General features: G+C 41.0%; 9 protein-coding genes across 11 annotated transcripts; 8 read left to right on the top strand and 1 right to left on the bottom strand.

Annotated features, from left to right (window-relative positions):
• Positions 1-3,691: 3,691 nt before the first annotated feature.
• Positions 3,692-19,383, top strand: LOC111599695. Its single transcript, XM_023315415.2, has 8 exons — positions 3,692-3,837; positions 5,730-6,066; positions 14,994-15,079; positions 15,150-15,393; positions 15,572-16,265; positions 16,332-16,465; positions 18,715-18,846; positions 18,905-19,383. Exons 2-8 carry the CDS (start codon positions 5,804-5,806, stop codon positions 19,080-19,082), a joined length of 1,731 nt encoding a protein of 576 aa, XP_023171183.1. The 5' UTR covers positions 3,692-3,837; positions 5,730-5,803; the 3' UTR covers positions 19,083-19,383.
• LOC111599667 lies at positions 10,755-13,740 on the bottom strand. The gene is made up of 2 exons (XM_023315372.2): positions 12,832-13,740; positions 10,755-11,955 (listed from the first exon to the last, which is right to left on the bottom strand). Exons 1-2 carry the CDS (start codon positions 13,738-13,740, stop codon positions 10,780-10,782), a joined length of 2,085 nt encoding a protein of 694 aa, XP_023171140.2. The 3' UTR covers positions 10,755-10,779.
• Positions 19,384-21,872: 2,489 nt separating the features above from the next.
• On the top strand, positions 21,873-22,415 carry LOC111599673. The gene is made up of 2 exons (XM_023315377.2): positions 21,873-22,169; positions 22,236-22,415. The coding sequence occupies exons 1-2, from the start codon at positions 21,873-21,875 to the stop codon at positions 22,413-22,415; spliced, it is 477 nt and encodes a 158-aa protein (XP_023171145.1).
• Positions 22,416-23,747: 1,332 nt separating this feature from the next.
• On the top strand, positions 23,748-26,243 carry LOC111599671 (alpha-2Da adrenergic receptor). Its single transcript, XM_023315376.2, has 3 exons — positions 23,748-24,044; positions 24,105-24,407; positions 25,276-26,243. The coding sequence occupies exons 1-3, from the start codon at positions 23,748-23,750 to the stop codon at positions 26,176-26,178; spliced, it is 1,503 nt and encodes a 500-aa protein (XP_023171144.1). The 3' UTR covers positions 26,179-26,243.
• A 1,020-nt stretch (positions 26,244-27,263) lies between these two features.
• On the top strand, positions 27,264-37,510 carry LOC111599717 (sphingomyelin phosphodiesterase). 2 transcript variants are annotated; one of them, XM_023315456.2, is made up of 8 exons: positions 27,264-27,712; positions 33,646-33,801; positions 33,864-35,166; positions 35,236-35,444; positions 35,750-35,829; positions 36,163-36,377; positions 36,435-36,620; positions 37,106-37,510. In XM_023315456.2, the coding sequence occupies exons 2-8, from the start codon at positions 33,702-33,704 to the stop codon at positions 37,161-37,163; spliced, it is 2,151 nt and encodes a 716-aa protein (XP_023171224.1). In that variant the 5' UTR covers positions 27,264-27,712; positions 33,646-33,701; the 3' UTR covers positions 37,164-37,510. The 2 variants fall into 2 exon arrangements, with proteins under 2 accessions (XP_023171224.1, XP_023171223.2); XM_023315455.2 differs by lacking the exon at positions 37,106-37,510 and adding an exon at positions 36,829-37,057.
• A 14,650-nt stretch (positions 37,511-52,160) lies between these two features.
• On the top strand, positions 52,161-52,981 carry LOC111599669. Its single transcript, XM_023315374.2, has 2 exons — positions 52,161-52,402; positions 52,460-52,981. Exons 1-2 carry the CDS (start codon positions 52,202-52,204, stop codon positions 52,979-52,981), a joined length of 723 nt encoding a protein of 240 aa, XP_023171142.1. The 5' UTR covers positions 52,161-52,201.
• A 4,115-nt stretch (positions 52,982-57,096) lies between these two features.
• LOC111599688 (protein CBFA2T3) lies at positions 57,097-77,363 on the top strand. Of its 2 annotated transcripts, none has more exons than XM_023315393.2 (6): positions 57,097-57,550; positions 68,348-68,576; positions 73,762-75,197; positions 75,267-75,446; positions 76,239-76,364; positions 76,432-77,363. In XM_023315393.2, the coding sequence occupies exons 1-6, from the start codon at positions 57,548-57,550 to the stop codon at positions 76,705-76,707; spliced, it is 2,250 nt and encodes a 749-aa protein (XP_023171161.2). In that variant the 5' UTR covers positions 57,097-57,547; the 3' UTR covers positions 76,708-77,363. The 2 variants fall into 2 exon arrangements, with proteins under 2 accessions (XP_023171161.2, XP_023171162.2); XM_023315394.2 differs by lacking the exon at positions 57,097-57,550 and adding an exon at positions 68,256-68,273.
• Positions 77,364-85,129: 7,766 nt separating this feature from the next.
• Positions 85,130-92,664, top strand: LOC111599721 (long-chain fatty acid transport protein 4). Its single transcript, XM_023315464.2, has 4 exons — positions 85,130-85,256; positions 87,737-87,983; positions 88,712-90,164; positions 91,816-92,664. Coding segments are annotated over exons 1-4 (2,010 nt in total). The 5' UTR covers positions 85,130-85,255; the 3' UTR covers positions 92,125-92,664.
• An 11,577-nt stretch (positions 92,665-104,241) lies between these two features.
• On the top strand, positions 104,242-114,184 carry LOC111599697 (tubulin beta-3 chain). The gene is made up of 4 exons (XM_023315419.2): positions 104,242-104,610; positions 112,559-112,667; positions 112,762-113,006; positions 113,150-114,184. The coding sequence occupies exons 1-4, from the start codon at positions 104,554-104,556 to the stop codon at positions 114,101-114,103; spliced, it is 1,365 nt and encodes a 454-aa protein (XP_023171187.1). The 5' UTR covers positions 104,242-104,553; the 3' UTR covers positions 114,104-114,184.
• Positions 114,185-117,606: the final 3,422 nt, after the last annotated feature.

Below are 117,606 nucleotides of genomic sequence, written 5' to 3'. Positions count from 1 at the left end.
GTCGGAGGCTGTCGCCGCTGCAGCCACCAGTCGGCAGTCTGTGCTCCCGCTGCTGCTGCCTGTGCTACTCCCTCTACTCCTGCTCCTGCTGCCGCTGCAGTCATTGACGTTGGCATGCCAATCATTTCGCGTTGATGAAGTGCGAGTGTGAGGCAAAAATGTTGTACCAATAAGTTGGATGCAGCCAAAAAGTGGAGCGGCAGTCGTTGGAGTAGCAGAACGAAGGCAGCCAAAAACAGCAGCAGAAAATTAAGACGGAGTTCCAGTTAGAGTTGACGAATGAAATTGGAGTTGAAGCTGGGTGTAACAGGAGGTGAAGCAATTGAAATATGTAGGAACATTTTGAGTTTCATATGTAACACTTAATAACTGAGGAGGGAGGGAAAATACTTAATTAAATAAATTTGCAAACAGAGCAATAGCAGTTGCTGAAGGAAGGAAGCAAACAGGAGTCAATCCCATGCGTTGGGAATGCCTAAAAGTGAGGAAGCTCGAGGCTGGGCATAAAGTAAACTGAAGAAATCAAGTAGAGCTTAGAGTTTCATTTTGACGGATTTGTTGACTTAGCCTGATCTTGAATGCAGATAAAGCGAAAACTGAGAATAAAATTTTGATAAATAAGCCATGAATCGCATATATGCAAAATGACCTCAAATCATTCGAACATCGAACATAGTAAAGCCAAAAGTGAGCTGAAACTTAAGGTCCAAGAAACTGAGGCTTGAATAAGCCAGTTCGAAGGCGCAGCTGTTGGAGTCCTCCTGTCTCCATTTGATCTAGTAGATCGTGTTTCCCATGACTTTCTTAGATTAGCCACAGCAATCTCATGAGAGCTTTGATATGTTCGAATATAATTGGTAAGGAATACTCATTGATTCCTGATAGTTTGCTTAGGCACTGCACGTACTTCTAGCACAGCCGCTTAGTTAATCCCACACGCATTCAGTGCCGGCCCACAGAATAGTCATCAGTCTTAACCATATTCTCATGGCTTAAATCGGCTCACACACACGCAGTTATAGACTCATTCAGTCTGTCAGTCAAGCACTCGTTCCACCTTTTTGTCAATAATTAAATTGTTGAAAAATGCAACGCAACGCAGCTTGGGCCACCACCAGAGCCAAAGTCGGGGCTGACAGGCCGAGCAGCGCCTTGCATTATGCATGAGTCTGGCTTGGAAGGGCTCTCCTCCATGGCTTGCCGGTACTAACCGGAACAGGGATCGAGCTGGGCTCGGTTTGCCTTCTGCGTGGCCCTTGAGTTATGCGCTTTAGGGGCGCCTTCAAGGTTGCCCCCTCTCCCTGCCCCCTCTTCTCTCTTCACTGATGTCTCTGAGCTCCAATGCTGTTGTTTTTGGGGATGCTGTTTGCCCATTTCGTGTCTGGCTGGCTGTGCCGCTGATTAAGTCACTTACATTTTTCACTGCTTTTCTAACTAATTTGCTGTTAATTTGCAGCTACGAGCTGCAGCCAGGCCCCAAAAAAGTTCATTTCCTGCCCGCCGCAGCGCATACGCAACAGCTTTTTGGCATTGTCAGAATTCCGGGAACACCCCACCGAGCCAACAGGGAACAATAAATTGCACAGCCAGCTTGGCTGCTTGGCTACTTGGCTACTTGGCTACTCAGACAGACCGACAGACCGACAGACAGGTAGACAGACAGACAGAAAGACAGAAAGACAGAACTGATTCTAAGTCAACGTCAGCATTCTGTGAGCACTTTATGAATGCAATATTAAATACATAGCGTAATAAAATATGCTATAAGATAACACAAGGAAGCATACGAGCCAAGAATATCCGCAATAAATGTCACTTAAGTACTCAAATACTCTTTCAACTGATATATTTGGCTCATTGATTGTCACCTCTTGCTAACTCCCTAAGAATTTCTACTGTTAATTATATTTAATAAAATATGTAATATTCCTGTAAGTCCTCTCTTTATATGCGATATATGTGAACATCTATTATTTTTAGTTTTTGATTAAAAATTAATATTCTCTTTGTATTTATTCACTCGACAAGATTTAGTTTTTATTTGATAAGATTCGAGGTGTTTCTCTTATTTTGGATATATTTATCAACTCCAGATCTGTCTGTCCATCCGAATTAAAGCAAAGAGAGAGACTTGAAAATTGAAACATTTTTATTTAAACAAAAGGTATTAAACAATTAAGATTGCGTAGAATATGTGTAGATCACACTGCAGCCCAAGCGCAGCCGCTGCCAAAATTGCGCAGTAAGCAGAGCGCGAGCTTATGTGTGTGTGCGTATATATGTATGTGTGTGTGCATTAAATAAGCGTAGAATGGTTGAATATCAGCTCTTGATCGGGTTCAGGGTATCTCAAAGTCCGACAGTCCCGACTAGCGCATTCTTACTTGTTATTATGTTAAAACTGATATGAGACATTAATTTGAAGTCAATTAGGTCGAGGGCGTGAACGTCGCATGAAATTAGAAAAATACATATTATTTCCAAGTAATGCTGAGAACAAAGTGCCTGAAAAGTTGTTGAAAGTATTTGATTTTCTATATGCAAATATTTATGCATATTCATGTAAAATACTATATGTGTGCTTGGGGGCTTGAACTGAATGAAGTTGTCATATTGTAATTGTCCCCAATGTTTATATGTAAAAAAGAAATAAAAACAAAGGAACGAGCTGCAACTGAAATGCATAAAAACACATGTAGCTAAATCGTCGCCATCAGCAAAATGCACGAGCCGCGAGCCCTGTGTGAATTTCACAATGTTTTGGTTTCTGAAGTGAAGAGAGGAGAGTGGCGAGTGGAGAGTGGCGAGTGGCGAGTGGGAGAGGGGATGGAATAGACTGAAAGCGAAACTGAGACGTGGACACGATCTGCAAGTGCATTGAGATCGAGAATCCAGAGGCCGTGTCTAGAAGCAGGCGTGGACAAGGCAGCGGCTGAGCGCCTGCACTTGGTATCTGAGCCTGCGACTGAATCAAATGCTTGTCTTCCGTGTGGTTTCTTGGCTAGCTCTCGGATTACATTTAACTCAGAGCTGAAGCTGTTGCGGCTGAGTGGCGCTCGGTCTTTGTTTTATTTGTTTTTTTCTTGATTGAAAGTCACGTGCCATGCATAAAACAAACGCATTTTATGTTTCACTTGTTGTTGCTGCCTTCAATAAAAACGAAATTCAAAAATCGAAAACGTTGGCGCGACAAAAACAAACACAGCAAGAGCAGCAGCAGCAGGGAACGATTGGTGAGGGAGAAGGGAGAAAGGCGCAGGCGGGCAGTGGGGAAAAGGGCAAGGCATGAGTCGAAGTTGGCAGCCTCATCAATGGGGCAGCCCCGAAGCAGGCACATTAATTAAGGCAAAGAAAAAACATAAGAAGCTATATATAAACAGACAAGCACACTAATACATGGAGACGTGGTGTGCATGCATGTGTGCGCCTGCTGGCAGCGCAGCTGGCCACTTCGGTTAATGTCTTCGTGCGTTTGGGGCGGCATCTTCGGCAATGCTGCCCGCGGTCGCAGCGCATGCTGCCGCTGCTGACGGCGCAGTTAGCGTCAGTTGCGCTCGGATTTTCGTTTGCTTTGCGCACGACTCTCATTTTGTGTTTGCTCGTCAAGGCAGACGGAAGCAGCAGCTTCAGCTTCCGAACTACGCGCGTGCCTGTGCTTTCAAGTGCGTGTATGTGTGTCCGAGTGTGTCCTTGCGTGTGTGTGTATAGCAAAAGCAGAAGCAAAGCTTTGCAATACCGTGTGCAAATACAAATACCGCTAGATAACGGAACAAACAAAACACTGTGCGAGACAAACGATGCGCGCTCAAAAAATTGCCAACACCAAATTGTAGCAAAGTGAGTGATTGTGTGTGTGTGCATATATACATATGTGTGTGTGAGTGTGAGTGTTTTTGTGTGTGTTTCTGTGCTTATGAGAGGCATGTATCGTTAATTGCTCAGCACGGCGACAACAGGTGGCAGCCCCTGTTTGGGGTACCAGCCCCCTTGTTAATTGCGTTCCCATTCGCTGCGCCGCACGCGAATTCGCAGAACTTTTGATTGCCCGCAAAAACAGCCAGAAGAAGAAGATGTTGTGTGGGGGGCGTGTGGCCCGCAATTAGCAAATCTAACAGTTCCAAGAATCGATTCAGTGCGTCCAAAAAATTAATTGGCTGCCCCCTTCGATAAACCAAAAGCAAAGAGAAAGGCAAAGCCTAACACTTAAAAAGCTGCCGCGCTGCGCTGCCAAAAATGATTTCATTTTTTTCCAACTCCTTCAGTTAGCTAAAGAAGTTGTCACAAGCAAAGGCAATGGCAATGGCACTGGCAGCAGCAACGTGTGTCAAAGGTTTGACAGGCCTTAATTGTAGCAAGAAGAAGAAGAAGAAGCAGCGGGAACTGGGATTGGGTTTGTCAAGCTCTGCTGATGAGGGGTCAGAAAGATGTCGAAATGGATAAGCAGAAGTTAAGGCAGAGTTAAGGCAGCTGTATAAAAAACATTGCTCTGAATGCTAAGCAAAGCCAAAGCAAATGATTTATAGCCTTTTAATTTAGGATATAGTTTTAAGGCTAAATATATAAAATTAATCTGAAGGGGAAATAGAAAAATGCCTCCAAAAAGAGCTCACAACAATTGTGCTCTTCAATTAAATTTTAGTCCGAAAATATATAATTTGTTTTATTTAAATAGGAACTCAGTAGATAACGATTGTTATTATTGCCAAAGGTAAATCGACGCACATTAAAAAGACTATATTCTCTTTTATTTTATGGGATAAGACTAAATTTCGTTCCACATTACATAAAAAAGTTGTGAATGTTTGGAGTTTCCTTTCAAAGTTTCATTAACTGTTATTTTTGTCTAGCTTAAGGCACTGTTTTCTTTATCAAGATAAACTCTAAAAACTGATTGGAATTAAAACTAATAAATCGCAGAATAGATTTTTATGTACCAAGTTTTAATTAAAATTCTTTTAATTCCTTGTCCCAAAAATTCGTTTAACCTATTTGGAATAGGCTCTTAAAAGGAATTTCAAATCTTGCTTAAAGTACTCAGGGTAACAAAATAATTTCTTTAATCTGGGGCTCGAATAATTATTCTCTCATATCCTTTGAGTTATTATATCACGTAATTCTTAATTTGTCATGAAATCAAAGAAATTACATTTTTGACTGATGTAAAGCTAAAAGTTTTTAATAAATTAGCATCAAGTTTGAGGATAGTGTGATTGTTATTTTGTCTACCCTGGACCCATTCAAAAAGCGGATTCAAATTATAATGGTTTTGTAAGCATTATTAAAGCGGACATTGAATTCCTCAAAAGATAAAAGCATTCAATTTACTAAGGGGGTTCTTGCTTTGCATGTTATGAATTTTGTAAAGCTGTCTGCCATGTACACAGATTTAACAAAATCGTTTTTGTTAAATAGAAAAAAGAAAAAAGAAAAGAAAAAAAGATCTCTTTTTGTAGATTTTTGTATTTAAATAAACTGTTATAGAATTAGGATTAACACTAACTAAGCAATAAAAAATGCAGATATATTTTTAAAAATTATAATAAATGCTGCAATAACTTCAAAAGTATAGTAAAATTTCAGAATTTATTTTGTGTCCTAAGCATATAGTTTTTATATTTATTGTTTACATAGCCATTCGAATAGAAACACGCACACACACACGCACACTAATGCATGCATATCTAATCTCGAAGCCTCTACTAATTAGTAACTTCTTAACTTAATTTAAGGCGATTGTGAACCTTTAGCAGGCCATACAGCTTAAGAGCTAAATTATCGAAGAATAAGTGCAAGAAAACACAGAATGCGACGGCACCCAGGACTGGCGCTTACTGAAGTGCTGCTGGTGCTGGTGCTGCAGCTGCAGTACGTCGTGCAGCTGAGGGCTGAGATTGCGCATATGCCGCTGGCCAGCAATCGCATCAGCCAGGACTCGTATGTCTCGCCGTCGTCGAGCTGCCCGCAGCGACTGGCCTACGAGAAGATGCTGAGCGTCATCGACGACGTCGAGGATCTATATGTGGATGTGCCGATACACATTGCACTCGAGCAGCGCCAGAAAAAGCGGTAAGTTCATCAGCTCTGATCCTTGTGAAGGAAACATCCTCGCCAAGTCTCCAAGTATTCCCACAATTTAAGTAATGCGCCTAAGTGCGCTGGCGACGCCGCCTGTCACACAAATCAAATTATGACCAAACAATAACGAAATGCGCAAAGGACAAACAGGACACCCAGAGCTGGGAGCTGTGTGTGAGTGTGGGAACTTAGCGAGAGAAAAATATAGAATAGAAACCAACAAAAATAATTTATAACCACGACGTGTGGCTGGCCAAACAAAAACCAGCGCCAGATTTTTACAGTTGCCATAAATATTAGCAATGTGTGTGCGTGTGTGTGTGTGTGTGTGTGCCTGTGTGTGTGCTGCTTCTTCTACTTATGCTTGCTTGTCCAAGTAGTGTGCGTGCGTGTTTGTATTTGTGTTTCTTCTAGGCCCACAGCTGCGGCCGCGTTGCACGTGTCGTATGAGCAACTTTTTCATGTTTTCTTTCTTTTTTTGGGGGCTTTTTTTACTCGCTGAGCACATTGAAAATGCGACTTTAGGGTATGATGATTTCGTTGAAATGTATCAGACAAAGAACTTGATTTTTTACACCTCTCCAAGCAGCCCACAGTACCAAAGAACTAAAAGGCTTTAACATTTTCTTATCTGTTATCCGTTAACTAGCAAAGATGGTTAATAGGAAATGCTTGGTCAATGGGCAAAGCCACGTGTCAATTAGCGCCTAGCGTAGCATTTTCCCTGTGCATCCATTCAAACTCGTGCATTTTTTCAAGTTCTATTATTAGAATCGCAATTGCAATTGAGTTGCTGTCAGCTGGTTCTTATTCGTATCTACTAGATGCGGATCTGCCACCTCACGAAAAGAGAGGTGCATGGGGTCGAGGGGTCTTATGCTCGAGAGCACATGTTATATATTCTTCTTAGTCATACTACTTCTATTTGATTAGAGGAGATAAGTGTTCGAATGAAAAATAGGTCTGCATAGAGTCGAGTTATGCAGTCGGATCCGTTGGAGCTCAGGGTATCTGATAGTCAGGCACTCCCTACTGAACTTATTGTTTGCCTTTTTGTGCGCGTTTGTGCCTGAGCCTGGTCCTGGGTCAAGGAAAGCTGTCACGTTTTCGCTTAGCCCTCGCTCTTGGCAGGCATTTTGTCTTCTCGTTTTTTATGCCCTGATCCTATTGGCAATGGAAACTGAATTCAGGGTATAATGCTTTTTTGAAAATGTATGTAATAGGGGGAGGCAGGTGTCGCAGGCCCTATAGAGATAATAATATAATATTCTTAATCTAGTCCTGTCCGTCTGTGTATATACAGCGATCTCGTCAATCACCAAAGCTGGAGACTTCAAATTATAAATGTATATGCCTGAATATTACACACAGTGTGGTATTTAACGTTTAATTCTCGATGGATCATCCCATTTCCTTATTATCTATCAAAAATGTATAATTTGACTGCGTTTTTGGGCGCTAAAAAGATAATAATATAACTTGCTCTTATTTTATATATTCTTGTTTGTCGTTGGGCGTAATAACATATTCAGAATTTTTTGAATGCATGTAGGATGGATTGATGATTTGAAATAAAACTATTTGATATATGGCAAAGAAAAATGGTATAATTAAAATATAATTGTACTTTTCATAAATGTTTTCTAATTTCTTTCTAAGTGTCATAGAAACCAATTTTAAGTATAGAATAACTCCGAAATTTCTTTTAAATCAACATGAAAAAAGGCGTTTGCTTGTTAAGTATTTTGTGTCTTAGTATTTGTACTTGCTTTTTGGTGAAATGAAGTCGAGGAACAGATTAGTTTTTATTCACTTTCCTAGTTACCTCAGCTTACTCAGTTTGAACAGCTGGGCCTAGGGTATACAAAGTGCGCATTGGGTTTGCTTCCTCAACTTAAGTGTTGCCTCTCTAATTTTTGTTAACATTTTTGGCTTTTATTTCGTTTAAGAACGTGCGAATCTGTTGGTTTTATATTTTTGTTGTAGTTTTTTATGCCTGTTCAAATGATGCTTGCCTCGCTTGCCGCTGCCTGCGTGCAACGTCCGAATAACTTTGATCACTGCTGGCATAGAATGTCAAACATTGAAATTAACGTTTACGCTCGCAGTTGCTGTTGCTGTCGCTGCTGCTGTCGCTGCTGCTGCTGTCGCTGTTCTATGTGAGATGATTTTTTTGGTTTTATTGTCGCGCGACTAGCTCCCACAGTTCCAAGAGCTGCAAGTGCTCCGATTGCGGTCAGCGACGGCTTCTGGATGTTGGGTCCAGTGTCGCATCTCGTGTTTCTCTTGCTGCTCGCTCGCGGAGCGTGTGAAAAGGAGCGAATTGAGTGCTACAAATTTATGGCGCGTGCAGTCATTAAGAGTTTGGCAAGAATAAAGTGATCTGCCTCTCTTTCGCCTGTTCTCTCGCCTCGCGAAGGGAGGAACTAAATGCAGTCTGGCTGCCGGCTCCTGCGCAGGCGCAATCAAGCTGCAACTTCAGTTGCTTGTTAATACTGCTCTGTACAAACAAATCATAAATATTAATTTAACGACTTAATTCGATACACACACATGCATATATAAGACGCACACACACGGACATTTGACTTGAAATCTCGAGCTGGGAACTGGGACTGGGCCACGCGGTTGCGGACCACTGACCACCTGTAGCACAAACGCACAATTTCCAGTGGCCCGAAAATCAAAACAAACTGCAAAACAACAAATTGTTGTTAATGTGTTGTTGTAGCTGTTGATGTTGCTGTTGCTGTTGCTGTTGCTGTTGCCGGTGTGGCGGCTGCTGCTGTTGTTGTTGTTGTTGTTGTTGTTGCATTTTATGTGCGCCGCAGGCTCAAGCGTTGTAAACAACTTTTATGGCCAAAGCTTCCCTCCTATGCGCTGCTTTATGGCGTGAAACTATTTATTTGTAAGCATATCAAAGAAGCAACAATAAAACAGCAACAACAATATCAACCAGAGCAACAAAAATTGTTTTGATCATAAAAACTCGCTGCATCATTTTTAGCCAGCAAACTGCGTAGACCTTCATTTGACGACTGTTTCGCCTTGCCTGAAATAAACTTATAGTTTCTTATTTTTAGCCCAAGACTTGTCGCGAATGTGTGTGCAGTTACAGCAGCTACTGCAACTGCAACTGCAACTGCAACTGCAACAGCATTAGCATCAGCATCAGCATCTGCATCTGCATCTGCGTCACAGACAGACAGTTGGGCGTCGCGGCCTGGCGAGACAGACACAGTTAGTCGCTTAGTCAGCCCATCAGACGCTGCTCGAAACGCCATAGTTCAATAGTCTAAAATTTCACCAAAAAGCAAATCAACAAACACTCACACACACACACACACACACACACACACGCACACACAGTCACTAAGTGCGCGCTGTGCCCATTTTGTGAGTGTTCTGTGAGTAATCGAGTAAATGTGAATGCGAGTGCGATTGCGATTGTGAATGTGAATGTGAATGTGAATGTGATTGTGAACGCAAATACGAATGTTTATTTCAAAGTTCGGACGCCGCGCATTGCTTGAATCATTTACACGCAGTAGAATCGTGGCAACTGACAGCAAATTCCTAGAGTAATTAAAATAATTTTTATGCTCATAGTTTAATCATTTTATTTTGAGCATTCTCCATTTCATCTATATATAAGTCAAATAAATAAAAATAAGCCAGTTGCTGTCAGCAATGCAAATCTGAATCAGCAACTATTGTTGATTAGCTTCACGGCTCTTATCTTGGCCTGAACCCAGTTCTCGTCTTGCAAGCCTTGGCTTCACATTCCCAGAGTTCCAGCGATATTAGAATTTTATTATGTCTGAATTTATAGCTGTAGCTGGTTTCTATGCCAAGTTGCAGTATGTTAAGCATTTTGAAGAGTTTAAAAATATTTTTGTTTTATTGAATTGAATGTGTAGCGACTATCGAAAGCTGCAATATAAAGAAAATGTTTTATCTAAGGCCATTCGAAGGCTTCGACTTTTATGCTGCGTAAAATCCTTTCATTCCTTACTTTGTTGCTCTGCGCGATTTCTAATCGAATTAAAAATCGTGAAGTCGTAAATTGGCAAGCGAAAAGTTTTGGTCTTTAGTTTTTATATGTTAGTTTACATTATTTTGCCCGCAGTATCTTACCAACTTTATTTTGATAGTTGCTTTTGGCTGGGCAAAGAGTGGGTAAATATGCTACTTATAACAAAATTATCAGCGACAGTTGAGCGCACAGTTTATTCGCTCTAGCAGAAATTCATTCAGAGCTGATAGTCCATTTGTGCGGAGCGGGAGCTGGGAGTTGGGAGTTGGACGGAGCAGAAAGCAGGGAGTAGGGAGGAGACCAGACCGGAGACCAACAGACCAACTGACTGCCTGCCAGACTGTCTGCTTGTTTTTCATGCCGTCGCTTTTGATAGTTGCAAAAATAGAATTTTGTCGCTGAATTTAAGTATTTCGCGTGAAACCTACAACTACCAGACGCGAGCAGACCAGACAAGGAAGACAACAACAACAACAGCAGCAACTGCACCACAAAGAAGACAACGGCGACCCCAAGAGCCACATCCACATTTACGAAGTCGTCGACGTCGTTGCAGTTGCAGTTGCAGTTGCAGTTCTCGCTGCCTTCCCTCAATTGCAAATTTATACGAACTGAGTCAATTTTTATGGCTTGGCTAGTTGGGTTGTTGTGTCTGCCTGGACAGCTACTTAGAGGACTTTGCGTCGCTTAACGGGCGTAAAGCGCACCACCGGAGCCACCGCCTTCTGCAACTGCTGGCGTTCCTTATGCCACTTGCTGCGTCGCTTGCCACGTCCCTTCCGACGTCTATGGCATCTAAAGCCACAGAGCAGCTCGCCGAGGAATGTCAGCGTGGCGCTGCAGATGCCCACGATCAGGATGCCAAAAGGACCTTTCAGATGTTCCGTCGTCAAGACGATGACAGTCGCTGCGAAGTCGGGACGCATCTTCGAAATGCGATTCAAATAGGTGTTGTTGAAGCGGAAGTCCGAGTCGATCTTCTGTATGATGCCCACGTCGCGCATATAGCGTATGATCATATTCATTTCGTACAGAAATGGGAAGCCCGCCTTCATGATCAGCTGCATGGGGCTGATGAAGACGTTCTGGGGAAAGGCATAGATGTCGTCCGCGTACAGATTCTGCATGATGTACATGCGGCTGCTCAGTATGCAGCGCTTGCCCTGCTCCACATACCTCAGGTTCTGGGTGCGCGGCCTGAACTCAGTGGAGGAATTGTACTCCTTGAATATCCAAATGTCGTCCTCGTTTTCGAACCAGTCGCGGCTCTCCTCCTCGCCGCCGAAGGGTATGCCGGCTGCCACCACCTCCTGCAGAGTGTCCATCTGGTGCAGATGGCCTGGGTCCTGGAACGTGGATATCATCTTCGAGGTGTATATGGCCACTACATTGATTCCGTATAGTGTCAGCATTATGAAGAAGACGCGCGTCGCCTCGCACACGGGCCGCTCCTGCACGGCCGTGCCAATGGACACAGCCAAAGCATTGATGCCGGTCAAGCTGAGCGGCTGGAAGAACGGCGGCTCTGGCAAGAGAGACACCAGCGCGTACCAGCACAGCCAGCTCAGCACCAGCATCAGCAGGAAGCAGACCCAAGTGTACGGCCTGAAGATACCGACCATGGCCTGCCAGGCAGGTCGGCGGTCCGCCAACTTGATGAACCAGGTGTGCGCGTCCTGCAAGTAGCTGTCGCTGCCCCAGAATATGCCCACCACCTCGTTGTCCGGGTAGAAGCCGCCCATGATAAAGTCGCATTCACCATCCTCCAATTTGCCTAGCAGACCATTCCATTTGCCCACCTCATCCACCTCGCCTCGGGTGTCCCGAGTGCACGTTTGATTTACCTGCAATGGAATGTTCAAGTTCTTGTACTCGTTCACAAATTCGAAAGGGAATATTAGGCTGGCTGTTCGTCCGTCTGTCTGCCCTGTCTGTCCTATTGCAGCTGTTGAAGATCCAGAATTTAAAGTGGAGCATAAGCTGCCATGTACCCTCCCCATATAAAGCTTAATGCTTTCCAGTTGGGGCGTGGCAAATGCCTTAATTTGATACAGATACGTTATTCCTTAAGTTACATACACGCATGTGTAGGTAACCCCTAGACATCTGAAGTGAATATAAAACGTTTTCTGTTTGGGATGGTCTACTTAAGGGTACATTCCAAGCTTCAAGTCTTCAGATTGAATAAAGTCTTAAATAATTGAGTTTATGCTTAAACAGAGACGGTCAAAAGGGGCGTATCTAACGGGCTTATACTCGTTATTGAATTTTAAGTCAGTAATTTTAATAAAGGTTTATAGATGCACCTTTCATACAGTCAGACGTCTACTTCACAAAGTCTTTTCACTTGGGGAAAGTACTGAAAAATGTTATGAAACTTTGAGTTCAAGAGAAATGCAAGCTGCACATCATTTGGCTGAGAAGTAGGAACATCTTGTATATCTGGTATTCATGAGGATTCCATGGCTCATTCTGTAAATTTAGAATAAATGGAGCTTAGTCTTATGAATGTAATAGTTTCATGCAAGGAATTGCGAGAATGCTTTCCTTATAAATGTTGCCTTAAAATTTTATAAAATTGGTCGAATTCACTTGGAAATAAAATGCGTGTCCATATGGAGGGAATTCTATTTAGCGAACGACTGGAAACTCGAGTGGTATCTATAGCAAGAGTGCGCACGAAGTTAAATGGCACTGGATTCTGAGCAGTCGATACCCACCAGGAACTGCAAGCGATTGCGCATAAAGCCCAGAATTCGCATCTCGATGCCCACGATGCAGTCCTCCTCGACGAAGGGCGCCGCGATGGCAGCGCACACGTAGAAGGTGCAGTTCCGCGGGCTGAAGCCACTTATGTAGTCCGACATGGCGACGTGCACAGCATGGGCCGAAGGAAACAATTGACCCTCTTGGCACTGGCCCACGCTCTGGACGCTGAGCACGCGGCAGTCCACATTGCTGTAGTAGTCGTTCACCAGAAGATTGTAGTTTGAGGACGAGTTGGAGAAGATGAGCGCTACGCGGTGCACATAGAAGTTGCTCATCAGATCGTTGAAGATCTTTGAAGCGACTGTCCAGGGCTTGTCCCGCATCTGGACATTGTTGAAGAGCACCAGGAAGCGTGCACCAGGATTCCACGAGCGACTCTTGCTCACATGGTGGCTCATCAGCTTGTGCAAACGCTCCACGCTGTCCACGACAATCACATAGTTGTCCGCCAGCAGCAGCTCTCCGAAGAACTTTGTGCGGTCAAAGTGATCTGAGATGACGCGCAACTGGAAGAACTGCCTCTCGGGTTGCGGCGTTGGGTCGCTGATGACCTCGTTGATGCGCTCACTAAATCCCTGCTGTATGAGGTCTGCGGGCAGGGACATGTTGAACACATTTGTCAGCATCAGATTGTAGGAGCGCGTGAAGCGCTCGAGCGGATTTCGGTAGAAGAAGATTTGCGAGAAGCTGTCCAGGCAATCGACGCCCACCTGCCAAGTGCGCGGGCCGACGTCGTTCGCGGGCAGCATATAAATAACCATATTGGCTGACTCATTCGACGGATTGACTATGCCTTGACCACCAATGGGCAGCTGCAGCAGCAGCAGCCGTAGCGCCACTCTCACAAAATTTGGCCACATTCTGTGTACGTCTGGCCGGACGATGGACAAGCGACTGAGCCAATTCTTCGCTTGTTTGTTGTGGGCTAACGGCCAGCGTCAGTTTCGGCATTCCTCTACTCTACACTGGCAGGGCATTTGAATGCCTTGACTGCATTTGCGATTTCTTAATAAATGCATGATAAAAGGAGTGAAAACTAGACACATCATCACTCTCTACTTTACAAGATGCATATGAATATATTAAATATAGTATATATAAATATACACATCTGATTAATAAACATGAGACGTATTATAATATAGGTGTTCTAATATAATTTTTAGTTTTAAGATATTGAGTGCGATGAGAGCATTCAAAATTCGAGCACATCTGAAAAGGATTTATATTTCGCAACATGATGTTTGCGTTATATAATTGACTGCTGTCATCGGCAGGCAGCAACAATAACACCAGCAATAATTGTAATAACAACAACATGAAAAGCCTGCAACAGCAACAGACACGTCAACGTCAACGGCAACGGCAACGGCAACGGCAAAGGCAACTGCAACTGCAACATGCAAGGCTTAAATTAAAGCAAATATTTGTGCAGTCGCCGCGGCGCCATCTGCAAATGGCCGGCAACAATGGAGTGCATTAAAACACTCCATCAAATAGATGGGCTGCCTGGTCAAATATGTGGGCGTGCAGTGACATGGCGAGGGGCGTGGTTTTATTGGTAAATGGCGTTAGCCGGAAGTAGCTGCTCATAAAACTTGAGATGACCGTACATAAGCCAAGTCAATGAGTCACTTGGCTGCAATGGCGCTTCCTATTTCAATGTGTATGTGTGTGGGTGTTTGTGTGTGTGTGTGGGTGGCTCTTCACTGTAGCACATTTGTCTTGGTCTTTTGTCATTAGATATATTGCTCATAAATTTCGCATTTAATTACAAAACAAAACTTTTTGGCACAAGAAACGGGCTTTAGCCTAAATGGAATATATATGTATATCTAGTGTGTATTATATATATTTATACATACACAATCGAGCGTATGCACGTCCTCTTAGTCCACTGGGTTCCATTCTTCGACGGCAACTTTGTTGCAGCGCCAGCTGCCAAAGGCGCTGAGTCACTCGCTCGGACACAGGCGAGACAAATTGCGTGCGATAATTTAGTGTCATGATTTTTGACAAAGGGCGTCAACAGCTCACTTACTCCGCCCCACTGCGCACCACTCGACACCACTGGGCAGCACTTCAGTCATTGGTTTCGCCTTTTGTTTTACAGATTTGTGCTGCAACTAAACAACTCAACGCCGCTGACGATTCTCTTCTCAATGCCCGTGGCACGTCAGCTGTACTACAATCAGACAGGTAAGCTTCTACCTTGCCATCTTCCATTTGCCAGATCTTCATACCTCAATCTCCTCATTTGCATTGGCAGCAAACGTGCTGCGCCTCGCCGCGCCCGCCAAGGGCCCCAACATGGGCCGACTGGTCCTGCCCTGTGCCCTGCGCGGCCAATACGATCTCTTCGTACAGGCCCGTCAGGCAGGCGCCCTCAAGCTGGAGGCTCAAGCCAAGCATCCGCATCAGTCGTGGCCCCTGCTCAATCACACACATCGCATCGCCATCCGCACCCAGAATCGTGTGCGCAAGCGTCAGCTGATCGTCAAATGGGAGCGCAGGTGGGTCGCCAGTGGAACTCTCAATGGTTCACTAAATAAAGAAATCACAGTCAAGAAGAGGGAGGGGAGTACCTAGTAATCCCATAAACATCTATATTAGTGACTATTAAATGAAAAACATTAAATTGCATAAGCGCAGTCAAAGTCAAAAGTTTCCTTTGTTTTCGAATCCGCACAGCAAATTTGATTACCATGCCATGCACTACTGTCTGGTGATTCAGCGTGTTGAGAGCGCCGAGACGTCGAGCCAGGACTTCGGCAGCTTCTGTGAGGCCGTCTACGTCTACACGAGGCAGCAGCAGGAGCATTGGCGTGCCTCTGCCGGGCCTTGCTCTGGCGCCAGTAATGCATTGGATCTGGTCTGGTCACGGTCACCGAAGCGAGCGCGTCATCTGAATCCGCAGCACAGGCTGCACATCGTCTGCACTGGAGCCCGGACGCAGCAGCAGCTGCGCGGGCTGCAGCCAAACAGCAGCTATAGGCTGCAGCTGTTCGGCGTGCACCAGCGGCTGCAGAACCTGACGCTGGGCCTGGCTAGCAGCCAGGTGCACTTCAATCGCACCCATCCAACGGCACTGCGGCAGCAGGCACTGGCGCTGCTCAAGATTGGCGGACTGCATGGCGTCCAGGTGTATAGCTTCAAGGTGCCAGCGACGACGCCTCCGCCCAGCTTCATGCGCTACCTGCTGTTGCCGTGCGCCGGCAGCGAGATACGTGTGAAGCTGCTGCGCCAGCATCGACAGGTGGCCAACGTGGGAAACATCTACTCGCCCACTTACATCAAGCTGGAGGGCGTGCTGCCCGGCGAGCGGTACCTGATGCGCTTCCAGCCCAGCAACGAGGACGAGGCGCTGCGGGCTCAAAAAGTTCGCGTAAGTTTATTGTCTTTGCCTGAAAGTAACGGAAAATGTTGACTTCTTCTGCTCTTTGTCTTCCAGCTGGCCCTCAGCAGTGAACGCCTCTTCCGTGATCTGCCGGAGCTGCCAGATAACATAACGGTCTTCGATGTTCGAACGCGCTGCACCAGCGCAACAATTGCATGGCACGAATCTCCAGACGAGCGCGCCTTGAGGTACGAAGACAAATCGTCCGAAACACTTGAGAATAACTTTTTAACTGTTTGCAATTGGCAAATCATGTTTAATGCCAAATACGTAATACGAATGAGTGTAAACTCATTCACGAAGTAAAATGAGTACATGAGTTTTGTGCAATATCCGTTCAGTTGTCCGACCCTCGTTCCGTCTGTCCGTTCGTCCGTCTTTCCATCAGACCGCCTAGGAAGTTAGACTACAAATGTGAATATCCTGGGTACCTTCGTCCGATAAAATATTAAGATTTTCCAACATGCGCACTACTAAATCGGTTATATCAGAAACAATATTAGTTAAGTTACTAGAGCCTTGAAATATGGGACATATTGACAATCCAAGATGCTGAGATTATGGACAGAATGATGTGTCTACGCCAATTCCTAATGTCTTGCACTAATTTCTAATGTTTTGATCGCTATTGGCTAGAGCATTGAAATTGAAATATATATATATATATATATATATATATATATATATATATATATATATATATATATATATATATATATATATATATATATATATATATATATATATATATATATATATATATTCTAAATTAAAGTCATAAATGATATAAACTACACATCTACGCACATGGGAGGCGTGGCGACTAGCAAAAGTCAGTATCGTCTGAAGTTGTACAGCTATAAACTTAAGACAGCGATTATTAAGTTGCTGTTAATCTACTCTATCGATGCGCTCTATCGAAAACCAAACAATGTACGCCTATTTGAGGTCATAATACCCTGTAATTTCCTGATTTTTTACTGTTGACTTCGAACGTTGCAAGTCGCAGTTGTACTATTAGAAGCGCAAAATTTAACAAAGAAAATACCGTTGTATTCTTCATGAGGGCGTGGCACATCGGAATAGACAAATCTTTTAAATTTTTGGGGCTTGCAGCGCTTAGACCGTTAATGAGTACTATGCAGTCGGTAGAAATCAGCGAAATTCATTTTATATATATTTTTTTTATATAGTTATCATTTATATAAAATATATATAGCTTATGGAGTCGGCAGCAGCTCCTTCTGCGAGTTGCATACAGTTTTACCCTGAATTGATATTTCCAATGATCTTTGTTTGTTATGAATGTATGAAAAGGGTGGAATGATTGGCATAGAATATCTGTGATTGGTTGAGGTCTCCCTCGCGATTAGATTACTCAAATTTATTGTTCTTATTATTTATTATAGACTGGGCTAACATCGCAGTCTCAGTTAGCTGTCTCTGCCATTCGAGTTCTCTTGATCACATCAGGTGGAGCTCAGTTGCATTTAACTCTTGAATTGATTAGATTTATGCGCTTTAGGCTGTGGGTTTCATCAGCGCATTATTCTTTGTATATCTCTTTTTTATTCTCTGCCTCAATTTCATTAAATTTAACCAAGTCAACTTCTCAGAACTTTCTCTTGAGAAAGTCTCCCTTTCACTTATGTCATTCGTACTCTCTATTGTATTTCTATATCTCTCACTAGTCATTACCTTCTTAAACTCATTAACAATTTTAAAAGAGTACATTTGATATATTCTAAATCTCAATATATATCAAATGTAGCCTCAGTTCATAAAGTATTTGAATTTTGTGATACCCTTCAGGTGTGTAGTAAATAGAAATAAGTATGTCTTGCATAGTTTTGAAATCTAAGTCCCACAATGTGAGTATCTCTTAAGGAAGTCCAAATAGTGTATGCGGAAAGAGTCCAATAATATGACATTTGACTTGATTTGACCTCATCGCGCTATTGATATTATTGAATTAAGTCAAACTAGTCCTGATATTACAAAAATTAGATAGGCTGTTGAAAATTTTGAAAATGATAAGCTCCTTCTGTGCATGATATTCAGGAGTATAAAATTGAAATTTCAAGTCTCTGGCTTTATGACAGCTCTGCGTTCATACGGACGGAGAGACAAACAGACTATAGCGAGCACAACTCATCCTGATTAGGAATATATAATTTGGAGTCTGGCACGCCTTCTTCTGCCTGTTACATCACAAAGCCCTATTTTAATGGGCTCAGAATTATTTCAATGAATGTCAAATGTCGACTACCAAAGGAAAACTCTGCCTGAATACTGACAAATAGTAGTAGTATCTGAAGGTATATTATATTAAATGATTGCTGTATAGTATGTTGACTATGTTGTAATAACATGTTAGTCTCCTATTACATTATGGTCTTATTGCATTATTGTGTCTATCTCTTTCATCTTGCGATAGCTACTGCGTGATTGTCTTTAGCCTACCGCAGCGCAGCGGGGACTTCACAAACTATTGCATGGACTTCGGAGCGTTGCGGATAACGCAGCATAAGAACTTCAAGTACATACGCTGCCGCGAGAAGCGACCTAGGTGAGTGGCTTGATTAATATTAAAAGCGCAGCGACTTCTAGTTTGCTATCAATCACAGCAATGAGGACAAGTTGGAGACCGAGACCATACTCAGTCTGACGCCCGGCGACAGCTACTTGATCTACGTGACCGCCAATCTAAGCATGGGCAAGCCGCTGCCCTACCAGACGCTAACTGTGCACATGGGCAGCCAGTGCTTGGAGCTCGACTCCCAGGAGCAGCCAGAGTATGACTAGTGGAATATGTGCTTGACTAAGGGCCTTCTGTGCGCATGCGCAACGGGCCTACCGCTATGAAGAAAACAAATATGAAAAACTATCCGTCGTTGTAAAGCTACCTAATCAACTAAACTAAACTAAACTAAACTATGCAATACCATATTATACTATAACTATGCGGGTTTTTGCGATAAGCTTAAAAGACTATAATTTAGGCAAACATACCACGAGTGTGTGTGCGTGTGTGAGTGTGCGTATCTGTGGATGCGTTTGTGAGAACAAATTCGAACTTTTTTCTTTAATTTCTCCTTTAGTAACCAACCCCTAACTGTTTTTTTGTATTGTTTACGATTGTGTATGTTCATTGTTTAAAAAACTTGCAATGTTTTAATTTAGGTTAGATTTGTGCATAAGCTTTTGCTGTTAAGTTTACCATTTAATGTCTTTAATGTACACTAATTATAATTTAGCTAAGCATAAATATATGAGGAACTCTATATATACACACCATAGCTATAAATGTACGCTAGATATGCATATTTTTTAAAGCGACCTAAGCGAAGCACAAGCTTAAACAATAATTATAAAAGAATAAACTAAACAAAGCAACAATTTAACAATGTGGACAATAAACTGTGCTATGTAGTAATACAATTAGCCAATGCGTATTCAGAATATTTGCCGAAATTGTATGAATAAAGAAAGCAGTGAAAATAAAACCTGAAATTAAATGTTTTTATTTTTCTGACTGATCTAGATAAAGATAGTTGCATATATAATATATTTAGGGGTTACAATAACCAGTTATATTCAGGGCTTTCGGAAACTTTCGGCATTTCCAATAATCCTTAATCCGAACCAACTTTCTCTGTTGAGCTGTTTTTGTTTAATCAATCTGATTTACGACTCCAGTGAAGCAAATCCTTGTGTCAAGCCAAGAATTAATACAAATGTATATTATTAAAACTCCATTTATGTAAACTATTTAAAGACATATAGATATATATATTTAAAGATATATATACTTAAAAATATATATGTTTAAAGACGTATAGTCTAAATTGGAATTTGATAGAATTTAATTTGTAAACTTTTATGCATAATAGATCTATGCATTTCAGTTCCGTGTCTTCTCAGGGCAAGGCGCTGAATCGATCTAGCCAAGTCCGTCGGTTCGTCTGTCCGTCTGAGCCACAAAAGCTAGAGACTTGAATTTGCTTTGTGGGCTCGTATATAACTAGCGTGAATCAAGTTTGTTTCCAATAATCAATAACTATTAACTTGAATTCGTCAATATCAGAAATCTTTTAATTATTCTAGCTCGCGTATGTCAGAAACGCTATTAGCGTGCTTGGAAGATTACCTTGTATTAGAAATCCAAGACCAACATGAAATGATGTATATATCGTCCATTGGGGACATTTTTGGAGCGATAATCACAGTTAGAAACTCAAATTTAAAAGCTAAATTACCGACTGCAACGTTCTTGCTTGCTTTTCTTTTTATCTCATGAGATAAGCAAATCGAAAACTAGAAATAATTTTAGGGGTTTTAAAGGTTTTAAAGGGTTCTCAAAGGCATCGATCCTAATGCACAATGCATTAGGAATCAAGTATTCCTGTAACATCAACTGACACTTGAGCATTGAACAATCACCGAAGCTAAAGCGAGAATTTTTTTTGGGCTCGATAATAATGTTTAAGTCTAGGCAGATAATTCTTCTTTATGTTTGGCGCTGTTCGCCACGTGCTTGTGCAACTGGGCCAAACTTTTTGTTTAAATCAAATATTTTAATTGAATGCAGTTTTCAGCCCAAGATTTTTAGATTCTATTGAAGATTAGTCTGTTTAGTAAAAATACAAACTCTTTTACATATTACATGTGCTTGACACTGAACTCAAACTAAAAGAATTTTTATAAGCTTGTATAAGCTGTACCTGAAACTATATAATGAATTTGGAGACTAGTTCTAAAAGCAAACGATAATTTAATAACTAAAGTTTGTGAACATTTTAAGCCGATTTTCTGAAATGGGAATACTTATCGATCATTTGAAACAATCTTCATCTACAAAAAATACTCTGGCTGTTATAAGCTCTGAGATCGACGTGTTCTTACATGAGCACAGACGAACAAGCGGACGGAAGGATAGGTCGACTCAGCTACCGTCGTCGTCACCAATAATATATATACTGTATGGCGTCTGCTACGCCTCCTTCTGCTTGATGGTGTGTATGCAACAGGCTGAAGGAGGTATTGATTGCAAAATACTCATAGTCTTGATCAAGAAGAGCCGTCGGAACACCTTGAATTTCCTGCATTGGGTATAAAGACAGACAGCAGAAGGTTAGCAAATTTTTTCTTCTCGAATTTCGTTGATTTCGCCGATATGTGGCAGCTTCGGTAGGCTGAATACCAGCTATAAGATATAGAGCAGAAGAAAGTCAGGCTTTTGACTAGAAATTTTCGTCTGACTAGAATGAGTCTCCGAGTTAAATTCAATCGTGGCTGTCTGTCAATCGGTCCATCCGAATGGATTTAGGCGTTAATCTTTCTAGATGGTTAAGTCGCTTAATGGCTTTTAGTCAATTTAGACACAATTTTTCCACATGATTAACTCAGAATACTTAATAATTATACATTTTTGCCGACAAATTATACAATTAACTCATAAATATGTAGCTAAAGCATTATTCTGATGGCTTGCAGCAGTATGATTTTGTCAACAGGCCCAGCATGTGGCTTAAAGCGTTTTATTTGATCGTCGCTTCACTAGTCCTATCTCATGGATACACGCGCCTTCTAAACATGAAATGCAAAGTTCTAAACCGGACCAGAATTGACATTAAAGAGTGCTCCCTAAAGGACATGTCCGGTGGAATCTTAAGTGCCAATATCCAGTTGAAGGTGCACCAGCCACCAGACCCAAACTGGATGGTCACCTTTGGTGTGTGGAAAGACATGGGCGGCTATAAACCGTTTTTCTATAACGTGTCTTTCGACTTTTGCGGCTTCTTAAAGAACCCGAATCGGCTTCAGATTTACTATTTATTTCATAAGGCTATTCTTCCCTTTTCCAACTTGAATCAGAGCTGTCCCTTCCTCGTAAGCGGTTAATTCGACTGATCTCTTAATTAAATTGTGTATTGATGTACATTCCATCCCATTTAGCACGATATTGTTGTAAAGGACTTTGTACTGGCGGACAAGATGTTTACGACTATTCCCATACCGAAAGGGCGTTACATGTATAACCTTCTGCTAGCCAGCAACTCCTTTAAGGCGATTGATCTACGATTTTACATATATGTGGATGTCAGGGAAACACTTCGGAGGAAGCCGTCGGGCTAGAATTTAGCCCCTTCTCATGCCTCGGTATTATTTTTTATTTATTACTTAAGTCATTTGAGCTGTGTTTCTTCACAATTATTTGTTGGACTCGTTGCAGTTATAATTTAAATAAAATTATGTTGCTTATCGCACTATGCAAGATAATATTTTAAAATATTATTTTGGGAAAATCTTTCGGAAAGAAGTAGAGTGCTCTGGTCGAGACTGCTCAACTAGGAGTCCGCCTGAGTTGACTTTCCAATCATTATACGTTTTATTTATACATTTATGCATGCGCTCTGCCTTCTGCGTATACTTAATAAAATTCATATGTGTGTATTCGCTTTTTTAAGGCAGCAGCTATGGGTGTATTTATTAAATCTGACGTCTGCCACTTTTGTGGTATTCAATCTACGTTTTGTACCGCAGTCATATTATCGATATTTGTCGATGATGAGGAAATGAGAACAGTTTTCGAAAGGAAATCAGAAACTCGTGCAGGAATATATTTTTAAAATCTCAAGTCTCTTGCTTTTGTAGTCTACGACTGCTGCGTTTACACGGTAATATAGAGAGGTTTACTTGGAAGATGTGGAATGCACAGGAAAAAATATCTATGAACCTCTAAGGTTTAAGGATTGCTGGAGACCCTCTTAAGTAGGTTTAATTATTTTTGGTACGTGAACGAGTGGCATGCAGTCGATCTAGCTCAACTACTCCATTCTTATTGTTTGTATTGTTTGATGACTCTTTCAATTTTAGCGGCAATTCAAGGATCGAAGTTAATTCTTGTAAACTTCACTATTGATAGTAAAAATTCTTGATTTAAAAACACTTTCGATTAGACTAGTCCATTCTGTGTGAGTGTTATTTCTCTGCAGTAATCAAACTAAAAATGGAATTTCTTATTTAAGAAGCTTTTGAGCGGCGCCATATGATTTATATCAGTTTGCTTGCCCAATTATTTATGATGGGAACCCAGCAAATGATGCATAGAGTATTATATAAATGTTTACATATATATTTATATATTATACACATAAATTCATTTGACATTTAGCGCACTATCCCCGTGGTCAGTCGCTCACGTGTGGGTTCCGGCGATGCGCACCTTTCTGACAGCCGATAGCAATCAAATGCGCTGCTAAGCGATTGATAACAGGCTACGATAGCTGGCGGTAATCATTACTAAACGGTTAACGTGTAACTTTCAACGTTCAGCATGGAATAGTAGCAGGTGGCAGGTGCCACAAGCCACGAAACATTTCACCGTCAGTCTCAAAATATTCGCCCTGATTATCGCACCTCGAACAGCTGAGAGTTGCGCGTTGCATACTTTCGGGCTGGGTTTAAATGGCATCACGAATGCTGATCATTGACACGACGGACGACTACCGTCCGCTGGTGAAAGCCAGCCAACTGTGCCAAATACATGACACACCCCGCAAGATATTCATGGTTCTAGTCTCGGTGCTCTTCATCTGCACCTTTGTAGGCAACTTAAGTGCGCTGTATGTGAATACAAGTCGAAAACTGAGACCCTTCTTCCGCGCCTGCCTCATCTCGCTGACCTGCAGCGATCTCATCTACTGCGTGAACTTCACCACCTCCAACATGGCGTTCTTCACTGCCGACTATCTCGAATATTGGGTGCGATCCTCAGTTCTTAGGAGCAGCCTGTTTACAATTTCACTCACATGCGTGTTTCAGATTCTTGGCTCCTTTATGTGCAACGTTGTGCCGTTTGTCAACACTACAACAGTGTTGTGCAGCAGCTTTATGCTGGTCGCCATTTCGCTGGATCGCTACATGTCAATAAGACGCGCTGCTGTTGGCATTTGGAATCCGCACTGGTTGTTCTGCTGCCTCTGCGTCGGCTGCATCTGGTTGGCCTGCATGGTGGTGGCAGTGCCCCTTTTCTTTATCTACAAGGCGACCCATGTCTACATACAGCACACAGATGAGCTGGTAGTTAGCGAACTGGAATATGTGATGATGTGCGTGGGCAAAAGGGTGAGTGAGCTGTACTTAGTTCGGCAACAATGTGAGCTAGTCTGCAAGGCGAGAAAAGTATTTCCAAATGTAAATCTGTGCATATACACAGTCATGATTGGAACGATTGAACTTCAGGTATAGTATATGTAAATACAGGTTGACAGTGAATCAGACTAGTTATGTATTTATTATTATTGCTATTTCTATTGCTTAATAACTCTACCAGTATTTCGTCCTTTGAAGATATCGGGCTTCTGCTAGTCAGGCACTTTTCAGTTTTGAGGATCTAACTCTATCAATTCTCTTATAAACAACTAACAAGTAAAAGTCAATTCTAAAGGCATTTGAAGGAGGCAAAGATTGAAAGCTATGTGTTTTCCTCGATTTAAAAGTGATCAAAAGTAACTTAAAGTAAACATATTATTTGTGGGAATAACTTAAAAGCTGTCAATTTTCGATTTGAAATGCTCTCAGAAGAACGTCAAATTGCGACAATAACGTTCATATAGAAATAGGGAAATATATCGAAATATAGAATTAAAATACATACGGAAATTTTATATTCTGCAGCAGAGTTTTCACTTTAAAGGAATAAGAAAAAACGTGTTTCGAATCAAATTTGGTCAGACTCAAGTACATTGAGAATAACAAATGTCTGTGAACTGAAGTTAGAAGACAGTTGGATAAAATAAGACGCATTATTCGACAGTAATTCACAATATCTATAACAACATAGACAGGGTCAGTTTGAAATAGATGTGGCTATAGATTATTGAGCTGGACCTGCCCTTTGATCCATTTCGATAGTGAGCGCTATCGAAGCGTAATTAATTCTAGAACCTCGCAGCCCATTTGCATGTTTTAGTTATCTTTAGCTGCGTACTAGCCCGACATGCTGTTGACAAGTGTTTCCTATCTAATCGGGCAAACAATTTGCATTTCTATTTATACGCGCGCACAGACCCAAATCGGCGTCTACAATGGAGTGTCGCTCAGCCTCGTCTTTGTGCCCTGCATTGTGGCCTTCATCTTTCTGCATGTGACGATTGCGCAGCAGCTGTGGCAGCGGCGTCACCAGCTGCGCAGCATGCAAAAGCAGCGGCAGCGGCAGCAGCAGCAGCTACGCTTTGAGCATCCGCTGGACAATCGGGAGACAACCTACGCCATAATTAGCGCCTTCAGTGTGGCGGCCATCTTTCATGCGAGTGCTGCGCAGATGACGCAGCAGCCGCAGCAAGAGAGAAAGCTGAGTCCTGCTGCTGTAGCACGTGTAGCACGGCATCGTCGCATGGTGAGGGTCGTGCTGCTAATGATGGGCGCCTTTATCTGCTTGCGCCTGCCCGCCTGGATCTTTTTGATGATGCGCGTGTATGGGACGTTTTCCTCGCCCGTGTCCTGGATATTCTACTTCTTTTTCGGGCTGCTCAATCTGACCAGCTGCGCTTTGAATCCGCTCTTTTACACCTTTCTGCCCCAAACGCTGCGGGTGCTGTCGGCGCTCAAGTTCGGGCTCTGCTGGTTGCTCTGCTGCGGACGTGCTTCAAAGCTGGACTCGGACTCATCCATGCCTAAGGAATCAGCAAAGCATGCCAGGCCTACTCTTTGTTGTGGCATGCAGGTCACCTGGCGCTGCCAGATGAAGGCGAAACAGGAATCAGCCGAAGCTAGAAAGCCCGTGGCTGTTATAGAGTTGCCCTCGACTGCTAGCAGCCTGTCGAAGGACGTGTTCAAGGACTTCAACGACGAGCGGTCACTGCAAACGACTGCGTCAATAAAATCTTCCCGCTGAGGCAACTGCGTCATCAATCAAATATGGTCTGATGGTAATTGAGCTATTGATTAATATATGTGAAACCAGGCAATGAACTGTTCTGACAGCTCTAGGGGAGCAAAGTTCGCTCAGTCCACTGATATGCCTCAGTGCGATTTTGTATTTTGAGTAATGCAATATATTTTGAATAAAGCAAAAGAAAAAGCTTCGGATTGTTTAATATGAGGGCAGTTCTACAAGAATCTAAAATAAAGCCTTTCAATAATATGCACTCTCTAATCAAGGATTCTATCTAGATATATGTAATATCTGCTGAGCGAATCACAATACCCAACTCAAAACTCTCATATCATACGCTGAGATGCTATTGTGAACTGTATAGTTCTATAACTAAGAAAATAATAATTCTATAAAACTATTGAAAAATAGGTGAAAAAATCACTCAATTAAGAATGTTGCGGTAGCTCTACGGGCATAATATAATTTAAAGGTCTGGCTTTGAAGGATTTAACTGTGATACCAATGAAAATATTTGGCGACTTGAGCTATCCAATAGGCGTAGATATATAATATGATGGACCACAATTACATATATATATAAAGGTATACAATTGTAATTTATTAATAGAATGCTTATTCTGTATGCAAGTAGCTTTTGCATCACAATAAGCGAGTTACCAAGCATCAAGATAAAAAAATTCAATAATTTATAAAATTGTAAAATTATATAATAACTTTTTTAGTACTAATGCTTAACTAAGCTTTTTTGACATTGCCAAGCTGAATGAACAATACAACTAATTAATTAATATATGTACCTGCATGTACACACAAAAATACTATTTAAACTAATTTCGTTTTCAGAACAATGGTGGACTTGTTTCTTGATAACATCACTCTAATTAATGTCTAAAATTGCTGAAGCGAACAGAAGCTGCCAAACGATTTATCACGCTCCTATTGTGAATTAAATGCAATGAGCATAACAAAAGCTCTCTCTCTCTCTTTCTTTCTCTTTATCTCTCGTTTCTTTGTATCTGGGAACAGCTGTTTCTGGCGCTCGCAAGCTAGACTCAAAAGCTGCATCAGGTTTGTTGCTCAGTTGTTGGTGGTGCCTCGCGGTGAGCAGTTGGCTTCAATATTTGGCTGTCGCAGACATCGCGCGCTTAGACCGTTATCCGATAAAAGGCAGCCAATCGGGTGAAATCAACGACAACAGCAACAAAAGCGAACGGGTCGTGTCTTCTTTAATCAGCGTTCGTCGTTCGCTGTTTCATCGCACGCCAAAAGTATACGAAAATAAGTGAGAAAATTGTTAAGCATTTAATAATACAAAATCAAACAAAGCGAAATGTAAATGTAAATGTAAATAAATGAGGTCAAACGACAAAACAGATTCGTGAATTATGGCACACACCAGTTTATAAATAGCCAAGCGGGCGCTAACCAAGGAAAGAAAAGTAGCAAAACAAAATCCGAGAAACAAGAACGAAACACACCGAAAGCTCACAGCATTAAATTATCAAATTTAATTGAATTCAATTTGTGTCAGGTAAAAGCCCCAATTAAGTTAAACTAAACCACTTCTGTAAGCATAAGCCCCAATCAAAGCGCAAACCAGTTGCGTTTGATACACATTTCGTCAGTGCTGGCAAACATAAAACAAAACATGATCCAAAAAAATAAAAAAAGTAATAAAACACAAAACACGTTCGCGCATTTCACTTGGCCAATACTTGTTGTCGCATCGCACGCATGCGCAACTGCCATGCCGAAGCTTTTCAGCGTTGGCGTTGCCTTGCAAAATCTGAATTACGGTATGCCGACGTCGACGACGACGTTGACGGCAACAGAGAATTCAGCGTCAAGATCGAAGCTGTTGCTGCAGCTGTTTCACTTTTCTTCTTTAGTTGTCAAGCAACCGTATTCTTTGGCTTGACATTCTAAAGCTTCCTCGTGTCCTCTCGCTCGCACTCGTGTGTCAGTCAATAGCCGTTTGTCATGCAGCATACGAACCATACGCAAGACTTCTTTGGGCCTGATTACACACCGCTTTCATTTGTTTTAGCCGCCTTTGGCATTTCGGTCACTTATTGTCTGCCTCTCGATTTATTTTCTGTTTTCATTTTTCCGTTTCTGTTTCTCTTTCTACACCAGTCGTGTGTTACTTTTTGTTCAGTAGTCGCATGCATAATTAGCTAATGCTAACTGAAGTCAAGTATATAAATAAAAAAATTAATATGTATATATATATGTCTACTTATTTATATATATGTATATATGTGTAGAGTGTAGAGTGTAGAGTGTATAGTGTAGAGTGTAGAGTGTAGAGTGTAGAGTGTAGAGTGTAGAGTGTAGAGTGTAGAGTGTAGAGTGTCGAGTGTAGCGTGTCGAGTGTAGAGTGTAGCGTGTAGAGTGTCGCGTGTCGCGTGTAGCGTGTCGCGTGTCGCGTGTCGCGTGTCGCGTGTCGCGTGTCGCGTGTCGCGTGTCGCGTGTCGCGTGTCGCGTGTCGCGTGTCGCGTGTCGCGTGTCGCGTGTCGCGTGTCGCGTGTCGCGTGTCGCGTGTCGCGTGTCGCGTGTCGCGTGTCGCGTGTCGCGTGTCGCGTGTCGCGTGTCGCGTGTCGCGTGTCGCGTGTCGCGTGTCGCGTGTCGCGTGTCGAGTGTAGAGTGTAGAGTGTAGAGTGTAGAGTGTAGAGTGTAGAGTGTAGAGTGTAGAGTGTAGAGTGTAGAGTGTAGAGTGTAGAGTGTAGAGTGTAGAGTGTAGAGTGTAGAGTGTAGAGTGTAGAGTGTAGAGTGTAGAGTGTAGAGTGTAGAGTGTAGAGTGTAGAGTGTAGAGTGTAGAGTGTAGAGTGTAGAGTGTAGAGTGTAGAGTGTAGAGTGTAGAGTGTAGAGTGTAGAGTGTAGAGTGTAGAGTGTAGAGTGTAGAGTGTAGAGTGTAGAGTGTAGAGTGTAGAGTGTAGAGTGTAGAGTGTAGAGTGTAGAGTGTAGAGTGTAGAGTGTAGAGTGTAGAGTGTAGAGTGTAGAGTGTAGAGTGTAGAGTGTAGAGTGTAGAGTGTAGAGTCTTGAGTGTTCAGTGTTCAGTGTTCAGTGTAGAGTCCACAATACGTGACTGAAATATCAATTATAATTTGACATGGGCCTAATGTTATTCTGTCTGAGTACTCTTCTTAAAAAGAAACTTTTATCTTTAATCGTTTAACCTCATTAAAGAATACATTTGCCAGTCGTTTAATATCACTAACGCATTAGGTTGTTGGAATCTTACACTTAAATATGTTTGAAAAATTAATCATATGCTACATATAATCATGTATATGAATATATATATATATTTTATCATCTTTATAGATATATATATACATATGAAAAACTTTTCTTTTATAACTGTATTGATTGTTTTTTTTTTTTTTTTGTTAATTTTATGAGAGCTACAATTTCTATAATCAAATCTTGGAAAAAAGTCTAAGAAAAAACTGACAAACGTAATTATGCATAAAACACCATTTTACATGGAGTCGTTATTATATCGAATAGAATAATTTGAATACTTTTTTATAAAAATTTTAATTTTATTTAAAGACCTATTTATTTATATAAATACATATATATATATTTATATTTATATGACTATATACATATTTGTAATTTCATAATATTGGGAAATTATGTTTGAGTGCCAGAAGGCATAGTTGTATTTCAGGAAAAGGCACATTATGCTTAGCATTCCCACGACATGAAAATCACTTTCCTTTTCGCTGGCTCTTCATAATTATAAACAAGAAAATGTTTAGACAAGCTGCGTGACGACTGCACCGTTATTTAATAGCAACAAAAAAATAATAAAGATACGACGGCTGCATAATCGAGAGACTGGAACTGGGTTGTGTTTGGTATTTAGCACATTTCTCCAAAACATATTTTATAAAATAAAAAAAAATAATTTCTAAAGAAAGTGAAAGTTTTTGTTATTTGATTTTTTTTTGAGGCGCGCACAAGCTTTTTGATTGCGTTACGAACTTTAGAGGGTCTTTATGTGTTCATTGGGATTTTTTGAGTAATTGCGTGGGTCCCAAAGTCACGTGCCTGGAATTAATAATGAAAATGTGAAGAGAAAGAGAGGGATAGAGACAGTTAGGGAGCAATAGTTAGAGAGGAATGGAACCAACTTTTAAATATGTTTTTTTTTTTAGACTTCAGGGTGTGTATATTGTTCAGCCAGCTAAAGAAGCTCTTTGAACTAAATGCCCTAACCTTACTCAAAAAGAAAAAATAAATATTCAAACTGGTTTTTCTATTGATTTTTGTTTGTGGAAAATTTTTCTTGGCCACAGTGAACTTGGCTTTGTTTTCGCCGTAGACACTTTCGATTTTCGCACAAATCAAAATCACAATCACAAAAAAAAAAACAGAAACATCTCTTTACAATTTACAACAATAAAAGATGCGCTTCATTTATATTTTTTTTGCATTTTATTGCTGTTCATCTTGGAATTTTCTTCTTTTCTTTGCTGGCAAACCCAACTTACTTATTTCTTATTACACGCCATCTCGTTGACGATTTCACTGCGAGTCTGCGTGTCTGAGAGTCTCTGAGTCTGTGAGTCTGCGTGTTCGAAGGGGCCAATGTACCGGCGCACCTCTTTCACCCGTGCATCCCCTCTTTGACACGCGTCCCCCTACATCTCTCTCTCTCTCTCCCTCATTGGCATGGTCGTCCGTTAGGCATAACGCAACAACAACGAGCGACCAATTGGCAATTACCATGCGAGCTGCGCAAATGCTGTGCGGCATTGAGAAGCGCGCCAACCAGTCGACACCCGTTGGTGACCCCTCAACCTCATCCCCTCAGTGCCCCCAGTTAGTCGGTGACTACATTGAATTTATGCATAATGGGCACACAAAAATGGTCTTAAGGTTAACCGATGTTTGTGTATATATATAATATATAAATATAATATATATATATCTTGAAAACACTAGAAAATAAAATAGGAATCATTATATTTTTTATTAGTCAAATTAAAAATCCTTTGTCCATTTGCTATAAGTGATAAATCGGGCAAAATTATTTCATCTCATGATTTGGAGTCAGATCTGTAATATCAGAAAGTCCCGCCCTAGATTTGATCAGATTGATCAAAATTTCTACAGGGGGCTTAGTAAATCAAAAAAATTTATTCCAGAGTTTTTCAGCTGATGTTGTTAAGTTCAAGTGGATCACGTCCTCTAATTATAAGGTTCGTCCAGTGAAAGTGGCAAATTATCTACATTAAAGCAATTTATACTGTTTTTGGACCATGAAAAAATAGTTTTGTAGGATTATTCATTATTTGAAATTAATAAATCTATTTGAATATCTTTAGCCTTAACAAATATATGAATTTAGTATCTGAATAAAATAGTTGTACCGTTTAATTTCTATTAGATTCCATCATTTCATAATTGCAATAGAGATAATTAAAATAATAATTATAACGCCGCCAGATGAGGAAAACTTTATAGTATTAAATATTTTTTTCTGACAATTACTTAAATAAGTTATTTATTGACGTGAAAAACATTCATACTTCAGCTTTATTGTTAAAGTAAAATAATATTTTCAGTTGGTTTGAGTTTCTTTAAGTTGCAATCGCAGTACATATTAGATTTGTATGTGTCGGATCAAGCTAAATAGATTGATTAAATGAAATTAAAATACGGACTACCTACTGTAGCCGAGTTATTCAAAAGATCACAATTTCATACTATGTTCAGAAACCATTTTATAAATTCCAAATTCCAATATAATTTATGAAATATTCGATTAATCACTAATATTGTAGAGTTTTCACTAATGTAAACATGGCACCAATTGTCACACATTGTAGTTCTTAAATACCTTGTGTTCGAATGCACATTTGTTTATCGACTAGAGAACTGTAAACAAAATATCAGGTTCTCATTTTCACATAATACCTATATATAGCGCTGCTCCTTGTATAGATTAATCATACTACAATTTTGCTGGTCAAATATTAATGTATAGACAGATTGACTCGTCTGCTATCTCAACACTTCTCGCGGGGCTTCACGCAAAATCAATATGTCAATTTTTGGACATCGTACGTGCATTCAGTGTTTGACAGCACTTAAAAAGTCGTTAACTGTAAAGTGTCAACCCGGTTTAAGCACCCACAATACAGCAGTCAACACAGTCTGTCTGTTGATGCTGTCAACTGTTAATGGCCAGTCGAGACAACTGCAACTGTAACTGCAACTGCAACTGCAACTGCTGCACTTTTGTGTTTAGCTAACGTGAGTTATTTGTTTGTTTATCTGCGACTGTTGCCTTAATTTTTTATTGTTTTTGGCTATTGGCTTTGGCCCGTTGATGTCAGAAAATGTCGAACAGCGACTAAAACTTGTCCCTCTAATGCTCAACTCAGACAAAAGCATGTTGCTTGTTTTTAATCTAAGTCATTTGAATTAGAAATGTTTTTACTAATTTTTGTTAAATTTGTTGACCATTTACTTGATTTTCCTGCTCCACATATGAGATACTTATAGTCTTATCAGCAAATGAATTTGTTATTGAAATGCGCATTAATATTCTAAATCTACTATATACAAATACTTGATAAGGCATGATAGGAGTATGCCTTGATAGGTCTGATAAGAGCTGAGTGGTTGGTCCATTGAGTAGAAGTGTCAGTAGTGTATCAATCCCGCTTTGAACTAATATGCTCACAATCTGCATATCTTTGACCTGTAGGGATTACAAATTTGTAATTTAACTAGATTATTTTTTAGTTCAGCTTTCTTTAGAAACTGTTGACATGAACAAATAAAAACATTAATATTATTGTAACTATATTTTTTTATTTGTTTATTCATATATTAAATAGATTCGAAAATAAAAGTTGCTGTTCCTCTTAATAGCTAGATGTATGATCTTAATATTAATCTGTCGTAAACAATGAATGAATAAACTGTTTAAAATGTTATTTCTGGAAGCTTTCATTTGTACCTATTCCGTGTGCTTTCTGGGCGATTATTTGCGTTGCTTATGTTGGCAGATGCTATTATTATTCATACCTGACTTTGGCAATCATTTCGTAAATAAGTTTTATATATCCTTTTATACATATTTTGCACTGACTTTCACCAATTTTGTATTCCCTGATACCCATAAGAAGCCCTTTTGAAACCTGTCTCCGTTCATAAAACTCGTTTTTCAGTTTGCCAATTCAAGTCTTTGGTGCCATGATGAACCTTATTTCAAAATCAATAGTAAATTGCAAACAAAAAGAATTTATGCTGTGACCAAAAATTTGTCCCAAATGCTGTTTCAGAATCTGGAAAACGTGAATTGTCATTATGTGTATATCGATGACTGAGCGTTAATTTGTATTTATGTTGTACGCATATTTATATGTGCTTGAAACATTGAGCAAGCTGAACATAATAATGACTGTTCATATTTCCTCTTTGATTGGACTCTTGTAGGTCAAGTGGATACGCCACGACCCTCTGGCGGTGCAAGTGGTGGCAGTGCCACAATTATGACACAGACAATGCCACAGCAGATGTGGCACAGACAGAGCCGCCATATTTGCTGGCTCATGGCGGCACTTGTCGTGGCTGGGCTTGCTGCGGGCGATGGTAAGTGGAGCAAGTGCATCCAAAATCAGAAACCGTTTTAACTTTTATGCGCCTTGGGACAGCGCTGCCTTTTCTTTACACAAATACGCGGGCAGCCATAAATTGGACGCAACCGCAGCTTGACGAATGGAAGATTGAGGCGCAGCCACGAAGCGTAGTGCCGCACGTGCAGTTCAAATATCACGCGAATCGCACCAACAGCGAGCCCGCCGACAGCGATGCGGAGTTTCTTGAGCGTTTGCGTGCTCTACGCCAGAATCGTAGCTCGGCACGGATGTTGTGGTACGATGCGGCAGCTGGAGACGGACTCACCTACCCCCCCTTTGTGGACAAGGCGCTCAAGCTGTTCAATCTGAAGCAGGTGGCCTTTGAGATCGAGAACAGTGTCCTGTCCAAGGTGTCCTGCACGGCGTGCAAGGCGGGAGCTGGTCTACTCCAGCACTACATCAAGTCCGGCAAGACAGATGCGGAGCTCATGAAAATGATTGCGCAGTACTGCACGAATCTGAACATCCAGAGTCCGCGTGTCTGTGAGGGAGTGGCCCAGCTCTTTGGCAGCGAGGTCATCTACGTGCTGCAACGCGTCAATCTCGGCCCCGATGAACTCTGTAGTTTTATCATAGGCGATGGCTGCGGCGACGTCTACAATCCGTATCACGAGTGGGAGGTCATATTTCCGCCGGTGCCCAAGCCGCCGCGTCTTGCTGAGCTGCCCATCCCGCTGGAGGCGGCACCGTTCTTCAAAGTGCTCCACATCTCCGACACCCACTACGATCCACATTACGTCGAGGGGGCCAATGCGGATTGCAATGAGCCGCTTTGCTGCCGCCTGAGCAGCGGTCGACCTGCCAATCCCAACGCGGCGGCCGGCAAGTGGGGCGACTATCGGAAATGCGATACGCCAAAGCGGACAGTGGATAATATGCTGGCTCACATAGCCGACACACACAAGGACATTGACTATATACTCTGGACGGGCGACTTGCCACCGCACGATGTGTGGAATCAGACAAAGCAGGAGAATCTCGAGATTATCAAGGAGACGGTCAAGCAGATGACTGAGAAATTCCCCGGAGTGCCGATCTTTCCGGCCTTGGGCAACCACGAAAGCGCACCTGTGAACAGCTTTCCACCTCCGTATGTCAACCAGGTGGACATCTCCATCAACTGGCTCTACGACGAGCTCGACGTCCAATGGCGTCGCTGGCTGCCGCAGAGCGTTTCTCACACGGTCCGTCGCGGCGCCTTCTACTCGGTTCTAGTTCGTCCCGGCTTCCGCATTATTTCGCTCAACATGAACTACTGCAACAACAAGAACTGGTGGCTGCTCCTGAACTCCACTGATCCCGCTACGGAGTTGCAATGGTAAGTTAGAGTCAGAGATTACCATTTGAAAAATTGATTTGATTTGATAGAGTTCACTATCTTTCCCAGGTTCATCTATGAGCTGCAGAGCGCAGAGTTCTCCAATGAGAAGGTTCATGTCATAGGACACATTCCACCAGGCCATTCGGATTGCTTGAAAGTCTGGTCGCGCAATTTCTATAAAATCATCTCACGCTATGAGAGCACCATTACCGCCCAGTTCTATGGCCACACCCACTTTGATGAGTTCGAAATGTTCTACGATCCACATGATTTGAGTACGTTGATAGACCTTTTTAGTAGTATCAATAATATATATAACATCTGTGTATGTCTCACTCACAAGTTGACTTAACGTCTACGGAACATTTTGTGATTGCATTGAATCGCATATTGAATGACCTCTCGCAACACATTTTGATCTTCTGTCACTGTTTAATCAGCATTCAATACCTTTTCATTTTTCTATATTATTTTAAAGTTCTATTGACATTTTTAAACAAACTGTTTTTAATTGTATATAATATTTAATAATATTTAATTTTTAATTAATATTCAAAATTGTTTTCTGGTTTTCCACTAGCGCATCCTAATAGCATTGCCTACATAGGTCCCTCCGTATCGCCCTACTATGATCTGAATCCAGGATATCGCATTTACTATGTAAGTATATTTTGTATACGAATAAAAGCATTAAAAGCATTTATAATTTTAAGACTTTAGAAGCACAGTCATTCCTGTATTTATATTACTTTAAATATATTCGGTAATAGAACTAATATTATAATATGCCAAGAGCTCTTGGAATATGATTGTATAAATCCAACTGCTTAGTGGATATGGAATAGACTACTTTGGTACATTTTTCCAACATGCAGACTAAGATCTTCGTAAGCTTCTTAGCTTTGAACAGATCTCTGAAAGTCAAGGCACAAATCCACTAAAGAAATATTGAGTAATAAGTGTATTAAAAGTGTTCTAAAATGTAATTTGCAGGTGGATGGAGATCACGACACAACGACTCGCCTCGTCATCGATCATGAATCGTGGATAATGAATTTGAAGGAGGCCAATCTGTATGGCTATCCGATCTGGTATAAGCTATATACAGCCAGAGCCGCATACAATATGCAGGCGCTGCGACCCAATGACTGGGACAAGCTGCTCAACGATCTGACCGACAATCAGGAGCTATTCGAAATGTACTATAAGTAAGTATTGAGCTTCTATTGGAGAACAGGGCTCGCAAATATAAACGTTTCCTTCAGGAATTACTGGAAGAACTCACCGGCGCGGCCAACGTGCGATGCTGAGTGCAAGAAACGAATGTTGTGCGACTGCAAAAGCGGACGCTCACACGATCGTCGGCATTTCTGTGCAGATGTCGAGTCGAAAATAGATGAGGGCTCCTCCAAATCGTGGAAGTCCTGGTTCTATCGAGGACTCACCAATTCGTATGTATCGTTAATGTAGTTTCCTAACTGATTCTTGTGTTTTGTGTTGGGCTCATGCTGTGATCCGTTGACGATCATTCGGCGATTCATTCGCTGATATTTTGTGTTCATTTTTGTTGTGGCATTGTTATTGTTCTATATACATCGCTGTATATACTTGTATTATACTCCCATTCTTTTATTTTGACATGGAATATTTCAATGGCAGCACTGGGGAGCAGCAGACCGAGGAGCAGAACAACACAGAATTCAATGAATTTGGTGTCTCTGATGTGGTGTTTGGTGTATTTGGTTGAGGTCATGCAGAGAGTGCAAGCTTTGTAAATATCTAACATTGTATAGCTATACATAATAATAATATTTAAGCACTGACTAAACTGGTTGTTGGTGATATACTGTAAAATCAGTTTTGACAATAAATTTTGATAAGATTTCAATATTACGCAAACTTGGTTTGGTTTGTGCTCTTGCTTTCTTACCCACAGTTACAGCCTGATTACGTCAATCACCTACCTGCCCAAGTACCTGCTCGGCTATGGCTGACCCACTCACTCAGGTCAAGGACGAGTCAACCGCAAAGTCATAGCACATCAAATCAATGTAAATTTCAACGCCTACACAATAAGCTTACTATGTGATAATTAGTACTTAAACTAAGTTAGCAGCAAATTCTACATGTAACCCACACACATAGACTCATAAGCAACACCTGCCACAGCCCCACTTCAGCCTTTTCTATAACATTTTAAATGAGTCAATGAACAATAGTCATTAAATTAGTCGCATTATCGTCCTCATCGCCGCCGCCGTCGTCTTTTGTAGTGGGCGTGGCAGTTGTGAAAGTGACCCGCCTAATTGATTTGGTTACGTCTTTCGTCTGTTATAAAGGAGAAAATATCAGCCGTTAAACAAATTACTGAGTAGTGTCTTAGACATATTTCCCATTAGTTTCTAATAAGTCAATAAAGTGCAATTATTTTAATGAGATAAATACATATCGTGTTGTATTACTTTAAATTATAATATATAAAATTAGTTGTTTCAATAAGAAGTTAATTGCTCTTAAAGCCTAACGCATATTTTGAATCAATTCAGTGCTGTAAAACGACAGTTTGAATACATTTGGGTTACTGTTAAGTAGCATAATACTTTAGAGAAATACTGAGTCTTTTAACATTGCAGCATAGTAACACCTTTTTAACAGTAGCTGTTGACTTTGAAGTTTACAGCATTCTGCTATGCCAACATTTATCTGTAATACGTGGGGTGATTGTTTATTTTAATCCCCTCGCATAAAGATAAGTCTAATATAAGTAAGTTCAACCAGTTAATTAAATTGTTTATCTATTTAAATATTAGCCAAATAATTCACTCTTAACTTACAGTGCCAAAATGAGTAGAACATTGGTTAACATTGGTTAAAAGGAATACAGTATACATAATAAACCCATTTTAACAGTAGCCGTTGAATTTAAGCTAACTACTCTCTGTCATGCAACAATGATAAGGAAATTTTGATAGTTTAATACCGTTGCTTAAAGAAAATCCACTGCAAACTGTATTTTAAGAAGTTTAACAAGTTTTGTCAATTTTTTTAAATAATAGGCAAATAGGGCGGTTAGAGCTTACAGTGCCAAAGTGAGTAGAACGGTTGAGCGAAAAGCCGCCAACTCAAACCGAATTCAAAAACTTCATGCAGAAATATTTTTGGGGACTTATTTCATTATGTGATTCATTCTTATTGATTGTAATATTGGCTTAGTCTCACCATATTGTATAATATCTTATATAAATTTGAGATATATTTATAGGTATCCATGTGTATCTAATATCTATTCATATAATAATATATATATATTTCACAAACTTTTTTATTGTTATTGTATTTATTGTAATTTTATTGTTATTTGCTCATTTTTTCATGTCGTTAATATTTAAATCAAATCAAAATTTAAAACAGCCGCAGTCTCTTTCACGAATTAAATATGCGATATGTAATCGATAGCTATATCGATGGTCAACTCATCGACAACATTTGCCGATTATTTTTACGAAATTACTCATTTGGCACCGTTAATCAACAGTTACTTAAAAAAATATTCGTATAATTAAGAACTAAAAGTCGTTGCCGCCAATGTAAATAGGGCCACTGACCAAACATACAAAGATTTGACGGCTAAACTAAGCAAAGCTCTGCGCGGTAATTATAAATTTGATCATATATCTAAGAGCTGTGATGAACTTATTTAATATGTATTTGATCTGGTTTTTGATTTCTGTTCATGAATTTTAACTTGATCTTAAAAAAGTTAATTGTCGTGGTTGACGAAAGTGTTACAAATTTCACAAATTGGGTAAAAATTATTTTGACTTCGCTTATATAAAGTACAACATTTTATCAATCATTATACAAAACATCGAATAAACCAAGGAAATATGAGTTTGTAAAAAATAGGGAACTAAATATTAATTTAGTAAATACATATACTGATTTGGTCAGCTCAAGACTCGGGTAAAACTTTTGAAGGGCAAGTGCAATGCGCCACTTGCAATCTATATACATTCGGTTCACCTTGTTGGCATCTGATAAAAGCAGCTTCTTCCGCGCAGCAGGCGAATGTAGTAAATGCTCTTTGAAGATATTCCCTATCGTGTCAACATGAAGCTCCTTGGTAGACTTTTGCCTAATACATTGACCAACCTTTGTAGCTGATATTCTGGGGTTGTGTCTCACTGTCTTCAAAGCGTCTCTCTTTCCGCGATCAACTTGCTTTGGAGGCCTTCCAGCACATGGCTTAGACTAGACAGAGCAAGTCAAATCAAGGCATCTCTCCTCAGAAGAGTGCGTTCTGCCCACTATATGATCGATTTCTTGTAGATGTGTCCCCTCATCCATTTCACAGTTTTGTGACTGGATTTTTCAAATTGGAATTAATCTCTTCTTCTTTACTGCCCATTGCGAATTCTTTCAATATATTGAACAAATTGCTTTTATTACAGCTATGTCTGATTTAACAGTAACTTAAGCTCCACCCGAAGCTGAAATTTGTTCGCATACTTTTTCCGTGCCGAAATCCGTAGACTTTGTAGTTATTTAAATAAATAAAATAAATATGTCATCATAAAAAAAATTGACAAAATTTATGCATAGTTAATGTGTTCGGTAGTTAGATATACAATTTTATCAAAATCATAACTACAAGTCATTTTTTTGGACTGTTAAATTTTGCATAGCTATTCTGACGAGGGTCCTTCCAATAGGCAACATAAATATATACATATATCTTGAACCATCGCTTAATCGCTTAATATTATTTAATGCGCTATGGACTGTTCGAGTAAATCACAGCCATGTTTTGTATATTTTCTTTCTATATATGAAACGTAGCCCATTGTAGTCAAGGATCAACAAGTTGAGGAACATAGATTGCAGAGTGTGAGCACAGCGGTATTAGTTATAGATATAATATATTAATGCAGAAGAACCAATGTTTTCATTTTCTATGCCAGAAAACCAGTCTAGGCCAAGGTTGCTCAGCTGCTGTTAAGGCCAGTTCATTTTCAGCCCTTTCAAGATGTCCATTTGCATTCAAAATTGTATTGTTCCAAAAGACATGTAATCTTTGAATTGGAGAGATTATTTTCACTGATTGCTGCCTACACAAATGCCCAGTTGGCTCATTTGACTCCCTCATCCATTCAGTCGAAGAACAAGATTAAGCCCTAAGACACAGCAGACGGAGGGGGATAATTATGTGTGTGAGGGTGCGTGTGTATCTGTGTGTGTGTTGATGGTGGTGGAGTCATGCATTATCTGTCTTATTGGGTACATTTACAATGCACACTTTCGGCATTCAGTTAATTTGCGATGGCAAACAGACAGGCGGCGAGGACGAAGCCAATGGGCCAACACTTTTCGACCACAATGCAAATCCTTTGTGATTGCTTCAGCTAAACAGACGCCCACACTCGCATCCTGCTTTGGGTGCAAAAGGACCATCAGGAATCAGCTTTACATTTGTTGTTGTTGCTGTTGCTCTTGTCAACCCGCCTGCTTGAGTTCCGTGCGTGTTTTCCCGCATTGTAGATAAGACACGCAACGCAGCGCAGTCGACGCCAGCGTCAACGTCAGCGTCAGCGTCAGCGTTAGCGTCGACGTCATCACCTTGTGCCTGCCAATGCACAACGCACATGTGTGTGAGAGCTTGTGGGCTGCTAGCTTGTCATTATCCCTTCACCACACCCACATGCACACACACACTCACATACACGCGCTGAGCAAGCAAAACAATTCCGTTTACATTTCCCACATTTCTCACACTCCTGCACACACACACGCCAGTCTGCATAAGAATGTGTAAGTGTGTGTTTGTGGCGTCCGCCGCTTTTTTGCTTTGCATACTTTTTGGGGCGCTGCTGCTGGGAACCGCACACATGTGCGACAAACAAACAAACAAACAACAACAATGAAATGCGTGCAAATTTTTAGAAAAATATACAAACACACATCAGCTCAGAGCTGGGTATTATCTCATGCAGCAGGCAGCAGGCATCAGGACGCTGCCGCTTAAATGGCGCTTAACATATTTGGTTTCTCTCTTCTTTTTTCTTTCCTTCTTCTATTATGCTTCGCTGTTGTTGTCAACATTGCGCTGTTTGCTCGGCTGTTGTTGTTTTTGTTGCCCGTTGTTGGTGTCGCTATGCTGAAAAATACATTTGCGATTCGACAGACCGTTAGAGCTCACACACACACGCTCACTCGCAGCTTAACCCCTTGCTAACAATAGTTTTCGATATCTTTAACCTTTGCTTGATAGATTCTTATAACCTGATATACTACATATATCTTATATCAGTTCAGTATGCCTGATCGCAAGCAGCACAGCTAAGATAAATGGGTAAGTATTTAATGTATGCTTGAAAAACTTCTTCTCTGTTTTACTTGCAATCAAAATAACCTATTTCGCTTAGGATACATGGTATATTTGCTTAACATACATATTCACACTTATGTTTCATATTTCAAGTAGCTTGCTTCAATAGCCGGACAGATAAAAAAACTGACAAAAAGTCAGGGAGACAGGCAGACAATCTTACATATAAAGCTGCCCAGCGAACTTAGACAGAAGAACTGCAAAATATGAAGTATTCGATAGCAAACAACAAGATTTATTTAAATCCAAATTCAATAAAAATATAACAATAAATATAATATAACAATAATTTCATATATTTCATATATATTATATGGAAACTAGTCAGAGCTGAATATTTGTTTATAAATAAAGTGAAGAGAAGCAAAGTAAAGTAACCAAAAACCCCTTACATCGCACCTTCTCTACTTAAAATAAATAATTGAACTGGATTAATTTCAGCCTAGTTCTTTCAGCTTAGTTCTTTCCACTTTTTGCTCTTGTCCTCAATGGGTTAATTTCGGGAATTCATTTGAATGCCGTAACACGCTTTGAAATAAATGAACGCATTAATTATTTTAACATTCATAAATCGCTAAGCTGTCGATGTCGATATCGATGTTTTTCTGCTCATGCACACACACACACACACACACACACAAGCACAGAATTTTTTTTATTAGCTACGCATAATTGGTGCGGCAATAAAGTTGCTGTTGCTGCTGCCCCTGCTCGGACATGGAACATTGCGTCGAGCCGTGCGTGACCCGACAACATAACGACATTTAAGTGGCCACCGCAGCTATGTGAAGTGGGCGTCATGGCCGTCGCTTTAGCCATGTTTGGCAACATGTTACAAAAAATTGATGCGAGTGCCGCTGCTGTTGTTGCTGTCGGTGTGTTGCTGCAGCTGCCTACCCACACACACGCACTATTTACGACTGGTAAAAAACCTTGTCAAATATTTGCCAAAATTTATTGACGACTCGTTGTACATGGCGTATGCGCAATGCCTTAAAGGCCCGCTTGCGCATTGAGCCCTTTGTTGTTAAAGTTGCTGCCAGCATCAGCAGCATCAGCAGCAACAATCAAGCTCCTCGGCCCGCGTGACAACAGTCGCTGCATTTGATAGCTGACTGAGCAGCAGCAACTGTCATTGTTGTTGACCGTGTAAAACGCAAAAGAAAATTATATTTAATTACTCAAGCAAAAGCATGACAACTGCAAATGTCGACAGTCCGCAGTGTGCGTGGGCGGAGTGGGGCAAAGGAGGCCCTGAGGCCTGGGGTAAGCACTGACAGCTTGTCAGCAGCAGGCGCCAATGCCAAGCGGCTGGTCAGTATTTTCTGTTAAATTTATATTTAAATTGTGTGAAATAAACATGCTTAAAAGTGAAAAGCGAGCTGAAAGAAGCCGGCAGCATTGCAAGCAGTCGCTGCAGTTGGCAGCAGCTAAACAAAAGCCACACAACGAGAGCAGCACAATGTGTGTGGGGGGTGTGTGTGTGACTGTATTTTGGGTAAGGCCCAAAAAGTCTTTAGTAATATCAGCTAGAAGCGTTGAACTCCTCTAAAACTAAAGATTAGATAAATAGAAAATAATTTGACTGTTATCTGAAGCATAAAACAAGTCAACATAAGTCCGATGAGTAAACTTATAGGAAGATATATTTTTGCTTGGTTTACAATAGCTAGACTTCGCTCAGTGCTTATCGCAGCTATCAGTAAATATGGGAGCAGCTCAAATTGGTGTGAAATTTGTTGTTTTCAATTAGAGCATTGCTAAAAGAGCAGCCTTGAACGTTCTCGAACCGAGAGTGAATATTGTTTATTGGCTTAATAGTTTATCCAAATTGATTATAAAAATATTTATATTATTAAGTCGTATCTTTTGTCTATCATTTAATTACTATCGCTCTGTGGCGCAATCAAAATACACTTATAATTGATGAAAGCAATGCAATGCAATGATGCCTAGCTACGTCGTAAGTCATGGGAGTCCACAATGTCTACATATATCTATTCACCCTCAGCTATTGGGGTTGGTGCATGCAAAGCCCATTTGCACAATTCATCAATGAAAGCATCCTCAGAATACAATGCTAATCTGAGGCTCTGACTTAATGTTCGTGTCCCTGTCCAGGTACACAGATCCATTCGACATGCTTCAATTGTTCACATGTTGCCCTACACGCTCCGCCCGCCCGCTAGTTGCCAATTGGCTGTCACCTTTGGAGATACCGCAAGGCACAAATGGAGAGCGTGAGAGAGAGAGAGAGAATTGGTAGAAGAGGAGCAGGCGAATCGTAGCATATGTACAGCCGGAAAAAACTCTACTGCAAATGACTTGTATGCCATTGAGATAAACCCAAATTTATTTATTTTTGCCATAAACTCGCAAAAGGACTTTTGGCTTGCCATTGTCGACTAGTCGCATGTGTGTAGGTGTGACTGTGTGTGTGCGTATGTGTTTGTGTGTTGCTGGCATTTCGTATTTGTATTTGAGCTTTCAACACCAACAACAATGGTCGCTGGCAACTAACTACAATTCCGTAGGCAATTAATTTAGTTGGAAAAGCCAAAAATACAAAACACATGCACACACACACGCACACCCAAACACCTCCCTCACTCACACACATACGTGGCAAAAATATAAAATGGCGCAATAGCGGCCTTCGTCGTCAGTCAGTGGCAAAAGGAGAAAGCAGCAGCAGCAGCAGCAGCAGCAGCAGCGAAAAATAAAAGCAAAACTTGAATGGAAATTCAATTGAGTGACATGAAAATGGAATTTTTCATATTTTGCTGCTGCTATGCTGCTGCAGAGCAACAACTGATGCTGCTACTGCTGCAGAAGCAAAGAGAAGTGAAACGTTTTGGCTGCCAGGCACATCACAAACACAATTTGCTGTTGTTGCTGCTGCTGCTGCTGCTGCTGCTGTTAGCCGCAATAATAGTTAAAACAACAACAATAAGCAAGCAACAACAGCCGGCCACCCATACAGCAGCAGTCTGTCTCTCTCTTTTGCCCACTCACTTGCCTCTCCCTTTAGCTCTACTCATGCTTTGCTTATGTGCTTTTCCCCCAAAAAACATTTGCGTCTGACATTTTCATAATTAGGTATTCAAAATCTTTAATAACGGTTACTCTTGCTGCTGCTGCTGCTGCTGCTGCTGCCAGTTGCCATTGCTGCTGTCGCTGTCGGTGGTGGCGGTGGTGCTGCTGCTGCTGCTGTTGTTGTTGTATCTCAAGCTGTTGCTCAACTCACACACACTCGCTTGCCTCACACACAAACGCATTCTTCTTAAACGTTTTTTGTTGTCCTTGCATTTTAGTTTTGGCTTTTTGTTGTTGCTACCGCTGCCACAAGCTTTTGTTTCGCCGCACCATAACAACAACAACTACAACACAATTTTTTGCATGTTTGCTCTTTGGCCAACTTGCCTTAGCCGCTGTCTGTCGGCTAACCCAAACGTCCGTCTATCGCAACTGGCAGTTGATTTGGCACGGCGCAGCGAGCTGATTGTGGATTGCCTTTGTATGTTGCAAAACACGTGACAGCTTCGATATTGTAGCTGAGCAGATGGAATAAGCAGAGTCTTCTCAACTTGAGATCCAGCTTTAGAGAGTTGCTCTTCTTATATATATTTTTTTATATTTTATATATATTTTATTATCTAATGGAGTCTGACTAAGGAACCCAGAGAACTCAGATAGAGAGAGATAACGAGAGTAGGCAGAGAGTAGGATCGACAGAGTGCTATTCTTATCTCATTATCTTCGTAAGCATTGCTGACATTCGAAGAAACCTTTTTGTTTAAACAAACCTTTGATCATTCCATTGAGTCATATTTTCTATTGCCTTTTCACTCTTTGATGATTTGAAATTCACAGAAAATGTATTATATTTCCGATTTTAATCTAATCATAGAACAAACTAATCGTTAGAGCCTTCAGTCTTTATATACTCAATAATAAATTTAATTGAAATGGAAGCGAGCAACATGAAATGTATCTGACGGCTCTTATTAAATGAAGAAATTTGAATGCTGTCCGCTTATAAGCTGTAACCGTGAAGAGCTGAGAAAATTTGCCTCGTCTTGCCCACGTCAAAGACTTTGCTTTGTCCGCACTTCAGTTTCCGTCAGTAGCAGCAACAGATGCGGCAGCAGCAACCGCGGCAACATTCATGGCATCCCCTCGTTCAACAGTTCCCCCGTTAAGAGGCACACAACAGGCAGCGTGTCCAATTCTGGACGTCGCCTGGCTGGCTGGTTGAAAGATGCGACAACTTCAGCGTCTGTCCCTGACGGTGACAATTTTTGCGCGTCTTCTTGGACAGGCCAACCGCTGAGACATGCAACAAAGAATCACAGTACCTTGTCGACTTGCTACACCAAGTTGACTTGTGGGATTGGAATTGTAATTGACGGTAGTTCTATGTTGCCTTAACTTAATTATTCAACATATTTATTATGTATATTTAGCAGCTTCTGCATTTCCGTTGTCTTCTCTGCAACCTTGACTTATGTAACATTGCATTACACACTATGAATGTCCGACAGTTATTTTGAATGATTACATCAGATTGAAGCTGCTCTGGCTTCATTATGACTAATACTAATAACGTAATCTCACTAAGTTTCTATTATCGAATTTCGAGAATCAGGTGATACCATTTATGAAGATAAGTGTAATAAATAATATCATTGATTATCATTTCACACGCGCTCAGAATATTTACCTATATTCCTATATTACCTATAGTCCTTCAGCTAACCACTGTCCCAACCTGTACGCTGCAGCCACAGATTATTTTCGAAGCATCTTGGTAAAATCTCTCCTTTGACTTCATGGATAGCTTCGGCCAGGTCTATGCTTTCTTCCACATTGTAAGATTTTATAAAATTAAAATTAAATAATTTAATTATTAAATAAATTATAAATTAAAATCGAAATTAAAAATTTCAATTGTTATTATTGTTAAAACAGTCAACAAAACCATAATTTTTAAGAGTGTATTTTTCGGTCTTCTGTGTGGCACTATAAAAATCGAAACAAATGCCTATCTGATAAGCGATTACAAAGTGAATATATTTGCTATATATGCCGATTGTTTTAGTAGCGTGGGTCAGTTGCAACCCGAATTCGGAATAGAGTGGAGCCCTCTCAGTTAAAATGAAAAGCAATATTTGTATGGTACTGATCCTGCTAGGCTGTGCACTGAATACCGTTCGGTCACAAACAACGGAGGTCCCAGAAACAACAGAGATTGGAGAAACAACGGAGGTCTCAGAAACAACGGAGATTCCAGACCCTACTAGTTTTCCACTTTTTACTTGCACTAGATATGCGGGAACTGAAGTCGACCTGAAAGGCGTAAGTTAACGCACAATACTTGCAGCTGTGCCCATATAAGACTCTTCTCGTACACAGCTTTCCGGTCTGTGGTTTGAGACGGCACGTGGCATTAACATCGATAAGATGGAATGCCTGAACTACACACTGGCCGACAGCCCCAACGATAAGAATAGGCTGGAGTTGCAAGTACGGTATGTGTATGCCGGCGACAGCAAGTGGGACAGCGTCAAGGAATCCAAATCATTGCTCTGGGATGATAATGCTAAGAATGGCGTCTTCACATGGAATATCGGGGAAACCAGCACCATACCCATCACCTACAAGTTGGTTGAAACGGATCTTGATTCATACGCCTTCTTCTGTGGTTACGGGGGCATTTCAGATGTGTCGCTCTTCAAGGTGTGGACACGCAATCGCCATTTGACCGTGGAACAGAAGATTTTCATCCAGAACAAGTTCAAGGAGATATTACGAATTCAAGACCTCAACTGGGTGGAACAATCAGAGGAAAAGTGCAATAACTCCGCCATGCGTACAGCCGGAGGAGCTCTTCTGGCATTGGCTCTAGCGCTGATTGTAGGTGTTAGAAATATTTAAGATGTGATTTATTAATATTAATAATATTAATATAAATTATTAATAATATTAATATAAATAATAATATTATTATTAATAATAATTATTAATATTCAAGCATTTCCATAGCTTTGCAAGTGAGCTGATTTATAAATGTGCAAATTTAAGAACTCGGTAGAATTATGAATTTCATATTTCCTTCTACAGTATTTTGAAATATTAAAAATATTTATTTAAGTTTTACGGATATATATGTATGTTGTGTTCAATTTTGGTTAAATATATACAATAAACAAGTAAAAAAGTTCCAGTCGGGGAGCCCGACTAGGAGATACCCTGATCCCAGTCAAATCTGCGTTTTTTAATATTTTATGCAAATTGTATCGAGCATTAAAAAAACAAATAAAAATCGACATTACGACACAAATTTCTACACAATGCGCATCAGCTCTACTAATACTGCCATCATAATTAAAAATAAAAAATGGTAAGAAATGCCCCTTCCGCCGCCGTGCTCGAACCCAAGGATTAACCTCTCACGATCGCCGCCTCTACCAACGCCGCTACTAACCTGCTGTAAAAAAGAGTTACAAATTTTAACTTAAGTAGCAGCTGATGACTCAAGCACAATTTAATCGCAATTTCGATTCTTGGAATATAAAAGAATACACGCATTTGAATGTATGTGTGCACACGCATAGGAAAAAAGCGTGCGCGTGGCGATGCTGACATGTGCTTTTGCAAATTGGCCAAACGTTTTGTTTAATAACTTCTGTTTTACTTAATGGATTTTAATGAAATTTTCAGCATATGATCTACATATTCTATTGGCATGGTTGAGATGCAAACGCCTTCACATAATGGCCCTTTTTCTAACTGATCTTCAATTTTAAGAATTTGGGGAATTTTGGAGCAGGTATCCAAAATCCAACAAAAATCAAAATTGCATAAAATATACACAAAACTAAATAAAAAATTTAGAGTCTCTAGTTCTTAAGAGGTACGAAATATAATTTATTAACTTTATTTCGATCATGCTTTTATTCGATAACAATTCAATGATATGCGCGTGCTATGCACGGACCTACAAAGAATGAGATCGATGCGTTCATACATACGGACAGACGGACGGACAGACAGACGGATGGACGGCGCTCAATCGACTCGGCCTGTCGTCCTGATCAAAAATATATATACTTTTGGGGTCTGCCACGCCTCCTGCCTGTTATATGCATTTGCACAAAACGACGAGGTGAATTAGTCGTGTCCTATATATATATATATATATATATATATATATATATATATATATATATATATATATATATATATATATATATATCACAAAACATATATATATATATATACATGTGAAAAGATATTTAACGGGTAGAAGGAGACGTGGCAGATGCCATAAAGGGTGTATATTCAAATTCAGGATGACGAGTTAAGTCGATCAAGTCATGGCCGTCTGTCCGTTCATCAGTCCACACGTCTGTCCGTCATGTGAGTGCAACGATCTGTCAAACCACGAAACTTATTTTAAATATCCACACGTATCGCACTGTTTCAAAGATATTTTTTATTCGAAATATTCTTCATTTAAGTCAATGGATATTTCATGTCATCTCAAGGAATGTTCTTTAACATTTGTATCAAGAAGGCTCGAATATCATCGTAAAATGCTCCTTTCATGGCAGTTTAGGAAACAGAAAATAGTCGCATGGTGATAGATCAGGAGAATATGGAGGGTGTTCAGGTATAACGCGAACAATTCTTGACCACAAACGATGTTAAACTTGTAAATAGTAGACTCTATGAACAGTATCCCTTGGAATCGTACAACGTGATCAACATTGTCTGGATTCTGAACTTCTGGAAAAGCAATTTTTCTCAAATCTTCTCGACCATTTTTAAATTGAACGAGCTAAACAATCATCACTAAATGTTTTTCCAAATTTAAAACAAAATTTAATATTTGTAATTCTTAAACCTGTCAGCCGATTTACATGAAGAAGATCTGTACCTTTCTAATTCTATCAACACTTAATAGATTGCGTTACGAGCTCCATGATTTTAATAAAATGCCACTTTGTCTATTGAACATACATACGTAGTATGAGACGAGTATTTTTCCTCGATAACTCATCCTATTTGTTTATTATCGTGAAAAAAATCGATCATTTCGCTTAATTTCAAGCGTATGACACTCTAAAAAATTGATGAAGAAAGTCTAAAACAAAAGTTATTCAACAATAAGTTCTAATAGTGCAGACTATCTGCAGCCATGTGCTGAAGCAGAGCGCATGTGTATATGTGTGTTTGGAATATATGTATAAAATAATAAGAGAGTCTAGATGTAGAAATAATGATAGAATATCACCGCTCTGCAGGTTGAAGGTACCTCCAAGTCGGGAACCCCCGATTAGAGCTTTCTTATCTGATTCTGAACAGGCACGTGGAATCGTGAGCTCAACAATTTAATGCTAGTTGGCTAATGAAAGAGTTTATTGGTTCGATGACAAAAAATAAATGTGTACGGACCCTAAGGGCGTGGTAAGTCTTATCAGACCTTGTAGTGATTTTTACAACTACTCAGTTTCTTCATTATGACTTCATTAAAGCTCTTTCTATTTATTTTCTTTGTTTCTTCAAATAGCAATTGATCAATTGATTTTTAATCGCTCTTGGAAGCTAAGGCTTCTGATAACTAATTTCCTGAAAGTTAAGCTCTCTTTTTCAATTTTTTTATTCAAATGTTAATCGCCCCCTCGACTTACTTACTCATTAGCGTTAATTTCTGTAAACAGGTTTTCCGACTGCAATTTGTTAATATCACATCTGTAGGATGCCTATGATGCTTAGATTGCTAATAGGAAAATCTTCTAGTACTTTCCAGCTCTTGATTGCGTCGATCTCCTTCGCGCCTTGCCGCTACTGGGTATCCATACTAGATTTTCAAGCCATTCTCTATTCGTATGGATTCCTCGAGATAATCGTTTTGTCGATAACTTATTCCGCAACCATCGTGGATTAGGTTGAAAGATGTTCACAATTTTGTTGGAACTTGCAATCTTGGCGTGGTATATGGTTTGTTATCTCCTGCATGCATGATAAAGCTAATTAGTTTTCATACCCTGATCCCATTGAAAATGGGAAATCAGGATACAATGGTTTTGTGATAATGTATTTAACAGACAGAGGGAGTCGTGGCGGATCCCATAAAGTATATATATTCTCGATCAGGACGACAAGCCAGGACAATTGAACACTGTTCGTAGGTCTGTCTGGGTTCGATTGTAGGCAGTGAAGAGACTTTTTAATGTTTTTTTTTTTCTAAATATAAAGTGGCGGGGTTAGTAGCGCTGATGCGCATTGCATAGGCAATGTGTCGTAATGTCGGCATTTATTGGTTTTTTATTACTCGATACAAACTATTGAAAATATTAAAAAAAGCAGATTGTACTGGGATCAGGGTATCCCCTGGTCGGGCACCCCGACTAGAGGTTTCTTACTTATTTTGAATAATTTTATGATTCTGATTGATTATTAAACGGTCGCGATAACAATAACAAACAGGTAATGATAACGACATTGATAATTGTTATTATTAATACAACAAAATAATCGGACAAAAATAATTAGAATAATAGCACATTTGTTATGTAATTAGACGACCCTTCACCAAATCTATTTCGACTCGAGCTATGAGTCAGTCGGGTAGGTCTTTATCATAGAGAGGTATTGCCACTTAAGTAGCTTGTCGTAAAAGTTAGTGAAATTCTGAGGAATTATTGGACAAGTGAGCACTGGGGAAAAACCTTACAATCATGAATCGATTGCAAATTGATTGACGAGGTGTGCCCCCAATGGGAATAGTAAAAATGTTTTTAATTCGTTAACGGTTCCAAACAGCTAAAAGTCTTATTGGTCTCTCAAGCAAACTGACAATTTTAGCTCGAAAACTCAGGAAGTCGTTTTTTCAATCTCATGAGGGATCCGCGATTATTTAACTATCAAATTTTGGAGCTCTAGCTCGTAATAAATGGCTTTTTCCAATTCGCATCGCTGCTACCTAATGTGTAAATTGCAAATATCAATTTTGTAGAATGGACGGATGGACGAACAGCAAATCGAATTGTGCATAAAACCAATATACTCCTTTCACATCGTTCACTTTTAAAATATTATAAATTTCACTTTCTATTTGCATCGATTCTGCATTAGACATTTCTTCGAATTTCAAAACTTACCACAAATATCTAATCTGTCTACCCAATCAGACATGAACCTACAATCTTAAGTACTTGTATCGTGCAAAATGTATGTGATAAGCACCATTGATTTACAGTTGCATTACCCATGTATCTGTCAATATCATTTTGATAAGTGTAATGTTTTTGTTAATCTTAAATAATGGAAGCTAAAACCAGTAAAATATGTAATAAGAACTGAAATATTTTTATTTAAATTTTTATATTTTAGACAGAATTTTTAGTTTAACTGATTTTATATAAAGAAGTTCATATATTACATAAAATTATATTCACAACATCATCAACTATCTATTTGATATAATTTGCTTTATATTTCAAGTTAATGCTATCTTATAACTGGTTATCTGGTTAAGCGATAACAGAGTGAATATATTGGCTATATATGCCGTTTGTCTTAGTAGCGTGGGTCAGTTGCAATCCAAATTCGGAATAGAGTGGAGCCCTCTCAGTTAAAATGAAAAGCAATATTTGTATGGTACTGATCCTGCTAGGCTGTGCACTGAATACCGTTCGGTCACAAACAACGGAGGTCCCAGAAACAACAGAGATTGGAGAAACAACGGAGGTCTCAGAAACAACAGAGATTCCAGACCCTACTAGTTTTCCACTTTTTACGTGCACTAGATATGCGGGAACTGAAGTCGACCTGAAAGGCGTAAGTTAACGCACAATACTTGTAGCTGTGCCCATTTAAGACTCTTCCCGTACACAGCTTTCCGGTCTGTGGTTTGAGACGGCACGTGGTATTAACATCGATAAGATGGAATGCCTGAACTACACACTGGCCGACAGCCCCAACGATAAGAATAGGCTGGAGTTGCAAGTACAGTATGTGTATGCCGGCGACAGCAAGTGGGACAGCGTCAAGGAATCCAAATCGTTGCTCTGGGATGATAATGCTAAGAATGGCGTCTTCACATGGAATATCGGGGAAACCAGCACCATACCCATCACCTACAAGTTGGTTGAAACGGATCTTGATTCATACGCCTTCTTCTGTGGTTACGGGGGCATTTCAGATGTGTCGCTCTTCAAGGTGTGGACACGCAATCGCCATTTGACCGTCGAACAGAAGATTTTCATCCAGAACAAGTTCAAGGAGATATTACGAATTCAAGACCTCAACTGGGTGGAACAATCAGAGGAAAAGTGCAATAACTCCGCCATGCGTACAGCCGGAGGAGCTCTTCTGGCATTGGCTCTAGCGCTGATTGCAGGTGTTAGAAATATTTAAGATGTGATTTATTAATATTAATAATATTAATAATAATTATTAATAATATTAATATAAATAATAATATTATTATTAATAATAATTATTAATATTCAAGCATTTCCATAGCTTTGCAAGTGAGCTGATTTATAAATGTGAAAATTTAAGAACTTTAAGACAGAATTATGAATTTCATACAGTATTTTGTTCGTTAAATAATATATGTTAGTGTCACAATGCGATTTGTTTTGCTATATTAGAAAGTTGTCATTTGAAACGGATAATTATAAGCTTCCATATCATTTGATATATTTATGATGATGGCCGATTGAAAGAGTGATGACACATCATCATAAAGAAGTCAAAAAAGAATTCAGGTTGGCTAAAAAGGTAGAATATAAAGAAAGTTAAATAGGTAAAAATGTTGATGGCGGGCGCGACTGATCGTAGGAGGAGATCATACCTTGTCCGCCTGAGTAACTGTCCGTCCGTATGAATGCAGCGCTGTCGTAAGCCACATAAGCTAGATATTTGAAACTTGAAATGTATATGTCTATACGCAATACGCAATGGGAGCTTATCAATTGTTTTTCCCTAACTCATCCCATTTCTTTATTATCGATACAAATCGATAACTTGGCTTCGTCTCTTAAGCATAGCTTGAAGACTTCAGCTTTACGAATACATATATTTTGTATATTGTAGAGTTATCCCTAGAGACTCTTGCTTTGGCAAATACATACACGGGAATGTACATGCTAGGTTCAGACTATGAGGTAAATTAGGCATCGCATTTCGGGGTGTGTTCAGGGTATCTTCTAGTCGGTCAGCACCACTGTTTATGTAGAAAAATGTTTTTATATTTGATCATATATAAGTGCTTTTTTGGTGTCTTATCGATCCAACTGGATTCGTGTACCAAACGGGCTTACAAATGTCAAATTTTATTGTTGCTTTCGGCAGTTGGAACTGACGTAATACGACGATGACGAGGACTATGACGCTGACCAACTAAATTTGGGATGCCACAGGTGGTAGGCGCCAACATGGTTGCATAGGTTGTCTGTCTGCGTGGTTGTGTATCTGTGTGAGTCCTTATGTCTATGCGCTTGTGTGTGTGAGACTTGCCGCCATAAACAAATTGACGTCCAAGCTCTGGGCCGCTCATCATTCTTAGCGTCGCTTGGAGTGGGAGTGCAGAGGAAGTGTTATCTGCTCGCACTCAGTTGCCAGTTGGCTGTTAGCTGTTGGCAGTGTCCCACACTGCCAGCTTATTATCAAAAGTCAGTCAATACCGCGACGCAGACACCCACACACGAAGAGTCGGAGAAAACAGCTTCATTTTGACCTGCTGCCCTAATAGGCGTTCGCGCACACGAGTGGGTGGCTCAGCTTTTGGGGTGGCTTTTTGGGCTGGAGTTTCGCTTGCTGTGTGCTGCTGCTGAATTGGCGCTGAGCAAACAACTTCTTTATCGCCACGATACACGCCACAGTCAGATAATTGCGCCAGCAAGAGGTCGCCTTGCTGAGTGAGCCTGGCATCAGGAACAGCAAGGGGAAAAGGAATAGCAAGGGCTGAGTGTCATACATTGTTATTTAAAATAAAAATTAATAATTCAATTATGCATCACCATTTGCAGTACTGACCATGTGGTCTATCTCAGTCACTATCTTCCTCCCTCACTCACTCTCTCTCTCTCTTATGCCTTATGAATCGGTCTGGTCACAGCTGTAGGTTTGTTTGTATGCCAGCCAAATTGCCGTGATTTCATTCAATTTGTCGCAGCAGCGGCAGCAACAAATGTTGCCACTTGCTGCCCAAATTGTTTTCGTTTGGGAGAGATTGACGCCCACCCCCGCGCAGCTTGTGCAAAATGCGCAAATAAAAAAGCAAAAAGAAGAAACAGGAGAAACAGAAAAGTATTCTGTCCAACACCCACTGGGGCACGTCTCCTGCCCCGCCCACATAAGCCCAGACACCCACAGGGCCACACGCCAACACGCCCACATGCCCACACGCCCAATCCGGCCACATCGGCAACGTCGGCAACGTCAGCTGCCGCACTGTGTGCCAATGCCCAATTGTTGTTTGTATGAGAAAATCTCGCCTAATGGCGTTTTACATTATTTGCCGCCTGATGCCGACGTCGACGACGCTGCTACAGCCAACTGCTACCAAGTGGCAATGCTGGAGCTGTAGCTGTAGCTGTTTCTGGAGACACAAGCGGAGACGGAGACGGAGACGTAGTCAATGTAGACGCAGACGGAATCGCAGAGCCTTATAGCCGCTGTAGCAGCCAGTTGTAGCAGCCGTTGGCAGTTACGTACCACGTCGATTTGTGCCGCCAAACCTTGTGGTTAGGGTGCTTCGGTTGGCGCTTGTGGCAAGTTCTGTGCAACTGGCCAAGCAGCCGTAAGATGAATGGCCACTTATTGCAATAGCTGCCTCTGCACAAGTTCCGATGGTCAACTCTGATAGCCATTGTTGTGGTATTGAAATGTAAGAGCAAATGCAGGCAAATTTAGATTGATCGACAGATAACTAGATAGTTATATAAAGTTGAGTGTGGCTGTGGGATGGAGCATCACAACTTTATAATTTAGAAGTTCATTTGGAGCTGTTTCTTCTCCTTTCAAATAGAATTTCTGCTTCTGAAGAATTATATGGATAGTATATCGGCATAGATTGCTCTTGATTGCTTACCTTTTGGGAAATACCAGTGAAGTCTATATATATTACACTATTATATAATATTAATATAAGTATATTATATTATCATATAAATATTTAATTATTATACTATATAAAAATCAATTATCTTATTCGCAGCTGACGACTAAGAAGCCAAATCTAAACAGTTAAGTAAACAGGTTCGTTTGGATTGCTTAGCTAGGAATTATTCTTAGAGGATTGTAGCAAACACAACAACACAATAGATCAATACCCTATGCCCACACCCTCTTCTGGCTTGGTCCATTCCTGATTGTAAGCGCGTTCCCATGTCGCACATAATCCAACGCAGCTGTGAAAGAAGACGAACCCAAATCCCCTATACCAAAAGCGAAATCGCCTTTAATTTGCTCGCTCATTTCGAGGCTCAGCTTGTGCGCTGCGCTACGGGCTTACCACAGGCGAAGGGGTGTGGGTGTGGTGGGGGTTGTTTGGCTCTATGGTTTATGTGTTGTGTGTGTGTGGATCTAAGCATTTGACATGGTGTGAACACGCGCATAAGGGGCCATTTCAATGGCTTTCAAATGCACGACAACTGGCATGGGGTTAGGGAACTTTTTCATCTGACTCTCGCGTGATTGTGTGTGTGTGTGTATGGGTGGGTGTGGGTGTGGGTGTGGGTGTGTGTGCACAATTGGTTGGCAATTTATTTAAATATCGGCACGCAGTTGGAAACGCAATGACAACTGGAATTTTATGCCAAGTGAAACACATTTCAGTGAAAATAAAACGAAACAACAGCAGCAGCAGCCGCAGCAGCCGCAACAACAACAACAACAACAACAGGAACAACGAGAGCTGAGAAATTTCGGCTGACGAGCAAGCTGCCAAAAAGGAATTTTTCAGCTGCCGCCGGCAATGGCAGCGCGACAACGGCGAAGAAGGGAGGCTGCGACAGCAACAGCAGCTGATGTTAATAGCCCAGCGGGGCCAAATGCCGGCTGCTGCCAGGCGAAGCGAAAGAGAAGAAGAAGTGCAGACTGCGACGATGTCTGGGCAGGCAGTTGTTGCTGTTGCTGCTGCTGTTGTTGCTGCTGCTGCTGCTGTTGTTGCTGTTGTTCCCGCGCATGGCCCTGTGATAAGCCAAATGGCATAGGGTTGGGGTTGATGTTAGCAGCTGAACAGCTGTTTCTGACGCGAACGCAACTGCGCCGACGCCTTGCAAACTGCAGGCGAACCCAGCCGAGCCAACATCACGAAGACATGAAACGAACGACCAAACCGAAACATGTGTCGGACTACCTGAGCCAGTTGAGACTCAAACGGCGCTCACAAACAAATTCAACTTTCAACTGAGCGGACGTCACGCAGTAGAAATAACAGCAACAGCAACAGCAACAGCAGCAGCCGCAGCCGCAGCACAGCAGCGTCAGCGTCAGCACCGCAGCGTTTCTCTCAGTTTTCGTCTTTTGTGAATTTATTCGGGACTCGGCATTCCATAGCCGCCATTCCCAGCGCGTTGGCTTCAGTCGTTTGACATTGGCCCGACATGCCGGTACAAGCGTCGCATCTACGTCTTCGGTCCCGTCAGCAATTGTTGTTGCTCGCGTCGCGTCGTCAACAACAGCAATAATAAAAATGGAAAACAAATAAATATCTGAAATATGTGCAAGTAAATTTATTGAGGCGGCACACGAGTTGTTCCACATTGGTTGATAGTCAATTACGCCCCGTTGCAGGCAAGGCGCGCGCGATTTTTAGTGGGTGTCAACGGCGAAAGTATCTCAAAGATACACAAACAATGCAGCAAATCGCTTGAGTGCAGCACAACAATATCCAAATAAACCAAAGCCTCGAAGCCACACTCCAGCAAAAACTAAGCAAAATACAAGAACATTCAACATTTAGCAGCCAAAATGGTAAGTCAATGAGCCACATGCAAAGTATCTGAAAGATGCCCATCTGTTTTATGTGTGCTTGTGCTCCCTGCTACCTACCCGAGCGCAACACATGTTGATTGCCCATGCCGCGATAAGGCCAGCTGTCCCAGGCAATACTCCCTCGATATATATATATATATACATATATCTGGAATCTGGGCAGCTGTGCGGACCGCTCTTTAAAAATATCTCAAATACGACGCATCTGTTTTTTATTTGCGCAAATATTTGGTCCAAAGACAAAGCTACAAAGTTGGCAATACAAATTTGCCAGCATATATCTGTCTATCTGTCTGTCTGTGCATGTGGGTGTGTGTCTATGTCAAGTGCGCCACATTTTTGCATTGCCACATAAAGAAAGTGCTCAGCAACGAATTCGATTTGTCAGCTTCACGTGCGAAATTATAAATTACGAGTATTCCCCCGGCTTTTTCCCGCTTGCTGTTACGTGGTGTGCATGTGTGTGTATGAGTGTGTGTGTGAGCATAGTGGAATTGTATAGTATAGACCAATGTGGCTGGCAATGACTTTAGCCGCCGTCTGTTTCTGAGAGCCTTGGGCTGGGCATCGGAAAATCTTAACTGCAAATAATTGCAGCTGACTTCCGTTCCAACGGCCGCCTTTTACGCTATGTCAAAGCCAGCATCAAACAACTTTTCTAAGCCACAAATTTTCCAATGAAGAATGTCAACAACAGCACAATTTAATAATCATTTGCATTTCACATAACATAACTAAAAAGTATGCGTTGCAGACCAAAGGGCAATCAATTGAATCAATCAAAATGGGCCCCTCCTTATTTCGATAATTTTGTAGACTTCTATTCGAGGCAATGTGTCGAAAAAGTCTTATAAGTTATTAATGAAATTTTTGTACAAAAAAAGAAATTATATCATAAATTATCTTCATGTCAAATGGTATATATAAACATTTTCTGCCTTATAGAGATAAGAATGAAGAACAGATTAATTTTTAAGTAGGTTTTCAATACATGTTATAGACATTAATGAAGCCTGAAACCTGAACTTTAACAAAAAAAAGATAAGTATATATATATATATATATATATATAGATAGCTAAATAAACAATCAGATAGATAAATAACCAATTTATTATAAAACTTATCTCTTTTGATTCACTATAATACTTTTCCTATAAAGTGCAAATTTAACATTAGAAACAATATAACTTGACAGAGCTCCACCGTCTTGCCTTTTCAATCAATTTAGAGGCTTTTTCTTTTAAATGTATATAATTGTTAGAGCTCTTGACTTCAAACGCAAAACAGCTTCACAATCTGAAACGTATATTAAAAAGTCAATAAATATTATATTTCGGAGCAAATAAAAGAGAGTTTATGTTTATTATTATTGACTATTTTTGTTTAACAATTTAGTTTATGCATCCGTTAAGTTGTTAAATTGAAGTTAAGTAAATAATTTAAGCTCGCACGTGCCAAAGATCTGACAGAAAAGGCGACACATTGCAGCTGGCCGAATATTTACGTTCAGTGTAAGAGCGGCTTCAGCTCACAGCTGGGACTGCTTGATGAACAGCTGCTGTTACTGCCGGCCTGCCTGCCTGCCTGACTGCCTGCCTACTGCATGAGTCAGTGGCAACTCACCTGGCTGCCTCGCCGCGTCCCGGCCTGGCCTTGACTAGGCGGCAGCTGTTGCAGAGCGCCTTCCAAATGATCTGCACTTGTGCGGAAGTATGTGTGCTAGTGTGTGTGTGCCAGTGTGTGTGGTAAGGTGTGCGAGCGAGAGAGCGTGGCGCGTCGCTGAGGCAGCTGCATCTTTGTCGTTTTGCCCTGAATCGTCTGCCCGGTTGATGGCGGTCATTGAGACAACGACACCTGTATAAACATTTTAACAGCTTGAGTTTTGCTCCACTTACCCTGAGACTGGGTAAAGTAACTGTTGCATAAGGCTTGATTATTGACAGAATATGACAAAAAATGTATCTGATTCGAAATGATTCCTATACATAATCCGATTGAAACCAAATTCGAATGTTGAATCGAATAATGTCCCGAGATAAGCCTCAAGTTTATATAAGAATTTATATAAAATCAAATCCTTAATATATCTGTATGCATATCTGACTTGGATAAAAATGATTATATTATAATTAATAATAATTATATATAAATAAATTACATCGTTCCAAGTAACAAGATGTTAGTAGCTGAGAAGAATTGGGCTAGTTCCTTTTCCCTTCTCAGAATTAGTTGACTTAATACGAAGTTAGAGTATTTGCTGACCGACTCAGCATAGACTGCTAATTATTTGTTCAGCTTGCAGATCTATAAACAATATATACAGTAGGGCTGTGTAACAAAAGTATGCTAATAAATTAAGCTCCGATGAAATGCTTACAATGAGCCCTGGCTGGCGGGGCTGCGTCAATTAGCGGACGTGATGAGGTTTGTTGTGCCAGCAGAGCCTCTCGAGTAGAGGTCCTAATCAAGGCTAGGAGCTTTAGCTGTGCAATTTTCATATTGAATTACGCAGTTGATGGGCAGTTCGTTAGTTGGCTGGACTGGCAAATTGGCCTATTGACGAGCTGATTAGAGCCCAAAGACAAGCGCAGTGAGTGCACTTTCCATTGACAGCGCACTGAAAAGGCCAAAGTGATTAAGGTAATAGGCCAGCCGAGTGAAATGCACCTGACAAGCACAGCTGTTACTGCTGCTGCCCTGGCTGCTGCTTTACCGTGGGCCGCACATGTGGCATGTGCGCTCCGCAACAACCAGACGGAAAACAAAACAAACTTCAAAAAATCCCTACCCAGCCATCCATCAAGCCCTCAATCAATCATTAGCACTGTAAACTGTATTCAGCCACCAAACCACCAAGCACCACCCTGCGCGCCAAAAAGGAAATAAAGTTGTCGGCGGCGTCGGTGGCGGCGGTGGCGGTGGTGGCGGCAACGGCAGCATTTTCACACCTTGGCAATTAGGCGACACGCCCCGGCTGGCGCCCATGTGGCTGCCTAGGCGACATTGACTAATGAGACGCCATTTTGTTTGCCGGCTAAGCAGCTGAGACTACACGACAAATGACAATGGCGACCGGAAATAAGTCAATTTACTTATTAGCACAGCAAAGGCAACAGCAACAGCAGCAATATCAGCAACATAATTTAATCTATATGTTTAAGTTGCCTAAAGCACAAGACCAAACAAAGCCACAGCACAACAGCTAACACCCACACAGCGAGTGTATGTGTTCTGCACATAGCATTCGCGTAATCGAAACAGTCAAAAACAAATATCTCGGCATAGAACCTTTTTGTATTTCTCGGCCTGAGTCTCGACCCGACTTCTAGCCACTTGCCTTTGCCTTTGCTTTGCGTTACCCAGGCCGCATAGAAAATGGAAATTGTATTGCTTAAACATGCGTGGAAATCACCTTATATGTTTAAAGGCAGACGGACATGACTGCAGTCGAGATCAGTCGATGATATTTGAATATATGGACAGACTCATAGACAGAAAGCAATCATGCAGACAGATATATATTTGTAATATGACAATCTAAATTATAAATTCTCATACCCAAGTAGTATTAACATTTTCTTATCGATAAGAATCGCCAATACCAGATGATCTATTCAGGTGTCTGTGATGAATACACAGATAAAACAATCTAAGATATCTGATCTATCCTACCAAAATTATAAAACAAGCTTACATCTTTAGATGGCATTACTACATTCTGAGTGTGTGTTGAGCTCTGTGTTGCAGCTCTGCGTATGTTGCAGGGTATATCCTAGTCAGGCACTCTCGACTAAATCAGACTTTTTTCATTTTTGTTCCTGCTTTGTTGTTGCAGCTTATTAAAAAGATGCCACAAAAATGCTTTTGGGCCTGAAATTACTTTGTGATAAGTAAAGGAACCACACGAAACCACTATTCTTATACTAGCAATCACCTAGAATGCAGAACTGTAGTGTTATATAAGCTGCACATTATAGGAGCTGTGTCTTATAGTGAGAGAGAGTCTAAGACATTTTTCTTTATTTTAATGGGAACTTTTCGTGGAACAAATAGTGAATGTATTGTCCAGATGGAGAGGGTAATTTATTTTCATTTTTTTCCAATCAAAAACGACCGTTTGTTTGGGCTACAATGTGGCTCGATTCAATTTATAGATCGCTTAATTTATTGGAACTTTTCATCTACTTATATATATATATGATTCAAATAAAGATATAACCATTCTGTACAAAACCAAATACAAATACTCTTAAATATCATATTAATATATTTATATTATATTATATTATATTATATTATATTATATTATATTATAAGGTCGAACGTATTATTCAAGCTGTTGCTTTAAATACAATAGAATAGAATGTCCTTACTGTTATCTATTTACTTGCAGCTGTTCGAAGCACTTGCTAATCGGAGCACGACGCAGAAGGCGCAAGAGAAGATGTTGCAGCTGTGGAATGCGTCATGTTGTCCATTTGCTGTCATTCTTTCAACAGATGCAAAGAGTGCCACACTAAGTGCACATTTCATTCATCTTCTTCATAATGTTGCTGCCAGTTTCAACATACTCTTCATTGAGCTGCCCCATTCCCCCAGCCGACCACGCCTCTCGACTAGCTGGCAACCCTTTAGCCTCGACGGTCGCCTCTTATGTTTTAAACATTCTCTAAATAGTAAGAGCAAAAAAAGCGGAAAATAAAACCTACAAAAGGAAAATGCCGGAACTAACGGCATGTCCAGCGCAGATACACCATCGTTGGCACTATACCCCTCTCTAACCAAACGCTTTGCCTTTGCCTTTGCCTTTGCCTTTTCCTCTGCTATTCGCTGGCAAGCGCCCAAATTGTCTGCTTGGTTTCGCTGCTGCTGCTGCTGCTGCTGCTGGTCGCTTTGGGCCAAAAACATTTGAATTGAATTTGCAGCAGCAACTGGCTCAATTTCCAGACACAGCGCTGACCTTGTCACACATACACACATACTCTTTAGGCTGAAGGGGCGTCGGCCAACAACGTCGACGACAACGACAACGACAACGGCAACGGCAACGGCAACGGCAACGGCAACGTCGCAGCTGCCGCAATATTTCTTGCGCCAGATGAAACGCAGATGATGCTAGGCAACGAGGCAGCGAGGCAACGGACAGCGGACAGTGTTCAAGGGAGCAACAGCAGCAGCCACAGCAATAGCAGCAATAGCAGCAACTGAAAAACTGCGCCCGCCAAGTGGCAACAGCTGTCAGTTTAAGTATAGCTGCCTCTCTCCTTCTCCTTTTTCTCGTTCTCTCCAGCTCGCAGCCCCTCGCTCGTCTGCTGCGTCTTGTTACTTGTCATGGCACAGTTGTTTGAGCTGCAGCTCAAGTGCCGGCAACAGATTTTTGCTGTTACTGCCTCAAGTTGTTGCCGCTGTTGCTGGCATCGCAGCAACATGCATCGATTTTTGCATGTGCCCCGAATAAAGAAACAAGAATTGGGCTTTGGCATATGTATATATATATTTATATATACATATATATATTTATATATATGGATATAAGATGGCATAGCATTTCACAGGTGCTCCAACAGCTGCAGTGCCTGCTGTCAGTCACAATTTTTAATTGAAAACAGCAGCAGCAATAGCACCGCAGCAACTGTCGTCCACAGCCCTAGCCACGACATCAACTGCAGCAGCGTCAAAGGCACGTGCCAACATGTGTTGTGCCTTGCTTCATGGCCCACCCTCCCTGCCGGCATGCCGCATGAGTGCTACAGACAACTTGGCTGCACAGGCAATCAACAGCAGCAACAACAACGGCTGGAAGTAGCGGCACGTGCTGCGTGCAGCGCTTTAACTGAAAACGCTTTTCCAATCAGACAAGCACAACAACAAGAACAGTTGGAAAAATCTTCAATTGGCAGCAACGGGGTCTCGTCTCGTTTGAAAATTGCATTTGCACCAACTGCAACAGCAACAGCAACATTAACAACAGCATGAGCAACAGCTGCAGCTGCATAATTGAATTGGTGGCAACATGTGGCAAGAGTCGTATGGTACGGCTGCCAAATGTTCTCGCTGCAGCTGCAACCGACTCGGCTCACAGACTCGCCGACTAGCCGATTCTCTGACTGGCTAGTTAATGGCCAGGCGGGACATAAAACAGTTCATATCGGAAATAAAACAGACCATAAAGCCGATTAAGCGCGACACTCGCTCAACTGTTTTTCCTGCTGCTGCTGCTGCTGCTTTTTTGTTGCTGTTGCTGTTGCTGTTGCTGTTGTTGGTCGCTCTGACACGCCATTATCTTATTATGCCTGACACACACACAGAAAATGCCAGAGGGAAGCGAAGTAAGCAGCAGAAACACACACGTGCGGTGACTAGTGCAGAATTGTTGCTGCTGTTGTTGTTGCTGTTGCTGTTGCTGTTGCTGCTGGTGCTGTTGCTGTTGATGCTGCTGCTGTTGTTGCTGTTGTTTCTGGATGTATGTTTGTCTGATGTGTAATTTAAAATTACACCGATGCTGCGGCACGTTGCAGTCACACACACTTACGGCCACTGAAGCAGCTATTTTCGAGGGTAGCTTCACAAGTTTGTACCATATACCGAATAACTCCCATTAATGTGCTCATATAATATAATGTATAACATAATATAATAATGTATATTGGATTATTATGAAACGAGATTACGCTTTCCAATGAAATAATTAAATAATAGTTTCTTAAGTTGTGTTTTGCATTTTAAATATAATTTTAGACGCCTCTTTATAGTCTGATATTATAGACAATGATTCGAATGATTCCTATGACATTAATTAAAATTGGTGTCTATAAACTCAAGGGGGTTGGTTGATGTTCATGGCAAATATCTAATAAAAAATTAATTTTTACAATTTAATACTATTGCTCGATGCAATTATGCTCGCTAACTTTTCATTCGACACATTTCGATCACAGTTGAAGCTTCATGTGTAATGAAGCAGCTGACGCAGCAAGTTGCAAAAAACTTTTTACTGTGAAGCACAAACACACACACAGCCATCGAAATACGTGCGAGTGTGCGAGAGTATTGCACGTCCTTTGTCTGAATGTGTTTGATGCCATTGCTGTTGCTGTTGCTGTTGCTGTTGCTGTTGCACAGGTGTCGTCGCCAGTAATCTCTTTCAGGCGCGTTGGTGGCGGACGCCACTTGTGCATAATGACGCTTTCCGCAGAGCCAAATACAAAGCTGGACTGTGTGTGTGTGTGTGTGTGTGCGAACTGGACTCGTCCACGTGGTCGTCATTGACACACACACGGGTAGCATGTACGTGAACTGGCAGCTTACAGCTAAAGCACATGCAGCTGTGCTGTGATTTCAAACCAACGAGTCCCAGGACAACGAGGGGCAGCGCCAGGACGCAGTCCCAGAGCCAGAACCACAGCCAGACCCAGACCCAGACCCAAGCCCAGACCCAAGCCCAGATTCCATCCCCCAGCTACGACGCCCAACTCGTAGGCATCAACCCTTCTCGGCTGTGGCTGTTATTGTTGTTGTTGTCGTTGCTGTTTTTGTTGCTGTTGTTATTACAGTTGGCGAGCATTTTCGTTAAATCTGCGAGAGCAACTGCTGCTGCTGAAGCTACTACTGCTACTGTTCTTGTTTCTATGTGTTGTTGTTCTTGGCAAAAAGGATAAAAGTGTATAGTGCCTTGCTGTCCAGCCACATGGATATGCTGGCCTTTTTTATATGAATTAAATGAATGTCGTTGAATTTTTTATGATTTGTGTTGCGCCTAATTGAAAATTATGTGCGAGCTGTTGCTGCTGCTGCTGTTGCTGCTGCTGTTGCTTTTAATTTGTCATTGCTTTGGCAAACGGCTTGCCTAATAGTTGCCACGCCCCGCACACGTCCAGTGGCCCGAAAACGGCTTCGCCTTGCAGCCGTTTAAATAATTACTTTTTCTTTTAGCAATTTCGCCAGCAGCCGGTTGCCATCGCCAGTGCCAGCGCCAGTGCCAGCGCCAGCAGCTGGCTGCCTGTCCCAGTCTTTGCTCCAGCCCCGTGCCCCACACTGTGCAAGTTTTGTGGCAAAAGTTCTGCGGGCGACATTTTCCATTTTGCTCAAACTGAAGCTCAAGCTCAGGCGCTTTGAAGTGCCTGGGACCCAAACGTAGGTGTGTGTGTGTGTGTGTGTGTGTGTGGAGGGGTTGGGGTAACAACACAAGTTGAAGCTTTGGTCGCCTGATGGCGCCGACAGGCGACAGCTGCTTGAGAGACGACGACGATGACGACACGGCTGCTGCTGACATTTGATTCATTCGTCATAGCCTGGTCCTATGCTTTGCCAGCAGCTGCAGACAGCCAGCCAGCCGAGCTATTAAATGAGTCAGCCCACTTCCATATCCACCTCAGACCGCCCCCTCGCTACGCCCACTTACCTGGCGCACACTCAAAACACTTGTTGTTGCCGACTGTCACGCATGTTTCGTTTTGTTAGTTTCGGCATGCCTCGTCTCGCCTCGCCTCGCTCACTGGCCAAACAGTTGACAAGTGTTATAGACGCCATATGCCGGCTGAATCTGTCATTAGTCCTCCATCGCCGCCCTCCTCCATCCTTCCCTCTCTCCAAGTTGCCCCTCTTTTGTCGGCACTTTGGCAAGCGGCAGCTGCGTGTCAAGTGTTTGTTTTTAATAGAATTTCATTTGCAGCATTTTTAATAATTTGCCTGATGCGAAACAGCTGTCCGCCAGCTTGTGCTCTCTCTGTCTCCCTCCCGCGCGCTTTCTCTCTCGCTCAGAGAGATCTATCTGTAATAACCCCTGCTAGTGTAAATATTGCCAAGTACGACGATTGACTTTAAACATTGCCCCAAAAAAAAAACGAACAAATATTTTTTGTACACCTCAGAGTGAATTGGCGCTTGGTTGGAGACAAGGGGCGGGGCTCGCGTAGATTGATCGAAAACATGAATGAAAATTAGCAGATTTTTTCTGAAATGTTTTTTTTCTTGTTTTTGTGTTTTTTTTTCTCTCGTTTCTTTTACGCTTTTGTTTATGCAGCCGACAAGCTGCACAAACTCCCACAGCTCGCCCAGGTATTTACATATTTTAGTGATAAAAATCAACAAATTCTCTCATGCTCAACCGACATGGGGCGAGCAATGGGCAACCGGACATGAAAACGAACAAGTGCGTGCCAAAAAGGGGTCCATATGGTGGGCGCTCCACACTAAACTGGGCCACAGCGGGAGCGAGGGGTGTGGTTGCTTGAATGGACGGTAAGTTCCGGCCGTATGTTCGTGCTGTCTGCATGTTGCAAGCGGGCAATTGTCTAAAAATTGTGTGTGTTTGTTTGTGCTTGGTGCATTACATTATCGAACGGTCAATACTAAAGTGCTTCAAAAGGTGTTTCTATCAAGAGAATTAAGTTTTGTTTAATTTGTCGAATTTCAAGACTTTTGCTTACGGGTTTCATACAATGCCTAGACTCCTTAACTGTTCCACTGCTTATCTTTCCCATCTTATTTTTTAAGACTGCTGGGACAATTTTGATAAACTTGAATATATTTTTAGTTTGTATTTACTTAAAAAGAGAACCCAATTCCATATATCTTCGATTCTTTTAGTTCTTTTTTTTGTAATTCTTAAATCAGTATATTTATGTCATGATATGAATTTCAAGTTCTTACTCTCTACGATTTTTTAAACTTATTTTTATATTTATCCACGAATTATATTAGTTTTGTGCAATGTTTGGTCTATGAGATTCTCTGTATATTAAAGAAAATGATAGATCTATGACCATAAGGAGCGTGGATCTGACTGTATATAGTATTTTGTAGAAATCTGTTTTATGTTGAGCACTGTTCGTGGTCGAAACTTGAAATTTGGAATAAAAATTTATCAGAATCTACGCACGTAGAGGCGTGGCAAGATTCAACAGTCTAAAAACTTAAAGAAATTATGGAGCTACTGTTGAACTCCCCTTTCGATGCATCAAGAAATGATATGCCCTATAACGCCCTAAGCTCTATAACGCCTTGGAGGTGTGTCCAATCGTGTCCAATTATGCAGTAGTAGTAGTACCCGACTGCACATTCTTACAGGCTACTAGGAACCATGCAACCATTTATATTTAAATGCAGCAATTTGTAAGATAAATTGCGAATATTGCTCAATTAGTCAGGCATAAACAATTGCAAGCCATTCAAATATGCCTTCGCTATCAACAATATTCGCTGTGAAATTTCTTTGTGTGAGCTTCTGATAGGTCCCAACTTGGATTTGATTTAAGGGCTTTATTCTGTTGTGTATATCTGTGTATATTGCTTCACATTCTGAATTAATTCTAACTCGAACATTACCAATTCCAATAGTTGGCTGCAAATTGCTTATTGGGGCTTGCCAAATAATTTTGTATGCGCTGGAAATAGCCCAGTTGCAGCTGCCCCTAATGAGACTCGCTCCCAGGCCCAAGCGTATACACTCACACACACATACACACACACATTGACGCACATATACATGCTGACAATACTCTAGCAACTGTCAGGGCCTAACAAGGACCTTGGGTTTGGTGAGCCCAATTTGCATGTCAGAGAACAATTTAATCAAATTGAAATCAAATAATTTGAAATCATAATGTGAGAACTTTGTCACTTGATGTTTTCGTAGGCACATGGGAACCTGTACAGGTTTCGCTTGTTTATAATTACAAACTGTGGAGCTTTTTATTGTGGTTGTTGTTGCTGTTGGGGGCAACAGCAACGTCAGAATGCTTAAGTTTATTAACTAATTTGCGACTATTTCCAGATGGCGCTCGATGGTAAAGCGATAATTAAGGAGGAGATCACCGAGAAGGACGCCTACGACGCGGCGGCAGCGGCAGCGGCAGCAGCAGCAGCAGCGGCAGCGGTATCAGTGGCTACATCAACAGCTGCCTCATCCGCGTCATCGTCAGCGTCCTCTTCAGCAGCAGCGGCGGCGGCGGCGGCAGCCAACACATCAGCAACTGCGGCTGCAATTAGTCGACGGTTTAAAGGTGAGTGGCTTGTGGACTACATATGTGCGAGCTGAGGGGGAGGCAAGTGCGTATGTGAATGTATGTGTGGGAATGGCAGACATTAAGGCGTTTAATTGGGACTTGTGAGTTGGGATTGGGAGCACAAGTGCAGCCAAGCGACAGCCCCGACGATTGATGGTGTGAATCGCAGCAGCTGTGTGTATGCGTGGGTGTGTGAACATGGGCATGGGTGTGAATGTCGGGGCTAAGCAAAACAAAAACAACAAACCGAAATTTGTCGGCAGCTAGAGTTCTACAGCAGTGCGGGCAACCACTTTTGAACCAGAGCTAACTAAATGTTCAAATCACGTTTGCATGTTGCAGTCGGGCGCAACCAACTTCGTAATACTCGCTTACGTCACAGCAAAGCAATTAAATACTTTCGGAATCCATATCTGATGAATGGTTCTGCAATCCCATTTTCTAGCTATATCTTTTTCACGTTTACCACGCTTCAAAGGTGAGTGGGCTCTGTGTTGGTAAATAACTAGAGCGAGAGAATTTGAATTTTTACATTACACAAAACCAATGTACTCTCTTCACTTCGTGAGCAAGCATTAGTAGTTTGGTTCATACTGTCCTATACGTCAATAAATAATATAATTGAATTTATTTTCAATAGTATTTCTTATGATATGCGTTTCTTATGAATAAATTATATGACATTTTCAGCTCGCTCAACATGTTTTTGTTGTGTGTTCCCTAGTATCGTGTAGTCGTAGTGAACTATACCAAATCGGGGTTGCTATTGAGTTTAGGTTTACTAAAGATCGATCTAATAAATCACGAACTAAACACTAGGATTGTGTAGTTAGTCGTCTTAGAATTATTTCGTCTTGCTTTAAGATTAGCATTGATATCGAACATATAAAGATAATAATACAACAATTAAGAAAGCTCTAGTCGGGAGAGCCCGACTAGAAGATACCTCGAGCCCAATACGATCGTTCTTTTTTATATATACTTCATAGTTTATATTGAGCATTACCTTATACAAATTATCGAAATATTCGAGCACTTTCACACTCAATTGGCATGTTAGCCATTGAGAAAAAGCCAGTAAAGAAGCAATCCCGTATTAATAATAATAACTGCTTTTCGATCGGTTACAATAAAACAAAAATAGTTATAGATTGTTTGAAACCAATCTGATGTACGCACGATGGAGATGGACCTACAAAATTAAAGAGTCTCTATACGGACAAATACGCTGGGCTGAATTGAATATATATACTTTATGGGTCAGCCACGCCTAATCCTGCCTGGGTTCAGGGAAAAAGAAATTTATTGTGGCATCATTTATTGAATTTTGTTAATCTGATTGGGCAGGAGATACCTTTGATTGTATATATATAAGATATACCGATATATATAATATCATATGTTTATTCTTTTGAATTAAAAACTTTCATTTTGACTGATCAAAGCTGTGTCTTCATTCAATATCAATTCAAATCGAAAGTTTTCGCTATTTTCATGAAATATATTTCATTATATTCATAAATAAATAAATGAATGTTATTCACTGATATTTTTGAGCGCTTGGCAACAGCCTTCAAGTGCATCAACTCATTTGGCCGTTTGGTTGCTATGGACCGCAGCGGGCAGTGAAATGTTGTGGGTGTTTTTGGGTACGATGCTGGATAGCCAGAGGGTTTTTGCCATTTTCATCATTTTTTGCTTCTTGGACATTAGTCCAAAAAATAACAGCCGCTGTTGGCGTTCCCAGCAGAAACAGCAACAACAGCCTGCATATAGGCAAAAAGTAAAGCCCGCTTTTAGGGGCTGATGAATTGTGTGCTTTCCTTTGATTGCTGCTGCTGTTGCTGCTGCTGCTGTCGTTTTAGTTGTTGTGGCTGTGCGTACCTGCGTCACTTGGTGCGCCAATTCCCAGGCCAATACGGCGAACGTGCGCATGTATGTGTGCTCTGCATTTAAGGCGCTTAAATTCTATGAAACCCTGCTCTCTAATTAGCATTCAAAACTGAAGCTCTTCAAAAAAGTTTTGTTTAACAAATGTTTGCTGTGTTGCAGAGACGCCCACAACAGCAACAGGGGCAGCAGCAGCAACTTCATTATTGCCTGCTGCCGCCTGCTGATGATGATGATAATCACAAACAGCGCATGATGAATATTTGCCAAAATGATTGTTTTCCCAAATGACTATGCCAGCAACAGCAACAGCAACAGCAACAACAGCAACAGCAACAGCAACAGCAACAGCAACAACAGCAACAACAACACTAACTAAACTTGCCAACGTTTCGTTTTGTGCGCTCGACTGCAATCTATGGGACGCAGCTGTGCAAATTCTGTTGCCCGTACACATATACCAGCATACACGCACACTCACAAACACATACATAGACTAGCATTGGCCCACGCTGCGTATACGTAACCTTAAATCGATGGCTGCTGCTGCTCTTGAAACTCACTCATGATGCTGATGTTGCACCAGCCGTTGAGGCTCCCACAATGCCGCATTGCCACGCCCCAAAGCAACACACACACACACACACACAAACTGAAAATGGCCAACATTATGTTTTAGAAAATATATGAATTGTCAACACAAAATTTTCGTAAATAGTTTTTCGTGGCTGAAACATTTTTCGTGCCCAGTCACAGCTGGTCAGCTAACCGCCTCGTCCCCCATCCCCCATACCAAATGCCCATCCATTTGTCCCTTGGGGCACAACTTTGGGTCACTTGCGGTTTTGCGGCCCTAACAAACTTTTAAGCCTCAACCAACTGCAATATTTTACAATTGTACACAGCTAGTTAGATAGCTGTGAGATACTTCGACTCAGTTAGACAGATACATGGCCAGAGCGTGGGCGACACTTTCCTTTTATTTTTTGTTTATACTCTACTATTTTGCCTTGCTTTTTGCATAGCAGCCAATTACAGGGCCCGGCGGCGGCGGCGGCATCATGTGATCCATCATTGTCTATGTTTGGCGTTTGATAAGCCGCCGCCAAGTTAGCTGAGTGATGCCTCCCAACTCAGTATGGCTCTTTCCCTCTCTATCTACATCTGTATGTGTTTGTGTCCCTTCGATTGGCGTGCCTGAATGGCTGTGAAAACACAGCCAGTTGCAGCTGTATCCACAATCATTATCACAAAAGCAAACTACAGCAGCAGCCGCAGCAGCAGCGGCAGCAGCAGCAACAGCAGCAGCATTGACTGGCTGCCATGAACGTCGTCATCGTCATCGTCAACAGCAGCAGCCACAGCAGCAGCACTGGCAACATTTGCACTCACACCAGCCACCCACTCCCACTCCCACTCACACTCACACTTACACTCACATACACACACACATAAGCAATTTCCATTAGCTTGTACAAACAAAGTTTGTGTGTGTTTGGTCGCCAATGCGAAACAGGCGACAAAACATTTGCAAAATGAATAGCCATTTGAGAATTTACAATTAGAAATATCTCAGGTGAGTTGTATAGAGAGTCAGGTAGATCGTGAGATGAAGATATTGCATTGTGTCTAGCAGAATGTCTAACAATAAAGACGTTTCTTAAGAAATTAATTAATTATTTAATTAATTATGATTTTATGACATATATCAAATATTCCACAAATCGCATCAATAATAGATCAAATGCTATCAGTGCTTGACCATCGCTAAACGTCTTTAAACGGCTTTAATCACAGCTCAGTGTATTATAAAGCCGGGTTCGGCTAAAATTACTTTTCTAAAGATCATAAGACACTGTACTCTGACGAGCACAAGCACAACTTAAGGCTTGAGATTGGGTATCTACACTACGATATTTTTTTGCTGGGTTGCGAAAGCAAGTCAGGATAAGATTTTCAACTCTAGATACTGATGTAACCAATGATGCCAATTGCGCCCAGCAGGAAGGAATGCCTCAATTGCATAATGACATTATTATCCAGCTCACTTCATGAACAATATTATGACATCCAAGAAAGGACATTGAGGGGCATTTGAATCGAATCGAATTCGAATCATTAAATAAGGGACAATGACTCACTATTTGAGTGGATCAATCAAACAAGTTTCTAAATATTTGAAAATTACAAAATATATTTTAAAATATATTTTCCATTCTTCGTATCCCATTTTCAATTTAGAAGATATTCAATTAAAGCTCTTAAATAAATACTAAATTAACGATTATTTTTAATTTAACATATTTTGCAAAACCAAATTGAAACATTGCGAGTTATTACAGATATCTTCAAATATATCCATTAAATTTTCTTCCTTATTATAATATTCCATAGTTTTCCTTGTTTTGTTTTTCTATAAAAATTTACTTTTTATATAATTATAATTTTTCAATAATTATCATTGAACACTTTTAAAATAATTGATTGGTTTCCTTTATAGATATCTTTTGCGCATAATGATATTTGACATTGTGAACAGAAATATTATATTTTTTAGTTTTTTTCCAACATAATTTGATATTGAGCGAAATCATTTCCTTTTTATTTGTCGCCTGTAGCCGGCTGCTACACGCCCCATGCCCAAATCGCCCCGCGCTCTGTTTTGACATGAAGCCCGACCAACTCTGCGCTGCGGCTTTTTCGTTAAGCTTTTCAATTTTGAGCTACAGCCGAATACGAGGCTTTGGCAGCAGGATCAGGTCCAGGCACGTTGCACACAGTTGGGCAACATGCGGCCCCAGAAGCCCTGCCACTTCTATGCCTCATATTGCGAGTCAGCTTCCCTTGGCCTCCAATTAGTGCGTGGCACTTGATTTGCTTGCTTGGGTGGCTTATGGGCGCTTGTTGCATGGCAAATGGCACCCAAAAATGTTTGCTAATTTATTTCCCATGTTCAAACAAATTTGTTAATGCCAGTGCAGTGCCCCCCTAGCGATGGGACAGACAAGTGCTGTAGCATGTTTGCGGTCAACAGAAATATATACATATTTTGTGGCAGGGCTGATGTTGCAGCTTCCGAGCTTCCGAGCTGCCCAGCTTCCGAGCTCCAGCAGCGTCTACAACAGCTTCTAATGCATTTGTAATGCGCTTCGCCTGCACATCCTGTGTGTACTCTCTGTGTGTGTCTGAGTACGTGTGTGTGTGTGTGTGTGTGGGTGTCTTGTTTCTCTTCATTGTTTATTGTGAACTAACTAACGAGCTGGCTGCTTCCTTTTCCCTTTTAATCCAACAGCGAACAGCAGCAACAGCAGCAGCAACAGCAGCAGCAGCAACGGCGACAAGAGTTCCACCACCACCAACTCCTCCTCGGCCGGCAGCACCAGCAGCAGTAGCAGTAGCAAAGACATGACCATCACTGGCAGCAGCGCAGTCAGCAGTCAGCAGCTCACGCCTAACGGCACTCGCGAGCGGGAGCGGGAGCGTGACAGAGACCGTGAAAGGGAGCGCGAACGGGAGCGGGAAAGAGAGCGTGATCGTCTCTGTCGCACTCCTCCAGAGTCGCCGCCCGAGCTGGCGCGCAATCTGGCAGCTGCACCGCGCTCTCCCCAGTCACCACCTCAGCAGCTGCATCATCACCAGCGCCCACAGCGCAATGCGAGCGCCTCGCCCGTGGTCAACGGGGGCGCCAGTTCGGGCACATCACCCACGCCGGGCTCACAGCATGCAGCCTCTCTAGCCGCTGCTGCAGCCGCCGCAGCTGCAGCTGCTGCGCATGTGGAACAGGCGCGACTGCTCTCTAAGCTGCGCAAGTTCCTGGGCGCTCTGGTGCAGTTCTCACAGGAGCTCGGACAGCCGGAGGTGAGCGAGCGAGTGCGCGCCTTGGTGCTGTCGCTGTCCAGCAGTAACATATCACTGGAAGAGTTCCGGCTGGCCTTGCAGGAGGCCATCAATTTGCCGCTCCGGCCGTATGTGATGCCGCTCCTGAAGAACAGCGTGGCTCTGATGCAGCGCGAGATTCTGGCCCTGGCTCGCGCCACTAACCAGTCCGCGATGCAGTACGTGACCAGCAACGAGCAGGCTGTGATGGAGCTGACGCCACATGGCGTGGCCAGTGCCGAGTTTGCGGACATATTTGTGCAGCTGGAGGCGCCGGCGGCAGCCAATGGCAATGGTGGGGCACTGTTCAAGCGTCGCTCGTCGGACTCCATAATGGAGCACAGCGCACACAATGGTCTGCAGGAGTGGACCGAGTACATGCCCAATGCCGGCACACCCTATGCGCCGCCCAGCAAGCGCCTGGCCATGCACCCGGCAGCAGCTCATTCGGTACTCGCCTTCGACTACAGCGCTGCGACTACCGCCGGCGAGGTGGCTGTTGCCGCGGGCTTCATGCAGCGGGACGAGCGAGATCTGCGCCTAGCCGAGTCAGGCCAGGGGGCTGGCAGACATGCGCCGCCCCAGGTAGCACGTGGGGGCAATGCTCCTGCAGCGGGCGCACCTGGCGGCGAGGAGGAGTGGAAGAACATACACACCATGCTCAACTGCATCTCGGCTATGGTTGACAAGACCAAGCGGGCCATCACCATACTGCAACAGCGCGGTATAGAACCACAGCATGGCAGCAACAGCAGCCAAGACCTGACACCCGCCGCCATGGCCGAGCTGCGTCGTCAAACCGAGGAGAAGGTTGCCGAATTCAAGCGCAATGCTGAGGATGCAGTCACACAGGTAAGCGACCCAGGCATGGCCAACTCCCCAAACGGGATTAAAGATTGAGATTTATTTATTTTGTGGCAGGTCAAGCGACAAGCAGTCATCGAAATACAAAGAGCTGTAGTCGCGGCAGAGACGCGTGCTGCCGAGATCATGACTCAGGAGCGGCTGCGCATGGAAAAGTTCTTCATGGAGATGAGCCGACATTCCAGTGGAGACCGCGATCTGGACAACAAATCGCCGTCCATAACCAGCGCACAGAATGTAAGTGAAATGTTATCCAAGTCGAAGACCATCAGAAGCCAAATATACAGAATACCCCACTAACAAAATTAATTTCTGTGCTCAACCTAAATCATAAAAAGCAATATTAAAGGCCAAATATTCCGTCCAGGCTATCCTGCATACAATATATAATTTAATGTCTCACATTTATTTTCTGTATGACTAAAGGGGCAGGACAGCTAAAGAGAGGGCTTAGAGCTGTTAAGGGATCAATCATAACAATGTGATGGATCCAGTGGGTGATATCTTCTTAGGCGACAGGTGACGCTGCTATTAACAGGATATTGGCAAGGGAGCTGCCTGCTTAGTCGTTTCGTTTCGTAAGCCAAAAGACTCCGAGCTATGCGAGGATTTCCTTGATTGAATCGGACAGCGTTCCAAGCGCTCTATTTTGAAACATCTGTATAATGTTACAGCTAGAATAGCTGACAGTTCTCCAGCTTGGAGTCCCATATGTACACAAGGGTTTCATTATGGCCATTATGACAAGCCTTTCATTGAGTTCCCTCTGTTTGTCAAGCGAGGTCTCCAGGTTAGGTTTCTGTCAAACATCAGTCCCAAGTATTTCGCTGTCTCGTCTTCTTAACACAAAACTGGTTTGAGCAGATTTCCTTCATATTCCTTCTTACTAGCCAGGTCAGACTGCAGATGCACATAAATTAATAAAAAATCTTTTATTTATTCACTTTATTCACGAAATAAAATAATTTTCAAAATATTTCTTAATTGATTTCATGCACTCATTGCTAAAAACGTTTTTATTTCTCATAGGGCAGCAACTTGCAGCAGCAATGCTGGAACTGCGGTCGCAAGGCCACGGAAACCTGCTCCGGCTGCAACATGGCCCGCTACTGCAGCGCCTCTTGCCAGTACAGGGATTGGGATAGTCATCATCAGGTGAGTTCTCGCAGCAGTTTGATACCTCAAACAGCGTATTGATAATCCATCTCGGGTCGGTTTACAGGTGTGTGGTAACTCACGGGCCACCGAGCTGAGCGCCAAGCACTTGCATTCGGCCAGCGCCAGCGGCATGCGCAGCGCCATGGCCACCCGATCCCCACCCACACCGACAGCAGCAGCAGCGGCGGCTGCGGCGGCAGCGGTACATCTACAGGCGGCTGCTGCCAGCGTGCGAGAGGCGGCTGTTGCTGGCAGCACAGCTGGAGGCTCTGTGGCTGGGGCTGCTGTCGCTGCTGGCACACCCAGTGCGCTGGTCCCCAACGGCCTGGGCTCCAAATGACGCATTCGCATGATGAAACCCAAGAAGAAATACTTGTGCTAGTCAAATTAACGATCGAGCTCGAATACGATATAATTATAGCCTACATATATAATTATGAGTTTAACTAACGAAAACCTTAACCAAAAACAAAAAGCAAATGGTAGTAGGAGGGGAAGTGGAAGTTGAAGAGGAAGAGAAGAAGACACTGTCAGCATTATCCAAATAGTTTTTAAATGCACACTTAAATATACTTCAAGTAAACGAGATAGATAACATATGTAATTTGCAACTTAACAATTTTTGCATTACATTCGAAACACAAGAGAAAAAATAAGAAAAAATAAAAATAAAATTTGTTAAATGTGTGTGACAGCATGATTTAATACAATTCTTATGGCTTGACGATTTTTTAAAAAAAAATTTAAGGCAGCTGAAGATGTTTAAAGTAGCCATCACGCTGAAAAGTCATCAATTCGTTGATTTCAAATTGCGTGAGCTCTTAAGAAATAGAAAGATATAAAAATAATACAAATATTTGCACCACATTGAAATTAATCCTTTTAAATATGCAAACTATATTAATGGCACCTCTTAAATAAAACTTCAATTCATTTAAGAAATCAAAGCTGTAAGTAGTACTTAGCACCCAACCCAAAAAGCAAGGCGAGGTTAAAGCAAACGCGAATACTTAAACTGAACATAGTTTTTATTATATTATATAATAAACATAATTAATATTATTACTATTACTGCTATCATGAATAATTTATTGATTATATATATCTGTGTGTATTTAAATTATTAATTAGTATTTATTGTATTTCTAAAAACATATTTAACTGTACTTTAAATATAAACAAGCAAATGAAAACCAAAAGCAAATGCAAAAACTGAAAACTAAAATCTAAACTAAATGTTACAACCCACAAAGAAAGGCTAAAAGGAAACCCAAGAAATAAAGTGTTTTAAACCAAAGACCGCTTTTCGATACGATTTGCTGCAAATCGAATCTGTTTCATTCCGATTCGAGGCGATTTCTCGAGCAGCCTAAAAGCAGGCAACAAAGCAGGCAAAACTGCATCAGCCATGAATTGCGCATTAGTGAATGTGAATGTGAATGTGAGTGTGAATGTGAGTGTGAGCGTGAGTGTGTGTGATACAAAACCACAAACTACTGTGATGAAATTTCAATTATCGTCACTCAGTTGCGCCAGCTGCGGGTGTGTCTGTGCGTCTGTGTGTTTGTGTGTTTGGCACACCTGCTGCTGTCGCATTGCATGCAAGCAAAAGCTCGTTAGTGCCTCGCTTCGCCTAGGGGCATGCACAGCATTTGTTGCACACAGACATGCTCTCACATATGCACATGGCTTGTGGCTCACACACACAGGCACACACACACACACAGACTCTGGATCAGCTTGCCTTAACTTTACTTTTGTCTGCAACTGCTGTGCTCTTTTTTGCAACCCTTCACTGGACGCCGAGTGGGAATTGGGTTTGAGTACGTGGCAAGCCCATGCTGATGATGATGATGATGATGGTGATGGTGATGATGATAATGGCATTTTGCTACCTGAGTGATTTTCTAAAGCCAGCTTCAGCCACAGAGCGACAGGCGGGCGCATATTCAAATAGCTGCACGTCCAGCTAACCAGCCAACCAGCCAACCAGCCAACCAGTCAACAGGCAACAGCTTCCTGGTGCTTGCTTCTGGCCAGCATATGCTAACGTTTTGTTTGTTGCTGACTGCAAAGCGCCCACATTGCCCGGTCCCCATTCTCCGTTCTCCGTTCTCCGTTCTCCATTCCCCATTCTCCTCCGCCTCTGCACATCTACTTACTGCCCATTCGTTAGCTTCTATTTAACATGCAGTTATCGTTTGTTATCGCCAGCAGGCACAGCTCAGCCAGCCACAGACATGGACATGTTGTCAACGGCAATAACAGCAGCTTCCCCTCTAAAGAAAACGGATTAAATACCCTGTGTTACAAGTAAGTGGTATATACCCATTTTAATTGCATCTAGAATTGAGTATAGAGGTTTCTTGACACCTTTACTTGATTGATGGTGTTTTGCTTTATACATACTATTTTTGGACATTATCTGTGTGATTATGTTATCTTGAGGTCTGTCCCTCTATAAGTCGCTCCACATGAGCAACAGTTTTTACTATATCTTTACTATAATATGTTTATTGTCTCTTTATTATAAAAGCTATAATCCCAACATTTGATGACTTGCTTACTGTGTGCCTATTATATTAACTTACCATTAAATATATGACAATTTGGGAAAAGCTATATTTTCCAGCGTTATAGATCTAGACCTCTAAGATTAAACAGTTCAGTGGGATGCGTCGAAAATCGGTAAAAACTACAAATTCCAGTGATTCTGAACTACGTCCGATAAATCGTTTACATCTTCTTGCATCAAATCAAAATCAACGTTTAACTTTGCCCAAAATACAGACAGTTCACAATTATCGTCTAAGTCAATGGAAGTTGGCGGCTGGTACTTGGCCTTGATGTTGTCTTTGGCTATGATTGTATAAATTGCATTAACATTAAAAACCTTGAACTTAAATGAGAATTTTAATTAAAATGCTAGCAACTAGCGCTCAATATGCGATGTCTGGCATAAGAAGCGGGATTTGGCGGCGCCTCGACTGTGTCTGACATAAAAATATTCATCATAAGTAACACCCACCAGCAGGAGCAGCAGCAGCAGCAGCAGCAGCAGCAGCAGTAACAACAGCCGCCAGCTGCTCACTGAGTCGCCGTCGCCGTTCCTGCCGCTGTCGAAGCTGGCAGCGACGCGGGCAGCAATTGTGCCATTTCAATCGACATCTGTTACTGATTTCAAAGAAACTTTTGTTGACAACACAAACAAATGCCAAACACAGCAGTAACTGAGCTGGAGAGAACGAGAGAGAGAGAGAATGCGAGCGGGAGAGGGGAAGGGAGAGACAGTATGTTGTCGCCTGGGGCCAATGGGACAAGGTACAAACGTTTGACGCTTGCCTGCGCACGACTCCAGCCGCAGCGCCAAGTCCGGGTCTCACGTGTGCCCGTGCCCCCTTGACGGCCCACCACGACCCACAAAAGTGCCGCACAGCTGACGCTAACGTTATCAGCAAGCAAGTGGCTTGGCCTCGTTCTCGCTCACTTGCTCTCTTCGTCCCTTTCTGACTCCCTATTGTGTGTGTGCGTGTGTGTGTTCTTGTTTTTGTTTTTGTTTTTGTTTTTGTTTTTGCCGGCTACAAACAAAGTTGACTGAGGTTGCCTGCATTTGAAGGCTGTGCAGCAGCAGTAGCAGTGAATAACATGTGCGTGCCCCGTATGGCTGCGTATGTGTGTAGGAGAATGTGTGTTTTTGGCGGCGGCATTGTCGATAATAACGATTTGACTGAGAGGAACGGGGCGAGCGCGTGGTTTATACATGGACGCAGTTAGAGCGCAAGTTCCTGTTGCCGTTCCTATTGCCGTTCCCGTCGCCGTCCCCGTTGTCCTTGCGTTGCTGTTGCCGTTGCGATTGCCAGCTTTTGTGCGCGTAACATGTGTCAATTACAGACACACACACATACACACACACACACACGCAAGCAACCAAACTAACTGTTCGCACATACACTGACTGTTCTCGCTCACCGTCTATAACTCAAAAAGCTGCCAAAAAGTGTGCGCACATTTTTTATACGCGCAGCCTGAAAGTATGCACATATATTTTTTATACGTTTGCCTGCCGGATTCTGACAGCTACGCCCTGGCGACGACGCCAACTGCGCAGCTGCTGCTGCAAATGAAGCGACGGCGGCGTCTGCTGGCGACCGGCTTTATGTTAATTTATTTTGGCATTGGAATTTTTTGTGCGGCAAATTCTTTCCGTTTGCCTTTGTATTTTGGCTATGGGGCAAACGTTTTTAATTAAAAAATTTGAAGTTTTGCTCTTTGAGCTTTCCTTAACAGTGCGTCGACAGTTTCATTCATAATGTCTTATTACATTATAGGTGAACAAAAATGATCAAATTTTTGTTTGAATTTTATATTATTTATATTTTAATAGCTCTAAGCCGATAGGCATTAAGCAATTCTTATAGCTTTGCTTAGTTTACGATAACTTCACCTTCTATTTTCACCCAAATACAGAAGAATTATATTTCTGAATCTGATACAATATCTAACTTTATGCTGTCTGCCAGATGAACTCTCGATTGATCCACAATTGCGTAATGAATAATCAATCAGTGGTAAATTACTTCCGAAATCTATTAACATCAATCTTGAATCTTCTAATTTGGTTTCAGAGTCGTGCTAATATAATTATCGAAAACTTAAAACTGAAATTTTTCACTTATTTATGTCGACAAACGGTCATTAACAACTCACTTAATTTTCAAGCTTCCCCAAAAACTAGCTACATAACTTTTCGAAAATGAATGAAAGTAGACCAGAAACAACTAGAAAGAATTTCCGTGTTACATACTCTCAGGGAGAACAGTTTTATGCCGCAGGTCTTTTAACTTTTCATAACTCAATGGAGCATTAATGATCATTATTGTCAATATTATTACCATTAACTATAATTCATTTATATGCAACTTTGAATGTATTTTTCGGTGTACCAGGTACAGTTTATCGAGGCAGAAGTAACTTAGAGATGGAACATTTCCTAAATATCAAGAGCTAATGCCTCTAATTATATTTTAAATAAATAAATAATTGTTAATAAATAATTTTTAAAATTAAATTGACTGTCAATATAAAAAAATAAACGAGTAAAGAAATATTTTATTTTATTTAATTTATTTTGTGTCGCTAAGATAAGCTCTTCGAGATCGGTTGTGTCGCGCATTGTCAAGAACGCACTGATCTACTACTATTGCTACTTCGTGTGCTAAAAATAGCACAAGTCATAAACTTTCCGGGCGCTGCCTTGTGCAGTGTCGGCAGCTAGACAAAAACAAAACACACTGAGACAAGACTGCACTCGTTGCCCTTTTGGGCTAAACATCTCCAAGAGGGGCAATAAACGCTGTACTTATCATTACATTATAAATCAAAATGGATAGAAACCTTTCTTCTAACCTCAGCTTAGAAACAAGCCGATTGATTATAAGAGAATGTACCGAATAGCTGGTAAAACCCCTTTGGAGCTAAGAACTGAGTTTGATAATAATCAACACCTACCACGTGCCGACTCTCAGAACCTCAGCACGACAGCAACAACAATGTCATTTACTAGTGCTACTAGTAGTACAATATATACCACTGCATCTACTGCAATCTGCAGCGCGATCCCTAGCGGAATCATGGTCCAAATCTCACTGGAGCTGCTACAAAACTGGCTGCAGCCCAAAAAATGCTGAACACTAAGAGGAAGAAACCTCTATCTCCCTATAATAGTTGTAAAAGAGTAAACAGAGATACACACACTCCGCCTCAACTAACATGGCAAAATCCAGCAACAGTTTTGCTTTACTAGACATGGACATGGATGTAACTTCCGAAAGCGATGATGATATGAATTCCAAAAACACAAGAGCAAGTCCAACGTCTGCTTCCATTGCTGATCATAGCAACACTTCTGATGCAACTGATACAGTCAACAACCTCAACATGAGGAACCCAGCAACAACAAACACCCTATCGTTGTGAGTGTCACTGATCTTAATGATCTATTTGAAGTCATTAGTGAAGTCACTAGTATTGACAACGTGGCAGTCAAAGTCAACCATACAGAATTATAGTAAGGGGACTTCCCCATAGCACTTTGAACAAAGAAATAGTTGCCAATTTTTAAAAATATGCTTTTGATGCTCTGCAAGTACACAACCCACGATCAAGGACAAACAGCGATGAAAAACTAAATATATTCTTTATAAATATAAAACCATGCAATAAAATGATCGAAGTATACAATTAAAAAACACTTTGCCGCCAAGTGGTGAGAGTAGAAAGGATGCGCAAAAGTTCTGAAATGATCATATGTACACGTTGCCAGGAATATGGACATACAGCCAAATACTGCCCCCGCCATCCTAACTGTGCACGTTGTGGCGGAGACCATCCCACCAATCTATGCATAAGTTCAAGAGATGAACCGCCTACCTGCACTCACTGTGCAGGTAACCACATGGCAAGCTACAAAGGTTGCCAGTGGTACCAGGAGTTCTATCGACGATCAATGGGCTCCTCAACGATCAAGAAGAACCAAGCAAGGACGCAGCAGACACTACGAAAGCAGCATCATCAACCAACTCGCCAGTAACCACAACAGCTTCCTAATATTTCCAGAATCGGAACAGGTGGTTTATCCTATGCGTCGATAGCAAGAACTGGAAATGCATCTGTTCAGAGTCGCATACATAATATTCAAGCGCAAGTCCAGTTAGCTAAACAGCAGCAACGTGAACAACAACAACAAAACAAGAAAAACAGTTAACGACTAGAACGGCTCGAAAAAATGGTCCACGAAATGGTCAGCATGCTAAGGCAATGGACTGGAGACTCGTCGACTCACCAGCTTCATAACAACGTCTCTGACTCACAATGAACTCACTAAGGGGCAAACCGGAAGAGGACCCAGAGTCATATCGGCCTATAAGCCTAATCCCCTCTCTGTCTAAACTATGGGAGCGGACCATTGCCAAAGACAATCTAATATCTTACCGGATCACCAATTTGGATATCGAGATGGACATGGCACAGTGGAACAAGTTCACAGATTGGTGAAACACATCCTGCAGGCGTTTGATGACTCAGAATACTTCAACGCTGTCTTCATTGACATGCGACAAGGTGTGGCACGATGGATTGCTGTGCAAAATAAAAATCCTTCTACCTGGCCTACTATGGCCTCTTAAGGTCTTATCTAGAAGACCGTGAGCTTAAAGTCGAGGTAAAGGATACAATCTCGTCCACATACTCTATGAAAGCAGAAATGTCGCAGGGCAGTGTTCTTGGTCCGCTGCTGTTCTCCTTGTATACCTCAGATATACCTGGATGCTCCCTCGAAAGCTCTCATTGCCACTTATGCTGATGATGTTGCAATCATCTATAACTCTAAAAGTCTTATTGAAGCAAGCACTGGACTACAGATTGGATTGGTGCAAGCGGTGGAATCTAAAAGTCAACCCGCTAAAAACATTAAGCCCTTGCTTCGAAATATCTTGGAATCACACTGGACAAGCGTCTCACCTTTGGGCCGACAAAAAAATGTCGTCTCAGACTGCAACAACTGCGATGGGTCAACAATAAAAAGAGCTCCTTACCGCTGAGTTGCAAAAGAGCTGTCTGCATGCAGTGTATCCTGCCGATATGGCTCTATGGAGTGCAAATCTGGGGAATTGCTGCCAAATCCAATTACAAGCGGGTTCGGGTATTGCAGAACCCAGTACTACGACAGATAACCACCTCTCCCTGGTATATACGCGGCTCAATACTCCACAGAGACCTCAAGCTGTTTACTGTCGAAGATCAGATTGGAAGACATACAAGCAGATACACGGATAGATTGCAACAACACCGAAGCCTACTTGCAAGAGGTCTAATCCCTGCCAGACCCCTAAGACGTCTTAAACGGCAAGGCTTTGCCAAAACGATGGGAATGCAGTAAACTATCGACTTTTAATTCCTCATAATTTAATTCCTCATAATTCCATATGTATACATGTGTTGTTAAGGTACTAAATTTGATTGTACAGGTTCTAAACTTAATAATAAAAAAACAAAAAATAAATAAAAATAAATATAAAAAACTAAATTATTCTAATTGATGGTGAGTTGGATTTCGTCAAGTTATACAAAATGAAATTTATTATTATTTATCCAAACAAAAAAAAATAACAATTTTGAAAAATACAAATTGCTTCAAATTTGTTTTTATTTATCTATGTGAAAAACCAATATACTCTTTTCACTTCGTGAACGAGCATAAACAATTGTTAAATTTATAAAATCAAAACAAAAATACTCAACGTTGCGTAGCGAGAAACAGAATTACTAAAGAGCAGTACATTTTTATTATGCTCGTTCACGAAGTGTGTATAGAGTATATTAGTTTTGCATATTGTCTGGATACCCAACCGTCTTGAAATGTGGAAAATTAATATGCTGATACAATCCCCGAAATTTGAATATACTATATTCGGTGTAACAGAAAGGCTATCTTTTCAATTTCTCAAATATCTATAAAACGTACAGATATACATATGTTATGTCTAGACCATATAAAAAAAATAAATATAAATATAAATATAATAAAATAAACGAACAAGCATTATGCAGTCAGGCACGCCCGATTGCAACAGGCGTACTGGTCTAATAGTAACTCTCCCAAAACATTTGTACACTCTCGGAATGCTCTCCGTCAGCTGGTTTGACTGGCTGATAAATAAATAGAACCGACAACGCGTTTGTCTCGCTGAGAGAGATCGCTCAGTTGTTGTTAGTTGTTGCAGTCGATTAGAACGTCTTGTTTTCGTGTCGTTTGACGAGTGTGTTGTTGCTGTTGCAGTTGCAGTTATTGACATTGTTGTTGTGGCTGGTGTCTCGAGAATTGTGCCAAAAGTAGGTCAACTGAAAATAAGAACTTGAAAATTTAAAACAATTGAAAGCCAGAGTTTAAAAGTGAATTGACGTCTGATAGACAGCTGACTGGCTCAATCGAAGCCACAGTCAAAGTCAGGCCCACGTAATCATCAATCAGTTATTTACATACGAGCGTTTAGCCAAGTTGCCAACTAAACCTAGTCAGGCACTGCGCGTGCAGAACGGTTTACTGTTTTGTGTGCTGCATACGAAATAAGTCAAGGTCCCCTAGCCCCAGCCCCTAGCTCCATGCCCCATAGCCGATCTCATACATACATATACATTATATGCATAAAAAACACATTCATATTTATATATGACGCGCATGCTAATCGGCACAGCGTACTGTGGTTAAGCTTTGAAATCACTAGACAACATTTTCGAAGATTTAACAGAGTAATACCAATTCTACTAAATACAAATGTTTAGATATTTTCTATTTACGTTTAATGATTTCACATCTTGTACAAAAATATTGATAGTGATACATTATATATATATGTTTATATATTAATGTTCATATATATATGCATAAATATACATTTATGTATAAAAATTATATATATAAAGATAAGAAAATATAAATATTTACTATAAAATTCTACATTTTAAAAATACTTCTATTGATATTCGTTTATTTACTTAATTTTAGAATTTTTCATTAATTGATATAAATAAAAAAAATTAAAAAATAAAAAAATATATTCATAAGAATCTATTTTTTTTTAATTTTTTTATTTATTTTATTTATAAAATTTTGAATATTTATTATATTTTTAATTTGAAAATGTAGAATTTTATAGTAAATATTTATATTTTCTTATCATTAAAATTATAGAAAGCTAAAAATATTTATAATATAATCTTTATACATAAATGCATATTTATACATATATATGACCATTAATTTATAAACATATATACTTATAAATATAAGTTTATCGCTTTTATCACACTGTGCGGGCTCTGCCATATATGGCAGCTTCTCGTGGCAATGAACTTTATGCGGCGCCTGTTGCTTTAACTGTTCACTTGGTACTCGTTTATTGTTGTTGCTGTTGCCGTTGCTATTGCTGTTATTGCCGTTAGTTGATAGCCTTTAACCCTTATGTGAAGCATGTTTGTATAACTGTGGACTCTGCTTATTAATTAAATAGAGTAAATTTATATAATATAATTTCCATCAATTAGAGTTTGTTTGTTGCTATATAAACTCATTCTAATTTCACGCATGTATATGTACTTACCTAGTCCATAAACACCTTTGTTAAGCCATTGTTGTCTGTTATCAAAATGCACTTTCATATATGTGCGCAGCTGTTTTTTGTTTTGTATTTTTAAAAGTGTTTTATTTTGTTTTTGTTTTTGCTTTTGTTTGATAAGTAGATTATGCGCTTGTCCCAGCGATATCAGTTGTGCTTGGCTCCACGGCTGGTTCAGCACCATAAGGTGTTGCCTGTTGCCTGTTAGTAGCATATTGAACTCTAAAATATTCAATTAAAAGTCTAACAAAGAGTAGAATTATTTAAAGAAAGTAAGCGAAAACACTATATATATATATATATCAATTCAACATTGACCTTATGCTGCGTACTTGATATTCAGTCTCTGATATATATTATTAGAGTATTCCACATTCATCAGAATTGGCTTGCCAATGAACAGTTGTTATTTAATTATGGTTAGTTGCTCAGTCCCACAATTCAATAGATTTCAATTAGAAAATAAATATTGTTGACAGAGCTCAGAAATCTTTTATTATATTTAATTTTTAATTGAAAATAAACTATTTTAGTGGAAAATATCTATACAAATCTTTCATCAGTTATTCATACTATACAAATATTTATTGACGATATTTATAATAAAATTAATATAATAAATTTAATATTAAAAACATTTTGTCTTAAATGCAATTTTTTAAAATTATTTATTTCATATTTTTAAGTCATATTTATTTATATTAAATATTTCGTAGAACATATGTTATCTTCACTGTAGTGCTTGTAGCTTTTCACACTTAAAACTCACACATACCTAACGACAGCCAGATTTGAGTAGCCTCGCACTTCTCTTTGGAAACCTCAGCTAGAAACCATTGACGCTCTCAACGGCAGTATCTAAAGCTTGTTAGTTAATCTTAATGTTCATGACAAGTGTATGGGATCCACATTTCTGTAATGTTTGGCAGTAAAACTATATCAGCTCAGGGCAGCCCGGCCCGATAAAAGGTTGGCTAGACATGTGTATGTGTATAGTCAGAGAGATAGAGAGAGAGAGAGAAAGAGAGAGCGAGGGAGAGGGCGAATGAGTGTGTTTGAGTGACGGAGGTTACTGAGTCAGTGCGAGTCGATCGTTGCAAGGAGGAGTATGACGATATCGAGTTAGATTTTATAAAACTGCCAGTTCATATATATTTACTTACATATTCTTTTATAATGAAATATATCTTTGACAAGTGAGCGAGTGTGAGACGCATCCAGATCCTAAGGAGGACGAAAAGGCAATGGAGATATTGCTTGAGCTCAATCTAAAACAGAAGGTGGCCACTCGATTGGGCATACTGCTAGTAGGATGCACCATCTTTGGGTTCTTCTGCTGTGATAGCGCTTTGGCCAGCCTAACACTGGGCGCCCTCTTGGCCCTAATGCTGCGCAATCCCACAAATATCTTTGCATTCGTAATGACCTGTCACAGGGATATCATGTAAGTAAACCATCCAAAGACCATTCAAATTCATATTGGACAAATTCAATTTATAGGGTACTTCAAAATGATCGACTTTCAACTTAGATAGTGATCGTACTTTAATGAAACTTAGTATAGCTATTTCTGGACAGTCAGATACTGTATTGCTGCCGCTCGGATAAGATTAGATCACTTCATATGCCATCACGTAGTACATAGAAGCTCAACTTTATTCAAGATATTTTATTTCGATCGATTTTTACGGATTGCGATCTCATCTATGCCAATGTCAGCTTGGACAGATTTGAAAAGTTAAGCATTCAGTTCTAAATAGCTTGATTAATTATTTTATCAAATTTAAAATTTAGTTTAGGAATATTAAGTACTGAAATGAGAAAGGCGTACCAGTCTGGTGTCTGTATATCAAACCTGAGGCTATGGGATAATGCGTGTTTCAGAAGAATTTTTGAATCATGTTCTTAATAGTCTCAGTATAGAACGTAAATGTTCCTCAGCGAGCTACTCATTTGATTACTATATTTTAACTAAACTAAATACAACGTCCATTCACTAGCTAGGATGTGTGATTAGGTTCCTCTGATTTGCGTTTGATATGACAGTCTTCCAGGCTAAAAGTTTAATGAAAGTAAAATCTCTTGATAGAAAATATTGATACTAAGAATGGTTTGTCATATCAGATGCAATTTTTTTGAAGCTCCAGCTAATTCAGTTCCCTCACTTTGCAGTGCGTTTCAACGCTTCATTGCACTTAACATTTATCTGCTTCGCAAGGATCGCAGCGGATGCATCGTGGCGCAATGCTTTGAGGAGCAGGCACTAAAACATCCGCAAAAGATTTGTTTCCTGATGGACGAGCGTCACCTGAGCTTCGGTCAGGCCTTGCGGTTCAGCCAGCAGGTGGCGGGCTACTTTCAGAGCCGCGGGTTGCAGCGCGGCGATTGCGTAGCGTTGCTGATGGAGACGCGGCTGGAGTACACTAGCCTGTGGCTGGGTCTCAGCCAGCTGGGAGTCATCACGGCTCTCATCAACTCACATCTGCGCGGGGACTCTCTGCTGCACTGCATCCGCGTAGCCAAGGCCTGTGCCGTCATAGTGGGCAGCGAGCTAAGCGATGTGCTGCTGTCGCTGCCACCATTGGAGCTATCCATCTATCAGTACGCGGACGTGGATCAGCATACCTTGCTGCCAGGTGCCGTCGACCTAAGAAGCGCTCTGGCTGCACAAGAGCCATTGCCGTTGAGTCGCCATCCTCAAAGCAATGCTCGGGATAAACTGCTCTATGTATATACGTCTGGCACCACAGGCCTACCTAAGGCAGCGGTCATCACTAATCTGAGGTTTCTATTCATGGCAGCGGGCGCGTTTTATATGCTGAAACTGAATCGAGACGATGTGGTCTACAATCCTCTGCCGCTTTACCATACAGCCGGTGGAATTGTGGGCGTCGGGAATGCCCTACTCAATGGGTGCACCGTGGTGCTGCGCAAGAAGTTCTCCGCCTCAAATTTCTGGAGCGACTGCAGCATGTACAACTGTACCGTGGCCCAGTACATTGGCGAGCTGTGTCGCTACCTCCTTGCGACGCCGTACAAGCAGTCCCTGCAGGAGCCATTGCACCAGTTGCGCCTCATGTACGGAAACGGGCTGCGGCCGCAAATCTGGACGCAGTTCGTCTCTCGCTTCGGCATACCTCAGATAGGGGAGATCTATGGCGCCACTGAAGGCAATTCGAATCTAATTAACATCACAAATCGCGTGGGCGCAATCGGTTTTGTGCCCGTCTTCGGGCGCAACCTCTACCCCGTCCAGATAATCCGTTGCGACGAGCTCACGGGCGAGCCGCTACGAAACTCCAAAGGCCACTGCATACGTTGTGCTGCCGGCGAGGTGGGCCTTCTGGTGGGTCAGGTGGATGCGCGGCGTGCAGTTAGCGCGTTTCATGGCTACGCGGACAAGGCGGCCTCTGAGCAGAAGCTATTGCGCGGCGTCTTCAACAAAGACGATTGCTACTTCAACTCGGGCGACATGGTTGTCTGCGATATATTGGGCTATTTTTACTTTAAAGATCGCACCGGCGACACTTTCCGTTGGCGGGGCGAGAATGTGGCCACCCAAGAGGTGGAGGCGATCATCACCAACTGCATTGGGCTCAGCGACTGTGTGGTTTATGGCGTGCAGGTAAGTCAATCACAAAGAACTAACAGTGCTCTAGTCGCGGATGCTCGACTAGGAGATACCCTGAACCCAGCAAAGACCTGATACTCCCATTGTCCTATGCTTCTTTTACACATACATTAAACACCACACATGGCTGTTTGCCAAAGCACAAGTCTTGAGTATTTTGAAAAATGAAAAATATTGTTAAATAACTTACATATTCTATCGGAATATTTGTTATTTTAGTAAAAATCTAAACTCTTTCAAATATTGGCTACATTTGCAACTGAATCTAAATTTTAGAAATTTAATTTGGAGCTAGTATCCAAGAATAAAAAAAAAAATAGATATCAATCTATATGCAATAATTGGTAGCTTTTACTAAAAAAGGCTTAGGAGATCTAATTTAATGATCGAAATTCGATAATGTTTGTAATAATATGCATACTATATTAATAAAATGCATACTATACGGACTTAAGGACTTCAGGACTAAGCTAAATCGACTTGGCTGTTGCCCCGGATCAACAATACATAGTTTTTGATTAAACTATTATAGCCTGAATTCCCATTTTCAATAGGTTCAGACAACTAAAATGGGGTGACTAAATGCCATCTACAAATAAAGTTTGGCGGATTTTCAGTATTTAGAATTCTAAGAAAAATTCGGACAAATAGAAATAAAACTTTTGCGCTACCATTTAATATCGAGACGATCGGCATTTTATTTATTTAAATTAATTGGTGTAACGCGTGTTAACTAAAAGTTAAAACTGAGAGAAGTTCTAAAGCCAAAATCCTTAAAACGAAAAGGCATATTATTATTATAATAAAATATTATTTTAAATGATTAACAAAATAATACCAAGCATTTGAATTAATTAAAAGATTTGTAAAATGTTTAAAGCAAGGTAAAAACTAAAAGGAAAAAGTAATAAAGATTACCAAATTACTAACTCAAATGTATGCCCAATGCGCAATATCTAGGAATTTAAGTTATAATTGTATTGCTAAAATGCTGTCCGATCAGTTGCAACTATAGAAAATATGTGAACTATACAGCTTCACTAAATTTGAAAAATTGCATTCAAATCCAAAGGTATTAAGCGAAAGGCTTAGCCAATTGTTTTTCTTTCCTATTCATTTACGATTAAATTAAAAAAAAAAAAAAAATATATATATATATATATATATATATATATATCTATATATAATATATATATAGATATATATATATATATATATATATATATATATATATATATATATATATATATATATATATATATATATATATATATATATATATATATATATATCTAAATTTAATTAAAGGCACTTAATTTAATTTAAATCAAAATAGTTGTGTGCGTATTCAAGTTTGAAGTACATACATTTTATTATAACTGAAATTCTTATTTTCAATCTGGAATTTTGATTTTCTCAATAGAGTAGACCTGCGATATGAATTCATTGGCCTTTTAGTGTTTTAGAGTCTTGAGCTGTTTAATGATTGTTAAGCTTTCACAATGATCCTCCGCATTGTATCTTCCTCTTTAAGCATAAATAAACATTCACTCAACAATTTGAATTGCAAAAGGCTTGGCTAGTTAAGTAGTATTTCAACATGACATTAGTATGCACTGCAATATATTTTCATTTCCTATTGCAGATACCCTATGTGGAGGGCAAGGCTGGCATGGCGGCGATTGTAGATCCTTCGAGGAAAGTTGACATAGAATATCTGTCTGTTGGGATACGCGGAAGCTTGCCGCCCTATGCGCGACCTCTATTCATTCGGCTGCTGGACGAGATACCACGCACAGCCACCTTCAAGCTGAAGAAACGGGAGCTCGCGCTAGAAGGCTACAATCCGGAGTTAGTTAAGGATCCCATCTACTTTTTGAATCGCGATGGCATCTATCGGCAGCTCAGCAGGGAGCAGTATGCCTCACTGCTGGCAGGAACTGCAGGCCTTTGAGAGGGTCCCAAAAGGGCTCCCGATTCGTTCCTTACACTTAAGCTTAATCTAGCTCATGTACACAGCCATTCACACCCATTCATATCTGTTCATACAGTTACTCGCAAATGTATTTTAACACTTAAAAGAAACGACTGATGAAACTTTAGCCAAAGCCGAGCGCGTTTCATTCCCATAACTTGGCCATAAAAATGGCAGCTGAACCGATAATGGCCGCCAATACATTTCCGGTGGATGCAACATGGTGGGGCACGCAACGCCATGGAGCGACCATAAGCAGCAGCACACAAGACAGCGCCGGCCAAGATATATCGAAAGTGTTAAATCCCCAAGATTAAGTTCTCGCTCATTGGCAGCTGCTGTGGCCGTTTTGGCTGTTGCTGCTGTTGCTGCTACAGTTGCAACATTAACGCCATTTCCGTTCGCTAGCGCCAGCTGCGACGCAACAACGGCGACGGCAAAGCCAACAACGTTTTGCCGTCCTCTAAGATAAACGATGTGCAAAATCCATACAAACAACAACAAAGCAGCTGCAGTCGAAGCTTGGAGTTGGAGTTGCAACCGCAGGCAGCGCTGCCAAAGTCGCAGCCGCAAACATCGCTGCCACCAATATCGATGGCGAAAAAGTTGTGGCAGGCAATCATAAAAAACGAAGAAATTCCAACAAAAGCCGCTACTTCCATGAAATTGGTTACCAGTCGAGCACCAAAAGGGGCTGCCTGCTTGCCGGAGAGGGGGAGGGATGCTCAGGGAGGGCAGAGCTTAAGTTCAGCATACTCATAAAATGTATAGAGACACTATATCATGGCTTTGTGCACCATTTCAGTGTTGTGCCCGGTTTGTTGCATTTAAAACGAAAACATCTCTTTTAGGTCGCTGTCAAAAAGATATATGAAGATCATCCATATCTATCGCAGCTATTGCAGATAGATATTGTGTTAGAGGATATAATTTCCATGGCCTAATTGTGTGATGTATGTGACATTTTGTGCTGCGATATCAATCGATTCCTGTAAACATAGCTTTGTGCCAATATATTGAACCAAAATAAACAAAACACTAAGAAATCAACAAATCAATAGTAATTCAAATTATAAACTATAACAATTTGTATATGCAAGTGTCAACTGTTTGAACTGATCTCTTCTGCTGCCTTCCTTAGTTCCAAACTTGTTTTAATTTGTATTTTATAATTGTTGAACTGTTTCAATTGTTTTGTTGCTCTGCCCTAGATCTACTATTACCAGAGCCAACTCAAGGAGCCCTCATGATGCTTTTACCTATCAATTACCCTATCAACAATCCGCGAATGCGCCACACGCAAACATCCTTGCAACATCAGCAACAACAAACTTATTTCCGCCAATGTGACTATCAAAAAAGCACATAAAGTTGCATTGGCAGGCAGAGCTGTGTGGCAGGGAAAAGCGGAGGATGGGGCACCCACCGGTGCAGCTGCTAATGCCACAAAAGGCAAGTAGTGCGAGTTTTGTCACCGACGTGGCATGGCATTGGCACCAACACCAACACCAACACCAACAACAGTAACAGTAACAGCATCACTGTTGCCCTTGCTCCATGGGGCGTGCTTCCTCAACTGGTTGCATCGTCGCCGTCATAAACAAAATGGCAGTTGCTGCGGGCATGGCGCATGTATAGCTAATATCAATAAAAACAACAACAGCGGTTATTGATGTTGTTGTTGCAACATCGCGTGCTTCGCGCGCTTAAGGAGAAAAATTAAAATATCTTCAATAATTTTTTGAAATGTTCGACGACTCTCGCCGTCCTCTGTTTCACCACCTCTCATTCGCTCTATATTCTACCTTCTTTTTCTCTCATTTCTGCCTCCGTTTCTTCCTTTTGGTCTTTCTCTTTTCGGGCGTTGGCGTCTGGTGGGTGGCGCCACAGCTGCCGTTGGAATTTCAAAGCTATTAAAACACTGCGAGCCGAGCAACGACCAAACGGGCTCCGTGCTCCAGCAACTCTTCATTGAAATTGTACTTGTTGCCAACCAACAGTTCGAGGGGTATATGAACTATTGCACCCAGACTGCAACAAAGGAGTCGCACTTAAGGTGTAAGTGCCTCAGTGGTTCACTTTCAAATAGAAGTAAGAGTGCTCCAGTCGAGGGTGCCCAACAAGGAGATTGTCTGAACTCCGCTCGATCTCGATCGTTTTGAATCACACTGCATATTTTGTATGTATGTATAGAAACACAAAACACATGCACTTACAATATATATATATATATATATATTTATATATGTGTATACATATAATCATCAAAAGCCTTTTTTTAAGTGATCTCCAGCTCGCCTTTTTGCTATCAAAAAGCATATATTTCACCAAAGCCAAAAAGTCAGACTTCGACTTCTACAACTCCTTGACCTCTTTCCTTTATCACCGCCTCTACTTTGCTTACTTACAAAATACCTGCTGACAATACGAACTTTACTATCACAACTGCAATAGAATATTGTTAAATTTGAATCAGGTATGCAAAGTATTGAAGGAAATGAAAATGTAATTACATGCAAAATGTCTAGACTCTACCTCCAAAGATATACGATGTATACGATATGTAATTAAAAAACTGAAGTTCATTAACATTTTTAGCCAATTACATTAAACGGGAAATAGCTATCGATTATTTGAAACAAAGTTGATTTGCTCATTCCGTGCAGGGATGCGGATAGAGGGACTGTGCCAGATAGACTCAGCCTGACCATTAATGTCTCTAATTTGTGGATTACCTCCAGAATACAGGATAAAAATATAAAAATAAGTTGGTAATAATATAAATATTTAAATATTAATGTAGACATTAAGCTTTATCTAACAGTTTGCATAAGTTAATTAGCTTCCAAAAGATTTTTATTAACATTTCGAGCGAGCTGCTGATATCCTGCTTTAAAAATGATATCAGAAAGAGTATACGGCATTCGTTTTGTTGTTGCTGGCTTGGTTGGTTGCTTGTATGCATTTGGGCTTAAAGATTTAGCTTGCTTTTGTTTTTATATGCCACCCAGTCTCCGAGTCGCCTAGCCGCCGCATTGCCCTTTGCCCTTTTCGTAGCCAACGCTGCTGTTGCTGCTGCTGCTATTGCTGTTGTAGTTATTGTTGTTGTTTTTGTTGTTGATGGCAACTGCTCTGTTGCTTTGTCGGTTCGTGCTAATTACATTGCACCTGTGCGTGACGTTTGATGTTGCCCTGTCAGAGCTTCGACTGCTGAATGTCGGCTGTCTCTGCTGTTTGCTGTTGTTGGTTTTTGCTTAGTTGTGGGCGTAAAGAGGGAAAAGGGTCTCTTTGGATTTTGCTTCAGTTGCAGCTGCAGCCTCATAGACGGCAGGAGCAGCATCACCAGAAGCAGTTGCCCAGTAAAAATTAATTAAAAGCCAACGTGCGGCGTTGCAATTAAATTCGATTTGACTCAGGCATCGAAGTTGACGCTGACTGCGCATCGAGCTCAGCTGGGCGGCTGTTATTGACATCATTTAATACAACAATACAGCAAAATAATATTGCACACACACACACTCGCACACACACACACACACACACATAGAAAGTTCATACAATGCAACTGCCTCAGCCTGTGGCCTTTGGTTGCTTTTGTTTTGTTTGTTTTTGTGTTTTTATTGTGAGCTTTCGCATACGTTGGCAGCTGTTGGCCGATCTGCCTATTTGCTGCCGATGTGTGTGTACGTGTGCAGCATGTGTGTGTGAGTGTATTTGAAATGGCTGACTGCCTGCTGTTGGCGTGCGACTGCCTGAGTGAGAGCGTGTGTGTGTCTGAACCTCACGCTGTTTGTTTTTTGGGCTCTGCTTCATTCGTTCGCTCGTTCGCTCGTTCGTTCGTTCGTTCGTTCGTTTTCGTTGGCCCGTTGATTCGTGGCACCTTTTGGATTTGACAGTTTTGTAATTAACTGCAGTCAACACATGCGCCAGCGTCGATGCCAACCTCAGCGCCAGCAGAGCCGCAAGCGACGCCAGCAACTGTGAGCTAAATATGTTGCATACTTTCAGGCTATACAATCGAAATTGCCAATAAGCAAACGTTTGGCATTTTGGTGCGCAATTAGTTTTTTTGTTTAAAACTTTCCTTCGTTGGCTTAATCGGAGAAGCCAGCTGCAGCTGACGTCTTATATATGTATTTATGTACACCTATATATTTTACAGATTGCTTGAGCACAATGGCTTAAATGATTTTTGGGGAAAGAATCCAGTTGTGAATTATTTTAGATTCGAATTATTTATTTATTAACATATATTGATAAATATTGTGGACTGATTTCTAAAGAAATTTGTTACTGCTTCAAATCAAATTTATTATTTAAAACTTATTTATAATTCATCATACTTAGACTTTGGACCCTAAAAATAGTATTGAAAACACAAATATGAAATGGACACCAAAGTTTACCTTTTCAGTGATAAAAAGTAAGAATTTCGCGACCGAGCGCTACGTATTTATTATCCAAACGCTGTTAGCTACAAAACTTTGCTAGATAGATTTTTTTCGATTTTCCACGCCCCAAGAGTATTGTATATATAATTTTTAGTAAGTAATTTGCGGAGATCAACGATAACTTAATTGGTAAATTTTGAGTTTCTAACTGTAGAGCTGTAAACAATATAGTTTTTTAGTTGGCGGGGAATTATCATTTTGTCACGAAGAAAATGACCTGTCTACTTTTTAAGCTAAGGCTGGAAAACTATGGAAGTTACAGAGTATTTTCGATATGTCACACCAAATGGCATAGCATCAAATCTTTAGAAAATATACATTTATTCGATTTGCGAGGCCCCCTAAGATCACAGAGATATTCACTCTATCATTTTGTTCTTGGGCTGTCAACGCGAGTCCAAGTTTCATTTCCCGCTTCGGCACGCAGGCTTAGAGGTATAATCTAAACTTAGTAGAAACGAGAAGGATGGAATATTGTGAAACATGGAGTTAATTAATTTATTAATTTCATTGCTACTATTCCTAGATGGACATCAATAAACTTGAGATACTATTTACTCACATTACTTGGCGTCTTTCTTTCAGTTAAATGCTGAGTATTATATTATCAGAGCATGATTAGAAGATCCGACCATTTATTAAATGTACACAAAAAGTTTACATACAAGATGTAAACGTTTGTTAATATTAAAAAGGCTCCATTTATTCCACATTCGTTTCGATTGTAAACTAACAAAGAGAATTCCCCATTCATAGCCTGCAATCAGACGACAAAGTTTTGCTCTCAGCTGCTGCGACTGGTTTTAGCAGGCGGCTAGCAGAGAACCAGTCACAGCTGGCACTCGAATCGACCACAGGGCAAAGGACACCGGAAACAGGACACTGGATACCGCATACTGGACACACGTGTGTGCCACAGCTTGCTCTTGGACATCGAGCTTTACTTTGGGCTTGCTTAGACTGCGCTTGTCCGACTTTGGCCCGGGGCAGAATTTGGTCCTTTACTATGGCTGCTTCGCCGTTGGTTGTTGCTATTGCTGCTGTTGTTGTTACTTCCGGTGGTGGTGGTGGTGCTGCTGCTGCTGCTTCTGCTTCTGCTGGTGTTGTTGTTGTTTTTTATGGCCAGTCCTTGGCGGCCTTTATGCGCCCGCATATTAAACAATTATTGCCAAATGGCAAACGACAGCTGCGTTGTGTCACCATCGGCGATGTCGTTAGTGTAGGCCGAGTTTGCATGAGGCCGGCTCCTATGCGACGGCCACGTTTTTTAGCCAAGCAGCAGCAGCAGCGGCACGATATGCCCAGGACCTCGGATTGGGCTTGCGATTGAGCGTGGGCAGGGGGGAGGGTGGGGGTTGGGACTGTGGGCCAGAGCCTGCATTTGCTTGCCGAAGTTTTTTTCGCGTTTCAGCGTCTGCTGCAATTTATGTGTATAAATGACAAAAGTACCGTTATTTATGGCCAGCAACCGCAACGCAATTTGGCAACACTTGTTGGCCAATTGGCAAAAATGTGAAACGAGCTGAGCCGCACAGAACAAAAAAGCCACCGCATTCCCAAAAATATATGTAAGCATGTAAATGTGTACTACAGCTGAGTGTATTGCAATATATAAAATATAATATATATATATATATATACACTTCTGTGTGTGTAGGCTTTTCACAGAAGTAACGGTATTGTCTATATTCCATAATATTCAATGTGAAGCAACCAGAAGGCTAAGTAACTAGTTAGTCAAGCCGGCTACAATATACACTTCAAATTATAATAAGACTAAGATTAACAAGACTATTTAAAGTGCTTTCTACAGGATTTGTAGTCGAGCTATATTGCAATAGATAATTATTTGCCATAATTACTGCCAAAATAAATTGTTGAAGCTGGCAAGCTTTAATTTGATGTTTCAGTATTTCCCAAGATATAACATTTTGAATTGTTTTTTATTCCACAAACACAAAGTTCAAAATACTCAACACTTAGAGTGTGCCAAAGGACAGCTGCTCATTTTGTTGACTTGTATATATGTATTTTTTTCTGCCGTCCTTGGCAAAATTTGAATTTTTATTGCTGATCGATGGGTGCGCGTGTCTTCTCCATGGCCACGCCCAGCCACAGGCCAAAGACGCCCCCAGTGAAATTATGCGTATTTAGGTCGTTGACTACATATCCGTATCGAGGCATAGCCTGCCGCTTGTTGCTGTCATAAATTCACCAAGGCTCTGTGTGTAAATGTGCCAATGCGTTCGCCTACAGCTCATAGGACTCGCCTCCGCCAGCATCGTCCTATGCCCTTTGCCCTGTGCCCTGAGTCCTGCGTCCCTCGGCCCTTACTGTCTGCCAATATTGACCCTTCTGTTTTGTTGTCGCGCTTTTATTATGCTAATATTTTTTAGGGGCATTGCCAAGATTTATTGAAATTACTGCGGCGCACACATAAAGCTGAAAGCCAGAGGCTGGCGGCAGGAGGCTGCAAGCTCAACCCATGCGGACGCATAGCAAACTGCGACGTCCGCGCGGCGTATGAGCATCAATTAAATAGCCATTTAATGTGCTGCTTGTTGCTTGTTGTTGTTTGTAGTTGCTGCATGTTGCATGTTCCATGTTGCATGTCATCCACTGTTGCATAATGACGCTTTTTTCTTCCAATTAAAACAACTAATTGGCAGCAAAAACTATTGTTCCAGCCAAAGGCAACAGCTGTTGGCTTGGCAGGGCAGCAGCAGCAAAAAAGCCATCGCTGAAAAATGAGTTGCATAAATTTTAGCTTAGAATTTGGCGAATTGGAAAGGAGCCCGCAAATAGAAGCAGGAATCGGGAAATTCAATTTTGACTTTTGAATCAAATTACCTTCATAAGAACTGCAAGAAAAAGGATCTTGGAAATTTAAGAATATAAATAATATAATTAAATCGCATTAACAGCTCCTGGCTCTAAAATTATATTTGTTTTTTTGTGATTTTTGATTTATGCGTGCTCTACAGGCAAAAACGCTGATGAAGATCACTTTGACCCTTGGTAAATGGGAGTCAGAAATATGGAGCAGGTGACATAATTTGGCGACAAGATCCAGGTGGTAGCCAAACAATATCTCGAGACATTAGATTGTCACCCAAGTACGGCAGTACATATTTACTGCTCCCTTAAGATCTACCGGATCTAGTGTTGACCTGAAATGAATCAAACATCCTCTAAAGTTAACCCTATATCTGCTGCCTCTACTTTAGCACTTAATTCAGAGATTGTCACCGTCCATAGCCCTAAGAAAGTCAATAGATTAATATTTCTGTAGATTAAGTTGCATAAAAGGTAGCAACAAATTCTTAATATATTTTGAATGAGCGTTATATCTCTTATAATATACCTGTGCATAATGCTTCCTGTTTAGCATACAACTTTGTGAGCCGCATCGAAGATGAAGTAAATATTTACTTTACTTATTGAACTGAATGGAATACAGAGAATTTTTATTTCAGTTCTTTAAGCGCAGAGCTCATTCTGTTGGGCATTTCCATGTCTGCTGCAGATTTCCTGTTGCACAAACAAAGCGCCTCAAAGTATGCTACACCCACGCAGCTCATAATGGAGGCAGACCCACAGAGTTTTGTCCTTTTAGCATCCTGCTGCAGACGAATTGGACAGGTGTTGCTTTTGTTAGGCTCTGCTTGATTTTTATTTATTATGGACCAGGTGTGGGCACTACGGCCTTTGTAATGGGCCCCAGGCAGCCGGCGGAATTGTTATGATTTTACAACAATATTATTTTTCCATCAGCAAAAATCAATCAAATTCAATTAAAATGCATCCAAATGATAGAAGCCTCGCCAGAGCCACAAAATCAAAGGACCCACCTCTGCAATTATGCAAAATTAATTTTAAATGGAATTCAGCAATAATAAAAAACAAAACAAGTAATTTTCATCAAAATGGGCATTAAAATTGAAAATTAAAAGCTGAGCAAGCTAAATAAATGGAAATTTACTATAAGCCCAAATCAATCAATTAAGCGGATGAAGCAGTGTGTGGGCTGATCAGTTGCACTGCTCTAAAATCTATAAAAAACACACACACATATACACACATACGTACACATTATATTAAATGCATCGCAGAGCTTACAAAAACTTTGATACAAAAATATGATGGCAAATTTATGTTTTAGCTAGACTTTTTTATCTGTAAAGGATAAACAATTATACACACATATAAATATATATATACACATATATATACATATATATATATATATATATATATATATATATATACATATATATATATATATATATCTAAATGTTTATATATATATATATATATATATATATATTATTTGCCATTTAATCAGTATGTATTTGTGTGTGCGTTTATGCGTTCGTTGCGTTTACATTTATTTACACAAGTGCAGAATTTCCCAAAACACAAATCCTAAAAAAACATTTGTTACTTTTTCTGAAAAGTTTTGTACATTTTGTAGGCGGGCTAGCTGTGGGCGTTCCGTTCGACCACACAACAGTTGAGGCAGGCCAATGAGTCAAGTGGTATTGGTGTGTGCGTGGGTATGTGCGTGTGTGCGTGGGTATGATGTAGTTGTTGTTTTTGCAATCATGTTGACAAGAGTATAACCTGCACAAGGTTTATCCCAAAAAAGGGGGGTTGGGGAGCAGCTTTAACAGTCTGTTTCGAGGCATTAGTTGTTGCTTTTAAAAATAAACTTTTAAGGAAGCATAAAACCCATGCTTCAAAGCTTTTTAAGCCAAGCTTTGGCATTTGCAATCTTAATTGACTGTCCTTTCTGAATTAGACTCAATTGGTTGTTTTATTAAAAGTCTTCAAAAATAATAGCAATCAATTGCTTAAGAATCATTCAGAGTTCTATAAATTAAAGACGGAAAAGCCAAAGTTATACAGAAAGCATAGTAAGATATTAGATATTTATTTATAAATATATCTAATAGTACATGCTTCAAATCAATTCAAATATTTTAATTGGAGTTTTTAATTTTAATTTATGTAAATAATTATTTATATTATATATATATTTGTAAACCAAATAAAGCCTTATATAAACTGGCCTATCTATCTTACTATTTTATTTTACGTCTATTTCACAAATGTCATAAGCCCGCCTTTATTTGGTTAGTCAAAAACTGTCAGCCAAATTATTTTGCTGTTGGTGCTGACAAGGACCTGGGCAGGGACCTGGACTGTGCCATGGACATGAACTTCAATGAGGGCTGAAGGCCTGGGAGCTCTGAGTAGACCGGAATTTGGACGTGTGTTTAGTTTGTTGCACTTGTTGTGTATAAATGTATAACATTTTATAACTATTCATTGTCGTAAATTCAAGATTATTTTGAGGTCAACCTAAACAAAGACCAATGGCTCTCACTGCCCGGCACAGTGCGTTCATATTTGTTGGACTAGGGAAAGCACTTGAAGAGCGTCGAAACATGCAATTCTAAATGCAGCGTCTTTCAACTTGAAAGTAATTAGAAAGTAAAGCGACTACAAATTGTCTGAAATGCTCGGAGGGGAATTGATTGATTTCCGAGGAAAACGACGGACCGTCGAGTACCACTAAGCGCGCCGAAGTGCAACCAAAAATAGACGCAAGTTGAATGCATTCCCTATGCCTCTGCAATTGAAAGCAAAAGCATTTGTGGAAGAACACCCCAATGCTCCTAATGACTGAGGTGACACTTTTGTGGAAGTCCGCACACGCACAGAGAAGAAACAAGGAGAGAGAAATAGAGAGAGAGAGAGAGAGGGTGAGCGAGAGAGGGAGAAGGAGAGACCAATCGTGTGGAATACCTGAGCAAGTCGAGCTGATAAAATTAGAAAGCGAAAGACGCTGCAGTTGACAACGTAAAGATTTCCGAACTTAGAACAAGGAACGGTGCAATGCGGTCTCTCAGCTACAAGGGGAAGAGCGAAGCTAAAGATACATATGCAGATACAGATACTGGAATATTCATTCGCAAATAGACAGAGACATGTATATAAACCAAAATAGTTGCGTCGTCATGTTTGTTGGCATTTGGCCTGTCGTGTTCGAGTGATTGAAGCTGCCATAATAAACAAGCAAAGGAGACCAAAAGTCAGCACCACTACTTAGAACTAAGATATCTATAGGACATTATACTTTTTAACCCAGCGGAATTAGTGATAATTAAATCATGTGAATGTTTGTCATATCTCTTGCTCTTGGTTAGATAAAATGCATGAATCACTGCAATTGTAGCTAAAAATATACCAAGAATAAATAACCTTCAAAGGTCTAGTATACGATCGGCATATTATACAACTATAAGCTACTGGTTTCTCCTCTATGAACTATATATATAAATTGTATATGTCTTGAAAGCATGGAAAATTACAGTTGGTTCCCCACAAATTCGCCAAAACGTAATACTAGAAACTTGTGCTTTGACTAATACACACATCTAGACGCCACTATCAGGTTGTGAAATATGAAATAGGAACTCCATCTAGAAGAAAACTTATGCAACAAGTAAGTTTCCATAGAGAAGCCTCTACTGCGGCTCAAACGCGCAGTCAGCAGAGCGCGTGCCCATGCGTGTGTGCGCGTGTGATATTTGCAATATAATGTATCCGCTCCTTACTTGCTTTGCATACATATATATCTCTCCTATATCACACCAGAAGCTGTTGCCGCCGCCATAAAGCAAATATACTTATTTTTATCAGCATCAATAGCCAAGTTGATAAACCCAAATTCCCTTATCTGGCTCTATACAGACCCATCTCTTAGATCTTTATTTTTTGTAATTATATGAAAAATACATATAATATTAGAATAAAAGATATACATTAGATACTGATGCTTATTAGGTTCAGATACTCTGTAGTAAGCTTCTCTAGGCCTAGAGCCTTGCTGATGATTCACTGCTAGTATCTCTGTGATTCAGTCATACAATAATGGAGAGTTCTAACTTCGTTCGTGATGTCTTACATTCATGTACTGATACACTGCCTAAAGGCTTTTACAGAATGTAAATCAAAGTCAGTCCAAATTAAAGAACTCTGCGGAGTGTGAGTGTGTTTCCATAGAGCTCAGCTGAAAGAGTCTCTATCTATCTCTTCCCTCATTCTCTTTCTCTCTCTCTCTCGCTCTCTCTTTCCCTATTTCTAGCTCTTTCTTTGCATACATGAAATACAGTACGCGTCATATAAATAGATTTAGCCCACTCTTTGGGGTTATTTCATGTAATAAAAACTGGCCTTTAATGCGGATAGAGACAGCATTAACAATGATGCATATTAATTTCAAATATTTAAATTAAATAAATTTGAAGTTAAATGAATTATTCTTTTCTTGTAACAACTAATCAAAGCATCTGTCAAAAGAAGATTATTTTCTCTCCATGTACTTCTAGAAATAAAGAAAACTTCTTCGCTGAGCAAGGCACGAGTATTCAGTTAAGCACATGTGTGTGCGTGTGTTGGTGTGTGTGTACGAATGCAAGCATGGGATCAACCGTCTCGCTCTAGTCGCAACTTCTACCAGTGAGCCGAAGCAACACGACGTCGTTGCTGCTATCGCTGCTGCTGTCGCTGTCGCTGTCGCTGTCGCCGACGTCCGTTGGGTTGGGCAGTGGACTTCAACTGGGGACCTGACTCTGAGGCAGTCGCTGCGATCAGTTGAGTTTTGTGCGTTGTGCGGTTAAGTAGCGCGTTCTGCTCCGGACCCCCCTTTCAGAGCTCACACAGTGAGATCAATCAGTGCACACCACCGAACACACACACGCTTACACATACGCAAGAAGGATCGAGCGATCCATATTCAGGTTCCGTTAGAGGTCCAGGCTCCATTCAGCTCAGTTGAGTTTGGTTGAGTTGCTAAGCAGTTGTCCTCCCGGCCACGCCCACTGTGACTTGCTACGTCCCACGCTTTAAGAATTTGTTAAATTGTTACACTAAAGCCCCATAAAGCAAAATGAGAGAAATTGTGCATCTGCAGGCCGGACAGTGCGGCAACCAGATTGGCGCTAAGGTAAGTCTCGTTTCATTTTTATTTTCTTGCCTTTTTTTGCAGTTTGTTTTATTTGATTTTTTCTTTTTGGATTTTGGTTGTTTTGTGGCGCAGGTAATTTATGCACATTGCCCGAAAACGTTTTTCAATGAGTTTCCAAATTGATCGCAGCTCAGAGTCGACGCACTGACGTCGGAGCCGCCTTTTACAGCGGATTCAGCGCAATTAAAGCAAAAGAAAATTAACGCAAAAAACACACAGCCAGCGAATAAACATAAAGAAAAGAATACAAAATTACAACAAAAGCTGAAAAAAGCTTAAATCAAATAAAAAATAAATGAGCGGCGCGACGTAGCGAAGAAAATGAAATTTGTTTGGGCTTGTCAGGCACTCGATATGCCCTTTGTTGCAAGCCAAGATCCATTGTGATTATAGTAGTCGAGAGAGCTGAGGCTCAGCCCCTTTAATAAATGAGCCGGAATTATACTGCTCTAATATGAGGCATTACTGCAATTGTTTCTTTGAAACGCTTTTTCCTCTTCTTCTGTCTGATCTTCATCATTGTCTTGTACCTCTGCTGCCTCTGCTTCTTCAGCTGCATTTTACGGATGCCGAAACCTTTTGCACTATCACTGCGGTTGTATCTTTTCGCTTTGATGGGCATTCCTCTAGCTGCAGCGACCGCACGAGGTGCACACAAATATGCCATTTGGGTGCCACAAAAAGGGGAAACATTTTAACTCATGAGAGCTGCGAACTACAGATGGAAACGCAACTATTTAAAAAGGGCTAATTTTTTAATTGAAATGAATCACAAAGAATTATCAAGGAAATAATTAAACCTCTTTTAAATATATGAAGTACGCTATATTAGAAGACCTACTTAAATATAATTTATGAGTGTCTCTAATGGAGAAAAACAGAGCATAGCTAAAATATATACCTTAAAAAAGATAATTTGAAATATGTGTAAAATATTATTAAGCGTATAATGAGATCCTCACATGTCGGTCGAGTGTAAGAAAAGTAACGCGCAGACGAAATTATAAAGTCTACGTAGTCCGGTGCCATGTAGTGTAGTGCAGTAGGGTGTCAAAAGAAGAAGTGAGCATACTTCAAGATTAATGAGAGTCTACTTGCTTAATAAACTTTCTAAAATGCTTTCTTTGCGAAAAACAGCTCACAATTCCAGTAACACTTAAGCTGTAACCCAAAAGCCCAGCACTTGGTTCCAGTTAGTAAAATTAACGGAAATTGCTGGAAAATTTCTAATAGCTAACAGCTGTCAACATAAATGCAAATCAAAAGTGCTTAACGGCACTCGACAGGGCGTGGCCGCCATATGGCCATGAGACCCCAGCCCCGCATACATAAATCGATCAGAGGTTCCGATTTACCTAAAATAATATAGCAAAAAACCATGTGGTTAGGATCAATTAAATACGATTGCCCTGCTAATCAGTTTTTTTGCGGCAGCTAACTAGTTAATCGTTTGCAATGCTTGCAATTAAAACGATGTGGAACAATTAGCTGCCCTGCCGTCAATTATTTTTTTTCAATGGGCTTGCCTCGGGGCAACGTCGGTCAGTTAATCAATATAGCCAACAGTCGGGCGATCGGGCACCCAAGCAACGAACGTGCCACAACGCACTTTTGAGCCACTGCCACTGCCTCTGCCTCTGCCTCCGCTTCTGCTGCTGCTGCTGCTGCATTTGTTGTTGCAGTAACTTTTGCATTTTTTGGCAACTTGTAACCGGTTTTTCGATTTCCAATCAGCGAGTGCTTGTGTGTGTGTGTGTGTGTGTGTGTAGCAGGGGCAAAATCAATGTCAATGCTCCGACTCAATTTGCAACCAGAATAAAGAAAAGTGTGTCACTCGTTGCACAAGCGCGGATAAAAGCCAATCAAGCGATGATTAAACTATGAACACAATTGAATTAAAGTAAACCCAAGCACAAAGATAAGCAAACGTCGTTATTTTTGTATTATTTTTATTTCTTCTTATTCTTCAAATGACTCAATTGAGGTTTTTTGCGCTTTGTGGGAAATGGCCCCAGCTGAGGTGGAGTTGGGGCGCGGGGGCAAGGTTTTCAGTGTCGCTTAATTTAACGCTAAACAGTTTTTAGTTCTCAGAAATTCGGCATAGTAATGCTTTTTATGGACCTCTATACATATGAGCACATGTGTCTACTTGTGTATGTGTGTGTGTGTGTAGTTGCCAATGAATGAGAATGAGAAGCGTACCAGACTCTTTATCTAACGCAGGCGACGTCGCCGTAGCCGACTTGGTAATTTGAGCGAACCGTTGGTTTCGCATTACCCAAGAGATTCGAGTACTTTATACATATGTATATACAACTAAATGTATATATATATATTATGAAAGCAAAACAGCTGAGTGGACACTTCAAATGTGTGGCAACAAAAAATAAACAACAAGCAGCAAGCAGCAAGCAGCAGGCAGCAGGCAGCAGGCAGCAATGTGGCAGCTACCTCTAACCATACCCACATTTGTGTTTAAATTTGAGTTTCGGATCGCAATCGGGAATCGGGCATCAGGCAAACCGCACAAGTGCACAAAGGAAATGACTCAGAATCAATATGTAACTGGGTGTGTGTGTGCCTGTAAGGGGAGAGGTCGATTGGGGAAAGAGGGCCTATCGCAGGATTGGTCTGCTGGCAGCACATTTTCGTGGGCGTCTACAGTTACAGGATAGGGGCATATGCATTTCGAGTTTCCGCAAGCAGACGATAAATGCATTTTAATAATCAGCAAGTGCCTACATATTATATGCACAAATTATAAATTCATAAATCTCTTACTTATAAATACTCATATGTAGACACAGAGCCAATGAATGCACTGGCAAAGTCAACAAACTGAGGCTTCTCTGTCTTTTTTTTTTTTTGTATTTCTTGTGAAAGATTTATTATCGCGTCTGAGCTGAAAAAGAAGACAAAACAGCTGGTGAGCGATAGGCCCGGCTGGTGGGCAGCCGGACAACAATGGGGCGAGGCGTCTGCTTCGATGTTCTTTGATGCCCAAATGCCTGGCAAATGGCAACATGTGAAAATGAATTTTGCATATTTTTCAAGGGCTGCCGGAAAAGCTATGGCCAACGCTGCAGGCGATCCGCCGACGAATTCAAGACTTGAGTCTTCAGACGCGCAGCGGCTCCAAAGTTCATGCCCGAGTGATTTCAAGTGGCACAGACTGAGAGACAGCTACACACAGCGCTGGGGCAGCTAAAGCTACAGACATGCAACACTTAATGAGGGCGTCGGCAGCTGATCGCATGCGCAAAAGGGGGTTTGAGGTGGGCCGAGGAGGCGTGGCTCTGCAATGGGCGCAGCAACATTTACAACTAATTGGAAGTCTCTAAAGTTTCTAGTTGCTTGCAGTGTGGCAAGTGGCAAGTGGCAAGTGGCAGCAGAAGACAGCAGGAGACAGCTAAGCAGTGCAGCGACTTGGTAATAAATTACAATTTTCTTCATTTTTTAAGCATTTTTTGTTAGAAGAAATTGTAGAAGAAGAAGAAGAAGAAAACTTAAAGAAAAAGAATAGGAAAAGAAAAAGCTGTTGCACTTAGAATCTAACTGTACAATTTAGCTAATAGAATCCGAGTTGAATTAGTTTTTACCATGAAAAAGTTCAGAAATTACAAAAAAAGCTAAATTAATTTTGAGTTTGCAATTGAATTTTGAAATTGATTAACTTATCAGCAGTATTAATCATGGATTTAGACTTGTAGTATCTTGTGGTATTGCTACAAGAGTGTATTTTGTTCATTCATTGGAAACTGAAAAAGTTTATTTCCCAATCAAATTCGTTTGATATAAATTATGACTCCATATGAAAGAATTTGTATTTTCTTCTAAAATATATTTAATTATATTATATATTTGTGAAGCGAATTGTGAGCTGTAAAAAAATTAAATATTTGTTACAGTGTGATTGAATGAATAACATATTCTCAGATTGTTTAGCTAGTAATTTATATAAATATTAAGAATTAGGCACTGCGACCACAAAAGTGCTTAAATTTTTGTTGATTTCTAATGCGATCTACATTGAATTCCCCGCAGACGTCGGCCATTTATCACAGTTTATGGCAAAGGGTTTTCAACATTTTCTTTTGTGCGTTTCATAATTGTTTTTCCTACCTTTCACCCATGATCGTGCCGCTGATAAGTCCAGTCTCCGAAGCTCTTTTATTGACTCACTTCACATTCTCACAAATTTGAAATATCTAATCCGAGGCAGCCCAGGAGTATGACGCAGCTGAAAGCAATTTACGCAGCTGGACCTGGCTACAGGCAATCATTGCTGTTAACCGAAAAACCAATTTCCCGCAACTATCAACAGCAGCATCAAAAAAAAGCTAGAAAAGTTAGTTGAAAGTAAACCGATCGCTCGAGTAGAGAGCCACAGACAGAGAGAGAGAGAGAGAGAGAGAGATAGAGAGAGAGAGAGACTCAGACAGCCGGAAAGAGTGGAAGGCATGAAAAGCGACTTTTCACTTCAACAGTTTTGTGTGCTAATTTATTTTTGTTGTTGCCCCTTTGTTGCTGCCTCAAGCGAGTTGCATGATTTCGTTGTTTGTTTGTAAGCGCTAGTCCGGCATACAAACTGCGCTTCATTGTTGTTGCTGCTGCCGCTGCAAGCATCATAATTGCAACGGCCACACTCCAATTAAATTTGATGATCTCGCGGAGATTGTACATGTAGTTGATCTGCCTTTCAAATAAACAAAAGCAAAGCGCAGACGCAGCCGCTGGTTGCTGCCAATGCTTCGATCGGAGCCGGCTGTAAACTGTGACCGGGATTGTTGTGGCTAGTGCCTGGCGACTGGTGCCAGGCTGCCGCACAGCCAGCGGGGCACACGTCAAGTTCAAGTGCCAAAGGGAAACGAGACAGACTACAAAGTCTGCATAGATAGCTCAAGAATTGGAAATGGAAACTGGAAATGGAAATGAAAACTGGGCACGGGCAACGGGGAGCCAGGAATGAGCTGAAGCGATGGCATTTTTATTGTTTCCGCGCTGACGTTCTGTTTGGTGGGTATTCCAATTGATGTCCAATTAGAATCGCATTGGAATTACACTTTTGGTATTGAAAACTCATTGCATGAACGATTTATGCGTTGCGCTTGAATGGTAAAATTAGCTAGCTAGAAGCCGCCTTGTTAATGAAAGATAATGCGCCCCATCTTTGGTCAAAATAGCCGAAATTCTAGACTCTCTCCTGTTAAACGCAGCACAGCATTTGCAGCGCGCTTCCGCAATAAACGCCAAGCGCGAGGGCAACATTAATGAAAATGTATCTGTATGTAGGCAAGTATCCATTTGATTTGCTTGGCATGCCGACGAGCGAGCGGCTGCCTCCTAATGATGTTGTCGATGTCTACAACTGGCGTCTGCTGGGTTAATTTAGTAACTGCGAGTTGCCGCCTGGGTCGTTGGCCTGCAGTTCAGCTGTGACTCAGCAGCAGCAGCAGCAGCAGCAGCAGCAGCAGAGGCAGCAGCTTGTATGTAGATACATTTGTATCTGTGTCTGTGTTGGTATCTGGCCAGTGCCCACAGGCAACGTGCAACGTGCAACGCCTCGGGCAGAGCTATTTTTAACACTTTCGCTACATAAGGTTGCACATTGCGTTGCGCAATGTACCCCAGGAGCGTTTGTCAAGCGGCAAGCATTCAGAATTAAAGACTTAACTTGGAAGTGTCCCATGCCGCGACACGCTGCACTGAAATATATGTAGCCAAAAAAAGTATATCTTCTATATATATATGTATATATATATATATATATATATATATATATATATATATATATATATATATATATATATATATATATATATATATGTATTTTCAAAAGAAAAAGTCAAGTCGAAAACTATTTCTGACTGTGCATAGGCGTCGCCCGTGTGTTGTTTCTCTTTAAATTTAGCACTAAATCAGGGCATGTTGGAGAGATCCGACTCTGACGGCTAAACCAAACATAAATTGTCAGCCCCAAAAGTGTACGATGTGTCTCACTTTTGAGGCTGGCCCATCGCTCTTTTCTTTTTTACGCCGAAAAAGAAAAACAAAAAAAAAGAAGAAAATAAAAAAACAGAGTTTTATGGCGCTGCGACTGCCTGTGCCTATTCCGTTGTCACATTGTCACAATACAGAGAAAAGCGAGTGAAAATATAAATTTTCTTATAATTTGTATAGTTTTTTGTTCTGGGCGGCTTCTGCGGCTGGCAACATGAACTCTGACATGGCTGGCTGGCTGGCTGGCTGGGCTCACCAGAACTCTATTTGACAAACGTCAAGCCAAGAGCTTGACAGATGACTGACTGCAGTCAAAGATAAATGTATATTGAGATATTTCAGCAGCTTATCTAAAGACAACAACTGGCTAGAAACTCCTTATCAAGCTGATAGCACTGAAAGAGCTAACATTGATGCTGCTTGGAACAGAGAGAGCATCATTTACACAAGCAAATCTCAAAGTACTTATCTATGAAAGAAACACATCAATTTCAGATAGATTGGCCTATCTATTCGATATCTGGCTTATCTGTCATTTGTGATTATCCGAATTAGCAAAAAATACTTTCCCCCAATTGAAAACTTTAATTTGTGTATAGTGCGCTTGTCAGAATGTAAGTAGTAAGCAGGAGGAGGCGTGGCTGATCCTAAAAAGAATCGAAACGACGAGCTGAGTCAGTCCGATCGGCCCTCCATTTGCAACCCATAAGAACTTGAGCCTTGCAGTCAAAAGCGCAGTCAAGCGCAGATCAAGTTTATATATAAGATTATCGAACTTAATTTATTAATTTATATCTTTTAGGTCTGCTGATTTAGAGTCACAGAACGTTACATTTAGTTTCATTTAGTTTTTCCTTTAGATACCAAGATTGCAACATGGAAAACACACGCACTTTCTCTGGCATTGACTCAAACACTTGAATTCTATGCTATTGGGATTGGATTGCTTGCTGCTACTTTAGCTTAGATTTGCTACTTAGAGAATAAGCAATGATGAGGCTATGGAAGCGATTCTCGTTGTGGGCTCAAAGCCTGGCATTGGCAGGCTTTTGTTTAAGGAAATGCTTTTTGTTGTGAATGATAAGGGAAAATGTATTTTGTTTCAAAAGTTGTACATATAGCTATGCGTATACAGAAGTATCTACGTGATCTGCATAGATACAAGGCATAGAATATCTAAAAACGTACATCGATATCCGTTCATTGTGTGTCTTAGTCGGACATCCCCGAATGTAGCTTTTTTCCTTAAATTTGAAAAATTATACATTTTAAAGATGAAATCGCAAAGCTAATCTGAGTAAAATGCCCAAAAAATATACGATTTATTCTTGTTGGAAATACTCTCACTATTTTCATTGATTTCAATTACCTTTCCCATTCCAGTGGCAATATTTTCTAGGACTATCCTAAACTTATATCTGTAAGCGCGCACTCATATGAGTAAATGGCCTGCCACGTAGTCGTTCCTTTTTACTTGTATATGCATTTATAAAAATATGTAGAGCTATGCCCATAAAAAGTAAAAGCAGAAATATGCGTAGACCAAAATAGCTGAAATGCGAAGATGTGCACTATTTCCGACTCGAAGATGCCTCCCACTGGACACTGAATAAGAGTGCCTCAGGGCGGCCACAAAAATAGCTGCAGAAGATATGCGAGATCTTTTTATGGTGGCACAGGCCAAAGCCATTAAATTGTTATAAGCACGATCATTATAACGGCACTTTCCTCGTAACTATTACATAGAGCCCAGAGGTGTCTCCGACATTGTATATATTTAGTAGCAGCGGGATGTTTATTTACAATGACACCTCGAATTCGAGATTGTGATCATGTTTATGGCTTGTTGCATGATCGAACACATTAATCTTAGCGTCAATAAAAGCACTGGAAATAATATCCATCTCCTCTTCCTATTCCATTGCAGTTCTGGGAGATCATTTCGGAAGAACATGGCATTGACAGCAATGGCATCTACGTGGGCGACAGCGATCTGCAGCTGGAACGTGTCAGCGTCTACTACAATGAAGCATCTGGTAAGTGTTCTCGTTTTTGTTCTTGTTCTTGTTCTTGGTATGCCAATATATCTTAATCTTGACTGCTGACTCACGCCCTCTTGCATTCCTCTAGCTGTGAGCCGTTCGTCGGGCGGCAAGTATGTGCCGCGCGCCATCCTTCTGGATCTGGAGCCAGGCACCATGGAGTCGGTGCGTTCCGGTCCCTATGGCCAGCTCTTCCGTCCGGACAACTTCGTGTTCGGTCAATCAGGTGCCGGCAACAACTGGGCCAAGGGACATTATACAGAGGGCGCCGAGCTAGTGGACAATGTCCTCGACGTGGTCCGCAAGGAGTGCGAGAATTGCGACTGTCTTCAAGTATGTTGAATAATCTGGTTGAGTGAAATTCCTAAGCACTTGGATTATATAATTATAGACATCATCAAATCCATCTCCATCCATCAATGGATGCATCTTCACCAAATACAGATTGTACTCACGTATTCCCATCTAATTTTTAGGGCTTTCAACTGACGCATTCGCTGGGCGGCGGCACTGGCTCTGGCATGGGCACCCTGCTCATATCGAAGATTCGCGAAGAGTATCCGGATCGCATAATGAACACCTATTCGGTGGTGCCATCGCCAAAGGTGTCCGATACGGTGGTGGAGCCGTACAACGCCACTTTGTCCATCCATCAGCTGGTGGAGAACACAGACGAGACGTACTGCATCGACAACGAGGCGCTCTACGACATCTGCTTCCGCACACTGAAGGTTTCGAATCCGAGCTACGGCGACCTCAACCATCTCGTCTCGCTAACTATGTCCGGCGTCACTACCTGCCTGCGCTTCCCCGGCCAGTTGAACGCCGATCTTCGCAAGCTCGCTGTGAATATGGTACCATTCCCGCGTCTGCACTTCTTCATGCCCGGCTTTGCGCCGCTCACCTCGCGCGGGTCACAGCAGTACCGCGCCTTGACCGTACCGGAGCTGACCCAACAGATGTTCGACGCCAAGAACATGATGGCCGCCTGCGATCCACGTCACGGACGCTACCTGACTGTGGCCGCCGTCTTCCGCGGTCGCATGTCCATGAAGGAGGTGGACGAGCAGATGCTCGCTGTGCAGAACAAGAACAGCTCGTACTTTGTCGAATGGATACCGAACAATGTGAAGACCGCCGTCTGCGACATACCGCCCAAGGGGCTGAAGATGTCCTCGACATTCATTGGCAACACCACCGCCATCCAAGAGCTGTTCAAGCGCATCTCCGAGCAGTTCTCAGCCATGTTCCGTCGCAAGGCCTTCCTCCATTGGTACACTGGCGAGGGCATGGACGAGATGGAGTTCACCGAGGCGGAGAGCAACATGAACGATCTGGTCTCGGAGTATCAGCAGTATCAGGAGGCCACCGCCGACGATGAGTTCGATCCCGATGTTAACCAGGAGGAGGTCGAGGGCGATTGTATTTAATGGTGTGGCCAGAGGAATGAGGTGCGTGCGTGAGCGTCTACTGTTTGGTGGCCAGCACGCTTTACTGCGCTCCATGCGCCAGCAAATGCGCGCCAAGCACTGCCACATACTCTAAGGACGCGACAACAATACACACTCACACACACACACACATACAACGAGACACACACCCACACACACACTAATACATACTTATACAGGAAATGTCAAGCGTAGTTTGACAGCAATAGAAACACCATCAGCCGGAAATGGTCCAAAGTTCTCATTTCAGACCCAATCATGCACTACTCATTCGCTCCTTCATTCATTCACTTCACTTGAATCATTCATTTTCTCTCTCTCATTCATTCTTTCTCTCTCACTCTCTCTCTCTGTCTGTCTTTCTATTCATTCATTCTTCATTCTACGCTACACTTTACACGGAGGCACGTCTATCGCATTTCTCGCAGCCATTTTCTTCTATTCTTCTACTCTTTGACTCTTCATTCGCTTTCTACTTCCCTCTTCACCTGCCCACATTACATGTCTTTTCAGCCCACTGCGTCACACTAATTTAAGACTCCATAACATTTTTATACGCATAATTATTTATATACAACTACAACGTTTAGTTACATATTTTATTTCAAATATAAAATTTTAAAAATTATATTAAATCAAAACAAAAGAACTGCACAATTCTCAAAGGCAAATCAACTATTTCAAATTGCACCGAAGACTGACAAGCAGGCAAAAGTTTTGGACTTAATGGCAATCTTCCAAGTACTCGAAACACCCAAAGATCGATCATACCTAAAAAACATATGAATAAAAAACGAAAGCAATTTGAGTATATGAATATCATTTGTATTATTATTAAGCACAACAAAATGTTTTTTCTTGTATTCCTGTGCATAACTCTCTCGTAGTCTTTACATTACCCAAGTACTCAACTGAAACTTTAATAATAAAATATGCTACAAAAACTTTTCAATAAAAATGTAATTTGCAAAAAAAAAGTAACAACAATTTCACGGTCTGAGCTCTGCCAGCGGCAACTGCAAGGCTTTAGAAGTCAGGGGTTTTCCCGATTCTTGACCAATCCTTTGAAGCAATCTACAGTAATTTAACTGTAATGTTTTAGCGCTGTGGGCCTTACAGAATATTTGCGATATGCCACGCTCTCAAGGAATGATTACGAATTAGTTTGGTGCAACAATAAAAGAGACAATGGAACTTTGAATTTTTTAGCTCTAAGAGCTTACAAATATAGAGTTTTGTTGGTTGCCACGCTTCCTATAAACGTAGATAAAAATTCTAAATATTGTTCAAAGAATTTGTTACAGAATTTGGTCAAACCCAAATGGGCGTAGATTTTATTTACTATAACTTTTTGATAGCAAAGTTTGTTTCAATTTAATTAATACCTTTTTGAATATGTCGGATTTACAAAAATATACCATTTAGTGACCAAACTGAAAATGAACTGTGTTTTCCACAGCTTTAAAGCCTTAGCCTCAAAATTTCTGTAGAATCAATAATTGGTCAAAAAGTATAAATACACACCTACTGGGGCGTCTTGCAGCTAGAAACCAAAATTTACTGCTTACATTGACTTCCTCCAAAACGGAAAAACCTATATCATCCAATTTTGTAGAATTGAAACCCGTTTAAATAAAAGATGTTTTTTTTTAATTTTGGGTAGGTCAACAATACCTTAGAGAATTAGTCAAGTTCGCAACCAACTCGGTGCGTTGCCACATCATTAGAAAATGACTCACTCACCATAGTTGCATATATTGTCGCCAGATGGCGCCACGCGTTTGTATCAGCCAAAAGCTTTTGGCCGCGCTAAAATCTTTTATTTAAAAAAGCTTAACAGTTGCATAGTTTTTTGTTTAAATTACAAATTGAAATCATTTTAATAATTTTAAAATAATAATTGTAAAGGTCATATATAATATATTGACAAATCCTATTAGTAAAAACGTAAGAATGTAGTTTTGCTTACAGATTTTTTTATGAATAAGTCAGTGGTCGAATATTTAAGATATGTCCTGTATTTTCAATGTACTTAAAATATAGTAGAAAATACACAGAACATAATCGTAAAACTATTCCAATATAATAAAAAATTTATAATTACTTAAAGTATGAATAAAAAATTGATCTAACTTTACTATTTTCAATTTCCAATCATTTTCACAGAAACTTTTGTTAATTGAACTTCTTTATGGTTTCTTACCTATTTTCTGCGTAACTTTTATCTTTATGACTTACCTTTAACAAGGCTTAAAGACACTAGCGGCACATGTCGAACTTTAAAAATGTACATATGTATATCTTCTAGCGATCTCACAGTCGTATAAACTTTTCCATTAACTAAATCTCAGGCATATGCCACAAATTCTGTAGAACCTGAGCACATTTAAGGCCTTCCCTCTGCTGCGCCTGCCGAGCCCCTTCACACCCATAAAGCGCAGCCACGCTAGCGGTCTCGTGACACAAAGGAAAACCCCGCTAAACGGCAGTCAAGAACATGAGAGAACAGAGCACAAACATACGCGGAAGGAGAAGAGGAAGAGTCAGAACACAGCCAGAAGAAACGCGAAACCGGTTGGGCCGAAAGAGCCGGCCGGCATTCTGAGCCAAGCAACACGTTCTTATGTCTAGACTTTGAAGACACTGGTCTGCGGGGTCTGTCAATGTGACCAGACCGGCCAAAGTGCGTTTAACCGTTATGTCACTTGCAATTAAACGAAACCCAAACTAAGAGCCGAGCCGAGCCGGGTCACCGAAAGGCATCAGCGAACGGAAGTACAAGCTAAGAAATGCTCTGAGAATCGAGTCTAACTATATCTGAAGTTGCCTTCTTTTTGGTACTTCTCTCCACAAGCCAAGCAGAGCCGGGCTTAACTGAGTTGATCTGTCAACCAGTTAGTCGCATAAAGAAATAGGCAAATGAAAAGGCAATAAAAAGTTTGCAATTTACACTATTTGCCATCCCTCCTTCTCCCCAGCTCCCTACCCGTGAGCCTCTAACCAGTTGTCCATCCAAATCCAGTCGAACCAGGCAACGAGATGCAAGACAACACAACACAACTAAATAAATACGTAGACAACAGCCCAAGCAGCGATTGACCCAGTTTTCAAGACGACAATAACGACAACAACAACAACAACAACAACGACAACAACAACGACGACGACGAAAACGACAACGAACGACCGCCGAGCCAACAACCTACGTGCCAAAACGGAGACGGACAAGGCACAGTGGTACAATGAATACAAAACTTGTTGCCAGAAGCATCTATAGCCTGATTTTGGATAGATATAGTTATTGAGATAGTAAAGCTACTAAAATAAGTGTTAAGGCATTTGAGGTACTAAAGTTATGCCAGGAATCCATTTTGCTTATGTCGTTACTCGTCTGAGTTTGACTTCAAATATAATAATATAAAAAAAAGTTTTTCTGTGGCATTTTTATTGTACTTAAATTTATTTAAATAATTTCTTTATAT

Source organism: Drosophila hydei, unplaced genomic scaffold (genome assembly GCF_003285905.1).
Source record: "Drosophila hydei strain 15085-1641.00,03,60 unplaced genomic scaffold, DhydRS2 tig00000060-arrow-pilon, whole genome shotgun sequence".
NCBI lineage: Eukaryota > Metazoa > Arthropoda > Insecta > Diptera > Drosophilidae > Drosophila > Drosophila hydei.
Note: the sequence above shows the minus strand (reverse complement) of the source record. Positions and strands in the feature narration are given on the sequence as shown.

Excerpts from the sequence above, each read along its gene's own strand:
- LOC111599721 (XM_023315464.2), top strand. Across the intron at positions 87,984-88,711 it reads ACCTGTCACAGGGATATCAT|TGCGTTTCAACGCTTCATTG; the intron begins GTAAGTAAACCA and ends CTCACTTTGCAG. Across the intron at positions 90,165-91,815 it reads GTGTGGTTTATGGCGTGCAG|ATACCCTATGTGGAGGGCAA; the intron begins GTAAGTCAATCA and ends TTCCTATTGCAG.
- LOC111599717 (XM_023315455.2), top strand. The coding sequence starts at position 33,702 with ATGACACAGACAATGCCACAGCAGATGTGGCACAGACAGAGCCGCCAT. Across the intron at positions 35,445-35,749 it reads CTACGATCCACATGATTTGA|CGCATCCTAATAGCATTGCC; the intron begins GTACGTTGATAG and ends GTTTTCCACTAG. Across the intron at positions 35,830-36,162 it reads CAGGATATCGCATTTACTAT|GTGGATGGAGATCACGACAC; the intron begins GTAAGTATATTT and ends TGTAATTTGCAG.
- LOC111599697 (XM_023315419.2), top strand. The coding sequence starts at position 104,554 with ATGAGAGAAATTGTGCATCTGCAGGCCGGACAGTGCGGCAACCAGATT. Across the intron at positions 112,668-112,761 it reads CTACTACAATGAAGCATCTG|CTGTGAGCCGTTCGTCGGGC; the intron begins GTAAGTGTTCTC and ends GCATTCCTCTAG. Across the intron at positions 113,007-113,149 it reads AGAATTGCGACTGTCTTCAA|GGCTTTCAACTGACGCATTC; the intron begins GTATGTTGAATA and ends TCTAATTTTTAG.
- LOC111599669 (XM_023315374.2), top strand. The coding sequence starts at position 52,202 with ATGAAAAGCAATATTTGTATGGTACTGATCCTGCTAGGCTGTGCACTG. Across the intron at positions 52,403-52,459 it reads CTGAAGTCGACCTGAAAGGC|CTTTCCGGTCTGTGGTTTGA; the intron begins GTAAGTTAACGC and ends TCCCGTACACAG.
- LOC111599688 (XM_023315393.2), top strand. Across the intron at positions 68,577-73,761 it reads AATTAGTCGACGGTTTAAAG|CGAACAGCAGCAACAGCAGC; the intron begins GTGAGTGGCTTG and ends TTAATCCAACAG. Across the intron at positions 75,447-76,238 it reads CCATAACCAGCGCACAGAAT|GGCAGCAACTTGCAGCAGCA; the intron begins GTAAGTGAAATG and ends TATTTCTCATAG.
- LOC111599695 (XM_023315415.2), top strand. The coding sequence starts at position 5,804 with ATGCGACGGCACCCAGGACTGGCGCTTACTGAAGTGCTGCTGGTGCTG. Across the intron at positions 15,080-15,149 it reads GCTGTACTACAATCAGACAG|CAAACGTGCTGCGCCTCGCC; the intron begins GTAAGCTTCTAC and ends TTGCATTGGCAG. Across the intron at positions 16,266-16,331 it reads TGCGGGCTCAAAAAGTTCGC|CTGGCCCTCAGCAGTGAACG; the intron begins GTAAGTTTATTG and ends TTTGTCTTCCAG.
- LOC111599667 (XM_023315372.2), bottom strand. The coding sequence starts at position 13,740 with ATGTGGCCAAATTTTGTGAGAGTGGCGCTACGGCTGCTGCTGCTGCAG. Across the intron at positions 11,956-12,831 it reads GCAATCGCTTGCAGTTCCTG|GTAAATCAAACGTGCACTCG; the intron begins GTGGGTATCGAC and ends ATTCCATTGCAG.
- LOC111599673 (XM_023315377.2), top strand. The coding sequence starts at position 21,873 with ATGAAATGCAAAGTTCTAAACCGGACCAGAATTGACATTAAAGAGTGC. Across the intron at positions 22,170-22,235 it reads ATCAGAGCTGTCCCTTCCTC|CACGATATTGTTGTAAAGGA; the intron begins GTAAGCGGTTAA and ends CATCCCATTTAG.
- LOC111599671 (XM_023315376.2), top strand. The coding sequence starts at position 23,748 with ATGGCATCACGAATGCTGATCATTGACACGACGGACGACTACCGTCCG. Across the intron at positions 24,045-24,104 it reads CCGACTATCTCGAATATTGG|ATTCTTGGCTCCTTTATGTG; the intron begins GTGCGATCCTCA and ends TGCGTGTTTCAG. Across the intron at positions 24,408-25,275 it reads TGATGTGCGTGGGCAAAAGG|CCCGACATGCTGTTGACAAG; the intron begins GTGAGTGAGCTG and ends GCTGCGTACTAG.